We start from the raw sequence: 126338 nt of genomic DNA, 5'->3' as shown, positions 1-126338 counted from the left end.
ACGTTGTATAAGTGACAGCCAGAACACCCTTGTGGCACATAACCTCTATAGAAAACGCCTTAAGTATGTTTTAGGTGCCAAATATAATCATAAATGTCTATTCCAATTATTACTGGTAGTCCAAAGGCATCTGAAGCGGAACGTGTAACACATATTCTGCTGGAATTTGGTTATTTCCTCACATGGGAGCCCTGTCAAGCCACTACTTGGCCTTGGGGCAGCCAGACAAGAAAATCCGGCCTTGAAAATAGCTGTTTCCAAAGAAAAATACAATCATTCCTCTTACAGGGCAAAAATAAGTAACTTGTATTTCTAAATGGACCATAACTGGGTACATATTGTAGTTTATATATTAATATATCGGTATATTAGCCTCCTTACATGCCATCTTCCCTGTAGTAGTGGATGGTTAATGGATACTTTTGTACTGGCAAAGGCAACTAGGCAACTGCATAAGGTAAGTAATAATGATCTACCATGGTCTATTAATTGTCTTATAAAACTAGACCTGTAGGGTCAGGCATGTCACTAAATTCTAAGGACCAATTTGTTCAAAATTGGAGTCATATATGCTCTCATATTTTAGTCCCAAAGCAAATTTATGTTGAAAATAGCCCCCTAATGCACAGTTTTGCTTTATTTTACATATTGCAGCAAACACCCACCAGTAACACCAGTGGTCAGTGCTGGCACCAATCATGTGTATTAATTATGCAAAGCTGCTGGAGGCATTTAACTAAAGGGGTATTCCAGGAATCAGCATAATTCATATATAAATGGGTCCTTAAAATATAAACTAATGTGTAATTAGTTGTTATTTAAAATTTTGCTCCCGTTAGCAGAAAAATGCTGATGACTGTAATGAAGAATTAAAATGCTACTGGCCCTTTAATCAGTCCGTTAATTTCCTCCGCGCGGTCCGCTGCAGGACAGAAGATGGCCGCTGGTCACATGTCCACATCACATGTCCTGCACCTGCCTGGGCAGGTCATGTGATCACCACTATGTTTGGCTGTAGTCGGTTGGTTGCAGTGCATCCAGTATGGCCAGTGTTGAGCTGATGGCAGTTACACATCATTACTATGGTAACAGAGCAAGAAAACCTGTTACATCATCACTGGGAGCAGAGTATAAGAGGGAGGAGGAGTTACTGAGAACTAAAGGATCTTGGGACTTGTAGTTTCCAGTGTCAGCCATCTTGGTGATAACTTTAGAGAGGCCATAAAATTTTGTGAATCATAAAATCAAACTATTTAAGCTCCACTTTGTGACTAATGACATTAAGTTTTGTAAAATTCATTTATTTATAGCACTATGGGCTTTTGTATCAGACGTTCATATTCCCAGAATTCCCCTTTAAATACCGTCACTATTAAGTGCAATTTGTTACGCAGAAAACAAGCCATCACACAGCTCTTTACATAGAAAAATAAAAAAGTTATGGGCTTTTGAAGGTGGGGAGTGAAAAATGAAAATGCAAAAACTAAAAAGGCCTGTTTGTTTAAGGGTTAAGTGGAGATGCCAAATGGATGATGCCGTAACCTAAAGTTGGGATCTGCTCATCTCTAGTGGCAACCCACAATTTTAATAGCAAGAACAGCCAGAGAAAATAACTTGTTGTTAGTGATGTTATTGTTTCATACAATTGAATTATTGGACACTGGATCATAATTCTAAAAGAAAAATAAATATAAATGTTTAAAAAGTTGCATTGTTAATGTCACATGAATGTAAATGATACTAGTAAAATCATATACTGCACATCTAATAATAGCTGCTTAATAAATAGGGCCCAGTTTTCTACCCACTAATATCATAGTTGGTCCTCAAAGAACATCTCCAGACACTGTGGGGGTCCTTCATTATTTGTCTGGTTTTTTTGGCACACAAATTGTGTGGTTTATTACACTGGGAGATTGCGGTTCAAGGGCTGAAAGTGGACCAGTCACGGCGGTTTGGGCCACTAAACCTTATGTACAGCTCTGGTTTCATGGTAGCACTAAGCAGGCATGGGGAGCACAAGAGGAGGGTACATATAAATGTTTTTTTTTATAGACTGACGGAGGGAATTGCTAAAGGATGATTTGGGACACTAAACCACTGGTCCATAAGGACACGTGGGTGGTTTAGTGTCCCAAATCACCCTGACGGGTTCTCTTGAGTAAGTTGGTGCTTGACCCAAAAGTGTCTGAAATGACTGCACATTCATGAAGGTGAAATAGAACTTGGTAAATGAGCTTTTGGTTGGTCTAATTATGCGCCAAAAAAAGTGTTGGGAAACTAGAAGTGCAGGAATAGTGTCTGGATTCAAAATCTACACCCAAATGAAACAACCAAAACAGGCGTGAGTTTAGAAAAAGGTAAATTGGAAAAGCTAGAATGCTAAATTGTAGCACTGACACATCATAAATATGTGTATAACATAAACAATAAAAACACCCAAAAAACTGCCGAAAAGCCAATAATAAATGCCTGATGTGCCCCTTTATAACATAGGGGAATGGTTACTGTGTATCTGATCAGAATTATATGCCCTGTGCACAGAATACCCACAAGAATTTCGTTTTATCACACATCTGTTCACACAACAGACAAGATTGAGAGATATGATACAGATTTTCCTGGGCGAATCTTGATACCGATAGCAGGACCTTCCAGACCCACTCAGGACACGCTTGTCCGATATTAATGTGAGATTTCACCTCTCCATTGGCTTCCTGTAGAGGCTGGAGGGAGAACATACAGTCCTGAGACAATAAACAATTAGATTTGGGCTGTCTACAGCAGCAGGGTGAGGAGGAGGGTGTCTGGAATCCTCTTGTCTCTGGAAGTGAGAAGAATTCTACCCTGGCGAAATTCTTATGGATTAGCAGTTTTCCAGCTAGGGAATGGAGTGCAGCATGTGAGAAAATGACTTCTTGTGGTTCTTGTATTAAAGTAAAACTTACACCTTTAAAGGGAAGTACAGTTTGGGATAATATATAGGAAGATTGCTTATACTCAGTGATATAACCAGAATCTCTCTGTTTAAAGGAAACCTACCACTACGGACCTACCTATTACGCTAGATCCGGTGGTAGGTGCATCTAATGTGTGTAAGGATAGTCCTTTTTAGGGCTTTACTCCTCACAATCTTTTCTAATCTTTAATCAAGGTAATATGCAAATTTTCTAAAGAGGCTACTGGAGCGGGGAGTAGATGGAGCTGAGGCTACATGGCGCGGCTCCTCCACGCCACAGTAGCTTCTTTGATCCATCCTACCCAGGACTGCATGCGCAGAACACTTGCCAGTAACTTCGCTCCAAAGCCTGAGCTACTGCGCATGCCCAGAACTCTGGTTTTGTGGATGAGTGTGCGCACCATCTTGTAGCTGCGTGCTGAAGATGTACTCCACGCCCCAGTAGCCTCTTTAGAAAATGTACATATCACACTGATTAAAGATTACAAAAGATCGATGGGAGTAAAGGATTAGCCCTAAAAAGGGCTATCCTTACATACCTTGGATACACCTACCACCGGATCTACCTATTAAGGTAGTGGTGGGTTTCCTTTAACAGATGGGCTGATCCTGTAAGACAACTGAGCAAAGTCTTACGACAGTCTTTTATAATCTGCTGGTATTGAGGTTTAAGTTTTGACATATCCCTACAGTGATAAATAGAATCAGATCTCTTCATTAATTAAGAAGAGCCTTTAATATCACTGGTGAGATCACGTGTCGAGGAACCTAGCATAATCCCATCTTGCTATGTATTTCCATCCTGTCTTTTTTACGGTATACGTGGTATACTGGTCAGACTGATGCCACAACTATGACTCCAGTACATGTCTATGGATAAACTCAGCATATCGGGAGCTTTCCCGGCGTATATGCTGAGCGTATACCAAATACGAGATGTGAACCCCGCCTAAGCCACAAATCACTGTTGCAGCAAAGTAGATGGGATTTAAACCAATTCCAAATGCTGTAAATGTAAAAAATATTGCAGCACAAAGCAATCAAAGCCACAGATGTGCAATAATAAAGTTTTGTCCATGTATTTTAACCGTCCGGTTCATTTTATGTAGTTTTTTGTTGTGGAAACTCGCTGTGCACGAAGTTCTGTCGGATTATTTTTCAGAGTGGCCTGGGCCGTTGCGGAGCACTCAAATGATACATTCGGGGGTAGAGACGAGCCAACCCATAGTTTAATGCTGGTTGAGTGTTTTGGTGCTCGATCCAGACGTAGCAAGGGAGGGCCAATTTGCCTGTTTAGCTGTTTGGCCGCCAATCGAGCAAATTGACCCTCCCTTGATAATAGCCACGACTATGATTGGCCAGAGGGTGTCCCCCAATCATTGCCATGGCTAGTAGCAAAGTGCATCAATTTGCCAGATTGGATGTTAGGCCTCCAAATGCAGGAATATGTCCTGAGTCTGCTCATCTTTATTGGGGAGCAGTACAATTTCATCTATAAGGAATCAGAATAAGCTACGTTCAGCTTTCATGTGGTGTTTTCTGTTTTGTTGGGGTTTTTTTACTTTAAAAGTGAAACTGTTTTATATGTTTGTAACATAATTTTTTTATACAGTGATAAAGCAGTCCCACTACTGCATACTAGCCAAATCAGAATTAGAGCAGATTACCCATTAGAATGTGACCAATTATTGGCCCACATTTGGGAAGATGGCCAGCATGTCCTAATTGTAGCATGTGCTATTAGCATTCCTTAGATAAGCAGCAGCTCTGCTTTGCACCTGAGATAACATAGTAGCTCGTATCACTTGTACTTTCCTTGGTGAATAGGGTAAAAATCTAAAAAGAATTTGTTTAAATTCCATGTCCAAACGCGTTTCATCTTTTCAGCTTTTGAGAAGTGACTGAGGTTAAGCCAGGTTCTTCTCTCTATGCCTCCATCAGATTGATAGGAGCAAGCACATGCAGGTAGTCACCAGGCACAGTGCCAGGAGTAATATTTTCCCAAGGATGATCCGTATTTGTAATGTAATATAAGAAAATAAAAGTTGCATACCCTGCATTCTTAGGGCAGACAGTCTCTCCTACTAATTACTTCTCCCTTTCTTTCGACCCAACACACCTGGTGGGCATGGAGGAGCAATTGAACAAGTGACCAACTGTGTCTCCCAGTTCAGTATTCGTAACCGCAACTGGAATACAATACCGAATCTGTAGACCAAAAAAGTAACTGTCTTCAGCACAAAGCAACTTCCATTTCCTCTGCCTGGCACTGTTCTGGAGTCTGGGAGATGCAGCAGGAAGAAACCTCAAGGCAGTCAATATGTGTAAAGGAATTGCTTACATTGGGATATGGGAATTCTTCTGTGCCCAGTGGGTATGTCTAGGTGCCACCTGGCTCTAGATTAGTCCAATAATTAACAGACAAGCCAAAAATAATAATAAAAAGGAATAAGGAAACACAATTTATCTATTAAATTGTGTTTTTATTATCTAATTTATCGTGTGGTTCGTTCATAGGAGTGTTTGCCACTTTTGAGAAGAACACATGAAACCTGTATGTGTCTTCGATGTGCTCCTGTCATAAGGGACCACTCTGGCCAAAAGCAAATGCATGAGTTTGGACTCACGTACTCGAACAGGCCATGAGGCTCCATGTAATTCTGTATGTACAGGGATCTTCTCCCCCGAAACTGGAGTTCATCGGTTAATATATCAAAATGGAGCCCTAAATATCGGCATATGAAATGACCTCCCGACCAGTCTCTGAGCGTGACTCATCTAAGGCAAAAAATTGACTCTTCTCAGCTTGTTAGCGTATGACTTTAGAGAATATTTTTATAGGTAAATGCATAATATTTATCAAAAAAGACCCTTCATAACCTACATGTGGGTGCTGTTAAATCAGCAGTGTAAAAGTTGGTGATAGATTCCCTTTAAGAAGAGTCAGTAGGTTTTAGCAACCGCAGGCTACAGTCAAGGTTACAAGATAGGTTCTTTACATATGCTCTTTAATCCCCTAGTGATGTTTACACAATAAAGTTCATTTTTAACCCCCTTAATTTGCAATTTTACTCAGTTTTATTGCTGTTTTATTTCCTATCACCCAGTGATGGTCAGAGTAAGATTCCAGTGTGTGGGCGGGGACTCTCTAAGCAGACACTTCATGATTCCTCTGTGCTTTGAGACGCTGTGTTCTGTCAATGTGCTAGATTATCAGGGTACAGGTTTATATACACTTTTATTTAGCTTCTGAACATTATACTAGTGTCTGACACATAGAAAAAGAGAAGACAGATCAGAGATCAAAGACGATGAGATCATCAAGATGGATATAAAACACAATGGCACTCTCAGCTCTGCTAACTCACCAAATCAATAAAACACACAACTCTGCAATAAAGACCTTATCTGTCTGTAGCGTGTAGAGTAACTCTCTGCACACTGCTGCTTGCTGGCAGAAATAGCTGGTGTCTAAACTGGTTTTGTAATGCAGGAGGCAGAGAGCACTGCAGTGTGCAGACATGAGAAGCTATTCATGAGAAGAATCCAACCATAGTAAGAAGATATATCCATATCCAGGGGCAACCAAAACTATAAACACCAGGAGTGATAGAGACAGGTTGGAATTATATCTGTGAAATGCTGTACTTCTGTTAAGAACAGTGGATTAGAGAATTTGTTATTTTGTTAGTCCTATTATATTAGAGTATATTGTCTTCATGGGAATACCCCTTTAAGTTGATTTTGTATGCAAGTTGGAACAGGTATCTTTTAGAATTGTAACCCCAGTGACAATTGGATTTTCAAATTATTTTGCTGTCATGAGGACAAGGATTATCAATAAAACTCCATTACAGACACCTTACAGCTGATCAGTGCAGCCTGGGACTCAAGTAACATCCAGAGATCATCAGCAGATGTCACAGGGGGCAGAGAGGACCGCGTCTGCAACTAAGGGTCATCTGTATAATAGAGGTACTAAACACTCCTACGCACATACTTGTAATGGGTCGTTCACGAACGAGCCGACACATAGAGCTAGCTCATTCGCATGTATGACGTGAGCCGATGGTTCACTAAACCCAGCCCATAAATGGCTAACCACGCCTTATTTAACCCAATAAAATCAGGTTAAAAGTGGTGTGGGGTGATTGACAGGCCTGCGGCTCCCTATTATATATTTAATAGGGAGCCGTTCAGGAGCCAGAAGAGCGGGCTCTTCTTAGTGAGCGGAGCCTAAAGAGCCAGCTCATTTAGAAGAGCCGAAATTCCCACCACTAGCACATACCTTTACTTGTTGATTTCACAAATTGTTTTACATTGGATTCAGCAGAGTACTAGTCAGTCTGCCAGGTGAGCGTGTCTAGACAAGCTGCCCGCTCTCCCTCCCAGCAGAAACCTAGAATCCATTCCATAAATCCTTATTTTCTTCTCTTGTCTTGCAGGGAGTAAACTTTCTGGGTCTGTAGGGAGGGACAGGCTTAATAGAGAACAATAGATAATGTCTGTACAAATAAGCGCTGGGCTTACATCACCATCTTCTTATAAACTGCAGGGAACAAGCAAGGAACAGAGCCAGAAGCCGGATCAAACGTCTAAGAAGACATCTTCATCATAGAAGAAGTTATGTGGACCGTGCAAAAAAGCAATAAAAAAAATGCATTCTGATAATACTACTATAAAACTTCTTCCAAAATTAGGTTTAAGGAAATCTAATCAAAATTAAGCATGATAAACGAGAGGCACTTACTCAAAGATCCATGCACCCTCTTTATATATTTGTTATCCATGGGCTCCTTCCTTCTTAAATCATCTTTTAAAATTGTGCCAAGGAGTCAGATGGGCTCTGAGGGGTGGTATTTTCATGAAAAAAGCAGATTTTTTTTTTCTTGCTATTATTTACATAGCACCAATGTATTCTGCTGCCATTTACAGGAGGCGGGGCTTGTAGGGGGGGGTCAGGGGTAAAATTTGTTGTGATTATTCAAATCAAGACCCAAATGGCATAGTCAGCAACTACTCCACCATACTGTATAGTACCACAAACAAATTATTAAAAAGAGATGGTGATGTTTTTAGGAAAATACATTGGGGGAGAAGTATTAATGTGTCGGTCATTAGACCAGTGTAGAGTAGGACTAGACCTTTCTCTGCTGCGCCAGATCAATACCCGTGTCTGATGCTGGATGATAATCTGGTGTAGTATAAGACTTGGGGTCGTACTTTACACCACCTATTAGTTGGTCTAGATTGCTGCACCACAAGAATGAAATATTTTGCATCACGGGTTAATTTTTTTTAATACAATTTAGAAAAGTGTCTACAAAGGGTCTAAAACCATTAATATATGTGACTCAAGGCAATACTAGACGATGGTTAATTTCGGTTGCCTCTAAGTAAATTGGTTCCCACTGAGATGCAGGAGTGGTCGTATCCAAAGGAATCCTTTTTTTTTTCTAAGGGACAGGATGGCTACATTTATTGGAAATTATCATCACACAGAAACATTTTTTTATAATAACATGCCATTTAAGACATGCTTGAGAATGGCTACATTGAGTTAGTTGTTTGGTATCCACATGTGAATAAATCTTTGAACAAAGATTCCTCTTTCGGATTCATGCCATTTTAAAAAAATATTTATATATGACAGATTAGTTAAATTAAATGTGAATGCCCAGATGAGAATACCCCTTTAAGGACCCTTCCAATTCTCATCAAAATGTTTTATATTCGCATCATGCCCATCATTTTTCATCAATCCATTGTATGTTCTATTTGTGGATAAAATACTTAGTGGCACTTATCAGACTTGTATAACCGTACTTATGTGCTACCACCTTGACCCTTAAACACCAAAAAGGGAAAAAAAAAAAGAATTATTTCGTAAAGATTGATAAATAGGTGGGCACTAATAAGAATCGGTTCCAGGTTTCTTAATATGATAGTTTTAATTTATATAGTCCAATGACATACAGATAGATACGTATATATATATAAGTTAGACCTACAGACGTCTGCAAAGAAAAACTGGTCTTTATAACAAAACAACAACTAGCTAAAAATAAAATAAAACAATTCTAACGATCTAACGATACATCAAATATATGTATTATACTTATAAAAGAGGGATTTTCTGTCATAAAAAAGTTCATATATCATATGAAAAAAGGTGGGTATCCAGGAGGTATCCTTTGTAACTGACAGGATATAGGGCCCTATACCTGCAGTATATGTAGTTAAAAGTAGGATCGGCCCAGAAACAAATAACAGATAACGTTATAAAGTCAGGCACTCACGGTTTGTTGGTTCTGGCTTGTTCTCGTATTAGACCAAAGTTTCTCCGTATTGGAGGACAACAGAAGGTTTTGTAAGTTATGTTTGCTCTATCTTCTCCACTGCCACGTGTGTTGCTCAATGGCTTTGGCGCTGGTCTTGCGCCAGATGACAAGGTTTTTTTTTTTTTTTGTTTGGTTGTCTTGTCTCCCTTCCTCACAGCTTGATGGCTCCTTTTGCACTAAGTCACAGTAAGTGTTTGTTGCAGACAGCGGGATGCGTCCATCCCTTAGCGATGGAGTTTGTGGCAAGGAAAATTCTGTTTCCTGTTGTTAGAGCTATCTTTCAAGTCGTTTGTGAGTCCTTTCTTCGTGAGTGGCTGTCAAATGGGTCTCGATCCTGTGGTTTATGGCTATTATGGCTAGACGCGTTTCAGAGCTCTTTCTTCAGTAGCCTTTGTAGACCTCCTTGTTATGTCCTCTATTTTATAGTTGTATTCAGGGTATTTGGAAAACCTGGCCCGGATACAATAACCTAAAAAAAAATTTTTTATCCCAAATTAGGATGATATCGTCTATATAACGATGCCAGAGCACCAAGCTTGCGATCTATATTCTGTTCTTCCCAATAGGACATGAACTGTTGAATTGTTGACCTGCCTCCTATAGGCAGCAGCCCAGACTTTCTCAGCTTTATTATGGCACTCACAGGCAGGAACCATTTAGCAGCTGCACACCTAAAATTTTTAGGGCCAGGTTTTCCAAATACCCTGAATACAACTATAAAATAGAGGACATAACAAGGAGGTCTACAAAGGCTACTGAAGAAAGAGCTTCTTGCTCTGAAACGCATCTAGCCATAATAGCCATAAACCACAGGATCGAGACCCATTTGACAGCCAATCACGAAGAAAGGACTCACAAACGACTTGAAAGATAGCTCTCACAACAGGAAACCTGCAACAGAATTTTCCTTGCCACAAACTCCATCGCTAAGGGATGGACGCATCCCGCTGTCTGCAACAAACACTTACCGTGACTCAGTGCAAAAGGAGCCATCAAGCTGTGAGGAAGGGAGACAAGACAACCAAACAAAAAAAAAACAAAAAAAAAAAAAAAACCTTGTCATCTGGCTCAAGACCCACGCCAAAGCAGGCATCTTGAACACCATTGTGCAACACGCGTGGCAGTGGAGAAGATAGAGCAAACATAACTTACAAAACCTTCTGTTGTCCTCCGATACGGAGAAACTTTGGTTTGGTTTTTTCATATGATATATGAACTTTTTTATGACAGAAAATCCCTCTTTTATAAGTATAATACATATATTTGATGTATCGTTAGATCGTTAGAATTGTTTTATTTTATTTTTAGCTAGTTGTTGTTTTGTTATAAAGACCAATTTTTCATATATATATATATATATATATATATATATATATATATATATATCTATATATCTATCTATCTGTATGTCATTGGACTATATAAATTAAAACTACCATATTAAGAAACCTGGAACCGATTCTTATTAGTGCCCACCTATATGTTCTATTTGTAGTTGAGTCCCAATCAAGTGAATGTAGTTAAATTGCAATACCAAGCACTACCACCAGGGTCGGCTCCAGGTTTCCATAGGCCCCTCGGCGACAGAGCCTCAGAGGGCCCCTTTGCAGTGAACTCAGTCTCCTGATCCCCAAAATATTCCCTAGTTTATGATCCCAAACAGCCCCATCATGGTTATTTTAGATACAGCCGCCACAGGATTATTTTATATAACCCCCCCTATGGATTCATTAGATACAGCCCCCTCATCCCCATAGATGCAGTCTGATGTGGGCCCCCCAGCAGCTCTGGGGCCCGCGACTTGCCCAGGTACCCCCAGTGCTGGCTCCAGCCCTGACTACCACTATACAACATACAGCACTTTGCTTCTTAGACTGTGAAGAATCCACATCAGAACGATTCAATCCTGGAAAACGTTGGAATAAGTTTACTCCTCATGATTAACCCTTATACAATTACCCCACAGGTGTAAGGAATGGGCACAGCGCATTGTAGAGTAAATTCAATTATCACAGAAGCCTGTTGTCACGAGCAAAACAAGTTTTGAACATATGAACTTTATTTCTCAAAGAAGTGAGTTCAACAAAACAAAATTCTGACATCAGTAGCCTCACATGTGGTCCATGGTCCACCTAAGGGTTGTACTTAGCAGTTCAGTGCTTCCGTACCAGTGGAAAGGTCTTCCTTACTTAAGGCTATGTACCCTCTGTACAGCATCAATTAGGTGAGCATTTAGGAACGGTTGATTGATGATTTAGGATGATACAATTAATGTGTTATCACAGTCTACATGCCTAGTTTTTCCCCCCCATTTCCACGCACAAACAAGTGGTAGAAATACGGTAAAAACTAAATCATAGAGTAGCAATGGGTCTGATTATTTACAAACTCATATCCTTGGTGTTTCCCAAGAACATTACACTTGCATCGAAGAGAAACAAATAGACATTTTCTTTAATGAACGATCAATACAATTTCTATTTATAGCATAAATATCATATAAATCTTTTTATAACAATAAGGCCTTTAATCTTTAGATCTTAGAGTATTCAGCATAGTTGGGTTGTTTTTTTACGCCATGTCAACCACTGGCACAAAGTTCTTAAGATCTCTGGAGGGGTCTATGGCATCCTCAAGGCCCAAAAAGGGAAAAAGAACAAAAAAGTTGAACCTGTTTTATTAACATTTTTTAGAACATCCACACAACCATTTTAAGGTAGGAGGAAGGGGACCGTTCTAAATTTTTTTAATACTTAAAAGGAATTCAAAATCCCCAACAATCCATTCTTTGCTAGAAAGGAGCATGGCACAAAACTGGCACTCCTGCCCAGCACGGAAGGGCTACTTTGCTCTTTTTATTAGCTTTTTATTTTTAAATCAATACAAAAAATAATCCATTGTAAATATAATATATATTTATATATTTATACATATTTTGAATATATTTACATTTATATCCAACAGCGATAATGCTGCATATGTGCTCTGGTGAAGGATGGAAGGGGGCGAGGGTGCTGGCATATATTTTCTCAGAATATTACAAAATTAACAAGAAAGGCAAGAAAATAAGTGTATCAGCCTTGAGTCTTTAGAAATCGAGCTGGCTTGGGCCTGATATAGCTGCGTGTCACAGAGCAGACACATTCTTCCTGCTGTCTCTTTGCATTCTTTATCCACATGGGATTCATGCTTCTTACCAACGGCTGCATGCCCACAGAATTGGAGAGAAAAACCGCAGGTTCTGCCCTGAGTTCTCTTTTCCAAACATGTGTCCACTTTCACGGAAAGGTCCACATTCTTTGGCGTTCTGCAGAATAAGTCAGTGCTATTGGTGGTGCTCTTCAGAGCTGGACTGCAGAACGCAAGGTGCCTCATGTATTTACGCTGCCATTTACATTTTGGAATTTGGGGAGACAGGGTTCATGTGGCATAGGGTCAGGGGAAAAGACAGAATCGTCACCAGATGAGGAAGCAGAACATGATGAGTCAGGGAAGCTTGGAGAATACTGCTCCAATGGAGCGCTGAGGTCCAGGTACTCCTGTAAAGAGAATACCGGGAATCACATAAATATTTTGGTTCTAGAAGGATATAGTGAAATTGTTCCCTACAAACATATCCAATTTCTACTGACCTCGTTGCTGGTTAGCGTGAGTATTCGATCCAAGTCCTCCACCAGCTGTTTGAAAGTAGGTCTATGTGAAGGAATGGCGTGCCAACAGTCTCTCATCATCATGTACCTGCAAAATAAAGACGGGAGAACCAATGTGAGGTCTGGAAATCAGACGGCAAACACTCCGAAAAGACATATCCTATATTCTTAGACCGATAAATTATCTTTGTATGCCAAACATGGTGATCTATTAGAAGAAGCTAATCACTGAGCCGACAAAGTTTAGTAAAATGATATACAAGCCAGACACATATAACAGATGTAACTGTGGGATGGGGCATAACAACCATCATATTAATCAGGATGATTTACCACAAGAGAGACAGCACAAAAGATAAAAGAGAAACTTTTCTGAGGCACGTGGGGAAATGTTTAAGGGACTACTTGGACAGATCCAGATGTGAAACCCAATACAAATGTAATATAGTCTGTGTTTATTGCATAGGTAGTCATGTCTTCGTGAAATACATGCAATGCCAATTATACACCCCAATCCAAGCATCAAACTTAAAACTGCTCTTTGTGCCCTTTTTCCAACAGTGTCAAACAAGAGGACACAGCGAGTGTGGCTAAAAGTAAAGACATCCCCGTAGATGCCTCACAGCTTCCTGAGATATTGCTGTATATTAGTTAATATGTATATAACGGAGAAGCCAACTAATACATTAATACATGTGCCAGACTGCATTTTCTTGGGCCCACCAAATAAAATTATTTTGGAGGCCTACCTTCCTGCTACTAGTAACATTCAAATTGTGTAGTTCTCTACAGATCTCTGGGGCCTGGCATTAGGTTCGAACCTGAGCCAAAAGGATCGTCCAACAATGTAGGCACCCTTCAAACGGTATACACTCACCGGCCACTTTATTAGGTACACCATGTTAGTAACGAGTTGGACCTCCTTTTGCCTTCAGAACTGCCTCAATTCTTTGTGGCATAGATTCAACAAGGTGCTGGAAGCATTCCTCAGAGATTTTGGTCCATATTGACATGATGGCATCACACAGTTGTCGCAGATTTGTAGGCACATCCATGATGCGAATTTCCCGTTCCACCACATCCCAAAGATGCTCTATTGGATTGAGATCTGGTGACTGTGGAGGCCATTTGAGTACAGTGAACTAATTGTCATGTTCAGTCTGAGATGATTCCAGCTTTATGACATGGCGCATTATCCTGCTGAAAGTAGCCATCAGATGTTGGGTACATTGTGGTCATAAAGGGATGGACATGGTCAGCAACAATACTCAGGTAGGCTGTGGCGTTGCAACGATGCTCAATTGGTACCAAGGGGCCCAAAGAGTGCCAAGAAAATATTCCCCACACCATGACACCACCAGCCTGAACCGTTGATACAAGGCAGGATGGATCCATGCTTTCATGTTGTTGACGCCAAATTCTGACCCTACCATCCGAATGTCGCAGCAGAAATCGAGACTCATCAGACCAGGCAACGTTTTTCCAATCTTCTACTGTCCAATTTCGATGAGCTTGTGCAAATTGTAGCCTCAGTTTCCTGTTCATAGCTGAAAGGAGTGGCACCCGGTGTGGTCTTCTGCTGCTGTAGCCCACCTGCCTCAAATTTCAACGTACTGTGCGTTCAGAGATGCTCTTCTGCCTACCTTGGTTGTAACGGGTGGCGATTTGAGTCACTGTTGCCTTTCTGTCAGCTCGAACCAGTCTGCCCATTCTCTCTGACCTCATCATCAACAAGGCATTTCCGCCCACAGAACTGCCACTCACTGGATGTTTTTTCTTTTTCGGACCATTCTCTGTAAACCCTAGAGATGGTTGTGCGTGAAAATCCCAGTAGATCAGGAGTTTCTGAAATACTCAGACCAGCCCTTCTGGCACCAACAACCATGCCACGTTCAAAGGCACTCAAATCACCTTTCTTCCCCATACTGATGCTCGGTTTGAACGGCAGGAGATTGTCTTGACCATGTCTACATGCCTAAATGCACTGAGTTGCCGCCATGTGATTGGCTGATTAGAAATTAAGTGTTAACGATCAGTTGGACAGGTGTACCTAATAAAGTGGCCGGTGAGTGCATACAGGCAGTCCCTGGGTTACGTACAAGATAGGTTCTGTAGGTTTGTTCTTAAGTTGAATTTGTATGTAAGTCGGAACTGTATATTTTATAGCTGTAACTCTAGACATTTTTTTTTTGGCCTCTGTGACAATTGGATTTTAAAAATGTTGGATTGTCATAAGAACCTGAATATAAAGCTTAATCCCTGACACTTTTAATAACTTTTATAGCTTTTTATTGTATCCTAGGGCTTAAGTAAAGTAAATTACCAATTACCAGAGGTCCGTTTGTAACTAGGGGTTGTCTGTAAGTCGGGTGTTCTTTAGTAGGGGGCCACCTGTATAACATCTATGTCAGCGTCCTCTTCTGTTTGCAGAATATGGCATAAGAGGCATTAAGGTTTCCTTGTGTTTTTGCGTGTCTGAACTGTGCACTATGTTACTGACTGTGTTTCACTATTGCACCACTCCCAACCTATCTGCAGCTCTGCTTTGGTCCAGCAGTAGTTAATAAATGGACAATGCCCTTCATGAGACTCTCCTAGTGCCTATTTATGCCACTTTCACACTCTTAGCTTTAGGTCTTGCTCTACTATATTTATACTGCTGTTTATTCTGATCTTTGCTATTGTACCTTTGACTACCCTTTTTTGACTGATTTTGTACCTTATACGCTATCTTCTTTGCAACCCAAACCCCTGACCTTGAATTCTGTGTTATTTGTTTATTTGTTTGAGTCCTGTTTTGTGTCTGCACTGAGACGTAGGGAGGGACCATCCTCATGGTTGTCCCGTATCACCCTAAGATATGTGATGCAATTAGGTAGGTGACAGTTTTTCAGGGCTCAGTTTAGGGCTCACTGTCCTATCTTTCCTGCCTTTGCCCTGAGACACCATTACAGTACAGGCGGTCCCCTACTTAAGAACACCTGACTTACAGACGACCCCTGGTTACAAATGGACCTCTGGATGTTAGTAATTTACTATATTTTAGCTAAAATAAGCAGCTATAATATTTATCAATGGTGTCTGCAATTAAGCTTTATTATGAATCCTGGTTCTTATGACAATCCAAAATTTTTTAAACCCAATCGTCACAGAGACCAAAAAAAAGTTTGGTTGAGGCTACAAATATAAAATATACAGTTCCGACTTGGATACAAATTCAACTTAAGAACAAACCTACAGAACCTCTCTCGTACTTAACCCGGGGACTGCCTGTATATGTTTTTTTTATGGATAAGGTTTACTTTCCCTCCAAGAGAGACAAAACTTAGATGTTTAGCACACAATGAATGACATCAACCAAAGACATCTGCTTTCCAGAGAAACCAGTGACCTCCTGGGCAACATAACTTCCAGGGCAACAAAAAAACGGAACTGAACCACTTTACAAATCTTTATTTATGGGTTTCCATAAATGGATCACAAAACTAGTGACAGATCTGTAAAAGTTAATAACCAAGCCATAAATTCAACAGCAATAGTGCCAAATGGCAAGTTCCACCATAAGATACATTTGACCATAATCTATAATAATCTGCGTCACATGAAATAGGAACTTAATGATAAACTTCTAAAGTGGACCTAACTTTTTTATCATCACACCATCACTTACAGTTCGTTGGTGCAGTTGCCTGGTTTGTCCATGCGATGACCCTCTTTTAATAGTTTGAAGAGTTCCTCAACAGGAATTCCAGGATATGGCGAACCTCCCAGAGTGAAAATCTCCCACATTAACACACCAAATGACCAGCTATAGACAGATGGGAAAAATACTATATTAGAACAATAGGGGAAATATTTCATAAAAGTTATTTTTTTTAATTATTTTTATTAAAGCCAAGATGGTACATTGATCTAGCAATACACATCGGAAGTTTTCGCGATTTGCGCCGCTGGGACAGGTATTTAACTGGGGATTGTGTCACACGCGACCGTATTGTAGCGCAGCCTTCAGACGATCCGACTGATTCGGACTGAGCCAGGGATTTAACACTAAAATTGTGTTGCATGATCAAGCACTTGAAGACATGAACAGAGAAGAGACACATTCAGGATATCAGGCGCACAATCTTAGTGAATCGCGGCACAATGCATTATCGGCGAAACAATGCACTTTGGGTGAACTCCTCAGACAGGTAGGTAAATGTGCCCCATTGACATTTAATTTGCATACATGACAGACACAAAGGCTCCTATTTACATTATATTACATAAAAGTTTTAACTGCTCAGTGTTCCCCCTTCCACCCTTAAACCAGGTACATTATGAATTAAGAAGTACCATGACTGTAAGCTTCCAATACAGTAAAGCATATTCATCATATTTTTCTTGTACTAATTTATTACTTATCTAGTATGCGCCATCACTATTACCGGCAAGAGAGTATGGGACTTCAGCAATTTTGGGGCACAGTTAATAAGGGCCGTGCACCAGTTTTCTGTGGCATCATAAGACACAAATTTCTGCACTGAAATTGGCGTTTTGTTTCTCAGTCTGACAGAGATTGTTGCATGCCAACAATTTAAAGGTGCACCAAAAAAATTTTGGTGCAATCTGTACAGGGCTGGCACCAGCACTGGGCATACCCTGGTAACTGCCGGGGGCCCAGGGCTGCGGGGGGCCACATAAGGCTGTACATAAGGACTCCATGTGGGAGATGGGCTTTATAGAAAATAACCATGAGGGGGATAATAAATTAGGGAATATTTTAGGGAACAGGAGACTGTTTTAGTATCTGAATTCACTGCAAAGGGGCCTATTAAGGCTCTGTTGACCAGGGGCCTACTGAAACCTGGAGCCTACCCAAACTCTGACTCTGTCAGAGCATGTGCCCCTTTGTTTCTATGTCTTCCAAATGGACTAAAGCCAATACAAGTCACAACTTACACATCACTCTGATGAGTATACACTCGATCAAAAAGTGCTTCTGGTGCCATCCATTTTACAGGAAGTCGGCCCTGAGGAGACAAAATGACACACAAGCTCTTAAAACTCTGCAAAACAATATTTACACATTGGACCATTCTATTGATATATATCAGTGATGGCGAACCTTTTAGAAACCGAGTGCCCAAACTACAACAAAGACCCACTTATTTATTGCAAAGTGCCAATACAGAAATTTAATTTATGATTTATACTCCCTTCTCTGTCACAGTTTTCATTGATACCAGCCCCTGAGGACACCAATAAAGCAGAAAATAGTCCCAGGTACAGCTGTCACTTTAAAATAGTTTTGTGCACATCAAGTCCGGGGCTGTCTGGGACTGCAGGAAGATACCTGGAGTCATCTCTGGTGATGGCCTGAGTGCCCATAGAAAGGGCTCTGAGTGCCACCTCTGGCACCAGTGCCATAGGTTAGCCATCACTGATATATATATATGAAATATGTCATTTAGAGGTCAGAACAGTAAGAACATATTAATCATGTGAAACTGGCTCTTTATTGAACTCCCATGTGTTATTGTAATTGAACAGCACTGGTTTGGCTTGTTTTTTATTTTTTTGCAACCAATTCGACGCTCTTGGATTTTTGCAACATTTCAGTGAAGCGAACTGAACCTCGCTGCTACTAATTTATCACTGAACTTTGCCAAATGTTAAGGATAAAACTGCAAAACACCAGAGGGTAGTATTTTTGACATTTGTGGTGCCTTTTGCAGTGGTACAAGTCACAATTCACACCTGGGATAGGAGACTTTTTAGGTGCAAAAAATTGCAAATCTCGCTGCAAAGCCAGACATACGAAACATTTAATGCAAAAAATGGACACCACCCAAGCACAAAAAAAAAGGACTCAACAAACCAAAAATAGTAATAAATTCCCCACTAAGTGTTAGACTTGTAGGTGCCAACTCATGAGCAGGGCAGTCACATGCCACAACTGAACTCCTCATAGTCATAGAAATATGATGAGCATATATTATTCATGCATATAACCGGAAAAAAACATTTTGGACCAAAACAAACCTTTCTCATGTCATATCTAGAGAGAAAGAGTAACAGATTTTGCTGTTATGGCCAAAGCATTGTTTCCTAATATTTGGATACATACTTTTTTGCTGATTGTACAAATATTGGATGAAGTACTGTACATGTGTACATAATTAGATGTCATTGTCTCGCTATCATTGCTTATTTTTCCAACTTTCTTCGTAATGAATACAAAAAATGAAATGCTCCTTTCTCTATGTCATTATATTCAATATGTGACATCCTGAATAGTCTGCAATGCTATTTTTATGGCCAAAAATATCAGTCCCCGGGTTACGTACAAGATAGGGTCCGTAGGTTTGTTCTTAAGTTAAATTTGTATGCAAGTCGAAATTGTGTATTTTATAATTGTAGCTCCAGACAAATTTTTTTTTTTGCCCAACTGACAATTGGAGTTTCAAAATTTTTTATGTAATTGGACCAAGGATTATCAATAAAGTTTCATTACAGACACTTTTAAGCTGATTATTACAGTCTGGGACTATGGTAAAGCCTCCAGAGAGCTTCACCAGAGGTCACAGTGGGCAGAGGGGTCCGTCTGTAACTATGAGTTGTCTGTAAGTCAGGTGTCTGTAAGTCGGGTGCCTGTACAAGCCTATTGAATCTCTCATACTTGTTACAAGCTACAATGAGCAGAAACACTTTTCCCCGATGATACAACTTACATTTGTTGTTTTCTTATAATAATCTATATTGTTAACATCTCTGGCCAAACCAAAGTCAGCAATCTTCATGACATTGCTCTCAGTAACCAGCACGTTCCTAGCAGCAAGGTCCCGATGTATACACTTTGGGAAAAGAAGAAATAAATTAGCTAAATTATCTACATATATCTCTACCCCCCCCCCTTCCTTTTCTATGACAGCCTCCCCTACACTAGCCAAACATGGAAATAGAGGAGAGTAAAGCCTTTACTAGAATATATTCTTTGTGTCTCGTTCAGAGACGAGACTCATTATCATTGCAAGTGCAAAGATGTGTAGTTTGCTTAAGAAAACAGATGACAATTACACTTTATTAAAGTAATAACCATACTCTGCCAGAAGTCGTCTATTAAAAAACTGAGGAGCCGTGAAAAGAGAATACGCCCAATGCAGTTATCTCCCTTTATTATACCTTCTGTGACGCCAAGTACTCCATGCCCCTGGCCAGCTGATAAGTGCAGGATACCAAGTCTTTGAAAGTCATCTGTTCTCCGGGTACCCTATTTATGTCATACGAGTACTCCATCTCAACCGGTCGGCGGGCTCTAAGGTACTCTCGCAGGTTCCCTTTAGCAGCATACTCAACTATTACATACAAAGTACCTGCAAAGTCATGGAATTTTTGATTAAGGATGAGGCATATATACAGACAGAACATCTCAAGGTGCCACTTTAGCAAAGTGTTAGCTGTCTAATGACTGAGGAGGTCACTCACAAAGTATCTACTATGTACTTGGAACAGGCAGACAGGCGCTAAACTCATTGATTAAGTGATACTAATAACAGGATGGGGCTAAAACTGAAAGGCTTCAAGAGCCACCACCACATTCAGAATACAGTAGGTGGTCATTAAAGGGTAAACTCCTCTTATGTCCTCCAGGGCGTTCTTTCTCTTTCACCTAGTAGTGACCTGGTCCAACTAATGGTCTGCAACAGTTCCTTTCATCACAAGTGACTAAATTAAAGACCTTGTTTAGTGCTCCTCACCTCCTTGGGTGCATGCACCCAACAAGTTTATGATGTTCTTGTGCTTTCCAATCATTTTCATCATTTCCATCTCTGAGACCAGGTCCGCCAGGTCTTTCTCAGTAGCATCATCTGTGTGGGTTAAAATAGGCATTATTACAATACATTAAGCTCAATATATAGGGAATAAACAGCTCACAGGTGTACAATTTAACAATAATAGTTATAGGAAGTGGCATGGCTGGGATAGGTCTGGATTTACCACCATTAGTAACAAACTTTATATATTTTCAGAAAATTTATTGATGTTATGAATACAATTGGTATATCAGAATTTCCCACCCCAAAAATGAAAAGATTAAACATGTTAAAAACTTAGCAAGTTTAACAATTTCCACAATATACAATCATAGATGGTCCACCGATCCCCCATATGTTTAAAATTTTGGAAATTGTGTAATTTAATTATTTTTTTTAAGTATGTTTTGGCTGAAATATATGCATCAAAATTTGTAAGAAAATACAAAGTTCATTCTTGACTTAAACCAAACATTTTGTATTTCTGGCTTTACCATATATGGATAATATTTTATTATGACTTATTATGACTAATGAGACACAAATATTAACAATTTTCATCAAAATTTTAATTTGTCCCATGCATCTCAATTGGTAACATTTCTGTAAAATGTGAATGTGACTTGCCAGAATTTCGTTATATTTCATTAAAAAAAGAAACATTGCAAATGAGAATTTTTTTTGCTCCACCCAATAACTAGCATAATAAACGTTAAGTCATTTTAAGCAGTGTAAATGTTTATGGCAATGATGTATGTTGTGACAGATTTATGGAATGAGGCAAATGCAGCCATAAACATGTCACAACACAAGTCAATAAATCCCAACTTTACCTTACACATTGGAGCCACTTTTTTTTATTAAATGTGAGATAAATTTTATAAAATTTATTTTAAAATGGAGTTATAATATTTTCCATCACATCAGCTTCATTCTAGGAGGTCCCACAATTGTGTTCAGGGGGTAATTTTATTTGGTGGTAGATAAGAATCCATTTAGAAGGTAGTAAAAGTTTAAAGCTTTGGGGGTGGGGGGCAGGGCAAAAACAAAAAAAAAAAATCACTTTCAGACAGGATTTAATGGAAAAAGGCAGTCACAGGACCCTGGGATCACTCTTGGGCATGGTGGCAGGATTGCATAATTCAAAGGAGAGAGGCTGTAAATTACACAGTCTTTCCAAAGCCGCCGTCTTTAAATCACAGAGAGGGGCAGCAATACTGTCAGAGCTGCTGATTTATCTGTGGGGTCAGGAATGTGACCTGGCGTCCCCCACCGAGAGGGGAAAAAGCATCACTCCCCTCCCTCTTACCTTTCAGCATCTTCACAGCAACAGTCACAGATTCCTTAGGTCGGTCTTTATCAATCCCAAGAGCTTCAGCCATGACTACTTGGCCAAAACAACCCTCGCCAAGGGGTTTACCCAGTGTCATTCTATAAAGCAAAAAAACCCAAAATTGAATTCATAAATAGAACAAAACATAATAGAACACATAACATGTTCAACAAAACATTTTAAATAAATAAAACATAAATTGATAATGCAGGAAAGTTCTTCTTATTCTAATGACTATAATTTAAAAAATGTCCCCAACCATTTGATTAAAAATGGTTGAAAAATGTTCAAATGCCATGCAAAAAGTTTTAAGTCCCTTATGTTGATGGTGCACATACAGTATATATTGATGCATTTTGTAGACAAAAATGCCATCTTCTGTCCCAGTGCATTTATTAAAGGGGTTGTATCATGTTGAGAAATATTTAATTAAAAAAATCTTTATATATTACCATCAGACATCAAGTTTGCATGCTATCCCTTTCCAAAGGAGAGGGTCTAAAAATCTAATCAAAAATTGCCCACCACAGGGCTCAGCTATATCCTGCACCCCTTTTAACTTTATATGCAAGTAGTGGCAGGGGGCTGTGCTCAGCAATTTCCAGCACTCCTGAATTAATGAATGGAAACTTGCTTGATTTGCTGCTCCACCCATTATTGAGAATGGAAGTCTCCTTCTCTGGAATGCTGGGGTCCTTTATTTGTGATCGATGGTACAACCCCTGCAAGCTTTATATGTTGATGCTCTTTGGGTCAGAAACCAGATTGTAGTTTGTTATTCACTCCACTGATACTGCCCTGACCAAAGCCTCTAATGTCCTGTGGTCTTCCAAGGCAAAATCCCACTACTCTGCTCTCTTACTTCTTTATCTGTCCTCTGCCTTTGTGACCTGGCCCTTTCCTGGATCTCTAATACCTCTTCAACCGGCCGTTCAGTGTACGGACTTATCACTCTCATACCACCTCTTCATCTTGCCACCTCTGTGTTGGCATCCCTAAACCTCTGTCCTGGGACCCCTTTTCTCTCCGCCTACACCTCTGGTCTTGGACAGATCATTAAAGGGGTATTCTCATCTGGGCATTCACATTCAGTTTAATTAATCTGCGATATATAAACATTTCTTCAATTAGATGTTATTAAAAAAAAATGTTCCTGTGTGGAGATAATTTGTCATAAATGTAGCCATGTTGTCCCTTAGAAATGAGATAGCTTCCTCGGATACGGCCACCTCTGCTGGAGTGATTGCACAAAGAAACAAAAAGTTATTGTATATAAAATGTCCGGGAGTTACTACATGTCGCACAGCCACCCTGTGGTAATGATTGCTGAATCCTGGTGGTCCGGCAGGACTCTATAGCGCATGTCTGGCCACCGCTGCCAGAGTGTGACGTGGTCGTATCCGAGGAAGCTCTCTCGTTTCTAAGGGACAACATGACCACATTTATGAGAAATTATCTTCACACAGGAACATTTTTTTAAATTAACATCCAATTGAAGAAATGTTTACATAAGGCAAATGAATTAAATTAAATGTAAATGCCCAGATGGGAATACCCCTTTAAGTACCATGGCTTACAACACCACTCCTATGCGAATGACACACAGATCTATTTATCTGGTCCACATATCACCTCTCTTCTAGCTAGAATTCCAGAGTGTCTATCTGCAATATCCTCTCATCCATATCACTCAATCTTATCATAATGCATCCCGCCTGTCACAATTCATGGTTCCACACTCTACCTGATACTTATAGGCCTCTGCCATGGAGTCATCTTTGACTCTGCGTTATCCTATACAAGCCCTTAATACAACCTGCTGCCTCTATTTCAAAGAACATCTCTCACATCAAACCTTTCCTTACATTCCTTTTCCTTACATTCAAGAAATGTAACTGGAGGGTACTATTTAATTACTTTTAATAATCCATTTAACTATTTATTGTAAATCGGTGTAATGCATATTTATATGTACCTGTGTTCTCTTTCCATTCTATGGTGTACGTGGTTTTATATGAGTTTTAAATATGTGATGTCTTTGTTGAATCGGTGTATTGCGGATGTGACACTTTAAGTTCTTGTTCGAGATAATAAAGTATTATTATTATTATTAATCCAGGAGTCAATAATATGGCTAGTCCATGTCCTCATCATCACCCTCTTGGACAAATGGAAATTTTTTCTCTGTGGTCTCCCAGCTTACTCAGCTCCTATCTACCTATAACTCTGCTGCCCGCATAATCCATCAGTCTCCTCACTTCTCTCTGCCAGTCTCTCCACCGGTTACACAGTGTACAACAAATTCAATTTAAAATACTAACCAAGACCTACAAAGCCATCCACAACTTGTCCCCTCCATATATCTCTGGACTCATCAGCCTATACCGTGCCACACGTTATCTCTGTTCCTCATGGGATCTTGAGCTCCACCCCATTACCATCCGCTCTTTTCACAACCATCTCCAGGACTTCTCCCGTGCATCTCCCATACTCTGGAATGCTCTACCATAATTTGTCAGACTGTCCCCAACTTTCCAAACCTTCAAATGTAACCTGAAAACATACCTGTTCAGGATCACCTACAACACACAATAACTGCAGTGCTCTGCTCCCTCACCTTGTGTCTCCATCCACCCTCCCACATAGATTGTGAGCCCCCACAGGCAGGGTCCTTCTTCCACTTGTTTCAGATCTCAGTTTCATTTGTTTTTGTCTTAATGTAGTGTATATGAACCCCTTATTGATTGTACAGCACCATGGAATTCCTGGTGCTCTATAAATACATAATAATAAAATGCAGTATGTGCTTCTGTTATTAATACAGTATAGATTAATGCAATAATATTTAGAGTCGTTTTCCGTCCCAGGGTGTTTATCAAATATATTGAATATGAAATAGCAAAAATAGTTCTATCCTATCAAATTCCTCCTTCAGTTCTAGGTTATTTGATAGTCTTTATTTATGCCATTAAGGTGAAAATAATTCATACCAACATGCGCGACTTACGTGCGACCAGCACACAGCTTTTCTTTATGGCTAGCGATTGGATGGCCACATTTCATGTGACATCATTTCAGTGGGGTAAAAAAGTCTGTAGGGAGCCATGTTCACAACTTTAAGTGTCAATTATTATTATTTCAACTTTTAACTAATATTACAGGAGTTTAATATAGAGATTCTGAAAATGTGTCCAAAGGGCAGGAATGGTATAAAACAACAAAAGTTAAGTATTAGATTCTACCGCTCCCGATGTCTGCCTATATAGGTGACCATTGTAGCTAGTCAATAGTATCAACATTATAGTGTCATATAGCTCTGAGTATTGCGATTGGCTGCAGAAAACCAGCACTTTTTTATTGTAGCAAGGTAAGCTAAGACTAATAGGGACCATTGGAGGGGCTGGAGATTTACCATTCTTACTATACAGACAGTCCCTGGGTTACATACAAGATAGGTTCCTTAAGTTTGTTCTTAATTTGAATTTGTAAGTAGGTCGGAACTGGTATGCTCTAGATAATTTTTTTTTTGTCCCGTTTACAAATGGATTTTCAAAATTTTGTGCTGTCATAGGAACAAGGATTTTCATTTAAACTTTACATTACAGACACTTTACAGCTGATCAGTCGGGGACCAACTGTATTGACCTTGTATTATTGTTTAGTTTTGAAACTCAATATTCTATAAAGAACAGAGTGAAATAAAAAGCCTACAAAAAAAGAATGTAAAAAAAAAATATATATATATCAGCTTTACACTGCAGTGATACAATACAAGAGTATGGTATGAAAACATACTTGTCTCTAGGGAATTCCCACTTTGGATCATGGGGAAGCTCATACTCGGACACGTTAGGCAGAAGCACAGTGTCAGCACTGGACAGGAGCCGTGTAGTGATCCTCACTAGGGGAGTTGTAGAATTCATAGAAGAGCTGGAATCTGCAGACACCTGCAAGTAGAAAGAAGTCTGTGATATACATCCAATGACAGCCCAAAAAAGAGAAAGAGCAAGGCAGCCGTCCATGTGCGAGCCAACGTGTCACTAGGGAAAGTTACAAATTAGGCCACGAGTCCTTGATATTAACGAACAATTTACAAAATTAAGGTGAAACTTGAAGTTAATTCTGAAAATGTTTTTTTCATAAGAGAAAGCGACTCCTTAAAGTCTCCATGACTTGCTGCACCCCCTAAACATGATGCTTCTGGAAAACTAATATGCAGCCCCTTAAAGGGGTTGTCCACTTTCAGCAAATTTATATGGTTTGTGAAATGAAAAGTTATACAATTTTCTTCTCTATCAATTCCTTACTGTCACCTAGATCTCTGCTTGTGGTCATTAACCCTTTATCACCGACGCTTGCTTTCAGCTCAATGACCAGACTCGATTTTTTCGAATCTGACATGTCTCACGATAATTGGTTGTAACTTTGGGACGCTTTAACATATCCTGGTGATTTTGAGATTGTACTTCATAATAGTGGTAAAATTTAAGTGATAAGTTTTGCGTTTCATTCTGGAAAAAAAATAAAAATTTGGCAAAATTGAAATGTTCTGCATTCCAGACAGGTAGAAAAAACAACCTCAAAAGCTAGATAACTAACATTTCCAGAATGTCTGCTTTATGTTAGAATGATATTTTATCCGTCCTCTCCTTTTTCTAGGATGTTATGAGCCTTAGAAATTTTCAAATTTTTATGAAAATCGCCAAAACTCACATTTTGAGGGACATTCAGAGCAGATTTGTATTGCCACAATGTACAGGCTATAAAATGTTTATTTATTTTTTTGGTAATGTGAACATATGAGGCTTATTATTATTTTATTATATGCTTCATTGGATTTTTATAAGTAATTGGGCTGATTAGGGGACCTTTTTTATTTATTTATAACAAAATGATTTTTCCTTTTTTTTTCAACTTTTTTTTTACATTTTGTACTTCTTGGCTTGAACAAGCGTTCATCTGATCAATTGTTCAAGCCTTTACGCTGCAATACACATATTGCAATGTACATTGTTAGTAAATGCTCATTTACATACAGCCGGGTCCTGGCAGGAGGCAGAACCCGGCGCAGAGAGGAGTAGGCAGCCTTGGTGTGGGGGGGGGGGGGGTCAAACACCCAGGATCGGAGATTTTCCTGATCCCGAGTGTTAGTGCCAACCACCAGCACTTTCGATACCCGATGTCCCGAAATCTTCTTCCGATGCATTGCCATGGAAAGGTCATTAAGGGGTTAAGCATGAAGCTTCAATGTTTACTTACTGTGAATAAAAAAATGGTCCATGGTCACGTGATGCACACAGGTGCACGGGTCGTTATATCACAGGGCTAGAACTGTGTGATAGAACAAGCCTTGCACCTGTGTGACATCACATGACCACAGACCAGTTATCAGCCGCTGGAAGAAAACAATGAACATTCCTAGAGAAGGACCTGAAGCAGAGATCTAGAAAACAGTGAAGAATTGATACAGAAAGAATATTGGAAACTTGTCTAAATTTTCATTACACAAACAATATCAATTATTTGCTGAAAGTAGACAACCCTTTTAATTTGACCTTGGTGCCAGAAGTAACACTGATCAGAAATATTTGGTAAATTCTCAGGATATGCCATAACGTTATGGACAATAATCTTTTTATTTGATACTACTAAGTTCTAAAATGCATTTTTCTGCCATGAACTGCACAATATATTGTTTTACTTCTATGTTATGCAATGCTGTTGGCTCTAGACTTTCCATCTGCTCAAAGGTAACCAGAAAAAAAATTCTTTGGGTTATAGCTGTACTATGCTATATTTTCTCATTATTTTGTCGCGGTCTGCTTGGTTAAACTTGGTGTGTGTTACATATGGTATTTCCAGCTCATATCAAGATTACCTGTTAGCACTGCACTTTAAGAAAAATTTCATTTCAATTATGGGAAATTGGTCCAGAGAGGTATCTGAAAGCAAACTGAGGTTGTGCAGGTATCATACATCTGTGGCCATGCTTATATATTGTGCTGAACCTACTAGTCTCTATAGCCTAACTTCCAATGATATTTTGACAATAGTGACAGTGCTGCAGTGATTATAGGTCTGTATCATCATAACATCACAGGGGGCCAAGATGCAGAAATTGTCATGGACTTGGGAAGGTGGGAAGAGTTGGATTTGGGAAGTGCTGGAGAGTTGGTTAATTACCCAGCATTTGCCCAAAAATTTCAAGTGGTTGGATAATTTCTTTATTGCCTTATATCAAGTCATACAGTAGCATGAAACACGTGGCGGAAGATGTCCAGATGCTGCTTCATGTCTTTAAAAATTCCCCAAACAATCAAGGAGGCTGTTGTGGTTCACAGTATTCACAAGGAGTCCAATCTTGGTTAATAGGAGAAACTAAATTCTGTTACCTTATCCAAGCAAGGAAAAAAATCCATAAACCAGGCGTAACTGGAATATTGTGCATCACAATATTAAGATGCGTGATCTAGGAAGGCTCACCTAAACACCTGCTACCGATTCTGGAGTAAATATCATTTGTTATTGTTAACATACAAAAATATAAAAACAAGTTATTTTGGGGGAAAATAACTGAGACTGTAGTCTCAGTATCATGCAAATAATACAAAGCTCTCTTGCCCAGTATATCCCTCATTACTGTCCTTTACTCTATTATTGGTCAATTCTCTCTACAGTAAAATGCTAATTTTTATATAATGGCCAGAACGTTTCCAAGGAACAAAGAAGGACCCTTTAATTCAAGAAGAAAACTCAATCTATTCATTCACAGGCTTTCCCCCCCCCCATGATGACCCCATTTACAACACTTTGTTACTTAGTTACTTACTTAGTCCCAGACCTACCAAAATCAGCATAAGGACGGAGATCTATTGTAAAGTCCCATCCAGTAGAGATCCGAGGATCTATACATAGATTCTTAAATGTGATGTAATGTCCAAACTTTGCAAGATATTCTGCTGCATACAATTGCACTAAACTGTACTATCCCCCTTGTACTAGCACCGATAAGAGACATTGTAATTTTTGGAACCGCACATGGTGGCTGCTGGTCGGCGAGTAAGGTTTTTTGAACTCTTTATCTACTTTCTGTTACCTGCCGGTGTAGAGGAATTCGCTTGCTGAGTTTGTGGACTACAGGTGGCCCAATTAAAGTCTTCTTCTTTTTGGCCCCATTGAGATAGTGGAATATAACGCAGATTGCAATAAAGCCCAGGATAATGAAGGTTCCACCAAGGTATATTCCTATTTCCGTATAGTATGGTGCCGAACTGACCTCTTCAGGAGGTTCTAGACCTGCAAAATGATGTAGGGTGGAAGAGTGAGCTAGAATCTCAATAAACTCGAAGGTTCAATACTCACCATCATAAAGACTCTGAACATACATACTCACAGACACACTAGCATGTAACTTCTATAGCCTAAGGAAGGTAATAATAAATACTGACTAAGTAAAAGTAATGAAAACCAACTTTTATTTCTGATTTATAAATCAATTACCAAAGCAACTCAAAGCGAGCAAATATTTTCTGCTGTAAAGCACAGTGCAGACCACAAAGACTGCACGAACACCTGATCTCTGCATCCGGGAACCTCGACATTAAGAGATGCCTGTTTTGTGAGCACAGTGCAATCACGCATTGCTAGTTCTGGCACAGCTAATGCCAAACAACGGGCAAAGCAAGGTGGTGTCTAACTACACTTCGACCTGATTTGACATCAACCTATGAATGCAACTAGGTGACCAATAATAGACTGCCGATGGTATGCTGAGTGAATGAAGGGGGCACATGGCATCTGTTTAATTATAAGTTAATTCAGTGATTAAAAACTGGCTACATATACAAATTAGAATTGAAATTTTAGCCCTATAGGATTTTACCATAAAATGCTACACACACATTCTTCCACCTCACAGACTTCATCCAGCGGATGATCAATAGGGGGTGTTACCTTTCTATTCAAGTAGCTGTCTGTCCCCCAAAGTAAAAAATAGCAGCAGGAAAAGAAAAAGAAAATACAGCATGAAAAGTCTTAAGACACAGGACAGTAAGAATAGTGAGAGAAGAGACCTGTACACCAGAGATGTTTTGTTTCTTGTGGTTCAAACCCTTTTCTATCAGTGCTAAAGGGGTTAAACGCAACAGAGCAAAAACATCTTGCCTCCGACTGCATAAGGAGCACATGCAATGCAGATCGAGGACTGGGAAAGTAAATGCAGAGGTAAACCTTGTTACATTGCTCCATGTCCCATCTAATTAAGATAGTGGTAAAAGTTCCATTCATGAAGTACGAAGCTTTTTTCATACTATTAGGACTATACCATGTCTAGTTTTATATTGCATCATTTCCATTGGTTTCCTTGGACAAGAGCAGTGTTCTTGGCTTACCCCAGCAAAAGAAGAGGTAAAGACAGAAATCCAACATAGGAGGATAATACCTGGCAGAACCGTCAACCAGGCAGAGTGTTGAGAAATCCCAATGGAATTTCCAGCTATACAAGTATATTCCCCAGCATCCTCAAAAGAAACATTTCTGACATACAAGACTTCTATCTCTTCATCTGTAACGTTAACACCGGCAGCCTGGAAGAGAAGGACGGCAAAAAAAGAAAAGAAAAGCAATACCCCATGAGAAAAGGAAACACGTGGAACATGCTCAGGAGATGTCTCAAACCTTGAAGAGACAGAAGATCTCCCTTGCTTTCCACAGAGGCCTTCTCCAAAAGACCCAACACACCAAAAGCCACCATGAAAACATTATGAGGACACAGATTGCCGATTGATGCACATTGCCCTTCACCAGGAATTACCACCATTTATGCATGCAATACAATCAAAGAACATGGAAAAAAAATCTGACCCATGAGTAAGGATTTCATCTTCTCATAGAAGTTAAGGGGGGGGGGCTGACTTGCTTCATTCTTATCCACAAGTATCAAAATGTTCATCTCATTGGAAGAGATTAGCTCATTGGAAGACATTATTATAGTATCTACGTCACCCCCTTAATGGCAGCCCAAAAAGTGGCCAACCATCGCAATAGCACAACTTATCCATTTAATAGGAATCAATAACCTCATCAAGAGAATTATTGTGTTCCTAGTAAAGTGAAATGTTGCACTTATTGAGGTGTGTGAATGTTGAGGAAGGAGTGTTGAAATAAAAATAAGGAAAACGGGTAACAGAGGTGGAACGTAAAAATGTTCAGATGAAGCAGAAAGGGATATAATATAGTGAAATCCTTTATCTCAGTGGGTATTTTTCCATGGCCGTAATTACATACGGCGTAACACCACCTCCAGATTTTTAGACAAACGCCACCTTCGCCAGAAGCACCAAGAGCCCATTCGCAGCCCATGTGCGGCGGCAGGAGACGTTACCTGGTTTTTTCTTCTCTACTGTGAGCCAGGCTGACTTGTTGGCCTCTCCAATATAATTGGAGACTGTACATATATATTCGCCAGCATCTGCTTCTGTCACATTGTACAGATTCAGCACCTCAGCACTGGAACTGTTTATTCCCGAGTGCTAAACATGAGCAGGTGACACAGGAAGAAAAACATAGATCTGTTGACTATATGGTCCAATACCAGTGCTTCTATATCTATATAGTCATATGCAACATTTTTATTAAATACGGCCGTAATGCAGTAGCCAATGCATCTGCGAAACTGTTCTAAATTTTGCTTTTCTTTACTCACCGATTTTCCACATCACATATTGGTTATAATATAATACATAAAAGCACACCTATAACTTGAGTCTTTACACAAATTATATTTTGTGGGGTTTGGCTTAAAAAGGAACCACAGAAAACCTGAAGTGCCGAAGTGATGTGGCAACTAGGAGCAAGAGTGGGGTAAATATGTGCTCTTTAATTTCCCCACTATGAGGCCTGTGGGGTCCAAATGCTATAACCAGAATAGTGGCACGGGACAAATGAATATTGCTATTTTTTATCAGATCATATTCATTTCATATAATGTTTTACATTTAAGACAAGCCCTTTGAGCCCTAGACTGGTGTTATTTTTATTCTACTGATACTTTATACCAATGGAAATTAACAACTAGATGGTTTGCGAGGCTCTGCAGACCCTTGCATGGGATGATATTATTTCACAGTACTAATTATTATAATATAAAGAAAACAACTTAAGTATCATATTCTTACCTTCAAAACCTTCATGTATGGAATCCCATCTACTCCATATCGGCTTCCGTTCTTTTCTATGTATCTTACCCAGCGAATATGGGGCTGGGCATCACTGTATACCTTACACACAAATTCTGCATCTCCTCCAACATAGGCGGTTGTGTTAGCTGGAAGGCCGGCCTGTAGTATAGGCCGATGTGAGGAGCGCTCTGTTGTATAAAAAAAAAAAAAAAAAGAAGGTTATTTGTTGAGGTTAAAGGGAACCTGTCATAATCAATTCACCTTATAAACCACTACTAGAATATTGTCAAGCAGCGTAACACCTCCTACATAATTTTTGTTTCTTTCATGCCCCAGTGAGGTGGCATCGACCAGAAAATCAACTTTGAATTGAGATGTAAATTGCTTGTATAAAGTCAAGGAGGAGGAGAGTTTAACACTGAAGTCAAGTTGGGGATCTCTGAGCGCCTCTTCCTCTGTCATCGACATTGTGCATCGGACTTCAGGAGATCTGGTTAGGGATGTTGCTTGATGCACGACCATCAATAACAGCGAAGGAAGCTTTCTGAGGAAGAGAGAGCTTGACTTCAGTGTTAAAATCTCCACCTCCTTGACTTTATACAACCAAATTTTATAACCTTTATGCATCTCACTTCAAAGTATTTTTTTCTCAATGATTCCATCACACTGGGTCATAAAAGAAACAGGATCTGGAAGGTGTTCGGCTTCTTAACACTCATCTGGTAGTGTTTTACTAGGTCAATTTCTGCTGACCTTAAATTAAAAAAGAAGAGCACATCGCTTAATAGAATAGCATTATTCGATTAAGAAAGGCTGATAAAGCAATTCAATAGGTTCACAAAAAGGTAATGTTTTAATTTGGGGTCCGTGCAAAAGGAAAAAAAAAAACATAGCCTTTGATGTGTGCAATAATGCATTTGAGACTGTGATACATTACGTGTGTAAAGTGTATTTAAGGATTTTCGACAACAGATCACACATTTACACCACTAGCATACATGTTCAAAGTTATATGTTATAAAATAAATAAGGGCAGAGACGCCAACGAAGGAAGGGGGGGGATAACTTCAGTCTGTAAACCCGTTAAGTTCCTGGCAAGGGTCCCTGAAGTAAAATCAGTGCCAAGCTTAAAAGGGAGGGAGATGTGTATTTGTAAGTAATGGGGAGGGAGGAGGGGAAAAACTCAATCTTCAAATGATACCGCCAGGAGGAGGACAATAGAATACATACTAGTTTATACAGGTCACAGATGAAGAATCAAGAGGAATGGATTCCCTGCCCATATATCTGGATGCCAGGATCTCTATGTCACCTGTGGCAGGGAGTGTTCCAGTTAACCTATGTGGTTCTAAAATGCTCTAAGCCTTACAAAGTGGTTGAAACGTTAACCCTACGATAATGTTTAGCTACTGTTTTATAACGAGACAATACTCATGACTCATAAATAAGACTTACAGAAAGGAAAACAAAGTTTATAATGCACCAAGCATTGCCAAGTCTCCTCAGTTTCTTGCCAAAATCATCTAATAACCCAACTTTTTCTTGAATACTATCTTGGTTCATTACATGGAAACTGAACTTTCGCAACACTGTTGATTCTTCATCTTGGAGGTTACATTACCGTCTAGCAAGATATTCTGCAAAAATATTTACCGACCGTAAAAAAGTTTTTGCACCTGCAGCTGCTTTCTCCACTTGTTGTGTAAGAACTGGGTTACGTTTTGCGCTTTCCGTGTTATTAGTAGAACGGAAATGTGTAATAATGTGGATGAGTAAAGGGGGATTGACGCTTTCTAATTTTAATCTTCATGACAAATTTTCAAATATTGGAATTACTGATCTTTAATTGCTCTCGGTGTTCCACTGGCAAGGAAGGTGTTAAGGAGCGAAGTGTATCCAATCTCTGGGAGCGTCTTACACACACACACATACCATGTTCCAATAAATTGTTTCACAAACAGACGTCCAGAGAGCAGCCTCATGTAAAGCCAGCACACCTCCCTGGAACAAAGGCGGCTTTCATGCAGGTTGCTCTCCCTGGCACTCTGTGGGGAATTGGTAAGCTGACGTAATCCTGGCAGCCACAGCACAAGCACCAACCTTGTTTAACTTGCAGAAAGTAAAGGCATAGAAGGAGAGGAGGGGGGAAAGAAAGGGAAATAATCTTAAACCGATCACTCCCAATTTGGGGCACCAATGTCGAGTACAGGAGACTGATGTGTGCTTTTACAGATATATTTATCAGATTCAATTTTTTTTTTTTGTTTGAAGTCACCATAAATGATTCTCTTCTTACATTTCCTTTCCACTAAGTTAAACAAGCTACATACAGCTCACCAAGACTAGACAGAAACCAAGCAATGGAGTAAAATATCAGTCTGGGCTCTACGAATAATGTCATGTAGCCCCTATGAAATGTTCCTCTTAAAGGACATCTACTAGTTTACTGATGGTAGCTGTGTCCTAATAAAAAGGTTGATATTCCTCGGGACTTCTTTTATTAGAACTCTATATGTAGCGATTGTGGAAATATAGGGTTATAAAAGTTATGCTAAATTCCTGAGGTACATTGCATGAAGCCCTGTATTTTAAAACTCATGTATTTACATTTTTGCACCCCTACCCCCCGGAGTACAAGAATACAAGAATTTTAAAATACAGGGCTTCATGCAATGTCCCTCAGGAATTTCTTTGTAGGACACACCATCAGTAAACTCATGGTAGATGTCCTTTAAGGTCTGTAAGTTTTCTAAGATCTTTGAATTCTGATACACTATGGATTTTTGTACCTAGATGACTCAGAGATAAGCACAGTCCATCCTTTAACTCAAAGAAAAGTCAAGAACGCCAATTCCGTTTATTTTCTGCAAAAAACATCGTTTGTGCAAAATTTGTGATCTGTCGGCAAAAGTTGAAAAAGTGGTCATTATGGAATGAGAGTGGTCAAGAGAAATGTAAGAGGTTAAAAGTTACAAAATGGCACACATTTTGGTGCATATCGGTGTGATAACCAGGGTAAAATCCCATTTACTGACTTTTAAGTGTTACCATGTTTATTAAGTAGAGATGAGCGGACCAAATTTTTTAGTATGAGCCCAGGGCTCACCCTGTGACACCGGGACAAATTACTGGAGTGGCAGCCATGCAGCCCATTTGGCAAATTGACGCTCCATGCTAGTCATAGATGTGATTGATCAAGGGGATACCCCTGGCCAATCACAGTCATACAGTAGCTAGTAGCCCTGGACTGCAATTTACTGTATCAGCTACACGGCCGGCAATCCGGCAATTTGTATTTGTCACATGGGATGCGCCCGCACACTGCAGACTGAAAATTCGGGTCCGCCCATTACAAGCCATCCAATAGATTGGATGAAAGCCACAACAAAAAAACTTGGTGTATAAAACATCAATCTTAATGGAACAATGTTGTTGTCTCATGCAGGATGTGTGAATTGCATAAGGAAAACCTATGTGGCTGTGATGGTACACCTGCTAAGATGGGACCTAGTTACAGCTGGTCCCATCTGCATCCTAGAGAGTGCCTCTCTCACCTCCATACATAATGATAGCAAACAAATGGAGGAAGAAAATAGCACAATGACCATGTAAAGAGGATAGGGATTGGAGCTTTAGGCGGAGTAGAATTAACAAGCTTTTTAATGGACGTATACCATATCATGTATCGTATGTCCTATCATGCCATGTATAGGGGAACTGCCCGTTTCTCTTGGTAATATACAATGTATTTTAACAGCAAGGAAAGCTAAAAGGGTCAAGACTTCTTCCTTCCCAAAGAAAGCCATTGAACGTAATGTAAGGTAGTCACAAGACAGCTGTGGAGCCTCCGACAGCACTATCAAAGCTGCAATCTTGAGCCCAGCCTAAACTATGTCAGCATCCTTTCCTGGACAACCTTTCAGCAGCGGAACTATTTCATTAACCCTCTAATAACTTAAGCCATATTCTAATCAACATATAAATAGCAGACAACACAAAGTTGGCTTGCACGGAAATTGTTTTCATGTTGACTTTGTTTAGTCCAACATGAAAGCAGATGTGTACAGAGCGGAGGCCGACTCGAAATTTACAGACGTATAAATAGATTCTGTATAGACTAGAAATGCCATGAAAAGAAAGCACAGCATTCATAACACATGTCCCAGAATATATGAAAGATCAATATGAATTGATTGTATGGTTGAAATTAAAATAGCCTTTGAGGAATTTTGTTTTTGCAAAAAATTGTGTTCCTTTAGTCAAAATGTTCTCTGATAGATTCATTAACAGTAAATAACCTTAAATATTTCCTTTCCGGTTTCCATATCTCTAGAGTTAGACTCCTCAAATTTAAAGGAGCAAATCATATCAGGAGAATATTATGAAGGTTAGCCACAATAAGACACATACTAATTTTAGGTAGAAAAAAAGAATTTCAAAGTGTTTCCTTCTTTTAATTCAGTTTCTTCCAATGATCCAAAAAGATGTTACCAGGCTAGTAAACTTTATAAAAAAAAACTGCCTTTGTCTAGCTTATGTGTAGCCACAAGATAAGGATTTTTTTTTAAAAATTTGATTTATGGACTGGAGTGATTTTAGAAACAAAGAACATAATGTTCTTTGTTAAACTTCCAGGCCCCACTCCATCACAAGAGAAGGTTCAGTTTTATAGAGTTTTAGGACCATGTGAAGTGGATTTTCTATATCAAGGCACAACATCCTGTGAGTGCCCTTATCCGTTCCTTCACAAACAGGTTTCAAGTGTGCTTGCTCCACCAAATTCCTCTCGGCCGGTGAGTGCTGGAAAGCCGTGCTTAATGCAGTCTGGCTTGGAATCTATGCTCCTTTTCATTTCTCCTTCAAACATTTTGTGGGAAGTTGACTTTGTTAAAAAAAAAAAAGCTGGTTTCTGCACATGATCCCGCATAATTGGAACCTTACAGCTCCCCCACAACCCTCTCTTTGCCTCCTATGGGAGCAGCCACGGTGTTATTACAAGTCTTACTTTCTTGCTTTTCCTTCACTTGCCGAGCTTTGGGTTTCAGAGCTCAGCAGCAGGATTTCATTTCCTTTGCCCTAGAAGCACATCGGGCAATGGGGCCAGCGAGGGAGCTCTTCCTAGGCCAAGCTGGGACATTAGCATCAACAGGACTAAAGACTGTCCACTATGAATTCCTTAGATGAGCATCTACGAACTGTGTCAGGCAAGATAATGCAATATACATGTCCAGCTGATAATCCTAGTGATTGTTACTATGCCTTTTAAGAATCACATGATCAGTACAATATGATGTGCTCCCTAACAATAAGACCAAAAAATAAAATTCAAGTTGCATTAAATTTTTGTTCATAAAACTAGGATATTCAACCCTTTCTGCTCTATAATATGCTGCCAGCTGCCCAATGACAGCACTAATACTAAGAATCCCTGTGAAGAGAACAAATGTTGCAATGTAAATTACTACGAGGACTACTACTACTAGAATAAATACCACTATAATCGGCACTATCTTGGCACTCGTCACATTTCACATGTGGCAACAGTCACGGTGCAAATAATGCCTCCAGCTTCTGGAGCTCTGCGTAGTCATGCCTCAGCTTTGCGCTCACCTATCCATTCTTGATGTATGTCAACAACTCCTTCCCCACCTGCCGAACAGGCAAGTCAGGGCAGGACAACATGCACAGAATGAACATCTAGTAATCTAGGTCTATAGCAATCTTCAAAATATTCTACTGCAGCTTCTCGCCTCCTTAGCTCACAAAAAAAATCTAGTGAATATTTCACACTAAACTTCCTTCCTGTTATCACGTAGAATATCAAACCTTTATTTTGTATCCTGTCACTCATTGTCTGCATTACATGCAGGAAAGATTTAACATAAGCCCCGTGTTGGCAAGAGTACCAAAGCCGTACACCTGGCCTGTCCATTATCACACTCTGCGGAAAATCAGAACCCGCATTATTGTGTTGACTACATCTTCCGCCATGGAAGTAAAAAGTACATGGACCTTATCACAGTACAATAAAACAAATCCGATAATACTGGTACAATACAGTTCAGATGGAGGTGAAGGGAGGTACCTTACCGGGTGAGTAACCAGAGTTAGAGTAATTGTCGAAAGTTATTAAAAATAAATAAAATAAATTGTATAAAAAGGTTTTCTTGGCATTGGTTGAAGAAGTGCAAGTGGGAATGGCAAATATAGTCTATTACAGCACTATGAAGGAATATGTTTGGCAGGTAAGAGGCAGATGATGGAAGGTGTAGTTTGACAACAGCAATAATGCCAAAGATTGCATAAGACACGAAGCGTGCTGGATTCAGACTTCTAAACTTTCATTAAAGCAGGGCTATTTCTTTACCTTGAAATGGTTCATACACATGCCAAAAGCCCATCTAGGTACATACAAAGCAGCTCATTGTGTAAGTGCAGGGGCAGTGCTGAATTTAACTAATTTACTGCGTAAGCTATGGCACTACTGGGCCTAGTTTGGCAGGAAGGAGAACCTATTCCTGGAGACTTGCTTGGAATTTTCCTCCTCGGCTCCTGGCCGCCCTCTGCGATAGTGTGTCAAATTTAACATTTGGGAAGTCATAGAATAAATAAGTAGTGAAGCATCCTGACATAACCGCTTGGCTCCATGCTTAGGGATATAGACCCTCTTTGGAGGTAGAGAACACATATCTGCTTATGGTAGCAAAAAATAGTAGAGGATATATTAAAGCTTCCAACCTTTTATTTTTAATTGGTGCATTTGTTTAAAGGGGATGTGCAATATTAAAATATCGGTGCTACTTTCGACCATGGGCTGAATTTGGTATTGCAGCCCAGTCCCATCCTGGTCCCAGGGGCTTAACTGCAGTACTAGACTGAGACATGTGGTGCCTGGCCTGTCCATATACGGACTTCATGGTGTTAATACAAGGCCTTTTAATCAATGAATTTTATAAATTTTATTGCATTGCCAACTTGTTGGAAAAAAACCCCTAGTTTTAGACACATTTAGCCTCTGTTTAGGGGATTTTGCCTTTACCATACACAGGCAAGTGAATGAAAAAATTCCCCTCAGTAAGGCTACATTCACACCAAGTATACTATGGTACGGCGGGCATACATTGGCACTGCGGAGAGGAGCAGGGGATGAGCACAACTTTACCCCGCCCCTCTCCATAGGAATATACAGCGCCGTATTCCGTAGAAAGATAGGACATGTCCTATCATTCTAAGGGCTACATAGCGGTACGGTGCCGCACGTGTGCTGTCCCGTACAGGGCCGTGAGCCCATAGAAGTATATGGGTGTAAATGTGTCACTGTTGCCTGAACCAACCAACCAGTGGTTAGCTTCCATTTCTTCAACTGCTCTTATGAAATGATATGAAAAAAGAGCATCCTAATTTTTTACAGTTTTGCTATATGGACGTCTGTTACATCTGTGCACCACATAATTATACTATCCCTTCCTCATCCAACCCCTTCCCTTCCATAGTCGTACTTGATGGACATGTGTCTTTATTCAGCCGTGTAAACTACACAACTATGTACGTTGCTCTGACTGGTCTGTGTGAAGGAAGTTTTCACAAATACCTGTCATTCTTGCTGAAACATCATTCCAAAACTGTGAAAACTTCTACTGCTGTTTACTGTATAGCTTTGGGTCCGAAAACTTCCGATAAGTTGAATATACAATTGTGGAACATATTTTTAATTAATGTATAATTATAAGAGAGATATATATATATATATATATAATGATTTGTAAAGTTCCATGGAATATGACGGTGCTATATAAATAAAGATTATTATAGAATGGTACAGAACCCACAGGATGGGTCCAGGGTCTCACAGCGGTCTTTGTGTGTTGCTACACTGAAACTTTGGCAATGCATGGAATAAACTTCCCCTTTAAATCACATTTGGACCTGGAGTGCTGTCATTTCATACATACATACATACATAGAAAGACCCATACATGTGTGTGTATTCATATGTCAAAACATGATACATATATTTTTAAAAAAATCAAAAACTGTGGTATTTTGAATGAAAAAAATGCCTAAAACGATATTAAATATGAATACACCATAATAAACAGTACATTCTAGTTAGAGTGTGTTTCGAAAAGATTATTCAATAAGGCAGCCATATTTATCAATGTATTATTTTTACATCTATAAAAACACAAATTTTCTGATGTCCATTACTCACCTATGACATCAAGACTGTACGTATGATTGATTGACCCGTATTCGTTCTCTACAATACAAGTGTAGATGCCTTTGTCGGATGGGACAACGCTTTCCATGATTAGACTCCAGTGCTGGTTACGAACCTGAGGAGACAGGCAGAGTTTATTATTACACATTTTATAGAGAAAAGGCTCTTCACACCCAACCGTGGCTCCAACATAATTGTTGTTCAATTCCATAAAACGGAAACCTGTTAAAGGGATTTCAAGTGCTTTATGTGAATACAGGACATGATGTAGGGAGAGGTTTTGTGGCGGAGAAGGAGTCCTTTGTAAAAAAAGAAATGAAAATTCTGGTAGGACTCTTAGCAGAAGCAGAGTCCTTTTTTCCCCTCAACCACTCACTCACAGTGACTGACGACTTAGCTGTACCAATTTGTATATAAAGAAAGATACAATTCATAGTGTATGAGCTAGTTAAGCAGGACTCGTAATACCTGCCCCAGGAGTCCAGTCAGGATCTGTGTGGCTTCATATAAAATTATTACAAGGACAATTTATCTCTCTACCATATTCTTCCCTTAGAACACAAATTATCTGGCAACTTCACTTTCAAAGAGGGGTTTTCCAGAAATTTTGGAAAATACAGCGGGCTCGGTCAAGGATGGTTTTGATACTTCCAATCTTCAGTACCTCCACCCAGCCCATGGCCTCTTCGAACCACACACATAACATCAAGGAATATTCTATGGTATGAGTTTTTGCCCAGTTGGCCAAAGTGGGTTCCATGACCTGAAGACCTAAAGTATCAAAGCAACACTGGAATAGTAAGCCAGAATAGGGCAAGTACACTTTTCCGCAATTTCTGGGCAAATCTACAACACATTTCTGTAAGTTCTTCTAGCAATCCAGCCACAGAGTTATTATCTACTACATCTGATACTCAGACTGTAAGGATCATCGATACAGAGACAGCACAGTTGGTTTTTCTACATGCTCCAAACCTATACAAAAAATCTGGTGCCCATTACTGGTCCCAAATGTAATTACAGACTAAGGAACTTCTATCTATCAGGAAAGAATTGCAGAGAGCTGAGAGACAGAGGAATGCAGAGGAGGGGAGTAGAGCTGGTGATGGCATGGAGTGGGGGAAGGGAGAACAGGTATCGCTTTATTTTAATGGAATAACAAGCCTCCTTTCAGAGTATACAAAGTCCTATTCAGCAGGGACCTCTGCTCTGTCAGCAGCTCATATTGTGAAATCATTTTAGAGTGATGAGGGATAGTCCTGATCAGGGGAATCCGGACTATGCAATGGCTTTCCATGTCACTTGTAAGTAGGAATCCCAGAACGTTCCTCATACCTTAGGGTTTTTATACAGAATAATTCACCTATAAACGAATCCACATCTGTCCCCAAATTCTCTCCCCACCCTAACCTTATTGCTAAAATAAAGGGTTTCTAACAAAAACAAGAACAAAATGAACTATAGATATCAAGTAAATCTCCTGCTATTCTGTATTCTATGACAGTCATGATAAAGAAGGCACACCTACAGATCCTGAACCTGACACTAAAACTGAAACTAAACAATGGTGACCATTGTCCACTAAGGTCAGAAGACAGATGTCTAAAGAATTTTTTACACCTAGGTCTCTAGCCATAAGTGACCATCCTCAACGATTGGGATTCTTTACTATAAAAACGGTGAAACATTATGGCCTTTTTTAATTATAATTTATGATGTTGATCCAATTTTAAATACAAAAGTTTCCTCCTAAGAAAGAGCAATTGACATCCACTTCATGGTGGATTTTTTTTCCTGTGGATCCACAAAGCAGATGAAATAGAAATTTTATAATCATACCAACTACGAAGACTGGCAGGTATGGACATTAAATGTGATACCGAATATATGCCACCTAGTCCTATGGTAATGTGAACACAGCCCTATAGTTGACTGAGCGATAAAGGGTTTGTGGGGTAATATAGCAGATTACCAACAAGGGTAATAGTGGTTAAAAGGTTAAATCTTCAACAGAGCGTCAGTAGTATTCCCTGTTAAAATTGCATTCCAGAGCTTCTCTGCTAATCTTCAGCTAATGGGTCACTCAGGATAAATCCACCTGTGTCGCTCAGGCATGCAAAATGAAGAAATAGAATCGGCCCAGAAGGACGAGGCTCTACAAGCCCCAACAGTCCAAGTGACAAGTGTTGTAGATCCCATCCCCGCTTCTGTCTACCCATTAAATATGTTAAAGCCATTCACTGTCAATCACTAGTGATCTCCTTAATCCCAACTCTTAACATTTAGAAGGCAGAGAAGTCCTAGACGCACAAACATTTTGTAGTTTTCTACTAGGTGCCAGAAGGCTTGTCTGTTGGTTCAAGGCCATATAAAAAAAACTAGGCATATCCCTGGTCTGCTAAATTCCAGGACACTCGCCCTTCATTCTAGGGCAGTCATCTCAGCTACAATCAGCGCTGTGTACTCAGGCAATTCCCAGCGATTAAACTGTTTGTTCAGGCTTTTATTTACCTTCATCTACCTGTGTAGAAAGGGCTGTGGCGGGAACTACTTATCGGGGCCAGCAGATGTGGGAACAGAATTCTGTTAATGTTAAACCTAAGTCCCGAGATGAAGCAAGTTTGGTTTTTGGGAGGGGCTGACATTAAAATGCTGGATCCTGTGATCAGGGATTGCATTCCAAACAAGACCCGGTATAGGTGGTTACAGATCTTTTAGGTGGGGACTGGTTTGAAAATCTGTCAACCAGGCAAATTGTGAAATTTTCTGGAAAAGAAGATGCTGTTATTAAATATAGACACTAGGAAACTTCTGACATCCTGAAAAATGTCACCAATATCATCAATTACAGTTTTCGCACATCTAACTACCTTACATCTCTTCTTTTTCACTACAACCATTCTTAGAATTCAGAACTGTTTAATAATATAATACTGGAATATACTCCACACTACATATTGTAAAATATTGTGATATATACTGTAGCTACCATGTTTTAATTGTAGAAAAAAAACAAAAAAAAACATTTAAAAAAAGCTTGTCAATAGTAGGTCTGCATGGAGGATTCAATGGATGTCTGGGTGCTCGGAATCACCAAAAATATGGTCCGGAATCCAGAATGCAGTAGTACATGCATCAAGAAAAGAGAAAAGGTAGGGGTTCCAGAATCCAAATTGTCACAAAAACTGTTAAAACATATTAAAAAAATGTAATGGTTCTTCGGTAAATACATGCTATTGCTGCTGACATGGACATGAAGACATGACACAAGGAACTAGGAAGCTATAGCTCAAAACGTGTTACCGTAACGTTTTTTGTCCAGTGCATCATGTCTTTGTGTCCATGTCCACATATTTTTTATATGTTTTAATAATAATAACAATCATTTATTTATTTAGCGCCATCAAATTCTGTAGCATTTTCTCTTACAGATGCTGAAACCCCTACCTTTTCTCTTTTATATTATAGTGAAACTTTGCAGTATGCAGGTGGAAGCACTTGACCACATTTCAACGAAGTTTCTTTCCTAGACAACTAACCCAACAACAGAAATAAGAAACTGACCTCAGGAAAGTTACCAACCAGGAATGAGATGTCACACAACTCATACATGCCCTACGAGATAGTATTCTGCTTCTCAAAAAGTGATGCAAATAAAGTGTTTCTCTAACTTTCTCTAACATATTCAGCTACTGCTCCATCCAAATGGAGAGATTCCAAACTCCTGTTCTTGAGGTCAATTGGGTTCCAGCAGCTGGACCATCACTACGATCTCCGTTCATTGTCCCGGATAGTTTTGACATCTTCGATGCATCAAATACTGTTATGAAGCAACATTATAAGACTACAAAGTTCATTTAGTTTATTATGTCCAGGTTTACAAATGTCTCTGTGCCTCATTAGTAAAGAAAAAAAACAAACAAAAGAAGAAGTAAATGGAACAAAGACTGCAGAACCAGGACACAGGTAAAAGTGAGCAGAGAATACAAAGCATAAAAGGTACATGTCCAACACAGTAATTTACACAAGAGAAAACACACACAACAGCTGTTGAACGCACGCCCAGGAGTGCTTACATATACACTGCAGACGGGGAGGGAGACCAGCCTGTGGAGGGGGTTCAGCACTTACATATTGCTGTAAAAATGTGCAGTGAAAACACACAGGCACCACTGCAAGTACCAACACGCAGCCGACTAAGAGCTCACGTATGAACTCCGACAGACAAAAGCACAAAAAAAGCACACCTACAGTACATAACCCACAGAGCACAAAAAACAGCATGAGTCAAAGTGTTGAAGTATTGCAAAGAGTGCTGAATAGACTTAAGGTCCATCAACTTCAGCACTTATATTACTGCACAAAACAATGATGCCTCTGTCTGAGCATTCTGGGACCACGTGTTCAGCTTTACATACAGTATATAAATGAGCTACTAAGAACACCAATAAAGTTATTCTGTCCAATGATTTATGCTGCCCAGACAGTAGGGGTTTCGAAATATAGGGTGTCCCATGTTCTGCAATAGGAATTCAGAGTAGAAAGTATAGTAAATCCTGACAGGACTCCAAAGAGTAACGATGAGAGTCCTGATAACTCCGCCCATGCAGATGATTGACAAACGTTTGTGTGCACACATCGGTATCAATCATTCAGTGTTAGTATATAGCTAGGACTCTTATTATATAGCTAGGACTCTTATTCTCACTACTAGGAGTCCTGTCAGTAGTTAATCTGCATTTTACTCAAGAGAACCTGCTCCACAAGTGGATGAACCTATATACTGTATATGAGAGCTCAGCTTCTTCTTCCATAATAAGAATAAATAATAATAATAATATTAATAATTCCCTTATCTATATAGCGCTTACAGATTATGCAGCACTGCACAGAACTTGCCAAATCAGTCCCTGTCCCCAATGAGGCTCACAATCTAATTAACCTACCAGTATGTTTTTGGAGTGTGGGAGGAAACCTGAGGACCCATGCAAACACGGATCATCATATAATTCTCTCACTTGACAGGTTAACCGTAAGTTTATATATAGCATCGTATAACTATCAAGAGGAGTACATAAAGGAGTAAGTGAATATCAATTTACTACACCCTACTCTTATCACCTTTATAATATACAACACTTAATTCTTTGCCATGCAACGTGACTTGGAGGACAACATTATACTCTATACTTTACTATCCACAGCAATCAACTAATAGAACTAACCTAACTACACACGAAAAGATTTCAACGCTGCCATCTTCTCTTCCTCCATCATTCACAATAGGTTCTTAATGTGCCAATTACACATAGCAAGTTCTATTGTTAGCAAAAAAAAAATAAAAATACTCTCTTTTTGTGGTCATACGTTAAAGCTACTGATGCTAATCATGATTTTTTACGTTTCCACAAAGTCCTTCAACTTGTGGAAAAGATCAAAGCCCTTAAAGTCTCCATGATTCACAACAGAAGACATTTTAAAGGCCAAGGGACATCCTGATTATACAAGCATGAATATATTTGGAGTCTCTACACTTCCTGGGTATCTAAACAGTTTTTCAATAGGAAGTTACCCCCTTTGTTATTGCATTCCTACAGCCATTTTTATCTAGTAAATGCAAAAGAAAAAAATAAAATAAACTATTTACTTGCTAAACTACTCCTTAGAGTAAGGTTATGGCCAGACAAAGTCCCCTCTCAGCCAAACATTGGCATCATATCTAAAGCTACTGCTACCATTAAGGGTAATTGCCCTGGTTAATGATTCCATTGTTCTGATAACTGCTCTACACCTGCCTCTGTTATTATCCAGTTTTTTTTTTACAAAAATATCCCTTTATCTAAAACAATCAAGTCATTGACTAGTAAGTTAATACAATTTATTTTTTCATATAGATTCTTCAACAATGACATACTATTTCTTATATCCTATAGACCCATATCTTGAGATTCTAAGTACGGTAATAAAATTGTGATTTTATATGCTGACATCACTTCTACCCTTTCCATATATTATTATAGTTACTATTACAGTATCTTTTGCAGACATATCTCAATTTGGGCCACATTGTTGGTCAGTGGTTAATAGCGGAGAAATACATTCACATCCAACCACAGTCGACATCTACATGGTGTAAGTTCTCCCCAAGTTTGTTGGTTTCCTCTCACACTTAAATATGCAGACATTTTTGATGGTGAACTTTACTCTGGGCTGCAGCTTAATACATCAGTAAAATGTTGTGGAATATATTTCCCGTTTGTATCATAAAAGGAAACCTACCACCACGGATCTACCTATTAAGGTCGATCCGGTGGTAGGTTCCTCTAATGTATTTAAGGATAGCTCCTTTTAACCCAATGGTCTCATTTAAATAGAGAACTAAAGAATACTAAAAACGTACTTTAAAAGAACACTTTGTAAGGCCACTTCCACACAGTTAGTATTCTAGTGTGTGGCATCAGTATTCGGAAGCCAAAATCAGAAGTTAGTCCAAAACATGGAAAAGATGAGAATCTTTCCATTATACCTTCTCTCTGCACAAGTTCCACTTCTGATTTTGACTTTCACATACTGTCAGTGTGAAAGTGACCTAAGTTGCAGAACACACAAAGTAAATGTGTGTAAAATCAAAGCATCCAAAACCCATGAGTCAAACCAAAAATGTAAACAAAATAAGCACATAGTAATATCAATGAGAAAAGTGACACATTGACTGGGATGCTACAGGGCACGGATACTAATAATCAGGTCCATACATTGATAATAAAGTGTCCTCTTACCTTGTACCCGCCAATCCGATGTTCTTGTTTGAACTCCTTATTGTTTTTCAGCCACCTCATGGTTGGGAGAGGATTTCCTGCCGCTGGACAGCGTAACTTGACTGTATTGGCAGCTGGAACCGCATGAAGTTTTTTCTCCATTTTTTCAGGATTGGTCCAGTAAGGAGCCTCTATAAAATAAAAATATAACCATAAACCCATAAAGGTTCTTGAAATATGTCTGTGGCCATAGAAGAGAAGTGCAGACACACACTTACTGATATTGTTTATGTCATTGATGACATTTTCCGAAACATCATTGTCATTGTCATCTTCATCATCTCCAGAAGAGCTGGCCTCTGAAAAAAGAACAGAAATAGGGATTTGGAGAAATTTAGGACCTCAATTTACATCTGCCATGCTGAAACTAGACTTAATTTCCACTAATGTAATCAAGTCTAATAATCAAATATTAAGACTTGGAACGCTAACACCACATGGACTGTTTTTCGACTGCTCATAATTCTTGGATGTCCAAAGAAGACAGTAAAGGGTCAAATTGCTCAAAGTGTATTCAGTCTGAGAATAAAGAGTCTGAGGGTTCATTTATCTTTTCAATAACAAATTGTTAAATCCTGTCCATTGTTTGCAACAAAATGACGATGACATACAGAGTATTATGGTCTGATAGGTTCCACCTCCCTTCTCCAGTCACTCACCTGTGACATTCACAAGGAAGAAATGTGCATTGCTTTGGCCGCCTTTATGCACTGCACAGGCATACAGCCCTGAATCCCTGAGGGACGTCTCGTTTATCAGCAAGTAGTTCATGACAATCACCGTCCTATTGCCGGATTCTAATTTCACCCCATCCTTAGTCCAAACCACCAGGGACACGTTGTTGTAAGGACAGCGCAGATCAACTGGTTTGCCGGGGCTAACGGTAAAAACATCGGGCTGGGAGATTTGGTATTTGGTTGGAGGTTCTGCATGAAAGGATAGCAGCAGCAGAAAATAGAAAGACACCAAATGTCAGTAAAGCAACCCACAGCAAATAATTCTCAGCAAGCAGTGCAGGTCCTACTTGCTGGTGTACAAGCTATGCAGAGATATTAGTGAGGTTAAACAAACCATGCAATATAGTAGTAGCAACACCAAAAAAAGCTCCAGTGTAGAGACATACAATGCACCCCTCACCTACAACTCAACTAACACTTGAACTGCAACTCAACCATATGTAGAACCTGTGCAACTGCGTCATTACAGCAGCTCCCCAAAAGAAAAAACCTGGCTGGCTACTTTTATTTTTTAGCTCACAATTATTAATGCATTGTTCCCGAGAGGTCACATGGGTGCTCTATAAATGATCAGAGAAATGGATCCATGGCCAGTTTCTCCTGTCTGAGTCCACCCCTAAATATTTCTCCACAGTCTATCGTTTTGACCATGCTATGTATGACAACATATAAGGGAAATTAATAGCCCCCACAATGAAACATCAACAAGATAATATTACATTGCAAGTAGTATAAAATAATAATAATTTGATACATAGTGAAATGATAGCAGAAGTGACATGAGCATCTACAGAGATGAAGATACGGATTCATTTCCTAGAATTACATCACCACACCAAGTTATCAGTCCTGCTTGAGCCTCCTGCTAGCACTTTACTTAAGTGACCATCTGTTTTGGTTACGAGGGCAATGTAATGGGAACCTGGTAAGGATCATCCGTTGGTTGAAAATTAAATTGACTTCAGGAATCTGCAAGCTTTTGCTAGACTAGGTTGCATATCTGAGGGCTGAAACGGTTTTCACTTACAGCTATCACTTTGACATTAACCCTTAAAAGTAAAAAAAAAGTTGCAGTTCTTTTTAATTAATTCCAGCTGACACAAGAGAAGCTCCTTATATACCATGGAATTCACTAAAGCCAAGAGAGAATTGTGTTCCCAATTTGCATGCATGCCCATAGAAGGAGATAGTCGAGCGAGAAGCTTACTCCTTCAGACACAAGTAGGAGAAAAAAAGGTATGGGTACTCTGGGTACTCACCAGAATTTGTAGAATAAATGAAGGGTCTCAGATTTGTTATGAGGAAATTCTAGAAACTGGACTGACTTGTAATAGAAAACTTTGTACCAGGGACTATTACAATCAAGTCTTCTTCAGGGAGAAGATAAAAAGATGGTTGCAGCGGAATTTGTGCTATTCTTCTTTAAAAAGGTCAATAGGACATGCTAATTAGGCTGACAGCTGGGCAGTCCTGTACCACCCACTTGACAGTAGAGAGCCTAATCAGCATATTGACTTTAAAATGACACTAATTGACTTCCTCCAGTGAGGGAAGCGGTTTTGTGGCTCTCTAAACTATTAGAGGGGGAACTTAACGGGCATCTACCACCAGGATGAAGGACTGTATGCAAATGAGCCTGAGGGGCTCCAGGCGCTAATGGAGCCTGGAGCATCTCAGACTCATTAACATACAGTCTTTCATCCTGGTGGTAGATGTCCTTCAAGTAGAAGACTTCCCTTAATGAGGTCAAAGTCCCTTTAAGAACTGTCTTGATGGGTCTTGGTTTGCCTTTCACATGCTTTTTCTGTCCTGCTCAACCCACATTCCCATTTTTTTCCCTTTTTACTACGCACAGTTAGTCAGGCTTCTTATAACCTAGCAGAAGGAAAATACCTGTACACGCTGTACTTGGTCATGGCTGGTCTGCTCTCAATGCAAAGCAAGACAAGTCAACTATACAGGCTCTGAATGTTTACATAAGGGTGTTTACACAGGGATGGGTGCTGCGTCTTCACCAGTAAAACTACAGCCCCTGCTTGCAAGTATGGGCACAAGCCCTAACAGGGCCATAAAGCTAAGAAATGATCTCAAAATGATTTCTGTTTAAATGACTACGTGCTTAAAAGTTAACTCGTTACTTCCTCTGCAATGGAAGGGCGGCCATTTTGAAAGGAGAAGGATGAACATCAATACTTGCATTGTGTCTCAGTAGGGTCACTCAGCACTAGAAGTGAATCGGTAAATAATTTAAAAGAGTCACCAATATCATAACTAAGAGACCCAATGCTAAACTGGAAGAGAACCTTAAGGGAAGACGAATATGCTCCCATCTACTAGTGAGTTTTCCAGTTTGCCTACAAACCGTGATAATCTAATCTTCAATCCTGTGTATGATTTTGAGGTCTCATCATAACCAATACCAAGTTGGTCCCAAAATGTGCCTTGGCATAATGACCAAATAGAGAACTAATGCAGCTCTATTCCAAACAAATTTATTGGGGTCCATTGCAATGATCGATGAGGGTCTCTTATCAAACATCCATTTCTCAGACCCTTATATCCTATAGAAATTACTTTCGGTCTTCAAACTTCATCTCATCTTATATGAGATTTTTTCTTCCCAGCGCAAACTTTATTACAAAGTTGTGAAACTTTTTTTTATTACACAATATAACTGGTAGCAGTAGCTTGGTGACATTTTGGTGCTCTACCCATGACCTCTTTGGTCATGTGGAAGCATTGTACTACTCTATCATCCTCTCTATAATGCTTATATTTAACAATCAATGTACACAATGACCTTTACATTCTTCTTTCTTTTTGTTACTTCGTCCCTGGCACAAAATCTTTGTTAGGACTAAGGTGACTACATGGCAGCTGTTCTTGTAGGATTGCAACAGAAATACTTCATATTTGCCAACAACTCCCTTCTATTTATATGTCATGCAGTACACAATAGTTATTTTAATAAGCTTTAAAAAAAATGCAACAATTAAAATGTATTATATTGATTGTGTGTCTGAATAAGGTTTTGTTTGCATGTTTACATTAAAACAGAGCCAAGTAATGGCATCTGTGTACCGTCCATAGTGGAGGAACCACAGATCCCAGCAGGCAAAGACACGTCATAGCATTGGAATTCATATAAAACAACACAATCTACGTGGCCTCCTATAGGGCAGCCTACTATGCCGTCCTCTCGTACGTCTGTTCATGACTAATATAACATAGTTACAAAGTTACTACTTCGGTGTAAAGTATATAACGGACCTTGAAGGCGAACATGTCTGGAGGATTTATTAGGGCATAAAATTGAGTGATGTGTCTGCAGGACTAGATATCAAGGTATCACTTTTCAGCCTCATCATGGCCTAAAAATGTGCAGAAAACTTTGATGTCTTTCTTGAGCAATCTCATGTCAGAGCTGTCAGGTCTCATCAGACACCAGCAGCAGGAATGTACATCTTAAGCCATTCTTATTTTGCTTCTGGTAGAACTTCCTTTTAAATCCCATAATAACACTATATCCTGATGTACGTTCTTGAACATAATTATGTGCTTCTTTTTGGGGTGGGGGTTTGAAGGTTGACCTAAGCACAGTAAGAATTCATCCATTTTACAAAGTGGCTGTACTATCATCATGAACTGCAAAGTCTTTTAGAAGAATGGATAAACTTTGCTGATGTGCATTGGCTTGTGGTCGGAAATTGATACAAAAAATATCTTCTTTCAGAAGTGGTTATCTCATAGAGACTATACCTGTTCTATATTCCATGTTAGGGCATGAACCAGAATTGGAAAACATTATGTAATGGTTTACAATGGATGTCTGTGGTCAACTGGAGTCTATTCATATTTGGGTGTCTATTCAAGTGAGAATTTGAGAAAAACCATGACATCATGTACATCTTTTACCTGTTTTGTACAAAATTTGTAGTTTATCAAAGAGAAAATTGATTGTACCGGTGAAATATGTCAGCAAGTGGTGAAGGAACACATCGCTCCTCTGCTGTCAGATTTAAGTTATCCTTATAGGACATCTACCATCAGTCTGGCCGATGGTAGATGTGTACAACTCATACGCTTGTCTTCTTTACAAGGTCCTGGAAGTGTTCTCATTATGTTCACGTATAGCGAAATATATGCAGATTAGCCAGAGACGCTCAGGCTTACATCACCTGAGCACCTCTCGGCACCACCGTATTTTAATTTATGCATGCCTCGCGCTATCATAGTCCCGCCTACCCCCGTCCAGTAATACAGCAGTGCCGAAAAACCTCTTTTTCTTGAATATTGTGCTGTTCCCTTACATAAAAAGAACAATTCCAGGACCTGCTAATGGAGATGAGCAATGGAGTTCTACACATTTACCATCAGTCAAACTCATGGTAGATGTCCTTTAATAAAATGGACAGTTATTTGACTGATTTATCTGAATGGTCACCTTGAAATACTACATCTATTGCCTTGCTTCCCTTTGCAACTGTCTAGATAGGGACCTAGAGCAATCAATGGATCCCCCATTGGGACCTTCTCAAATGAGTTACCTCATTTTCACCTTCTTGTTTGGAATGCCTATGGGGGGGGATGCTTACACAGGTCTACATTGACCATTAAAACTATGGATTTGGCCAAATAGCAGCTGTACTGGTTCCCCCTATAGAATGGTTTACAATGAAATTCTATGTGCATAATATACAAGATGTGCGACCTGCACATTTGTGCATTTCGAATAATAGTTTGTGGCTATTCGGTTACTTTACTCAAACCTATAATAACAAATATGCATATGTAAAACTATTATTTTAGTCTTGGTTGACTCCGCCTGTCTGTGGTTGTCCATAACTTAGCCTTGGCACAATAAGGGAGTTGGCAGCACAATTTTAAGCAGAGCACTTCTGGATAGAATGTTCGACAGGTTCAGGTGTGGTCCTACTTTTAGCAGACACTGGAAACAGGACGGGCAGCATTGCTCCCATACCTTTAAGAACTGTGCATATGAGACAGATTGACAGCTTGGAATTCAGAGGGCAAGAGATAAGTATACACTAATGCATTATGGCTTCAGGAAGAGTCTCCTGCAGGGCAACCTCGCTGAGGTTCTCACAAACTATCCCCCTGGGCAAGGGTGCAACCAGGTCTTGGAATTCTGAAGGATGGGTAGATGATTGATGTGGTTTCTTAATATGTTAAGTAAATATAGTCCTAGCATAGCCTGTTACCTTAAAATAAATGGTGTTTAATAAGTATGCAAAAACTGTGGATTCTACATATTTACTCAACAGGGAATCCATCACCTTATATAGCAACCAAACTTTAAAAAATTACCATCTCATATCAAAAGCAAAGAATTCATCTATTGTTTCTTAAAAATTTTGACCAATTTTCTTAATTTCTTACCTTCTGGTTCTGCGGTGGCCTCCTCCACTTTGCTGTAAGAAGGACGGGCAATCGCCAAGCCAGCCAGAAAGAGGCAAAGAAGTAGCAGCATGCTGTCAGTGTACCCACCGCCTGTTTTCCCTGAGCGCCACGTCAAGAACAACCCCATCTGGCTGGCTGTGAGCAAGCATGAGACGTAATCACCACTTTGTGGTCCTCGTTGCTGTTTGGGAGATCCTAAAATAGAAAAATTGATAGAAATGTCAATATGAAATTTCTAAATTTTATTTTTACACCCGTTTTCAACTCTTAAAGCCAATTTTACTAATTTGACAAAGTCGAAAATTGTTGATTATTGGGACCAAAGTTTACATTTATGATATAGAGGATGTTGGTGGTGGGGTGGCTGATGTTTATGGATGTCAAATTTCAATTCTTGATCTGGGGGTGTTGGATACAGCCGCTTACTTCACATATACCCATTATGTACATTGAGCAAAACTGAGAGTTCACATAGATCCTTCTATGTGTCTAGAGGAGTAGCTAATTTTTGAAGGTGTAATGACACCCAAAACTCATCTTATTCCAAAAAATTAAAATATTTTGTGATCATTCCATTTTAAAACATAGTCTATGAGAACACAAAAATCCCGAATGTGAAAGATATTTGGATTACTATATAAAACTGGTTTATTTGTTAATCTTTTTAACTTCATCATGAAGAGAAAAAAAAAATTACCAATTGGCCAATAACCAGAGCCGTGTGCAGGGTTGTGTAAATGTCATTCTACAAATAGATAACTAAGTCGTGGTTAAGACTGCATTAGTTATTGTTCTTAATTATATGGATATTAAAAGGTCACTGATGAAATAACTTTCACATGGCAAAGTTTTCTTTGGGTGCAGTGACTCAAGGCAGATAGAAAAATAAACAAAAATCTACAAGATGAGGAACAACAGTCTTTACATTGCAAAGGGTGAAATCCATGGCAAGTCCTCAACAAACTTGAGTGTTATAAAATATTAATCACTAGCAAATAATTCATGTAGAATGCGTAACAATTCTGCAGTACATAAAACTATGGTCATCAGTATAAAGACTAATATATTGGTCATATTCAACAGTACCATGTGGATCCAATATATCTCAGTATAATTCCAAGGTTACTATATTATTACAGAGGTAATTGTAAGCTCTTACTGGACACTTACTAGAAAGCATTGCAGATTTATACTGGCACCAGTGTTGTGTTGACAGATCCCACCACAGATGGAATCATCTGCCAATGATAGAACGTCTACGGACCCTGGCAGTCTACACCGACTGCCGTCAAAAAGAATTGGCCATTTTCGATTTTTAAGCCAATTCTCTACGGGAGATCATGAACGTTAACTTCGCCAAAAGTTGCTCAGTTATAAACTTTTTATTGTCAGTTTTAGTGAACCTGGCCAAACTAAATTACTAGTTTATCTTTTAGAGCATCTTTTCTCATATCTGTCCTCATAAATCCCAAATGGGTCCTTAAAAAGAGTCCATGTTAAAGATACAGTTCAATCGGGGGTCTGCATAAAAGCTGAATACAATCAATATTGTTTTTTGGGAGTAAATTCTATGCCTTGTAATTTATTGATATGAATTTTCTGTTCACTCTTACATAGGAGTCCAGTGGGTTGTCCTACTGAGTAGTTGCAAGTAGGGATGCCCATTGGACTCCTTAGCTCAGGATAAGCAGTTATATATAATAATGCACTCTAAAAAAAGAAAACTATATATAGCATGCATAGCTCCTCCTAACATGTTGCATGCAGATTGAAGACCAAGCATCTGCTTGGTTCCCTTTAATGTTCCAAATGTCATCTAATTTCATTTAATTAAATAATTAACACATGTTTTCATTATGGTAAATGCTCAAGCTATGACATGTTGTGGTTCTTTGAGAAGGTTTTTATACAAAAACTCTTTTAGACTAGAAAATAGCGGCTTCCCCCGATAAAAGTTGAGTCCATGATATCCGGCCAACTTTCAGAATACCATAAAGTATTATAAATTGCAATCTCATCTTCATTATAAGTCAACTTCATAAAAAGAGCATAGATTTCACTTTCTCCTGTGGTATTTGGCAACCAGCAGGTGAAAATGACCCATAATTTAGACATTAAGATCCCAACCATGAAAAAGCGCAGCCTTCAGTCTTCAAAATGATTCCTAAATTCCGTGAGCAATGGAGAGTGAGAAGATTTTTCCCATTTTATCCACTTTTATTAGGATTGTAGAACGCAATTCTGCACTGCAAGCAAGCAAGCAAACCACATGGAGAATAACTTACTGCCACATCTCCGTGATAAAAATTCCTATAGTCCAAAAATATAGGTCTACATCAGTAATTTGTAAATGCGGCAAGAAGCTTTCATCTCAAAATAAAATGTGTGTGGTCGACTTTATTAAATATGAATCAAAAATGCTACAGAACGGGGACTGAAGGTTCTGATATAGCATAACTTCTATGGTTCCTAAATACTCAAGCAGATGCTCAAGCCGAATGTGATGCAGGAAAAGGATGGGTGTACAAGCTAGAATCAATAAGAAAAGACAGCTATAGCAGGAAGGATCACTGGGGACTCGTAAAAGCTCAGGACAGAAACATCAGGTATAGGCAGCCTTCACAATAGGAAGCCTTAATGGTTCTGCTGTTACAGTAAACTAAAAATAACTATAAAGTTGTGATGCTTAGAAGGGTTCTTAAAGTATGGATAGTTTTTTAAACCTTGCATGGTATACAAACAGCTTCATGGACTTGGCATACCTATTAAGGAATCTGAATTTGTTTTTGTTTTTTGACCACCATCATAGTGTGAAGCACGGATGGTTGAGCCAAGGACTATCTGCTTGATGGACAGAATTGGTCCCAAACATATATATACAAGTTATAATGACCATCATGAGAATGGATTGGGTAGAGGCCTCCCAGGAGCAAGGTCCTGGGAGAGCTTGATAGCATTCAAATAAGAATTCATTTAATTTCCAACTTGGCAGGATGGTTTACTGGAAAACTAAGTCCAATTTTTATTTGGTTGTCAGGCCTTATATAGAGGGATATAAGAGAGTCAACTATTTGGTACCAGGAATGGCAGGTGGCAAGAGACCCTCTGATAGGGGAGGAATAGAACTCCAAGACTGGAAAATTGTGTTAATTGTCTCTAAAATTTGTTGGGTGCAAGAGAGGGCACACAACATACGATCTCACTGGTTGTCTAAGATGCTTAAGCCTTGGGGTTGCTGAGTATGGATGTATTGTTGGGTTCGGCTTGGGGTGGTGGTGGAACTTGGATTCCAAGGATGAGTTGGTGAGAGGTGCAGCACTATGTAGGTTTGCTAGGTTGCACTAGGTTGTGTGTATTTTCTCCACTTTTACCTCATTGCACCTGTATTTGCCACCTCTCAGTGACAGGACTTTGGAGATCTTACTAACCATCATCTTTGATATGAATTAAGCTTTTATTACGTGATACCCTCCATGACACAACTTGCCTCCTAGACTAGATGCCTTCACGTGGACATTCTGCATTCTTACCCCTCCTCACTATGATGCACCATTTTTGGATTATTTGGAAAATTTTCAATAAACACATATTTATAAAAAAAATTATAAATTATATGTAGAGAATATGATTGTGGTTATACAAATAATGTAAAAATTACCATTCCTACATGCATACAATGAACTCATCTACTATTGAAAATTACCATGTAAACTGTGTCATTTATCAGGAATTCTGGGAAGTCAAAGTCTTGAGCTAAAGTTTCTGCTCAACACATAGAGACAGGACTTTTGTGAGTGTGGTTTGTTTGCAGAACCTACAGCCGTTTTCTATCTTGCATTGCTGAGTTTTTACAGCTGCATTTTCTAACCTGCCCCCCCCCTCCCCACTAGGAATACAGAGCGCGATTTTCCAAGGGGGGTGTAGTTACCTTAGCACAAGTCTGTGTTTAATGAATGTTCAGATTTTTCAAGGAAACACTGAATACATTGTATAACATGTGAAAGATATATATACCAAACAATGTATTTACAGAGTCCACAATCCCTTCATTCAACCATATATTATATTTTCCATAACTTTTTATCATCATATTTTTAGGAATGCAGATGATAAAATCTCTGTGCACCTGGTTTTCCCAAACTGTAAAAGCAGCTGTACATATAACCTACCCTAAATAATGGATGGATGCGGGTAAAGGGAGAAAGAGAAGTCAATCATGATTTTAAGAAGTTATTTTTGGATTGATGGAAAAGATCTTCTAGATCTGTAAAACCTCAAGCAAAAACAAAAGACGTAAGAAGTCACTAATGTCAAGATATCGCTGTTGATAGTTGGCTCTCTTTAGGATCTTGTTAAGGAGTTAACTATTAATACTTTCTATTTGAAATATTAAAAAATGAAAAAAACATGAAAAAAAGCTACATAACTTCCATAAGAAACTTCGGTTTTGACTAGAATTCTTAAGTTTCATAGCAGGTTGTTTCATGTATTAACATATTAATAACATTGGAGTCTACAATGATTTTTTTACAATGTTTACAATGGGAGTACGAGTGTTATGGTGGCTGCAGCTCAGATAGAAAATAGGGATAATGTTTATATATAAACCTTGTAAGGACAGCATCAATAATGCTAGCCATACACAATACACTCCCATCACAAGATCACAATATCATGCTACATGATTCCAACCTGACCGAAATGTGAATCCAGTAGGGTCATCTGTTTCCCCAAGGACAAATTATCCAGTATTTTGTCTATGACCAGTATAGAGCACATTTAAACATCACTTTTAATGTACATGGACATTTAGGTGTCCACTTTATTCAATGGGTTGTAGACCATTTAGCGCCAATGGTGTATTGGGAAATGGTGGCCAAACCTTGGTTGATCCCATTCACTTTAAACAAAGGGTTGATAAACTGGGTTATGGGTCACATTCCGGTTGTAAAAAATCCCCTGTTTAAATTAGACGCACATCAGACAACCCAACTCTCCCTTGACTCTACCCAAGAATTGGGCAAGTATAACAGAAGTCTCCTCTGGCATAGGCTTACTCCTTCTACTGCACTTCCATGTCTAGGACAAGCCGACATTGCAAAAGTATGAGAGAGTTCAACTTAGTGTTGAACGAAAATTTGTTTAACAAATTCAAAAAGTGGCAATTTTTTTTTTGTTGGCAGGAATTTATGCAATTAAGCAACTGAATATCAGATCCATTTAACTAAATATGGTTTTGGTTAAAGCTACATTCAGATCAGTAGAAGAGATCTGAAGTGTGTGAAGGGAACCGACTCATGAGTCATGGGGTACAGAAAGGGAAACACAAGATCCTGGGTGGCAGCACCAAAATGGGGAGCCCGGCAGAGAAAAAGCATCAGATTGCCAAATCTGGCCAACAGCAAAAGCAGGCGAGAATGTATGGTATGTGCAGCGTATGGAGATTATTATCAACAATTCAACCTGCGGTTATAATTTAGTCCACAAATCTGATATCCTAAAAACTAATATGCATAGGATATACATAGACCATATGTCATGTGTAGAAGTCAATAAGCCTTGTCCATAAAGAGTTAATATACGAGTTCTGTTCTACTACAACTGAATGTATATATGCAGATCTTATTAACATTCATGGATATAACAAAACACCATTTAAGTCATACTGTTGCCAAGCCCCCCCCCCCCACTCACAATACACTACAAATTAAAATGTATTTCTTCGTTGTCTCCATATACAAAAGTTGAAATATACATAGAGAAGTAAATACACCCCTCCTGAAGCCCCTCCGTCTTCACTGAGCAATACTTAAATAAACATTCCCCTATAAAAACAAAACTTACACAAACATTCCCTTTATACAATCTCCTGCTGAAACTTGCTGCCTCCATAAAAACATATTTATGGCTTGTGCCAACAACGCAGACTGAACCATTTTTTAACTTTCTTGACATGAAGTTTTCTTTCCCTAAACCTAAAGCTCTGAAAAAGAGAGAGGCCCCTCAAGTCGAAAAATGCAAGAACATGAAGATTGGGAATAATGAGAGGTAATATAGAAGAAATGTCTGGTGCCATATGCAGATACATGTCTCCAGATGCTTTTGTAGATATAATGCAGGTATTTTTTTTCATGGTTTGATGCAGAGGTTCACTATAATACAGTAAAAGGGTGCAGTTATTGCTCTTTTTGGCAGATAAATGGCTGGAAAACTTGTTTCAAATACTAGAAGAACATTGCCAGAAATTTATCACGTCCACTTGACAACCAAGAATCAGATTCCACCACTAATTTTGTAAAAAGCATTTCCGATGTTTTCTATGCTCATTTCTTGCCTAGGTAGATACAATGTGAGGCATTTATTATTGGCTTTCTGCCTTGTGCGCCATATATATTCGTCGGCGCCATAATATTGCTCCTTTTCCGACACCTACGCCTTATCTTTTTGGGGACGCTCAATTTGGGTGTATCTTTGTAATCCCAACAATTTTCCTGAGCTTTTCCTGAGCACAATTTTTGGAGCACAAACAGATTGATCTAAAAGCCCATCTACCAAATTGTATTTTACCTTCATGAATGTGGCGACAGTTCAGGACCTTTTCGGTCCTATGCCAATTCAATAATGCCTTGCACCACAATCTAACATCCCAGTGAAAATGACCACACAATTTGTGCGCCACAAACTTAGATCCTGTGCCACAATTGATGAATACCCCCAAATTTATATCTTAGATAGAGAGGTACTTGACTAAATAAAGGTGACTATGCACATATAAGGAGTGCTAAATGTGGGCTAAATCTGTTAGTAGGTTTTCCTAAAACTCTTTCCTAAACTCTCCTTAAAACATAAGTTGTAGCAATTCTTAAAGGGCATCTACCACCAGGATGAAGGACTGTATGCAAATAAGCCTGAGGGGCTCCAGGCACCATTAACACTTATTGCATACAATCCTTCATCCTGGGGGTAGGTGCCCTTTAAGTTAATGCCCCCCCATCCCCATTAAGAACACATTCACATTACTCTTGGCCAAGCTGAGTATGCATGTGCATGTGAGTCAGAAGCTACAATGCATGACCATCGATCTGGTTCTAGTTCTGTACAATACAAGAGCCTAGAGTTGTTCTTATAGGGCCATATGCTCCCTCTAGATGCTTCCAGCTTTTTTCGATCTTGCAGGAATCCCACAGTACCAGGTCCAATACATATAATAGAGTTATTTACCAAATACAGTACAAAAGGTCTGCACATGCCCCATAGAGTCTGTGGTTACACTAGCCAGGGACTAAGATTCAATAGGGTACAAATATTTATAAGGTCTATTAAAGTGAAGGTACTTTTACTATACTGTATACATCATGGTTTGTGAGATATAATATGGTCCGGGTTGTCTAGCTAAACACAATTGGTTTATTTGGATTATCTTTTATAACTATAATGCGATAGGGAAGAGTTCATCAATTTGTCAACTGAAGAACATATTATTTACCCGGTCAGGACACAATAGAAAAGACTGTTCCAGTTCACCGAAACATACACTGAGAGCAAGTTTATATTGGAGACGTGTAGTAATGCCCCGACATAACTGCATGGAAGGAAAATGAAGCAATTAATTCTAATTGTAAGACGCGGCCCACATTCCAACCACTGAGCACACATCTACACACCTCCACAAACACACAACATGCTTCAGCAGACTACCACAAAGGGCACAAAGGCTCGTGTGTTACAATAGTCAAAAGCCTCTTTTGTGAGAAGGTGAAAGGAAGAAACGTTTCGGAATGTAAGTGCCCAGGTGGTTGTGTTTGTTGACCGTCTCTGGAGACTTGGCTTTTGTAAGCTATATATGTAAATAGAACTTTATCTTTCAGCTTTCTCCTTGGTCTTATAGAAAGCTTGGGAGAGATGCATTGTGAAGGACATGAATTCAGTAAACCAGCTTGCTCGGCTTTTTGCCTGGTTAAACAATGAATAGAAAAACCTCATAGAAACAAATTATGTATCCTAATTAGAGATGAGCGAACACTAAAATGCTCGGGTACTCGTTATTCGAGACGAACTTTTCCCGATGCTCGAGTGCTCGTCTCGAATAACGAACCCCATTGAAGTCAATGGGAGACTCGAGCATTTTTCAAGGGGACCAAGGCTCTGCACAGGGAAGCTTGGCCAAACACCTGGGAACCTCAGAAAAGGATGGAAACACCACGGAAATGGACAGGAAACAGCAGGGGCAGCATGCATGGATGCCTCTGAGGCTGCTTAAACGCACCATTATGCCAAAATTATGGGCAACAGCATGGCCATGACAGAGTGACAGAATGAAGCTAGATAGCATCTAAAACATGCAATAATTGACCCTGACACTATAGGGGACGGCATGCAGAGGCAGCGGCAGCAGGCTAGAGAGTGTCATGGCGACATACCCTAAATGGACTCAGGCTTCAAACCAATGGGTGGCAGAGAGGAACCAAAGGAGGTGAGCAAGAAGTGCTCAAATAATATCGGTACATGATAAAAGTTTGCCAGTATATTTTGTGGATTACACAGCAGGGTGGCGACAAAGTTAACATGGAAGCCATGAAAACAACCCAAAATTCTGCCTGACACAGCTCGTTTGATAAGGGGACCATGTATGGAGGCAGTGAACTAGTAGTAGATTAAAGGTGCTGCAGTTAAAACTATGTTAGTTGGATCTTGGCATGGAGCTGGCGCTCCGCTGCCAGGCGAGCTTTCGCCAATCCAAGCCCCTGTCTCTAGGCTACTCCCCAAACAGCACTTCTAAGAACCTTTTGTATAAGATCAAGTGTAGTAGCGTTCTTATAAGTTTAGGATATGCCGGGTGAGGGGAATGTAAACAGATGCGCAAGAAGCGCATGATGCGCATGGAGCTGGCGCTCCGCTGCCAGGCGAGCTTTCGCAAATCCAAGCCCCTGTCTCTAGGCTACTCCCCAAACAGCACTTTTGTATAAGATCAAGTGTAGTAGCGTTCTTATAAGTTTAGGATATGGCGGGTGAGGGGAATGTAAACAGATGCGCAAGAAGCGCTGAAATAATATCCCTAAATGGTAAAAGTTTGCAAGTATATTTTGTGGATTACACAGCAGGGTGGCGACAAAGTTAACAACTTTGATGTGGAATCCATGAAAACAACCCAAATTTCTGCCTGACACACCTCGTTTGATAAAGGGACGATGTATGGAGGCAGCTATATGGACGACTTTTGGAGGTAGGAATGGAGACAACGTGTGGAGGCTGCTATGGAGACAATTTAATTTGGATAGTGCCTGTATGTGGCAGTCCCAAACATTTTTCAAACCAGAGGAGCAGGTAGGTGGCCCTCCAGTAAAATGGGATAGATTGAGTGCCTGTATGTGGCAGTCCCAAAAATTGTTCAAACCAGAGGAGCAGGTAGGTGGCCCTCCAGTAAAATGGAATAGATTGAGTGCCTGTATGTGGCAGTCCCAAAAATTGTTCAAACCAGAGGAGCAGGTAGGTGGCCCTGCAGTAAAATGGAATAGATTGAGTGCCTGTATGTGGCAGTCCCAAAAATGTTTCAAACCAGAGGAGCAGGTAGGTGGCCCTCCAGTAAAATGGGATAGATTGAGTGCCTGTATGTGGCAGTCCCAAAAATGTTTCAAACCAGAGGAGCAGGTAGGTGGCCCTCCAGTAAAATGGGATAGATTGAGTGCCTGTATGTGGCAGTCCCAAAAATGTTTCAAACCAGAGGAGCAGGTAGGTGGCCCTCCAGTAAAATGGAATAGATTGAGTGCCTGTATGTGGCAGTCCCAAAAATTCTTCAAACCAGAGGAGCAGGTAGGTGGCCCTCCAGTAAAATGGAATAGATTGAGTGCCTGTATGTGGCAGTCCCAAAAATTGTTCAAACCAGAGGACCGGGTAGGTGGCCCTCCAGAAAAATGGAATAGATTGAGTGCCTGTATGTGGCACTCACAAAAATTGTTTCAAACAGAGGACCGGGTAGGTGGCCCTCCAGAAAAATTAAATGCATGAAGTATAGCAAGAGCCAGTGGGCCCTGTCAAAAAATAGCCATTTTCCTCTGCTTTACTGTACAAAGAGGAGGAGAAGGAGGAAAATGAGGAGGAGGAGGAGGAGTGGATCAATTATTCAGGTTGAGCTTCCTTCACCTGGTGGAGATTGGAAATTCTGAGAAATCCAGCCTTTATTCATTTTAATAAGCGTCAGCCTGTCAGCGCTGTCAGTCGACAGGCGTGTACGCTTATCGGTGATGATGCCACCAGCTGCACTGAAAACCCGCTCGGACAAGACGCTAGCGGCAGGGCAGGCAAGAACCTCCAAGGCGTACAGCGCCAGTTCGTGCCACATGTCCAGCTTTGAAACCCAGTAGTTGTAGGGAGCTGTGTGATCATTTAGGACGATGGTATGGTCAGCTACGTACTCCCTCACCATCTTTCTGTAAAGATCAGCCCTACTCTGCCGAGACTGGGGACAGGTGACAGTGTCTTGCTGGGGTGACATAAAGCTGGCAAAAGCCTTGTAAAGCGTACCCTTGCCAGTGCTGGACAAGCTGCCTGCTCGCCTACTCTCCCTCGCTACTTGTCCCGCAGAACTACGCACTCTGCCGCTAGCGCTGTCAGAAGGGAAATACTGTTTCAGCTTGTGCACCAGGGCCTGCTGGTATTCATGCATTCTCACACTCCTTTCCTCTGCAGGGATGAGAGTGGCAAGATTTTGCTTGTACCGTGGGTCCAGGAGAGTGAACACCCAGTAATCGGTGCTGGAATAAATTCTTTGAACGCGAGGGTCACGGGATAGGCAGCCTAGCATGAAATCTGCCATATGCGCCAGAGTACCAACGCGTAAGAATTCACTCCCCTCACTGGCCTGACTGTCCATTTCCTCCTCCTCCAACTCCTCCAACTCCTCTTCTTCTGCCCATACACGCTGAACAGTGAAGGACTCAACAATGGTCCCCTCTTGTGTCTCGCCAACATTCTCCTCCTCTTCCTCCTCATCCTCCTCCACCTCCACCTCCTCCGATATGCGCTGAGAAACAGACCTCAGGGTGCTTTGGCTATCAACAAGGGAATATTCTTCCCCCGTCTCTTGTGACGAGCGCAAAGCTTCCGACTTCATGCTGACCAGAGAGTTTTTCAACAGGCCAAGCAGCGGGATGGTGAGGCTGATGATGGCGGCATCGCCACTGACCATCTGTGTTGACTCCTCAAAGTTACTCAGCACCTGACAGATATCAGACATCCACGTCCACTCCTCATTGTAGACTTGAGGAAGCTGACTGACCTGACTACCAGTTCTGGTGGAAGTTGACATCTGGCAGTCTACAATCGCTCTGCGCTGCTGGTAAACTCTGGATAACATGGTCAGTGTTGAATTCCACCTCGTGGGCACGTCGCACAACAGTCGGTGAGCGGGCAGTTGGAGGCGGCGCTGCGCTGCCCTGAGAGTGGCAGCATCTGGGCTGGACTTCCTGAAATGCGCACAGATGCGGCGCACCTTCGTGAGCAAATCAGACAGATTGGGGTATGTCTTGAGGAAACGCTGCACTATCAGATTTAACACATGGGCCAGGCATGGCACATGTGTCAGTCTGCCGAGTTGCAGAGCCGCCACCAGGTTACGGCCGTTGTCACACACAACCATTCCCGGCTTGAGGTTCAGCGGTGCCAGCCACAGATCAGTCTGCGCCGTGATGCCCTGTAATAGCTCTTGGGCGGTGTGCCTTTTGTCGCCTAGGCTCAGCAGTTTGAGCACCGCCTGCTGTCGCTTAGCGACGGCACTGCTGCTGTGCCTAGAGCTACCGACTGATGGCGCCGTGCCCACGGATGGTAGTTCGGAGGAGGAGGTGGAGGAGGGGTGGGAGGAGGAGGAGGCATAGTAGGCCTGAAACACCTGGACCGAGGTAGGCCCCGCAATCCTCGGCGTCGGCAGTATATGAGCAGCCCCAGGGTCAGTCTCGGTCCCAGCCTCCACCAAGTTAACCCAATGTGCCGTCAGCGATATATAGTGGCCCTGCCCGGCAGCACTCGTCCACGTGTCCGTGGTCAGGTGGACCTTGTCAGAAACGGCGTTGGTCAGGGCACGGATGATGTTGTCTGACACGTGCTGGTGCAGGGCTGGGACGGCACATCGGGAAAAGTAGTGGCGGCTGGGGACCGAATACCGAGGGGCGGCCGCCGCCATGAGGTTGCGAAAGGCCTCGGTCTCTACTAGCCTATAGGGCAGCATCTCCAGGCTAAGCAATCTGGAGATGTGCACATTAAGGGCTTGGGCGTGCGGGTGGGTTGCACTATATTTGCGTTTCCGCTCCAGCGTCTGGGGTATGGAGAGCTGAACGCTGGTGGATGCTGTGGAGGATCGTGGAGGCGACGATGGGGTTTTTGGGCCAGGGTCCTGGGCAGGGGGCTGACTAGCAGCTGACACAGGGGAAGGAGCAGTGGTGTGCACGGCCGGAGGTGAACGGGCTTGTTGCCACTGAGTGGGGTGCTTAGCATTCATATGCCTGCGCATACTGGTGGTAGTTAAGCTAGTAGTGGTGGAACCCCTGCTGAGCCTGGTTTGGCAAATGTTGCACACCACAGTCCGTCGGTCATCCGGTGTTTCCTTAAAGAACCTCCACACTTCTGAAGATCTAGCCCTCGCCGCAAGAGCCCTCACCACGGGAGCTTCACTAGTTGACAGTGGCGCTGATGCACCAGCTCTGGCCCTGCCTCTCCGTCTGGCCCCACCACTGCCTCTTCCAACCTGTTCAGGTCGAGGACTCTCCTCCGTCTCAGAAGCACTGTGTTCACCCGGCCTCTCAACCCAGCTTGGGTCTGTCACCTCATCATCCTCCGATCCCTCAGTCTGCTCCCCCCTCGGACTTCCTGCCCTGACAACAACTTCCCCACTGTCTGACAACCGTGTCTCCTCATCGTCGGACACCTCTTTACACACTTCCACTACGTCAAGAAGGTCATCATCACCCACAGACTGTGACTGGTGGAAAACCTGGGCATCGGAAAATTGCTCAGCAGCAACCGGACAAGTGGTTTGTGACTGTGGGAAGGGTCCAGAAAACAGTTCCTCAGAGTATGCCGGTTCAAATGGCAAATTTTCCTGGGAGGGGGCAGACTGGGGGGGAGGAGGCTGAGGTGCAGGAGCTGGAGGAGTGGGGATTTCGGTGACATGGGTGGACTGCGTGGAAGACTGACTGGTGGTGGACAAATTGCTCGAAGCATTGTCAGCAATCCACGACATCACCTGTTCGCACTGTTCTGGCCTCAACAGTGCTCTACCACGAGTCCCAGTAACTTCAGACATGAACCTAGGGAGTGTAGCTCTGCGGCGTTCCCCTGCTCCCTCATCAGCAGGTGGTGTCTCACCCCGCCCAGGACCACGGCCTCTGACCCCTGCAGTAGTTGGACGCCCACGTCCCCGCCCTCGTCCTCTACCCCTAGCCCTGGGGTTAAACATTTTTAAAATGAGAGTTATAACTTTTTTTTTTTTTTTTTGTGTGTTTTTTTTGTGTTTTTTGTTTTTTTTTGTGTTTTTTGTTTTTTTTTGAGTTTTTAGAACCAAACAATCCTATCCTATTGCTATGGCTATTTTCTAGCCAAGTATCAAAGGAAGCACACTACTATGCCAGATGAGATGACACTGAGTTATTGCCTAATAGAAATCCAACCCCTACTGAATTTTGCCACTTCAGCCTTTGCTATGGATATGTGCGCCACTAAGCGCAGAACACAGCGGTCGCAAGTCTCACTACAAATTGCTCAGAATTGGCAAGTACATGCACTGCAGAAACTACAGCCACCAGCAGATCAACCAGAAATCAAATATATAGAACGCTACTGTAGGCTTCAAGAAGCTATTTGTATTCTCCTATGGCTATTTTCTAGCCAAGTATCAAAGGAAGCACACTACTATGCCAGATGAGATGACACTGAGTTATTGCCTAATAGAAATCCAACCCCTACTGAATTTTCCCACTTCAGCCTTTGCTATGGATATGTGCGCCACTAAGCGCAGAACACAGCGGTCGCAAGTCTCACTACAAATTGCTCAGAATTGGCAAGTACATGCACTGCAGAAACTACAGCCACCAGCAGATCAACCAGAAATCAAATATATAGAACGCTACTGTAGGCTTCAAGAAGCTATTTGTATTCTCCTATGGCTATTTTCTAGCCAAGTATCAAAGGAAGCACACTACTATGCCAGATGAGATGACACTGAGTTATTGCCTAATAGAAATCCAACCCCTACTGAATTTTCCCACTTCAGCCTTTGCTATGGATATGTGCGCCACTAAGCGCAGAACACAGCGGTCGCAAGTCTCACTACAAATTGCTCAGAATTGGCAAGTACATGCACTGCAGAAACTACAGCCACCAGCAGATCAACCAGAAATCAAATATATAGAACGCTACTGTAGGCTTCAAGAAGCTATTTGTATTCTCCTATGGCTATTTTCTAGCCAAGTATCAAAGGAAGCACACTACTATGCCAGATGAGATGACACTGAGTTATTGCCTAATAGAAATCCAACCCCTACTGAATTTTCCCACTTCAGCCTTTGCTATGGATATGTGCGCCACTAAGCGCAGAACACAGCGGTCGCAAGTCTCACTACAAATTGCTCAGAATTGGCAAGTACATGCACTGCAGAAACTACAGCCACCAGCAGATCAACCAGAAATCAAATATATAGAACGCTACTGTAGGCTTCAAGAAGCTATTTGTATTCTCCTATGGCTATTTTCTAGCCAAGTATCAAAGGAAGCACACTACTATGCCAGATGAGATGACACTGAGTTATTGCCTAATAGAAATCCAACCCCTACTGAATTTTCCCACTTCAGCCTTTGCTATGGATATGTGCGCCACTAAGCGCAGAACACAGCGGTCGCAAGTCTCACTACAAATTGCTCAGAATTGGCAAGTACATGCACTGCAGAAACTACAGCCACCAGCAGATCAACCAGAAATCAAATATATAGAACGCTACTGTAGGCTTCAAGAAGCTATTTGTATTCTCCTATGGCTATTTTCTAGCCAAGTATCAAAGGAAGCACACTACTATGCCAGATGAGATGACACTGAGTTATTGCCTAATAGAAATCCAACCCCTACTGAATTTTCCCACTTCAGCCTTTGCTATGGATATGTGCGCCACTAAGCGCAGAACACAGCGGTCGCAAGTCTCACTACAAATTGCTCAGAATTGGCAAGTACATGCACTGCAGAAACTACAGCCACCAGCAGATCAACCAGAAATCAAATATATAGAACGCTACTGTAGGCTTCAAGAAGCTATTTGTATTCTCCTATGGCTATTTTCTAGCCAAGTATCAAAGGAAGCACACTACTATGCCAGATGAGATGACACTGAGTTATTGCCTAATAGAAATCCAACCCCTACTGAATTTTCCCACTTCAGCCTTTGCTATGGATATGTGCGCCACTAAGCGCAGAACACAGCGGTCGCAAGTCTCACTACAAATTGCTCAGAATTGGCAAGTACATGCACTGCAGAAACTACAGCCACCAGCAGATCAACCAGAAATCAAATATATAGAACGCTACTGTAGGCTTCAAGAAGCTATTTGTATTCTCCTATGGCTATTTTCTAGCCAAGTATCAAAGGAAGCACACTACTATGCCAGATGAGATGACACTGAGTTATTGCCTAATAGAAATCCAACCCCTACTGAATTTTCCCACTTCGGTCTTTGCTATGGATATGTGCGCCACTAAGAGCTAAACACAACGGTAGCAAGTCCCCCTGCTAATTCCTCACAAAATGGTAAAAGATGCAAATTAAAATAAAAAAAGTAGAACGTTATTGTAGCCCTAAGAAGGGCTGTTGGGTTCTTTGAGAATCACTCCTGCCTAACAGTAAGCTAATAGAACACCCTAACGCTTTCCCTGACCAGCAGCAGCTCTCTCCCTAGCGGCATCCAGAGACAGAATGATCCGAGCAGCGCGGCCAGCGGCTAGTCTATCCCAGGGTCACCTGATCTGGCCAGCCAACCACTGCTATCGACGTGTAAGGGTACCACGTCATGCTGGGTGGAGTGCAGAGTCTCCTGGCTTGTGATTGGCTCTGTTTCTGGCCGCCAAAAAGCAAAACGGCGGGAGCTGCCATTTTCTCGAGCGGGCAAAGTATTCGTCCGAGCAACGAGCAGTTTCGAGTACCCTAATGCTCGACCGAGCATCAAGCTCGGACGAGCATGTTCGCTCATCTCTAATCCTAATGGTCAACCAAGGATTTTCTGGAAGAGATTTTTATACTATTTTTTTTTTAATATTCCAGAATCATCCAAAACTGCAGAATTTTCCTAAAGCGTGTTAATCCCAGCGCTTTCTCTACTAATTGAGATGTTAAACAGTACAGGACACATGGTTATATGGGTTCATGACAACCACGATGAAGGTCTCTGAATACAAATGGGAGACTATTGTGTTGCAATACATAGCTATAAATTTTACTTCTAGTACTCTTAATGTGGCCATTCAGGTCAGACTAGGGGCTCTTTCAGATTGGCATTGATTTTCACGGCTGTGGTTCAGTGATTTCCATACATGCCTCACAAGGCCATCGATTTCTATGGCCCTTTTCACATTGGCTTGTATTTTCACTGATCCGTTGCTCGTGGAAAAAAATTATGAAACATGTCCTATTTTTTTCACTGATGCGGATCACGGAAGGCAATAGAAGTCTATGGGATTGGGAAAAAAAAAACGAATGAAACATCCATTTTTTTTCACCGATGAGGCTGAAAAACTAGGGGTGATGTTTGCAAAGCAATGTTAAACATTGAGTGACAAAACAGATGAATCACGGAAAAAAAAAAAAAAAAGGAGGAAAACCGGAGAGACAAATCCAATGTATGCACAACTGAAGCTGATCCAACTCCAATGTGAAAGAGCCCTAAGGGTGGTTTCACATTGGTGTTTTTTTCCACATCAATGATTTTTCACTGAACCCATTTTGGCCTACGGACACATACAGATTGGTTTTCTCTTCTTGTCTTACTGACCCATTCTTTTCATTGGGCTTTAAATAATAATAATAAATAATAATAATAATAATTCTATAGTGCACACAGATTGCGCAGTGCTGCATAGAGCTTGCCAAATCAGTCCCTGTCCCCATCGATCTCACAATCTAATCAACCTACCGGTATGTTTTGGAGTGTGAGAGGAAACCGGAGGACCTGGAGGCAACCCACGCAAACATGGAGAGAACATACAAACTCTTTGCAGATGTTGACCCTGGGACTTGAACCTAGTTCCCCAGCGCTGCAAGGCTGTAATGCTAACCACTAAGCCACTATGGCTTTTTCACACTTCAGTTTTTTTTCACTGGTCAGTTTAGAACCTGTTCTTTTTGCCTTCACTGACAACATTGGATCAGTGGAAAAAAACTGAAAAAGCCCATTGAAAAGAATGGTTCAGTAAGGCATCAGTGATAAATCACTGAAGCCACGAAGAGAAGAACAATCTATATGTGTCCATAATCCAAAATGGGTCATCACTGATATGAAAAAAATGCCATTGTGAAACCACCCTAAGGTTGGCCAAACCCTCTAATTTCATTTGGAACAGCTCATTATCTATTTGGATGATGGTCCAACATTTGTCAGGTAATGTTGGGGCATAAAAGGTGATCGGCTACAGGAGATGTAAAACAATAACTGTTTCCTTTCTCCCCTTTTACAGCAAATGTATTCTTGATCTAACCAAGCGTGTGTATTGACTTATGGTGCATGGTCATGGTGCATGGTCATGGTGCACACAGTCCATAATACTGATCTACTGGCACTTGTAAGATCTTAAATAAGGTTCTGTATTCCCCTCCCAAACATCAATAGCTTATAAAATAACATTTGCATAACATGACAAGTACAAGTTGTATATCCCTATAGTCTGTATAGTCTATACAAAGCTTATGATACAACCGCGTACACCATGGCTGAGGCTCACAATATATTTTGTGGATGAAACATGCAATAGACATAGGAGAGCATCGTTTATGAAGGTTTTCAATCATCTAGGTCTTGATACTGAAAAGACAAAACAAACTAAACTTGTTTAGATATCCTGAAACCCTTTCACCACTTGTTTGGGTGGTGTCCTTAAAAGTGGTGAAACTTGTCCTGCTACAAGAGAATTGGAACAAGCAGTGAAACATCTGCAAGGCTCATAGATAAATCCAGTTAATGTTTGATATTTGTGTAGATGTTGTCATAATGGACTTGTGCTAGGAAAGATAGCAGTCAGTATACAAGACAAGAACTCTAGGATCACAGAAGAGCAGAACAATACTTCTTAAAATCTTTGTCAAATGTGGATCTCCATTTACACTCAATGCATATCTAAAACTGCAAGTGTCAATCCTAAAAATCTGTCAGGATTGTTTTAAAAAAAACCTCACTTTCTAGAAATTTGATGTTTTTATCCAAAATTTGAAATTAACAAAATCACATGGTTCATCCATTGTTCTATCTCTTATAAGATCTTGGTTGATCACAGCTGAACATGGCTAGGGCTATAAAACAGTCTTCCTGGTGTCTTTATTAGTATGACATCACTGCACATTGCGTCCACATGCAACTTTGTTCAGATGTTTTCTTCAACATATTCCCATGTGTTATAATAAGAAAACAGCTAATTGGGTGCTTTATCTCTATCCCAATAAATAATGAGTGTAGCAATTGACTGTTATGATACAATGTAGCACTGTTTGTCAGTGTCATCCTCATATCAGTCGAAAAGGAAGAAGTTGGTTCCCCCCCTGGGGCAGAACGTAACCTCTACATAGCACAAGTAAACACATACGTATAGGAGTGCTGGCATCTACAGAATGGTGTGGCAATACAGAAGTACGCATTATACAATGACTTATTCAGTTTTTGGAAGGCCTGAAAACAAATCACAGTTTGTACCCAAGCTGGATAAAGGTTATCAAAATCTAACGCGACTGCCTGAGGCTTCAACCCAAACTGCGTATAATTGGTCTCCATTAACATTTTTTACTATGAGCATAATGTGTTAGTAAAGCAAATGCATATTCTACCACATTTACAGTCCTTATATAGTCCTCAAGTTTTATATGTAGACATTTCCAAAAATATAGGCAGCTATTTAACCATTAAAAATCGGAAAAAACTATTTCTTCTGACTTACAAAACAGTATGCATATAACCTATATCCATGAGGAGGTCTATACATTGTTACATCATTACTGTAGAATATGCTATAATTGTTTGCTCTACTAAGGTTTTCATTATATCTTGGGTATGCCTATTTTTTGGCATCAAAATTTTTTAGATTTTTAGGTATATTTGACAGGATGATCTTAAAAGGAAATCTACCATTTGTTTTTATGCATTGTGAAACAAACATACATTGAGAATGCTGTAGCTACACTAGTGCAGAAACATATTTTGTTTAATCCCTGAAGCTTTCCCAAGGTCCTTAATTTTAATTGTTTTTTTTTTTAGCAAAACAACTCAGGGATTAAATAAGATATGTTTCTGCATCAGTGTAGCTACAGCATTCACAAGGCATGTTTGGTTCACAAACAAATAGTAGTTTTCTTTTAAGACATGAATGATGGTCCCATTGGTTGACTCTGGGCTTTAGTTGGGTGGTGATCATTTTAGGTACTACATCTCGAACATTACAGGAAAGGAGAAAGCTTCAGATTGCATCAGCAGTTTATATGACTATTAGCCCATGAATACAACAGATGACTATTAAATATGGGCAACTTTTACAGACTTGCAGAGCTTCTTGCTCAGAAATTCTAAGTACAGTGATAGATTACTCGAGGCTACATGAAACATGACCCCAGTCTCTGCAGATTGTGCTTGGGGCAGGTTACTGGGTCTTCAGGTTGAAAAGGTTGTTTGTCCAATGCCTACAGGAGTGGATTAATATACATCTAGGAACGTACACTTGTTCCGGGGAACACAAGCTTGAAGATTCAATGCAATCCAGGGGCTTCTAGCTTAGGAGTGAAAGATATCCTTTATACGAGTAGAAGGGATTTTATTTTTTTATATCCGATAATGTGTAATCAGTATTCTAGTTAATTTATCTTAATTTTTAATAGGCTTAAAGGATTACGTCTTTCTTCTGCGCAGCCATGACCCATTCATTGTCAAGTGTTTTCTAATAATTGAATTCTCTGTATTATGCACAACAATAACTCCCTTCTACTGGCTCCTTACATAACAAAGTGAAGGTTTAGTGCTGACACACCACCTAAGTGCAGCGGAAATCGCCTCTTTCTAGGTGGAATCAAGACTAATATTATTGTGATTTCATCATTTTCTAGAACTCTAAAAACAAGGCTTCCTCTGCTTTGTTTAGGGGGAAGATCCGATTAATCTATATGTATTGAGTAATGACCACAATTTAGTATGAGGTTAAGAGGGGGGGGCACATTTACCTGGATATTAGACAACAGAAACCAGCCCGAGAAATCCTAAATGGCCTCACTGGGCTTGCAACTTTCCTTCCTGATAGGTCTTTAAAAGTAAAAAAAAAAAAAAAAAAAAAAAACACGTGCTTAGGCCAAGTTCACACCTGCGTTTGGCAGCTTCCATTAGTCATCAGTGGAAAAATTAGCGCAGAAACTTTTTTCTGCTATAAAAGTGCAAGCGCAACAGAAGACGCATTGAAGATACAGAAAGTGAATGGAAGACCTTCTGTTTTTAGTTTTCAATAAACACTCCTAAAACAGAGGGTATAATGGAAAGCACCAAGGCAGGTGTAAATTGAGCCTTACAGCTGCATAACCTAAACCTCCAAATGCAAAATCTGTAACAAGACCATCCTCCCCCTCCATCTCCAATGGGCCATGTCAAATACTGATGTCTAAGTAGCAGAGGAGCTTTATGACCAAGTAGCACCAGGGAGGGCCTGGACTCTTATTCTGCACACAATATGACAACCCACAACCCAAGATAACTTTATACTACCCATATTATTTCTGGAGACCCACCGTAACTGGAAAGAATACAGATAAAATAGAAGAACTGGAAGAAACATGAATGGAAAGCTGGAAACGAGAAGAAAAATAAAACTAATTATTTCCTATGGCTTCCTATTTAGATGTTCATGCATTTGTCTTTGGTTTTATGCATCCCTTTAACCATCGACGAAACAACAAACTGTTTAGCAACTCACAGCAAACACCACGTGGAAATCAAACTTGTAATGAAGAAAACAGACAAAGACCACAATAAAAAACCTGCTAGTTCGTTATTAAGGGCTTTCCTCGCACCCTGCTGCTTGGCATCCATCTCTCTGTTACATGTTCCATTATGGAATAATTTACAAATGTAATGTAATGGTGAAATACAAGTGCCAGACCTTGTGTTACCATTGGCCAAGAGAACGGAAACATGTATGATTCCTCCATAAAAAGCATAACCCTCTACATCAGTAGAACCTCAACTAGGGTCTCCAGCTCAGCACACAGAGGCTGCCGGTAGACTTTATAATGTATACCGGGTTGATAGCATGTGCAGCGGGTTGGGCTGCGTCCTCCTCTGCAAGGCGCCCAACAGTGCTAGTGGACTGCACCCAATTAAATATCTGGCTCAGAGTTACCACATCATTCAGGACTGTAAAGGCAGGTCTTCTTCACGCAACTGTAAATTTTAATTAACTACACAAAACCATATAGCCCTAAGTGGCAAATAGGCTGCTGGGTTTTCCTATTGTTCGACCCACATGGAAATGATTCCTAAATGTTTTACAAAACCTTTTAAGGCTGAGCGAGCCAGATCATCAAATGGATCCAAGTGGAGAAAGAACTCAGATCTCCATATGTAACATCTGCCGGAGCAGCCTGTGACACATGGCAGAAACATACCCACATCAATGTGCTGGCAGCGGCTGAAGCCGCAAGAACAGAAGGATGTGCCTCATACCATGGGCACAACACTCAGCATCTATTGCGGAGATTCTCGCAGCTTGTGTCCTGACCTATTAGAGCTCATTAGTTTCAATAGCTACTTCCTCTGCATGTGTGTAGGTTCATAAAAGTGGTTAAAGATGCCCTTGTCCCCAAATTCAAAAGGTTATAATAATACATTTTTTATTTATATAGAGCTCACAGATTACGCAGCGCTGCACAGAGTTGCCAAATCAGTCTCTGTCCCCATGAAGGCTCACAATCTAATCAGCCTACCAGTATGCTTTGGAGTGTGGGAGGAAAATGGAGGACCCAGAGTAAACCCATACAATCCAGGAGAGAACATACAAACTCTTTGGAGATGTTGACCTGGATGGAACTTGAACTCCGGACCCCAGCCCTGCAAGGCTGTAGTGCTAACCACTGAGTCACTGTGCTGCCTTACATACATACTTACCCCATTTCGTTGGCACAATGGACGGTCAATTTGTCGTTAGAGGTTTTAAAAATCCATTAAATCAATCAAAAGATATGGTTTCCTTAAGTACTTAGTTCTCGACTCACCCCTCCATCTCAGAAGGAGGCATTGAACCTCCAGAGAATGGAGGAGTTGATGGCTGAAGATTGAGAATCCTTGGATGTGTATTGTAATATGTGGGTTGCTGGATCACCTCCTTTTACCCCCCTCCATGATTTACAGAGAGACCAACTAATCCGCTTACCTCATCTTAGGCAAGGGGGAGGTAACCTTTTTTATACAGTCACAAATAAGACGTTACTGCCACTTGCCAATAATGAGGCAAAACACATCTATAGAGAAAAACATATTCACGGGACAAAAAAATAGTGAAACTCTACTTATTCCGCTGAACATCATCGTTATTCAACTACTGTATAAAGTTGAAAAAAATGTACAATTATTACTATTATGGATACTCCACTCTCCCTTTACAATATACTCCAGCGGCCTTCTGGAAAGTTCACCAAGGGTGAACCTGTGCTAACCATGTCCAATTAGCTCCAATAGATGAAGGTCATCAGCACTTTACGGGAGATATTTGCTCGGAGGCATGATATCATATCAGCACGCTGTGTTTGTAGTGTCTGATGTTTTTACATTCTTGCTAATGTTAATGTAGTAGATTTGTAAAGATAACACGTGTAGAACAGAGCGGTTTCTAGGAGAAAATTGGTGCCAATATTGCCATATTCTCATTTTATTCCTCTACTTCTTGTCATTTAATGACTTGGCAATAGATTGCCCATGACTGGGGGCAGCGCTGGTTTTCACAGAATGTCAATGATTCTCTATGGTATAAGAGTTCTTCCAAATGGCTTTCAGCTTTTCCCCTCACAGAGGGAGACATTAAAAAAGCTGCAATAGCAACCAATCACAGTGCATATTATCACATATTAGAGCTATATCACATATTAGAGCTGTTCTGTGATTGGTTGCGGTAGGATACAAAGACCTCTTGATAGAATATGTTATTTGAGCCTTAGAGTTAACCAGGGATCAAATTGGTGAATGTAAAACATCTAAAATGATCATTTACATAAAACATACGAGGTGATTCTAAGCGCCCACAGCATTATTGTTAAGCATAGTGAACCTCTCCTATATGCTGCAGGTAATCCAGGAGAGTCGCCTGCAGGGCCGGTTTTAGAGAAAGTGGGGCCCTGGGCAAAACTAAAAGAGGGGCCCCAAAATAACACTATTTTATGAACAGTCTCATTCAGTAATAACCTGCATAATAATAACACTAGACAGATATATATATACATACATAGGCAGTCCCCGGGTTACGTACAAGATAGGTTCTGCAGGTTTGTTCTTAAGTTGAATTTGTATGCAAGTCAGAACTGTATATTTTATCATTGTAACTACAGACAAAAATTTTTTGGTATCTGTGACAATTGTATTAAAAATGTTGGGTTGTCATTAGAACCAGGAATAACAATAAAGCATAATTGCAGACACCTTTGATAACTGTTACAGCTGATCATTTTAGCCCAGGGCAAAAGTACAGTAAATTACCAACATCCAGAAGGCTGTTTGTAACTAGTAGTCGTCTGTTGTTAAGTAGGGAACTGCCTGTATAGGAAATAGACAAATTATTGGAGATAGAGGATAAGCATCTTCCAAGGCGTTTCAAAAGGAGCAATACATCCTCTTCTCACAAAAGTCAATATGCAATGGGCCCCTTTAGGACAGGGGGCCCATGGTCAAATGCCCAGTTTTCAGCCCCTTAACGCCAACCCTGGTCGCTTGCAAAAGCAGCTAGCAATATGTTCATAGCAGCGCTATAGTCTTCTGTCCATCAGAGCTCCAGTGGCCCACCATGTCCTACCAATACAACATTGTACTGTCATACAAAATGGTTGTAAACAATGCCCTCCTTCAAGTACCATTTAAGCCTTAGTATCATCACTTCTTGACCACCCACCAAACTACCAATTATTCCCTACATTGCAGTAGATCCTGACGATACAACACTGTTAATACTTCACCAAGTGGCAGCCTCTTGTACAATGCTGCAGAATATGTTAGTAATATATAAAGAGCCATAATACATGATATATAATAGCAGGGGAGCCCATATGTACCACATGCTGTCTCATGTACCTCTCTAGGACATGCATTCCTATTGTAAGCTATGGCGTCTACTAAAGCATGGAGTTTGTCTACATTTTGTTTTTTATGAACTGGCTTGGAATAGTCTGTAACTGCTACCTTAAACCTGCAGCCCCTCGAACTGCCCTAATTGCTGATTCTTTTCCCCACTCGGTTCAGGGGTCTGTTTTATGTCATCCCCAAATGCCAGTTCCATGTCTAGCAAAGAGCAGAGCTGTAGTGTGAAGCTGTCAAGCTGCCAGTGATTAATTACCTCCAAGGCCAGGCTGCTAAACTCACACCGGTCCATGCAGAGGCCTGCAGTCACAATCCCCAATTCACCGCCTGCTCCCCAGACCTCTGCTTATGAGCTCTGCACACTGGACAATGCCAGAATGACTTGGCTAAACTCAAGCATTGAGACCAGGGAGATTTGGCAGGGAAAAGCGCCAAATACCTTCCTAACAGCAAAAGAACTGTGACATTATGGCCCCTTACGGGGTGGTCCGGTGAATAATAATAAGCTCATATTGTGCTGGTCACAGAATTACTCAATACGTCCCCTTGTTTCTCAGTGTCCATGTTAGCACTAGAACAAAAACAACAGTAAAAATTTATTAGCAAAATATGAATGTGATCCCACATAAAGTAACTTCCCCCTGCAGAACATATCAGCGGACAGTGAGCTCATTGTTGAGCATCAACGTGCAAAAACTTATTTCCAAAAAAGTTGTATTATTGTAACCCGTATGTTTTATTCAATGGGTTACAGTCAAGAGTTATGAAATCTTTGTCATGACAGCTGCAAAGTTCTCGGATTATCATACGCAGCAATAGAAGTGTCCATCAGGAAACAGATATACAATGTGAATAGATATGTGCTACCACCTTGTAAGTTTTTGGGTTGGATCTAGAGTTGTATGTGGAATAGCCTATTTCAAATTAAATGGACTTACTGGTTACTCAAGGTCAAAATAACTTATTAAACTATAAATTCTAGCCTAGCATGTATGATAACATGTTATCATACATGCTAGGCTAGAATTTATAGTTTTCAACCAACTATGTAAAAGATTATGGCTTTTGTAAACTTAAAAGCCCATTGCCCACGTTCAAGTTTTGGTCAACAAACTTGATCCATGTACTTGTGGGATTTACCAGACTAAACCTAGAAACACTGCAATCGATGATTTCAGGTCCGGTAAATCCTGCAAGCTCACAATGCAAGTTTATTGAACCAAAGCTGCTTGTAGACAACGGTCTTGAGGGTGCATCCACAGTTTTTGGAGCCAAAACCAGGTGTGGATGAAAATGGGTTGAGACAAATAATTGAAAGGTGCTGCTACTTCTCCTACTTTTACTCCATTCCTGGTTTGGGCATTAAAATCTCCATCGGAAAAACTGAACGTGTAGTTGCACCCCAAATCTGCTTTACCTCAATTCAGAACCTGTTCTAGATTCCCCAACTACAATGCACACGCTCTTATATTGGCAACAAGAACTCTTATGGTCTCCCTAAGGTCATCTAACTCTGCGCTGATATCTTAACAGGTCATATACCTCCCAAATTAGTGGAGAGACTACAATAGACAAGTGTAAACAGCAATTGTCCACCTAGAGAATGGGACTGCATAATGTAATTAGTTTATAAGGTGGTGGTGAGGATTTTAGCACCTGGAGACCATTACTGGATATTTGTTTATTTGATTTTCACTTTCAGGATGAGATCTTAAGGGAATTTACACATCCCAGTCAGTAATCCATCCATCACACCTTTCCCAGTCTGGCCAGTTGGGGTTGCTGGTGTGTGTGTGTGTGTGTGGGGGGGGGGGGGTGATTATCCATAGTTCAGCTAGAACATATAAACAGAATGACAGATCTCAAGCAGACACATCTTTTTCCCTAATGGGACTTCAACATTAGGCACCACAAGCCAAGGAAATTTCATCTTTACAAATCTAGGAACAGCACTGGAATATCAGCGGTCACGTATGGATGAAGTGGTTTTGTATACAGTCTTGAATATACATAGACGTGGTCAAGTCCCTTTAGTAGTGGTGCATGAGGTAGATGTGGCCAATTTTTTTCCCTCCCATCTAGAATTGGGGCCAATCTCATTTTGTACCTCACTTTAAGTGATTGAAGCAGATTTACAATAAAAAACACAACCAATGCAAAAAATGTAGGCAAATCACTGATATTTGTCCTGACAAGGATAGACAGTATGGTAGCATATCTTACATTCCATCCAATGGAAGGAACCTTGTTTAGTAAGATATGATGTCATACATGAACAGGTTTTGTATGTTGCATTTCAGGTTCTGATTTTGAGCTAGTGTCGCTTTCAACAATTTTGAGATTATAGGCGATTTAATTGAGACATTGGAAGATGACAAAGAGACACAAGGTTCTTGTGTCTCTCCAGCCCTCATAAGGCATTGTTTCCCTTAAATGACAACATTAGCACAATAAAAGTCTCCCATTCTATAGAAACAATTCATCAGTCGCCTACTGTCTGCCATACAACTGTTCATTTGTGAAAAAAGGGGGTCACGGGTGCACCATTTTTGGAGATTTCACATAGTAAAAGAGGACTAAAGGACTTGGAATACATCTCAAGCCAATGTCTCTCCACCTGTGACATAAGAGCGCATGGTCCAGCTCTTGCCCGATGCAAATCCTTTGGAAAGTTTTTCATGGAATATTTTCAAAGCGTTCTTTGAACCCATTATTGACCATTGCAATTATTAGCACATATCAATTAACAGAGCATCTCAAAGAAATGTCGGAGCCAGTTTGAAGGGTCTTTTTTCTCACCGAGGCCATTCCAAGTACTTCAGGCAGCTACTTTCTATGACCAAAATTCCAATTATAAGAACATCCCGTCTCATTAAAACGGCACCTTCTTTACACAACTTGTCCCTCTCTAACATAGCTATCTCTGAAGTTCTTTCAAGCCTTCATGTAAAAGGGGGTTTAACCCCTGCTCCCCCATTAATACTAAATCCCTAGAACGCAAAGCGCCTTCATCGCCTTTAATTGTGCTTACAAATCCTATATAGAATTTCTCATTTCAGTTCCAAGAAGATCTGGCTTCCTCCTTCAACACCCTACCATAGATATTTATTCTAAAGCTTCGCAGAGATCACAAAATGCCTCTAATCTGCATTTTAATTGGCATTCTGTGAAGGCATGGGAGGAAGGAGGGGGCTGCCTCTTCTAAGTCACTCACTACTTACAATCAAGGAACCCCCCATTAACAGTTACAATGCGACCTGAAAGTTTCTACGGCCATTACATACACTTCACTATACAGGTTAAGAATGCAAAATTTCACACGAACATGCAGCCATCCTCCCCAGATGCCAGAGCACAATGTACATTCACCCGGCCGGGCACAATACATGTTTCATACAAAAGACATCTAGATTTTTTTCTCTGGTTTTACAGCTTGGAGAGGACGGATAATTACTTTAATTAGATAGCACTTTTCCCCCCAAACACTTCAGATTGGAGCATGAAAGGACCATTTAGAGCCCTGTAGGAATCCAAACACTGGGCACATTATAAGCAGAAGAATTGCAGCCGTTGGCATATGTTACCCAACTCCTGAGGTGCATCATAATTAAGTCACTGTAGTGTTTAGATTACGGGAAGGCAACCTGTGGATTTTTTATGGCTGTTTATCTACAATACCCAAGCTGGCCAAAGAAGAAGATTCCCCCTCAATGCCACTCACTTCCGAATAGGGCATCATAGAGAGTTCTCTACACATACCATTCCTGTTCATTGCTCAATAAGTAATTTTTTGGGACAATTTCAAAGGAAACACTCAGCTAGTTACCGGCAATGAACAAAAAATGTAAAAAAATAATTCTAAAAATAATCAGATCCAATAGACATTGCTTTGAACCAAATAAATATCAGGACACTTTGTTAAACAGCGATAGACAACAATTATTACGGGTTGGATTGTAAACAATAATAAGTGGAATTGTTGCTCTATATTGATGCACCTCCGGAGTGTAAATAGTTAACCAAACTGTGATTGCCAACTTTCACCGCACAAAAGAGGAATCCTTTGTTACAGTGAAGAACATAAAAGGCCTCTCAAGAGAAAATAGGTTTATACTACACAGAGATGTGACATTCCTAGCAGGCCCCAGACAGGAGTGAAACCCTACAATTCTCCCGTACCTACCCCCAGACTGTAAATCTGTCACTAGTTAAGACACTTTTATAACCAGTCAGGTCTAACCTATTCAGGGCAAGGGACCTTTCATTTAACTATGAATTGAAGAATGCAATAGCTGGAGCGCCTTCAAGAATTTAACTCATTTCACACCACTACATTGACAGAAAGAAAAGCATTGTTCAGTATAAATAATCATTTAGCGACATTAATAGCGGACATATTCCAAGAGGTGCTGCAGCAGCAACTCTTTTTATTGTACTCATCAACTTATCGTATAGTGTGACTAATAATGGGTTAAATGTTGCTAATCCTTGTGTTTATGGCAAAATAACCATTTTATAGACAGGATTATTGATTGGCAACGGTTATGGTGTCATATTCTATGTGCTATATGATAAGTCAATCAGTAGACCATCCAGATAGTAAATAATCACGTGTCTGTGAATAATCTTCATCATTACAAGGTCGGGGGACACTTGCTTCATTCAAAGCAAGTGCCTAGATGAAAATGCTTAAAATTAGGCACAATTTTAGCAGTAACATAAAACTTGTTCTCCAGTCAAACACTTCCAGCCAAGTCCCATAGGATAAAATATACAAAGGCAAAGCCACTGAACCAAAGATCTAAAGTGGAGTCTCAATACAATGACAAAACAGGACCTCCCTGTACTATTGTTCCACTTTTCAACAATTAAGACTTATATATCGCCCAAGTGAAATAGACAGGTTCACATAGGCAGATTTACCCTACCTAAGCCACTACTCACTTGCTGGCCCATTTATACTGAGCGATTGCCTTGTGAGCAATAAAATACTTTAATTCATACAAATCACAATATTGTCACAAATGCAGCAATATCAACAAAGTAGTCGGGTTTACCCTACTCAATTTAAAGTCCATGTGATCAGTTTTGCATATGAGATATATATATATTCCACATTCCCATTTTTGTGTCAATGGTTGTAATACACAGAGAAGAAAATTTTTGGAAAAGTGAAAACATAAAAACTAAAAAAAGTTAAACAATTTAAAATTGCAAATAGAAACTCTAAACTCTTTATCAGTCGGTACAACATGTAACATATAATCACATGCAACATTAATGAGCGCCATAGATAGGAATAGCTAATTCTAGTAGTAAAACACAGCAGTGCAAATGACTTTTTGGCATTACCTGCAAAGACTGTGGTGTAAAAAGATCCCCCTGTCTTGCAGCAGGCGTGTGCCTGGCAAGACGAAACACAGAGGTCTCAATAACTCTCTGGGGACGGATTCCCAAGTTCAGTTCTAGCAATCAGAAGAAGTAATTCCCTCTCTCCAAGAAATGGCCATGGGGATCCCAAGGAAGCACAGTCCAGGGTGTGTAATCCTCAAGCAGCAGGACCCAACAGCAAGTAGTGAGTGAGGTTCAAAAGAGGGGAAACAGCCAGATCCCCCATCCAGGGTGAATGAGTGAGGTCAAGTCCTGTGTTCTCTTCTTGGAAGATGTTGAGAGTCTCTTTAATCTTACAAAGTAACAATCCAAGGTGCAACAATCCACAGCCTCAGTTCAAGCATCCCCCCCAAATACCAATGTAATTGTATCAACTCCATGAAAACAACAAACAAGCAACATATGTAACAAATATGTGAACTTCCCAAAAAGTGAGCGGAGAAGGTGAGGTTGCAGGCAGTGCAGCCTGAGTGTGAGGAGCAATGGAAAGTGGATGAGGCTTTTCCCTCCCCCTCACTCTTCATGCACATTCCCAGCCCTTTCCTCCTCCCTGGGCACTCCTCTCTGTCTGAAACCTGAACTTCTAGTCCTCCCCTTGCCCAATCCTCTGTCCCCGCTTTTGGCTTCTTTTCTTTGCATCCCTCCCATCCTTCTTCCCTCCTTCTTTCTGTGTTCCAGAGTTTGGCACACATCACTGCACAGAGGGATGGTTTGTTTGTATTGGAATTACTATGCTATGTGCGCTCTGGCTCTCTTTTTCCGTCTCTTTCTCTAGTTCTTTTTACCTCTTCAATACACAAGTAAATGCAACCTAAATTCTAAGCAGATAAAGTGCCATGTGTGACGTCATGTAGGCGCTAAGGGAGCATTCACATGATGTGTCGCGTTTTTGATACGTCTTTGACGCATTCCAAAGGCTTCAGCCTTGATCACATGTTAAAGTAACATTGTGTTTTAGCAAATGCAATGGAATCGCAATGTTACTTCAACACGTGATCAAGGTTGAAGCCTTTGGAATGTGTCAAAAACGCGACGCAACTCATTGTGTCATTGCGCCCTAAGGCTAAGTTCACACTACCGTTCAGACCTCCGTTCCATACGTCTTTTAATGCTGCAGGAAAGATGACAAATCTTTAACTTGAGTCTATTTACTAGTGATTTTTATGGTAACTTACTTGTTAGGCTAAGTTCACACTGACGTTCAAACCTCAGCTTGTTAAAAAAATAAGTAAAGAACTGAATTTTATCAGTTAAAAATCCCATTGACATCAATGTAAATTTTATGTCATACATTATGGTAAGCTTGGGAGACTTCTGTTATTCATGCATTTATTTTTTCAAAAGGATTAAAAGTTCTGCATCCCCCGTCATTTTTTCAGCCCAAAAAAAATGCATGAATAACAGATGCCTGCCTAACTGACCATAATGTATGATGGAAAATTTGTATTGATGTCAATTGGATTTTTAATTGATACGTTAAAACTCTGTTCTTTTTTTTTTAAGGAGGAACTTAAGGAATGGAGGTTTGAACGGTAGTGTGAACTTAGCCTAAAATGTAAGTTATGACTTTTTATCATAAGTAAATAGACTCAAGTTAAAGATTCCTGCAGCACTAAAAGTCCTAGTCAACCATATCTGTTTCTGGGAAAGCTGGGTATCAGCTAATGGCCTATATTAATCAAAAACAGTGCAAACTCTTACAGGGCACATTTACTAAGAACAGTGCAGTCTGTACTATGTGCAGTTATCCTGTGTAGTGTGCAGGGGGCGCCAGATTCAGGATTTCTGGCTCCCGTTCTTCATGAATCCAGCCCCGACAGAGTGCACCACTTTTTTATTGGAGCACCTTTAACATGGGGTGTGCAACACAATTCTGTCGGACTTTGCATGATAAATATGACGCGTGGTCCAACTGAGCACCGGAGCGCCCCCTTCAGTGCAGAAGGGTCGCGTGCGACACAGTTTTGGTGCAGAGACTTTTTAAATACCTGTGCAAGCATTTGCATTAGAAAGAACGTGCAAAGTCTGACAGAAAACTGCCACACGGCTCTTAGTAAATGTGCCCAAATTTCTGCACTGAAGGGGGGCATTTCGGTGCTCAGTTGGAACGAGGGCCAGATTTAACATGCAAAGTCTGACAGAATTGTGTTACACGCCCCATGTAAAAGGTGCTCTAAAAAATTAGTGGTGCACTCTGTCGGGGGCGCCAGATTCATGAAGGACGTGCACCAGAAATCTTGAATCTGGCACCCCCTGCACACTATACAGGCAAACTGCACATAGTACAGACTGCACTGTTCTTAGTAACTGAGCCCATAGTGTTGTATCTGCTCATCTCTTCTTGCTTTATAGGTTGCTGCCTGTGGATGTAACACTTTTGTACAATTTGATGATCGGGTTAGGTCTCTTTCACACTTGCGTTGCAGATCACATCAGATTTTGATCAGAATGCAATCAGGGTTTGGTCAGTGAAAAACTGACATTTTTCATCATAGTTCAATCAGTTTTCAGTCAGAATTTGTTCAGTGTCTCAGTTTTTCAATGCAATTTCAATGTGTTTTTCAAGCTCAGATAACGCGTGTGAAAAAGACTCAGGGCTGAGCTCTATCTTTTCTATGGCAATTCATGCGTGAAAAATGCATTACACTTGCAAGTGTCTCAGAGTGCAATGGGGCAGATTTACTTACCCGGTCCCTTCGCGATCCAGAGGCGCGTTCTCTGCGGTGGATTCGGGTCCGGCCAGGATTCACTAAGGTAGTTCCTCCGACGTCCACCAGGTGGCGCTGCTGCGCTGAAGTTCCCCGGGGCCCACCGGAATGCACTGAAGTTCACCGGCCTATTCCTAGTGAAGGTAAGCGCGAGTCCCACAACATTTTTTTAAAAAAATGCGGCGGTTTTTCCAAATCCGTCGGGTTTTCGTTCGGCAATCGAGGTTCTTGCAGTATTTTTGAAGCACCAAAACCACATATACCATTACATTGTGTAAATATATGTCTGAAAAAGTTTACTGTTTCAGTCAAGAAGTGACTTGTTAAATGAATTTGACAAAAAATGTCCAAATAATAAACTTGTCAAAATACTCTAAGATTCCTCCTCCACTGACTTGTGGCTGCTGCTGTGGTAAATACTTTATTCTGTTAGATATAAAAAGGGAAAATACACAGGGACATACAAGAAAGGCGTCCAGTCTTGTTCAGTCAGTCACAACCACATTTTACCCCAGTTTTACAACAAAAGTTTTTCACAAATCCTTCAAGGGGTTGCCCAATGATTTGCCAAAACATTTCCAAAAACAGCACCATACTAGACGATGTTTTGCATCAGTATTGTAGCACAGCTGTATAGAAATGCTGAATATCTCCTACTACCCATGGTCAGGTGTGGGGCTGGTATTAGCAGAATGCATCCTTGTTGCACCACTGATGGTATTATTTGGTATTATTTGCCAGGGCCATTTGGGGAACTAAGTGCCGGTGGTTTAGTGTACCAAATCATCCTATATCATCTTGGTCCACAACTGCTATGATAAAATATAAACACTTAGGACACGTTCACACGTTCCGCTAGCGTTGCTTTCATAGCGCGACGCTAGTGCACAGGGGGCGGGGCTTGGGCCGATCGCATATGCGTTTACTGGGAAATGCATGCGATAGATAACCCGATCGCATGCATTTCTCTGGAAATGCATATGCGATCACCCCGAGCCCCCCCCCCTTCCCCCCGTGCGTTAGCGACGCATTATGAACGCGCCACTAGCGGAACGTGTGAACGCGCCATCAGGCCTCATGCACAAATCCACATGCTACGCAGAGGCTGGGACCTGGGCATAACATTCACCGGACTGGAGAAGGGTAGGGGTGAGGAGCGCTCACCCCTCCCCTGTCCACATGGAGACGTGCAGCTGCACCATATTTCCAGAAAAAGATAGAGCACACGTTATCTTTTTATTGGTAAGAGCATGGTATGCTGACACACGGGTGTACTTCTATGCCCTTCTATGGCGGATGTATGTCGCTTTTCATACAGCTATAGCATATGGCCACCATATACGTCCGTGTGCATAGGGCCTTACCCAGTGATGAGTCTGAGAAAGCACATTGGACTAATATCGTGTGCTCCCGTTGCCTGTGCATTGCTTCAATGCAGTCGTGTAGTGCATCAGATGTGTGGGTAATTAAATGTCCAAAATCCCCATGATAGGTTTCCTTTAAATATGTAAACAAAAAAAACACACAAATACAAAAAATTGCTTAAAGGGGTTGTCCAGGGTATAAAAAAAACCCTTGGAGCACAGAAGCTGTGCTGCGCTCAGCTTTCGGCCTGCAGAAGTGACCAGCCATGCCCAGCTGTCCCACATGATACAGCGCTGAGAATAGGGATGAGTGGCCGTGGCCGGACACCTTGACCGGCCGGAAGCTGAATGCAGTGTGTCTTCTGTGCCCCTATTTGTTAGCATGGGGCACGGACCAGAGAGATGACAGCTGGGAGGGACCATGGAGGTAAGTAAAGGTTTTTTTTTTTAAACCGCCCCATCCCGGCCACCCAAGGGTTTTTTATACCCTCAAAACAACCCGATTAAACTTTATTTGCAGGCATTTTTTTAACTTTTTTTTTATACAATCCCAGATTTATGCATAAAAACGACATCCACAGTCTGCCCAAAATCTGTACTACATGAACAAGACTTAATTAGCCTGGAAATGACATGCACGATGTTGTGAAATACAAGTAATAATGAGATGCCATTTACCAGACTTTAGGTGCTTCCAATTATGTGGAAATTGCTCTTTTGGAAAACCTTATAATTCCCAAGCAATCTGTGTAATAAATGCCATATCTGCAATTTTGCACAAATGATTTTAATATAGTAAAACATGAACAAGAAATATAATGAAATTGGAAATGATGCAACATGTTCTTGTGTAAGATCATTGTCCTTTCTTCTCCAGTTGGATGAATAAAAAATACATAAAAGGCAGTATTGTTCTCCTGTGGTTCTACATGTACTTATGTTTAATATTCGGGGACACATCGAGTAATAATCAGCGGGGCAGCTCCTAGCCTCCAGGTCCCCAGTGACCTAGTTATTATTACACAAGATCCTTATCTAGACCAATCATCAAGTGTTCATTGTCAGACTATAAAATCATTTCGGATTACCACAGCTCTGGCTATCCGGCAGAAGTAAGGATGCCAGATGCTGCAGGTCACATATCACTAGAATAAAATAAAGCTAGTCATACATATCGGGGCCCAATGCTAGGTAGCTGCTGCCAAGGCAAATACAATTATGGGGTTGTATCAAGAAAGTGTAGATGCTCACCAAAAACTTAGAGTCTGGCAAATATTTAAAAAATTTACGGCTAGAATCACGGGGGGGGGGGGGGGGGCCTTCCCCTCTCCATAGAGAAACATAGCACATGTGTGCGGCACCGCACCGCTCCTGTACGGCGCCATACCTTTATTTATATAGTGCACACAGATTACGCAGCGCTGCACAAAGCATGTCAAATTGGTCCCTGTCCCCGTGGGGCTCACAATCTAAACAACTTAACAGTATGTTTTAGAGAGTGGGAGGAAACCAGAGTACCTGGAGGAAACCCACGAAAAACACGGAGAGAACATACAAACTCTTTGCAGATGTTGACTTGGGTGGGATTCGAACCCAGGACCCCAGAGCTGCAATGCAGAAGTGCTAGTCCTGCTGCCTTCTTGTGGATTCTTTGTGCATGCCCCCTCCGTCATCACCTCTACCATAGCAGTAGATGGCGGGGCTTGCATGTGTCCTTGTGTCCTTGGCATGCCCCTCCAACCACTGCTATGGGAGGAGTGATGATGGAGGGGGAGGGCAGACAGTATCACTGCAAGGCAGCAGGACACCCAACATCACAGGATATCTGCTGCCAGTATCACATGACTATATTGGGGACCTTATTTGGATCTTGTACTTAACCTGGTAATGTTTTGTGAAAGTGGCTCACCCTTTAACTTTAGTTTTGCCCTTAAACAGATCACTGGTCAGTCTGTGGGGCTGCAGGCCAGGACTGAAGGGATGGGGAGTGATGGTGTGTGGGCTGAGGGGGGCTGAGGGGATGGGGAGCTGATGGTGTGTGGGGTGAGGGGGGCTGAGGGGATGGGGAGCTGATGGTGTGTGGGGTGAAGGAGGCTGAGGGGGGCTGAGGGGATGGGGAGCTGATGGTGTGTGAGGGGATTGAAGGGACGGGGATCTCCTGATGTGGAGCTTATGGAGGAAGGGTCAGGGAAGGGTCATGGAAAAGGTGAGTACTTTTTTTCTTTGCACTGAGGAGCCCTGATAATAAAGGGGGCATAAAAAGGAGATTTGTGGCAATTACTAAAATGGGTGACAAAATATAGTGCCTACTTAAAAGGGTGGCACTTACTATGAATGTGGTTACTAAATTTAAAAGTTAGGAGGACATTAAAGTTCCAAGATGGCAGAGGGTGTACTCAACTTGAGGACAGCACTAAGCTAATGAGGCAGGGGTAAACTAAATTTTAGTAGGTAGGAGGTCCCATTACCGATTTTGGCCGGGGCCCAGTGGACTTCGCTCCTGATGTCACATATCGCTGATCAGGATATTTATGGCATAACCACAGTAGAAGCCAATCTACAGAATAATGAACCACGAGAACATCTGAACAGAGCAGCAGGCTGAGCATTGTTGCTCCATGCTAACATGTAGCTCTATTGAAAGGGGGTTCAAGGGACAAGTTTTAACTGATCCACACATTAATTCATGTAACCTTGATAATTTTTAAACATACTTACATATATTATTAATTTTAATTAGTTTAATTATGTCATTTATTATAATACTTTTCCACCCCAGTATGTGTGGTCATGTGTACATAAACACATATGCACTTAAATCCATTCATATAAAAAGGCTCAATTAGTACACACCCATAAGTAAGGGTGCTTGTATGTGCCAAAAACACGCTGGTTTGTTGTGAACTGTTTTGTCCTGAGATGTACCCATAAAAGTATGACCTTTTAACAGAGACAAGTGAGCGGGATGGTCATTTTCTTATACTGCTGTTTGACCAAGACAATATGGAGTGATCGGGGCCCCCAGCATAACCATTGTAAAGTGAGCTGGAACTACTTCTTTCTGAGTATCAAATATGCCCCTCTACAGATAGATATGTACACTTAGTGACTGATGGTAGATGTGTCCTACTAAGAAGTCCATGAGGAACTATGTTGCTCTGGACTTCTTTTGTTCTAACACTATACATTGTGAATGCAGCAATATAGAGTTATAAAATTATGCTAATCAGTTTAGGTTGCTCTGGCTACGTCACCGGAGTGCTGTGTGTTATCATTTACTCCTCCATATGATATAAGTCCTGCTCAGCATGGTAGACTGGCAGCACCAGGCGGTACTTGTATCGTACAAGGGAGTGAATAAATTATAACACAAAGCTCTACGTTACTGGAGTGTCCCAGACTGATTTGTATAATTTTTATAAATACAAATTGCCGCAATCGCGCATACAGAGTTATAATAAAAGAAGTCTTGAGGAGTATAGGAGCAAGTAGGACACATCAGTAAAACTAATGGTAGATGCAGTTTAATAGATCCAATATCCCACAGGACATAAGTGAATGGATCAGTACTGATGGCAGGGAAGCAGAACAGTTGGGCACTGGTGAGATAGTAAAAAACACAGGTTTCGCTTCCTGTGCTATTCCATCCCTGCCAACTGTACTCATCAGAGAGGAGAGAAAAGGCCAGACTAACAGTTTGTTGTAAGATAAATATATACCATTCTTTATTCACATAGTTACATACAAAAAACATACATTGTTTAATCATTTTATCAAATAAATATATACAGTACAGTAGCAGTGAAACACAGACTGAAAAAAGTCAAACAATGCAGATATGTAGGCTGCGAGTAAGGAAAAACATTTTTTGACTAATGATTACGCAGTGGCTCGCTAGACAAAAACCTAATACGTAGGATATATTGCAACCAATGGACTGTGCCGTATGTGGCCATCCCCAGACAAAGGCTCATAATGAGCCAAAAGGCACGTCTGGGATGGAGTCACCCCGAACCTTGGAGGACACTAGCGTGTACTTTCTGGTAAGGACCTTATTTCTAAGTTGGGTGCCCTGCATTAACTTATCAAGCTTTTGTCTAGCGAGCCACTGCATAATCATTAGTCAAAAAATGTTTTCCTTACCTGCAATCTACATACATTATCCGGGTTTGACTTTTTTCAGTCTGCGTTTCACTGCTACTATACTGTATATATTTAGTTGATACAATGATTAAACAATGTAAGTTTTTTGTATGTAACTACAGACAGTCCCCTACTTAAGAACACTCGACTTACATACGACCCCTAGTTACAAACGGACCACTGGATATTGGTAATTTATTGTACTTTAGTCATAGGCTACAATGATCAGCTATGACAGTTATCACAGGTGTCTGTAATGAAGATTTATTGTTAATCCTTGTTCTTATGACAACCCAACATTTTTAAAATCCAATTGTCACAGAGACCAAAAAAGTTCTGGCTGGGATTACAATGATAAAATATACAGTTCCGACTTACATACAAATTCAACTTAAGAACAAACCTACAGACCCTATCTTGTATGTAACCCGGGGACTGCCTGTATGTGAATAAAGAATGATATATTTTTATCTTACAACAAACTGTTAGTCTAGTCTTTTCTCTCCTTTCCGAGGAGTACTATTGGGTATATATTTATAGTTTTTCTGGCATTGGACTAGGTGCTGGTATCAGTTAGGGGTGACATGTTGTCATACAGTTGTTGGAGCTTCCCTTTTCTTCTGTTACAAAATTTCTTGTTTAAACATCCCTGCCAACTACAGAGCCCCTCCCATTCCTCACTGACCCAACTACTGGAAGAGAGAGAGGCACTGCTCCAGTAGTGTTTGTATGTCTGTCCTGTGCAAGGCCTTCGCCAGCACTGGGCATACCTGGTCAAGTGGCAGGGCACAGAGCTGCTGAGAGGCCCACATAAGGCTGGACATAAGGACTCCATCCGGGTGAGGGGGGCTTATATAAAATAACCATGAGGGGGCTGTTTGGTGTGCTAAACAAGGGAATAGGAGACTTTTAGTTTCTGAATTTTTAATGCCACCACTTGCGTTCGTTGCAAAGGGGCATATTGAGGCTCAGGGGCCTACTGAAACCTGGAGCCAACCCTGTTCCTGTGCAACTTTTGTTCTTGCTAGTTGCCAGCAAGGGAAGTTGTAAACCCCACCTGGAGCATTATAGTACTGGAAGCTACACTCACCGGCCACTTTATTAGGTACACCATGCTAGTAACGGGTTGGACCCCCTTTTGCCTTCAGAACTGCCTCAATTCTTCGTGGCATAGATTCAACAAGGTGCTGGAAGCATTCCTCAGAGATTTTGGTCCATATTGACATGATGGCATCACACAGTTGCTGCAGATTTGTCGGCTGCACATCCATGATACGAATATCCCGTTCCACCACATCCCAAAGATGCTCTATTGGATTGAGATCTGGTGACTGTGGAGGCCATTTGAGTACAGTGAACTCATTGTCATGTTCAAGAAACCAGTCTGAGATGATTCCAGCTTTATGACATGGCGTATTATCCTGCTGAAAGTAGCCATCAGATGTTGGGTACATTGTGGTCATAAAGGGATGGACATGGTCAATTGGTACCAAGAGGCCCAAAGAGTGCCAAGAAAATATTCCCCACACCATGACACCACCACCACCAGCCTGAACCGTTGATACAAGGCAGGATGGATCCATGATTTCATGTTGTTGACGCCAAATTCTGACCCTACCATCCGAATGTCGCAGCAGAAATCGAGACTCATCAGACCAGGCAACGTTTTTCCAATCTTCTACTGTCCACTTTGGATGAGCTTGTGCAAATTGTAGCCTCAGTTTCCTGTTCTTAGCTGAAAGGAGTGGCACCCGGTGTGGTCTTCTGCTGCTGTAGCCCATCTGCCTCAAAGTTCGACGATGCTCTTCTGCCTACCTTGGTTATAACGGGTGGCGATTTTAGTCACTGTTGCCTTTCTATCAGCTCGAACCAGTCTGCCCATTCTCCTCTGACCTCTGGCATCAACAAGGCATTTCCGTCCACAGAACTGCCGCTCACTGGATGTTTTTTCTTTTTCGGACCATTCTCTGTAAACCCTAGAGATGGTTGTGCATGAAAATCCCAGTAGACCAGCCCTTCTGGCACCAACAACCATGCCACGTTCAAAGGCACTCAAATCACCTTTCTTCCCCATACTGATGCTCGGTGTGAACTGCAGGAGATTGTCTTGACCATGTCTACATGCCTAAATGCACTGAGTTGCCGCCGCGTGATTGGGTGATTAGAAATTAAGTGTTAACGAGCAGTTGGACAGGTGTGGCCGGTGAGTGTATATTGTATATAGATTTCCCAGAATCTGAAATATTTGCAGTTAGATGACACAATCTTTCACTATGATGACAGAAAAGAACATCTCAGTGTTTTATTTTAGTATTATTTTGTTAATTTGTTGGTCTCCTGGAGGAAATGCAAATGCCCCCTTATTATTATTTGACAAGACTGTTTGCAATTAAATATTACAAATAAAATTGACCAGGCGTCTGTAATTGTCAGGAACAGAAAACCCCTAAAGTCAAAATAGGACATATCCCTATTACTGGACAGGGAGACAGAGCATCCAGAATTACAGGAGAGCCGCCGACTTTCCTCATTATAAACATATTCAGGAAGGGAAGCTGTGAGGAGACATTTAGGGCACCCGGAATAGAGGAGAAAGAGATCCCCTCACTATTTATTTATATTGGGACAAAACCAAGGACTCTCCCAGACACAACATGCACTTTGCTCACGATACAGCGCTATTTGCATGTTTGGAGGGGCAGTAGATATTGTTGTAAAGACAAGTCTCACAAAAGGTCCTTTATTAGAAATTTTAATTTCTGGGAAGATGGGAAGTGATGTGCACTTGAAAGTGTTAAAGTCTAATATCAGTGGTCCCCTAGAAATGGTCATATTACAGCTCAAGGATCTACTTGCATGTCCTTATGGGGGCACTCTATAGGGTCCTGCTGTATTGCCATGTGGGGTATGCTACAGAATTTTGTAATGTAAAAGTATATAATTTTGGGTTACGGTACATGTTCTATAGCACAGAGCAAAGCTATAAAATCCATGATAGGCCCCATCCCCGAGACTGAATTTACAGTATTTTATTCTTCTGTGCATTGAAGGAGCCGCAGAGGATACAAAACTGTATAAATAAATGTGAATATAATGATAATTGCTCCATGACATAAGCTGTACAGATCCATCTCACTCTCCAAATAATTACTTCATTATAGAATCCTGTATCCTATACATCCTGTATACTATGACATGGGGATTGTGATGTCACTGGTGGTTGGTCCATGTATCTATTATACCGGAGCCTAAAAGCTGCACCTCCGCAATCATGCCGTGCTTCATTTTCACTATGAAAGTGTAAACTTGGATTTGGTGACCCTACAAAAATATATAAGGGAATTAGTAAAGAATTTCCAAGCCGGTGTTTGAGAATTACGGCTAAATCCTATATGATTATGCTTAATTCTACAAAAGTTAGATTCTGTAATTAGTAAAGCCTTTGGTGTGAATTAGGCTCTGCTTCTGACTTTGACCCCTCTTGCTCTGTTTGTATCTCTTGTGTATAAATAGACATTAGAGGGCTCTTCTTGCAAGTATATGGATCCCTTTCTCTCCCTGTGGATATGTGTGCCCCTTAAAGGGGTTGGCTGGAGGTTTTTTTTTTTTTTTTTTTTTTTTATAGTTTCTACGGTTGAAAAAAGACACTTGTCCATCAAGTTCAACCAAGGAAGGGAAGGGATTGGATGAGGAAGGGATTTAGGGGAAACAATTCTATATAACATAACCATCAATGTTATTTAGGTGTAAAAAGGCATCTAGACCCTTCTTGAAGCTCTCTGCTGTCCCTGCTGTGACCAGCGCCTTAGGCAGGCTATTCCACAGAGTGACAGTTCTCACAGTAAAAAAGCCCTGTCGCCTCCGGTGATTAAACCTTGATTTCTCCAAACGGAGACAGTGCCCCCTCGTCTTTTGATTTGATCTAATCTGAAACAACTTACCACCATATTTTTTGTATGGACCATTCATATATTTAAATAAATTAATCATGTCCCCTCGTAGTCGTCTCTTTTCCAGACTAAATAAATCTAGTTGTTTTAATCTTTCCTCATAACTAAGACCCTCCATACCCCTTATCATTTTTGTGGCTCTACGTTGAACCCTCTCCAGCTCCAGGGCATCCTTTTTATGGACCGGTGCCCAGAACTGGACAGCATATTCCAGGTGTGGCCGAACCAGTGCCTTGTATAGTGGTAATATTACATCCCTATCACAAGAGTCCATACCACTTTTGATACATGACAAGATCCTACTGGCTTTAGAGGCAGCTGATTGACATTGCATGCTGTTATTCAATTTATGATCTACTAGTACCCCCAGGTCCTTCTCAACAAGGGACTCTCCCAGATTTACTCCCCCAAGGACATATTTTGCCTTTGGATTATTGGCCCCCAGGTGCATAACCTTACATTTATCCACATTAAACCTCATTTGCCAAGTGGATGACCAAACATTCAGTTTGTCCAAGTCACCCTGCAGCCTATGAACATCCTCCATAGACTGTATTACACTACACAGTTTGGTGTCATCTGCAAAAATAGACACAGTGCTATTAATTCCTACCTCTATATCATTAATAAATATATTAAATAGTAGTGGGCCAAGCACAGAACCCTGAGGTACACCACTCATAACTGGTGACCATTTAGAGTATGAATCATTGACCACAACTCTCTGGATACGATCCTTCAGCCAGTTTTCAATCCAATTGCAAATGATTTCTGCCAAACCAATAGCCCTAATTTTACCCATCAGGCGTCTATGAGGGACAGTGTCAAATGCCTTTGCAAAGTCCAAGAACACAATATCCACAGCTGCTCCTCCATCCAGGCATCTGCTCACCTCTTCATAAAAGCAGATAAGGTTAGTTTGACAACTTCTATTCTTAGTAAACCCATGCTGGCTATCACTTATTATTCTATTTGATGTCACATACTCCAGTATGTAGTCTTTTACTAACCCTTCCAATACTTTCCCCACAATGGAAGTTAAGCTTACAGGCCTGTAATTGCCAGGCGAAGTTCTAGAGCCCTTCTTATATATTGGCACCACATTTGCCTTGCGCCAGTCACTTGGCACCACACCAGACATTACGGAATCCCTAAAGATTTTAGACAGCGGTACAGCAATAACAGAACTGAGTTCTTTAAGAACTCTGGGGTGTAACCCATCTGGTCCAGGAGCTTTGTACACATTGGTTTTATTGAGCTTAGATTGGATAATGTCTACATTTAGCCAGTCTAGTATATTACAGGGTGCATGACCCGCACTGGCACCACCCAAGTCAGAATTGAATCATGGCAGGTTTTTTTTCCAAAAAATAGCACCACAATTGTCAATGGTGTGTATCAGTATTGCAGTGCAGCTCGATAGAAATGAATGGAGCTGTGTTGCAATACTTCACATTACTCATGGTCAGGAGAGGAGCAGTTTTGAGAAGAAAGCAGCCATGTTTTTCAGACCTCAAGCAATCCCTTTCATTTCTGGACCCTTGTGCATAGGCTGCACAAGGAGACCAGGCAGAGGAATAGATTCTCATGATAAAGACATAGTTTTGCCCTTATACAAATCCCTGGTCAGACCACACATGGAATATTGTGTACAGTTTTGGGCACCAGTGTATAGAAAGGATATAGTAGAGCTGGAACGGGTGCAGAGGAGAGCAACCAGGATTATTAGGGGAATGGGGGGATTAGAATACACTGACAGATTACAAAGTTTGGGATTATTCAGTTTAGAAAAAAGATGACTGAGGGGAGACCTCATTACAATGTACAAATACCTGAACGGACAGTACAAGGATCTCTCCAAAGATCTTTTTATACCTAGGCCTGTGACCAGGACAAGGGGGCATCCTCTCCGCCTAGAGGAGAGGCGATTTTACCATCAACATAGACAAAGGTTCTTTACTGTAAGAGCAGTGAGACTATGGAACTCTCTGCCGCAGGAGGTTGTTATGGCGGACTCTATGTACATGTTCAAGAGAGGCCTAGATGCCTTTCTGGAGAGAAAAAATATCACGGGTTATGGGGATAAAACATTTATTTAATTCTTAAAGGTTGGACTTGATGGACTTGCGTCTTTTTCCAGCCTTATATACTATGATACTATGATACCACATGCATTCACAAGTTGGGAATGTGTATGGGGAGGTCAGGAGAAAAAGATGTATTAATATTGTATCTGCAACTAAGGAGATATCTATATTTTTGCACAGTTCTACGCTTGATTTAGTTAGGTATAGAATCACACTTTACCTACATGTTTTCATTATTTTGGCATGAAAGTTTACCCTGGAAGATTATGTGTGACATTACATTTGTGTTGAGTCTCCATGAGACCTGAGAAAACAGATAACAAGTGTGACTAACAAGCCTTAAGATAAGAGATGCAGACTGAATCCACACACTGCTTCATGGGCCATGCAAATGCCGTTTATTAGCATTCCAATGGAGGAGTCTTGTATATTCCTGGAATGACTGCCTGTGGATGGTCTCAATCCTAACAAATGTAATTATCTGTGATAATGCAATTGTTGTATTAGAACACATTAGGGGTCAGTAACATTAGGGAAGGTAATGTGTTTCCTAAAAAACACAATTATAGCATAATCTAAACCAAATTAAAAAATATTTAGTAAGTAACAAATTATATCAAAAACATTCACCGTTGTGATGTCATCACTAAACTTTAAACTTGTTTTTTGTGCAAATGTAATTTCAACTGGGTCCCCTTAGATGTAAGCGTCCTAATTGTCCTGCATGTAACTGATCTCTCGGAAAACCAACTGGCCACATTTTGGTTGATAATTCTCTTAAACGCTGTCTCTTCCATTCATACACATAGAAGAGGTGAGGATAACAGTGACTTTCTCATCAGACCCATCAACACTCACACCAGGATATCCAGTATAACCTGCATAGCAATATTTCACTGAAGAGGCGACCAGTCTAGTTGACTACCATGTTTTTCCAGTCTTTCTGATACATTTAGTTGCAGCTGAGCTTGGATCATGTACCAGCCTGCTAATCTTCTTAGTAAAGTTGTCATTGTTATAAAAAGTTTGGGACATAAGAGTTCTCTTATGGAGACTTTGTCATTTAAGGCCGTCTCGCAGGCGCGTGAAGATTTATAGCTGTTGATGATCCACTAGATCAGCGGTGGGGATCCTATGACATGGGTGCCCTCTGAGCCCTCTGTATGGGCACCCGTGCCATCGTCCCAGCGCAGGGTTCGCCAGACAGGACTCAAAGCCTCTTGCAGTCCCAGACAGCCCAGGACCCTGGAAGGAAACTACAATGATAATCCAAACTTCTTCTCCTTCTTTCTACTGTATTTGTGTCCTCCTGTGTATTTAATCCTGTGACAGAGCAGGGAGTTGTTAGCTTAAATTGTCACATTGGCACTTTGCAAAACATACCTGGATTTTGGTTGTAGTTTGGGCATTTGGTGTCTAAAAGGTTTGCCATCATTGCACTAGGGGATTCTGGAAAACATATTTACATATTTCATGTGATGATAATAATAATTGCTAGATGAGCGAATCATCAAAGATTTTGATTAATAGCCACTTTGCTTCAGATCCAAAACTATTCAGGCAAAGTGTCCTGGAAATTAGTATATAAGCCCTCCCGAAACATGAATTTTTAAATATGTTTTAATTTTCCTTCACCTGTCCCTAAGCCCTGGCATGAATGACCTCACTATTTTACATGATTCGTCTAAAGTGAAGCAGAGAAGGTTCAGATTCCATTCGGTGCCTTAAAATTATAGATTTGTACCAAATCTACGAACCAACTGTCACGGGTGACCCCGCGATCTATGTCTCGGATCGGGGGGGGGGGGGCACCCGTGTCCCGCTCTGTTGCCGCGGTGCTCACTCCCCCAGGTCCATACTCACCTCACCTGGCTCCGGACTCCACGAGAATCCCGTCCTGGTCCCGGTCCTGCAATCCTGTGGCGGTCCTGCAATCCTGTGGCGGTCCTGCAATCCTTTGGCGGTCCTGTAATCCTGTGGCGGTACTGTAATCCTGTGGTGGTCCGATATCCTAGTGGCCATCCAAGGTCCTGCCAGCCGTTCATCCGAGGTCCTGCCATCCCAACGTCCTGCCATCCTGAGGTCCTGCGATCCCGAGATCCTGCCTTCCCGTGGTCCTGCCTTCCCGTTGTCCTGCCTGCCCTGTGTCCCTACCTTGGCTGCCACCGCGGGCCCAGTCGCACCCGTGAGGCGACCTGGTGGCTCCTCGCCACAGCAAGACCATCCCGCTTTGCGGCGGGCTCTGGCGAAGACCAGGAGTCCACTTAGACTCCGCTCCCGGGTTGCGGCTGGCATCGTTATCTCCCGCGGTGGTCCAGGGAGTCCACATGACTGTGACATTAACGAATAGATTTTCGCATCACTAATGGTTTTATTTGAGCTTCACATTGGGAACATATGGATCTGACAGGTTGTCACATAATGCCACGGATGCCACCGCATTGCTACTGACAATGTTTTTGGTCAGTTATTTTTTTTTAAGTTTAACCTCCCCACATTTCAACAGCTATAACCTTTGTTTGCTAATTGATATGGCTGTATGCAGTCTTGGGGGTTTTTTTTGGGGGGGAGGGATTGTTTTTTAATTCTGTGCTGGGATAAACAGACATTTCTGAGTAATTTTTAGCATATATTTTTGAGAGGTGAATTTATAAAAAAAAGGACTTTTCTACATTATTCTATGTATTCTACATATGACTATACTAAGCTTTTACTTCATATTTGTCCAGTAATAGCTCAGAAAGTTGTTCAGTTCTACTTGATTAATAAATGAGCTAAAGTAATGGCTTAGCTACTGCTACAAATATCATTGGTTGGGCATGTGTGGCTTTAACCCCTTGGTTGTTTTATTTTATTTGAATATGTCCCCTATGATTTTTAAAGCGCTACAGAATATGTTGCCGCTATATAAATTAAGATTATTATTATCATTAGTGACCAAGCTGTGCCTGGATGACCAAGCCTGATTTTTCAAAACTGATGTGAAGAATTTGAAGAATTTGCCATTTTCAAAATTCAAAATGTTCTGCTTTTCTTACTACCCAAATGAGTTCCAAATTTACCATATCTCTGCTTTGTGTTGGCATAATTTTTTAAATGTTCTTTTGTTTTATGCTAGAAAATGTTCAAACTGAAGAAGTTTTTTTATGTAATTTTCAATAAAATGTATGAATCTGTTATTTAAGGGACCAATGTATTTATATAAAAAGCCTTATCAACAGAACCCCCACATATCACCCCATTTTAAGAAAACATCAAGCCTCAAACTTTTCAAAACAGCATAAAGGAAGCTTGTTAACCCTTTATGTTAACCCTTTATGTTAAATAAAACCAAAATAGAGGTACCTTTTGGTATTTTTTTTAAATTTTTCATTGTTATGTTCATTTAGCTATAAAAATGACACACTTAGGCCCCTTCCACACTGGCGTTTTTCACGCGCGAGTTTTGCGCGTGCATTTGACGCGCAGAACTTGCATTGCACTCTGTCCCATTGTATTCAATGGGTCTTTCTTCATTAGCGTTGGTTTTCACGCGCGTGCTTGCGGGCGTTTTTCCCGCCCCATTCAAGTCTATGGAGATGCATCAAGAACGCATTGCACTCGCAATCATTGCAAGTGCAATGCGAGTGCAATGCGTTTTAAACGTAAGGGTTGCTAGGTGACCAGAATAACAGTATTTCCCCTGCTCGCGAACGATCATTTAATTAAAAAAACACAGTGAAGAACAGTGAAGAATAGAATAAAACCAGTGAACACAGTGAAAACAGTGACCACAGGATCATTTAAGAGAAAAACACAGTGCAGAACACAGTGCAGAATAGATTACAGATGTTCGGCACATCTGCTTACTTGTTGGGAGATACGCGCGGAACGGTGCGCCCAAAATAGCATGTGAAGAACAATATATATGTGTGTGAAGAACACATTGCAGATGTATTTAAACATCTGCAATGTGTTCTTCACACACATATATATTGTAAATAACACATTTTAATCCCAAACCATGGTCCCTTTGAAAAAATGCTCGAGTCTCCCATTGACTCGCGCGTGAAAAACGCGCGGAAAACCCCAAAAAACCGCTAACAACACGCGCGCGAAAAACGCAAAAACGCTAATTACTCCAAGGAAAAATGGAACAAAAACGCAGCCAAAAACGTCAGTTTTTCACGCATTGCACCCTGACGTGAAATGCAACGCTAGTGTGGAAGGGGCCTTACACAAAATAGAAGAGAAAATGCAATTAACAATGTGTTGTGCAGTTTCACCTGTGTGCGGAGACAGGCCCAAATGGGGCAGAAGAGAAGGAGAAGTGACTAGTACATGGAGTACCAAATTGTGATTATTTCAGTGCTTATATCCCAGAAAACTGGCATACAAGCCTTGACAAATAGCCCCAATGTGTTGTGTTTTATTTTGAAAGATGGTCACTTTTTTATTATATGTTGTTTTATATGGAAAAGGGACTTTTGGAATATTTTAATAAATTTTTTTACTATTTTTTTAATGTTTTTTGTTTTAGACGTTTTTTTATACTTGTTTTTTTTTACACTTGTTCCCAGTATACTCATGTATTGCAGTGTATTTTAGTATTGTCAACCTTTGCAGATGCATAAGCTGACGTACAGGGGCTTTTTTACTAAGGGTCTGCGGATGCACTTTCATCTGATTTTCCGACATTTTGGGGGACAGAGACAGGTATTTAACAGGAGATTGTGTTGCATGTGATCCAATTTTGGCACAGCTGCGCTGGCTTTCATGCGACCGAAATCAGGGCAGCCCGTCGGATGATCTGACTGATTCGGACTGAGCGTGGGATTTAAAGGGGTATTCCCATCAAGACATTTACCTTAAATTAAATTCATTTGCCACATGTAAACCTTTCTTCAATTGGATGTTAATTTAAAAAAAATGTTCCCGTGTGAAGAGAATTTCTCATAAATATAGTCATGTTGTCCCTTAGAAACGATATAGCTTCCTCGGATACGACCACATCACACTCTGGCAGCGGTGGCCAGACATGCGCTATTGAGCCCCTGCCAGACCACCAGGATTCAGCGCTCATTAGCACAGGGAGGCTGTGCGACATGTAGTAACTCTCGGATATTTTATATGGTTATATACAATAACCTTTTGTTTCTTTGTGCACTCAAATCATCAGAGGTGGCCGTATCCGAGGAAGCTATCTCGTTTCTAAGGGACAGCATGGCCACATTTATGAGAAATTATCTTCACACCGGAACATTTTTTTTAATAACATCTAATTGAAGAAATGTTTATGTATGGCAGATTAATGAAACTGAATGTGAGTGCCCAGGCGAGAATACCCCTTTAACTTTCAAATTGTGTTGCAAGATCAAGCACTTAGGCCCCTTCCACACTAGCGAGTGTGATGCGATGAACTCGCATCACACTGGCAACGCAAGCTGCCGGGAACGCACGGCCCGAACGCTGCACCGCGGGAGTGAACTCAGCATGTCAGTTCACTCCCGCGGTGCAGCGTTCGGGCCGTGCGTTCCCGGCAGCTTGCGTTGCGAGTGTGATGCGAGTTCATCGCATCACACTCGCTAGTGTGGAAGGGGCCTTACATGCACCAGGAAGAACAAGGTGAACTATGTTAGACCTGAGCGAGGAAGCGACACATGCAGGATATCGGGGACACAATCTTAGTGAATCGCGGCATAGCGCATTATAAACGGACAATGCACTTTCTTTGCACTCCTCCAGACGGATAAGTAAATGTGCCCCACAGACTACTTAATCCAGCATCTAACAGTCATATGCAGAGGACAGGCCTGGGACCTACATTAGTCCCCGCACTGTCCTCCTGAGTAGATGCAACCACACAATGGTGATGCAAGGTGCCAGCAGAGGTAAGTGAAGAACTTATCCATGCCAGAATACTCAGTTCAGAGGGGCATTGGCAAGCTTAGCCCCACCCAAGTGCACCAAGAACCTAAAGTTACTAATAGAGATGAGCGAACATACTCGTCCGAGCTTGATGCTGTATTTCGTCAGCTTGAGAAAATGGCATCTTCCTTCGTTGAGATTTTTGGCGGCCAGAAACAGAGCCAACCACAAGCCACTCTGCACTCCACCCAGCATGACGTGGTACACTTACACGTCGATAGCAGTGGTTGGCTGGCCAGATCAGGTGACCCTGGAATAGACTAGCCCCTGCCCGCGCTGCTCGGATCATTCTCTGTCTGGATGCCGCTAGGGAGAGAGCTGCTGCTGGTTAGGGAAAGCGTTAGGGTGTTCTATTAGAATAGTGTTAGGCAGGAGTGATTCTACAAGAACCCAACAGCCCTTCTTAGGGCTACAATAACGTTATATATTTACTTTTTTTTGGTTTGCTTGTGGATGGGCTTGCTGCCACTAGTAGTGCAGCTAGTACCATATTGTGAGGAATTTGCAGGGAGACTTGCGACTGTTGTGTTTAGCTCTTAGTGACACACATATCCACCTCAAACACCGAAGTGGGACAATTTATTAGGGGTTTGAATTGAATTAGGCACAGTCTGCTGATTTATTTTTTTTTTACATTTATTTCTTTTTATAACTCAAAGTAATCTGGCAAAGCAGTGTGCTTTCAGTGTAGGCTAGAAAATAGCCATAGGAGAACCCCAACAGCTTACTTAGGCCTACAATAGCATTATATTTTACTTTTTTTTGGTTTGCTTGTGGCTGGGCTTGCTGCCACTAGTAGTGCAGCTAGTACCATATTGTGAGGAATTTGCTGGAAGACTTGCGACCGTTGTGTTTAGCTCTTAGTGACACATATATCCACCTCAAACACCAAAGTGGGACAATTTATTAGGGGTTTGATTTGAATTAGGCACAGTCTTCTGATTTTTTTTTTTTTACGTTTATTTCTTTTTATAACTCAAAGACATCAGGCACAGCACAAAATCAAGTTGTGTGCTGTCAGTGTAGGATAGAAACTAGCCATAGCAATAGGATAGCATCGTTTTGTTTAAAAAACAAAAAAACAAAAAAAATTTAAAGTTTACACTTTAATTTTGAAAATGTTTAACCCGAGGGCTAGGGGCAGAGGACGAGGGCGTGGACGTGGGTGTCCAACTACTGCAGGGGTCAGAGGCCGTGGTCCTGGGCGGGGTGAGACACCACCTGCTGATGAGGGAGCAGGGGAACGCCGCAGAGCTACACTCCCTAGGTTCATCATGTCTCAAGTTACTGGGACTCGTGGTAGAGCACTGTTGAGGCCAGAACAGTGCGAACAGGTGATGTCGTGGATTGCGGACAATGCTTCTAGCCATTTGTCCACCAGTCAGTCTTCCATGCAGTCCATCCATGTCACCGAAATCAGAACTCCTCCAGCTCCTCCACCTAAGACTCCTTCCCCCCAGTCTGCCCCTCCCAGCAAAATTTTGCATTTGAACCGGCATACTCTGAGGAACTGTTTTCTGGACCCTTCCCACAGTCACAAACCACTTGTCCGGTTGCTGCTGAGCTATTTTCCGATGCCCAGGTTTTCCACTGGTCGCAGTCTGTGGGTGATGATGACATTATTGACGTAGTGGAAGAAGTGTGTAAAGAGGTGTCGGACGATGAGGAGACACGGTTGTCAGACAGTGGTGAAGTTGTTGTCAGGGCAGGAAGTCCGAGGGGGGAGCAGACTGAGGGATCGGAGGATGATGAGGTGACAGACACAAGCTGGGTTGATAGGCCGGGTGAACACAGTGCTTCTGAGACGGAGGCGAGTCCTATAGCAGAACAGGTTGGAAGAGGCAGTGGTGGGGCCAGACGGAGAGGCAGGGTCAGAGCTGGTGCATCAGCGCCAAATGTTTCACGTAGTCAAGCTGTGGTGTGCAACCTGTGCCAAACCACGATCAGCAGGGGTTCCACCACTACTAGCTTAACTACCACCAGTATGCGCAGACATATGAATGCTAAACACCCCACTCAATGGCACCAAGCCCATTCACCTCCGGCTGGGCACACCACTGCTCCTTCCCCTGTGTCATCTGCTAGTCAGCCCCCTGCCCAGGACCCCGGCCCAAACACCTCCCGTGCGAAAACCCCATCTCCGCTTCCACAATCCTCCACAGCATCCACCAGTGTTCAGCTCTCCATACCCCAGACGCTGGAGCGCAAAAGGAAGTATAGTGCAACCCACCCACACGCCCAAGTCCTCAACGTCCACATCTCCAAACTGCTTACATGGAGATGCTGCCCTATAGGCTGGTAGAGACCGAGGCCTTTTGAAACCTCATGGCGGCGGCCGCCCCTCGGTATTCGGTCCCCAGCCGCCACTACTTTTCCCGATGTGTCGTCTCAGCCCTGCACAAGCACGTGTCAGACAATATCATCCGTGCCCTGACCAACGCCGTTTCTGACAAGGTCCACCTGACCACGGACACGTGGACGAGTGCTGCCGGGCAGGGCCACTATATATCGCTGACGGCACATTGGGTTAACTTGGTGGAGGCTGGGACCGAGTCTGACCCTGGGGCTGGTCATATACTGCCGACAACAAGGATTGCGGGGCCTACCTCGGTCCAGGTCTCAAAGGCCTACTATTCCTCCTCCAGCTCCTCCTCCGAATTACCATCCGTGGGCATGGCGCCATCAGTCGGTAGCTCTAGGCACAGCAGCAGTGCCATCGCTAAGCGACAGCAGGCGGTGCTCAAACTGCTGAGCCTAGGTGATAAAAGGCACACCGCCCAAGAGCTATTACAGGGCATCACGGCGCAGACTGATCTGTGGCTGGCACCGCTGAACCTGAAGCCAGGCATGGTTGTGTGTGACAACGGCCGTAACCTGGTGGCGGCTCTGCAACTCGGCAGACTGACACATGTGCCATGCCTGGCCCATGTGTTAAATCTCATAGTTCAGCGTTTCCTCAAGACATACCTCAATCTGTCTGATTTGCTCACGAAGGTGCGCCGCATCTGTGCGCATTTCAGGAAGTCCAGCACAGATGCTGCCACTCTCAGGGCAGCGCCGCCTCCAACTGCCCGCTCACCGACTGTTGTGCGACATGCCCACGAGCTGGAATTCAACATTAACCATGTTATCCAGAGTTTACCAGCAGCGCAGAGCGATTGTAGACTGCCAGATGTCAACTTCCACCAGAACTGGTAGTCAGGTCAGTCAGCTTCCTCAAGTCTACAATGAGGAGTGGACGTGGATGTCTGATATCTGTCAGGTGCTGAGTAACTTTGAGGAGTCAACACAGATGGTCAGTGCCACCATCATCAGCCTCACCATCCCGCTGCTTGGCCTGTTGAAAAACTCTCTGGTCAGCATGAAGTCGGTAGCTTTGCGCTCGTCACAAGAGACGGGGGAAGAAGATTCCCTTAGCCAAAGAACCCTCAGGTCTGTTTCTCAGGGCATATCAGAGGAGGTGGAGGAGGATGAGGAGGAAGAGGAGGAGAATGTTGGCGAGACAGAAGAGAGGACCATTGTTCAGTCCTTCACTGTTCAGCGTGTATGGGCAGAAGAAGAGGAGTTGGAGGAGGAGGAAATGGACAGTCAGGCCAGTGAGGGGAGTGAATTCTTGCGCGTTGAGACTCTGGCGCATATGGCAGATTTCATGCTAGGCTGCCTATCCCGTGACCCTCGCGTTCAAAGAATTTATTCCAGCACCGATTACTGGGTATTCACTCTCCTGGACCCACGGTACAAGCAAAATCTTTCCACTCTCATCCCTGTAGAGGAAAGGAGTGTGAGAATGCATGAATACCAGCAGGCCCTGGTGCACAAGCTGAAACAGTATTTCCCTTCTGACAGCGCTAGCGGCAGAGGGCGTACTTCTGCGGGACAAGTAGCAAGGGAGAGTAGGCGAGCAGGCAGCTTGTCCAGCACTGGCAGGGGTACGCTTTACAAGGTCTTTGCCAGTTTTATGTCACCCCAGCAAGACACTGTCACCTGTTCCCAGTCTCGGCAGAGTAGGGCTGATCTTTACAGAAAGATGGTGAGGGAGTATGTAGCTGACCATACCATCGTCCTAAATGATCACACAGCTCCCTACAACTACTGGGTTTCAAAGCTGGACATGTGGCACGAACTGGCGCTGTACGCCTTGGAGGTTCTTGCCTGCCCTTCCGCTAGCGTGTTGTCCGAGCGGGTTTTCAGTGCAGCTGGTGGCATCATCACCGATAAGCGTACACGCCTGTCGACTGACAGTGCTGACAGGCTGACGCTTATCAAGATGAATAAAGCCTGGATTTCTCAGGATTTCCATTCTCCACCAGGTGAAAAAAGCTCAACCTGAATAATGTATGCACTCCTCCTCCACATTGTCCTCCTTCTTCTCCTCTTTGTACACTAAAGCAGAGGAAACTGGCTATTTTTTGCCAGGGCCAACTGGCTCTAGCTATAGTACTTAATTTTTCTGGAGGGCCACCTACCCGGTCCTCTGTTTAAAACAATTTTTGGGAGTGCCAAATACAGGCAATCAATCTATTTAATTTTTCTGGAGGACCACCTACCTGCTCCTCTGGTTTGAAAACTTTTTTGGACTGCCACATACAGGCACTATCCAAATTAAATTGTCTCCATAGCAGCCTCCACACATCGTCTTTTTAGCTGCCTCCACACGTTGTCTCCATTGCTACCTCCACACGTCATCGCCATAGCTGCCTCCAAAAGTCGTCCATATAGCTGCCTCCATACATGGTCCCCTTATCAAACGAGCTGTGTCAGGCAGAATTTTGGGTTGTTTTCATGGCTTCCACATCAATCTTGTTAACTTTGTCGCCACCCTGCTGTGTAATCCACAAAATATACTGGCAAACTTTTATCATTTACCGATATTATTTCAGCGCTTCTTGCGCATCTGTTTACATTCCCCTCACCCGCCATAACCCAAACTTATAAGAACACTACTACACTTGATCTTATACAAAAGGTTCTTAGAAGTGCTGTTTGGGGAGTAGCCGAGAGACAGGGGCTTGGATTGGCGAAAGCTCGCCTGGCAGCGGAGCGCCAGCTCTATCCCAAGATCCAACTAACATAGTTTTAACTGCAGCACCTTTAATCTACTACTAGTTCACTGCCTCCATACATCTCCCCTTATCAAACGAGCTGTGTCAGGCAGAATTTTGGGTTGTTTTCATGGCTTCCACATCAAACTTGTTAACTTTGTCGCCACCCTGCTGTGTAATTCACAAAATATACTGGCAAACTTTTATCATTTACCGATATTATTTCAGCGCTTCTTGCACATCTGTTTACATTCCCCTCACCCGCCATAACCCAAACTTATAAGAACACTACTACACTTGATCTTATACAAAAGGTTCTTAGAAGTGCTCTTTGGGGAGTAGCCGAGAGACAGGGGCTTGGATTGGCGAAAGCTCACCTGGCAGCGGAGCGCCAGCTCCATCCCAAGATCCAACTAACATAGTTTTAACTGCAGCACCTTTAATCTACTACTACTTCACTGCCTTCATACATGGTCCCATTATCAAACGAGCTGTGTCAGGCAGAATTTTGGGTTGTTTTCATGGCTTCCACATCAAACTTGTTAACTTTGTCGCCACCCTGCTGTGTAATCCACAAAATATACTGGCAAACTTTTATCATTTACCGATATTATTTCAGCGCTTCCTGCGCTTCTGTTTACATTCCCCTCACCCGCCATAACCCAAACTTATAAGAACACTACTACACTTGATCTTATACAAAAGGTTCTTAGAAGTGCTGTTTGGTGAGTAGCCGAGAGACATGGGCTTGGATTGGCGAAAGCTCGCCTGGCAGCGGAGCGCCAGCTCCATCCCAAGATCCAACTAACATAGTTTTAACTGCAGCACCTTTAATCTACTACTACTTCACTGCCTCCATACATCGTCCCCTTATCAAACGAGCTGTGTCAGGCAGAATTTTCAGGTGTTTCACCAGATACATAGTGGAACTCGGCTCATCTGTCGCCGCCATGCTGGAGACCTGAAGTTGCAATCATAGCAGCGCAATATGGATGCCCCATACTGTCGCTCTTAATCATGGAACCATTTCCGAAAAAACAATTAAAAATAGAACCACTATGCTGTTCCATTATTCCTAGGTGAAATATTCAAACGACCCCGTCTGCTTTAAAAATTATAATTTTTTCAAAGTAAACGCTTCTGGCCCCCAGGCCCATTTTGGGTGGGGAGGAGCCGAGAGACAGGGGCTTGGACAGGCGAAAGCTCACCTGGCAGCGTTCCGCCAGCTCCATCCTGTCACGGGTGCTCCCGCGATCCCTGTCTTGGATCGCGGGCGCATCCGTGCTCCCCCGTATGCCCCCGCTGCAGCCCGGTCTCCTCATTCACCTCTCCTGGCTCCTGCTCTTCCACGGACTGCCGTGCGCGCGCGTCCCCGCCTCCTAGAGCGCGCGCGGCTCCTGCCGAAAATTTAAAGGGCCAGCGCACCGCTAATTTGTGCACTGGCTGAACATCTCACCTTTAAGAATCCTGCCTCTTCCTGTGTCCCCTACCGGATCTTTGTGCCTCATAGCCTTAGAGAAAGCTTCCAAGCGAGTATTGCTGCGTTCCTGTGTATTCCTGCGTTCCTGTGTATTCCTGTGTGTTCCCGCTCCTGAGTCCTGTGTTGCCGTGTTACCTGAGTTCCTCCGTGTTGCTGTGTTCCGTGTGCCTGTGTTCCCATTCCCACCTGCTTGGACCTCCTGTTGCTGACCCCGGATGTTGCATCTCTGCCGCCTGCCCTGACCCTGTGCCTGGACCTGTCTACGAGATTGTCATCCGCTAAGGTACCTCGACCTCGGCTGCCACCGTGGGCTAGTCACACCTGGGAAGTACCTAGTGGTATCCTGCCGCAGCAAGTCCAACCCGCTTTGCGGCGGGCTCTGGTGAATACCAGGTGCCGCTAGGCTCCGGTTCCGGGTGTTGGCTAGTTCCATCTCCCGCGCTGGTCCAGAGGATCCACTGATCCTAACAGTAAGATCCGGCCATGGATCCCGCCGAGTTTCCGCTTCCCACTCGACCAAACTTTGCCGCCATAGTGGTCCAGCAATCCCGGGAGATTGACGCTCAACGCACATAGCTGGATCAAGTCACCACCATGCTGCAACAGCTGCTAGCCGCCCAGCAACAGCAACAGGTTCCCGTGTCTGCTCCTGTGGCTCCTGCAACCCCGGTCTGCCTTCCTGCTGCTGAACCACGACTACGGCTGTCTATGCCCAGCAAATTTGACGGAGACCCCAAACAGTGCAGGGGTTTTATTACTCAATGCTCTCTACAAATAGAACTTATGCCTTCGCAATTTGTCACGGAGCGTTCCAAGGTGGCATTTTTCGTCAGTCTTCTCTCTGGGAAGGCCCTTTGGGACAGAGGCAACCCGGTCACAGCTACTCTTGCGGCTTTTCTGGCGGAGTTCCGGGCCGTTTTTGAGGAACCAGCACGGGCTTCTTCTGCCGAGACTGCGTTGTTGAACCTGCGCCAAGGCAACTCATCTGTGGGAGAGTATGCTGTTCAGTTCTGCACCCTGGCCTCTGAACTTGCCTGGAACAATGCAGCTCTCATCGCCACTTTTAAGAAAGGACTCTCGCCGCAGGTCAAAGATGCGCTGGCGGCTCGGGATCTACCGTCAACTCTGGTGGTCTCATCACACTGGCCACTCGGATAGATGTCCGGTTTAAGGAACGCGCCGAGGAACTTCGCTCTGAGCATCCTCAAGCTCAGGTAAGATGTTTTCCTCGCCTAGCACCTGCCTTCCAAAGACCGCTCCAGCCTCCGCCTGTATCGTCTGCTGAGGAACCCATGCAGGTGGACAGAATCCGGCTCTCTCTCTACAAGAGCTTTCCAGAAGACGACAGGAGAACCTTTGTCTGTATTGTGCCAATCCAGGGCACTTCATCGGGACTTGTCCTGTTCGTCCCCAACGTCCGGGAAACGCCAGTGCCTAGGGCTCTTGGGAGAAGCGTCCCTAGGTGTGTGCCAAGCTTCTCCATGTCTGATTATTCCTGTGCTCCTCAGCGTAGACACCGGCACCCAGATCCAAGTTTCTGCTTTCCTGGATTCAGGCTCTACAGCGAACTTTATGGACGAAGCCCTGGTCTCCCGGCATCACTTCCCAGTGGTTCGTCTTGAGAAACCATTGTCCATTGCCTCAGTCAGTGGCCACATTCTTTCCGTGCCCATCTGGTTTCGCACGGAACCCCTGCTTCTGAAAGTTGGAGCCTTACATAAAGAAAGACTTTCTTTTTTTGTACTACCCCAAAGCACTTCCACCCTCCTGTTGGGTCTCCCCTGGTTGCAGCAACATGCCCCTGTGCTGGACTGGTCCTCTGGGGAGATTCTCCGTTGGGGCCCCGCTTGTTCTTCTCATTGAATGGAGATCCCTCGTCCGCTCCCTGTCTGGACTTCCACCTAGTCTCCCAAGCCCCTGGAGGGGCTCCCCGCTCCATACTTGGATTTCGCAGATGTGTTCTCCAAAAAACAGGCTGAGACTCTTCCTCCAAATCGTCCCTACGATTGCCCCATCGACTTGCTGCCCGGCTCTTCTCCTCCACGGGGTCGGGTGTACCCGCTCATGGTACCCGAAACAGCCGCCATGTCTGAATATATTAAGGAAAATCTGCAAAGAGGTTTCATACGTAAATCCTCCTCTCCAGCTGGCGCAGGTTTCTTTTTTGTCACCAAGAAAGATGGCTCTCTTCGCCCCTGTATAGACTATTGCGGTCTTAACAAAGTCACCGTTAAGAATCGCTACCCTTTGCCGCTGATCATGGAGTTGTTTGATCGTCTACGGGGCGCGAGAGTCTTTAACAAGTTGGATCTTCGTGGTGCCTACAATCTTATTTGCATCAGGAAGGGTGACGAGTGGAAGACTGCCTTTAACACCCGTGATGGGCATTTTGAATATTTAGTTATGCCCTTTGGACTTTGCAATGCACCAGCCGTTTTCCAGGAATTTGTTAAAGGGGTTATCCGGGTTTAAAAAATTTCTTATGGCCGGGCTGGGGAGGGCTATTTAAACACAATAAACATGTACTTACCTCCTCCGGTGCTGCCGATGTCCCACGCCGCGGCCGGTCTTCTCTGTGCGCCGGTTTCATTACAAGTGCGCACAGAGAGCTTCCGGCAGGCCGGATGCTCCCATGCGACACCATCTCCCAGCGCTTACAACGCTGAGAGATAGGGACGGATGGGAGGAGCCGGCCACATCGCGGACCGGAAGCTCCCTGTGCGCGGCTTCCGTGCCCCTGTAAACAAACAGGGGCACGGATCTAAGAGACCGCGGCGCGGGACATCAGCGGCGCCGGACGAGGTAAGTACATGTTTATTATGTTTAACTAGCCCTCCCCAGCCCGGCCCTAGGTATTTTTTAAACCCGGATAACCCCTTTAATGATATCTTCAGGGACTTATTGTACAGCTGTGTTGTGGTTTACCTGGATGACATCCTCGTGTTTTCTGCTGATCTCGAGTCCCATCAGTCCCATGTACCCAGTGGGACTGCGTGCTATCCAAAGATTCCTGGGCTTTGCCAATTATTATAGGCAATTCATTCCACATTTTTTATCCCTGGTAGCTCCACTGGTGGCACTAACAAAGAAAGGTGTCAATTCTCGTCTCTGGCCCCCTGCGGCTTTGGAGGCCTTCACGAGATTAAAGACTGCGGTTTCCTCTGCATCTGTTCTTACCAGACCTGATACCGAGAAGCCATTCTTTTTGGAAGTTGATGCCTCTTCCGTAGGAGCTGGAGCGGTTCTTACCCAGAAGGGGCCTAGGGGCCGAACTCTCTCCTGCGGCTTCTTCTCCAAAATATTTTCCTCCGCAGAGAGGAATTATTCTATAGGGGATTGTGAGCTTCTGGCTATCAAGCTTGCCTTGTAGGAATGGCGTCATCTGCTGGAGGGAACTCGATTTCCAGTCAGTATTTTCATGGACCACAAGAACCTCCAGTACCTACAGACAGCTCAACGGTTGAACCCACGTCAAGCCCGGTGGTCCCTCTTCTTTTCCCGTTTTGACTTCCAGATTCATTTTCGCCCAGCCGAGAAAAACATCAAGGCTGACGCCCTGTCACGTGCTTCCGATGTTATGGGGGGGGACTATGTCCCGAGACACATCATTCCTCCAGAGAGGCTTGTGCTGGCAGCGCCGGTGGACCTTCGGCAATTACCTCCCGGCAAGACTTATGTACGACCTGGACTTCGAAAGAGGATCCTGACCTGGGGACATTCTTCTCGAGAGGCTGGGCACCCTGGGGTGCAGCACTCTGTGGCCCTGATTTACCGTTTCTATTGGTGGCCTGATTTGGTCAAGGACGTTCGGGATTTTGTGCGGTCTTGTGCCTCTTGTGCTCGCAATAAGCCCTCACGACAAAAAACAGCTGGTCTTCTCTTGCCGTCACCCGTGCCTACCTGTCCGTGGTCTCACGTGGCTATGGACTGCATTACTGATCTGCCGCCATCATCTGGCAATACCGTTATCTGGGTGGTAACAGACCGCTTCTCTAAGATGTCCCATTTTGTCCCTCTACCAGGTTTGCCTTCAGCCCCACGTCTTGCCAGTCTCTTCTTCCAGCACATCTTCCGGCTTCATGGCCTTCCCCGGCACATCGTTTCTGATCGAGGTGTTCAGTTTGTGTCCAAGTTCTGGAGATCTCTGTGCAACCAGCTGCAAGTGAAATTGGACTTTTCCTCTGCCTATCATCCTCAGTCCAACGGCCAAGTAGAGAGGGTGAATCAGACTTTGGGGTGCTATCTCCGCCACTTTGTGTCCGCTCGGCAGGATGACTGGGCTTCTCTTTTACCATGGGCAGAGTTTTCCTACAATTCCTTGGACTCCACTTCTGCTGGTTCTGCTCCCTTCTTTATTAATTACGGACTGCACCCACGACCTCCTCTTCCATTACCTGTGTCTGCAGATGTTTCTGCTGTGGAGGACTTGGTACAGGATCCAAAAGCCATCTGGGAACAAGTCCGTACCTCATTGCTCCAAACCTCTGCCAAGACCAAGCATCAAGCGGACAAGAAACGTCAGCCTTTTCCTGTCTTAGCTCCTGGTGACAGGGTCTGGTTGTCCTCAAGGTACGTCCGACTGAAGATCCCTGGCTACAAATTGGGTCCATTTGAAATCCTCAGTCGCATCAACCAGGTGGCCTACAAATTGCGGCTGCCTCCTAGCATGCGCATACCCAACTCCTTCCACGTTTCCCTCCTCAAGCCAGTCATCTTAAACCGCTTCAACAGACAAGTTCTTCTCCCTCCGGCCACACAAGCGGACTCTACTGATGTTTTCGAGGTGAAGGAGATCCTGGATACTAAGACAGTGAGAGGTAGGCAGTTGTTTCTGGTAGACTGGAAAGGATTTGGTCCTGAGGAGAGATCTTGGGAGCCAGAGGATAACATCTTGGACAAGAGCCTGCTCCAACATTTTCTCAGGCCCAAGAAGAGAGGGAGGCCGAAGGTGGGGGGTACTGTCACGGGTGCTCCCGCGATCCCTGTCTCGGATCGCGGGCGCATCCATGCTCCCCCATGTGCCCCCGCTGCAGCCCGGTCTCCTCACTCACCTCTCCTGGCTCCTGCTCTTCCCCGGACTGCCGTGCACGTGCTCCTAGGGCGCACGTGCGGCTCCTGCCGAAAATTTAAAGGGCCAGCGCACCGCTAATTGGTGCACTGGCTGAACACCTCACCTTTAAGAATCCTGCCTCTTCCTGTGTCCCCTGCCGGATCTTTGTGCCTCATAGCCTTAGAGAAAGCTTCCAAGCGAGTATTCCTGCGTTCCTGTGTATTCCTGCGTTCCTGTGTATTCCCGCTCCTGAGTCCTATGTTGCCGTGTTACCTGAGTTCCTCCATGTTGCTGTGTTCCGTGTGCCTGTGTTCCCGTTCCCACCTGCTTGGACCTCCTGTTGTGACCCCGGACTTGGACCTGACGTTGCATCTCTGCCGCCTGCCCTGGACCTGTCTACGAGATTGTCATCCGCTAAGGTACCTCGGCTGCCACCGTGGGCTAGTCACACCTGGGAACGACCTAGTGGTATCCTGCCGCAGCAAGTCCAACCTGCTTTGCGGCGGGCCCTGGTGAATACCAGGTGCCGCTAGGCTCCGGTTCCGGGTGTTAGCTAGTTCCATCTCCCGCGGTGGTCCAGAGGATCCACTGATCATAACACATCCCAAGATTAGGCAGCCTCAGAGGCATCCATGCATGCTGCCCCTGCTGTTTCCTGTCCATTTTGCCTCCACGATCCTCCACAGCGTCCACCAATGTTTCCATGCGCAACTTTCAACGCTCTATACCCCAGACGCTGGAGCACGAGAGGATATGCAGCACATCATCCCCTTATCAAACGAGCTGTGTCAGGCAGAATTTTCAGGTGTTTCACCAGATACATAGTGGAACTCGGCCCATCTGTCGCCGCCATGCTGGAGACCTGAAGTTGCAATCATAGTAGCGCAATATGAATGCCCCATACTGTCGCTCTTAATCATGGAAGTCGTCTCCATGGCTGCCTCCACATGTCGTCCCCTTATCAAAAGAGCTGTGTCAGGCTCATTTTTCGGGTGTTTCACCAGATACGTTATGGAACTTGGTCACTATGTCGCCACCATGCTGTGTTATCGACTAAATATACCGTCAACCTTTTGTTCACATAGGAAATCATTTCAGCGCTTCTTGCTCACCTCCTTTGGTGAAGCCTGAGTCCATTTAGGGTATGTCGCCATGACACTCTCTAGCCTGCCGCTGCTGCCGCTGCCTCTGCTTGCCATCCCCTATAGTGTCAGGGTCAATTATTGCATGTTTTAGATGCTATCTAGCCTCATTTGGTCACTCTGTCATGACCATGCTGTTGCCCATAATTTTGGCATAATGGTGCGATTAAGCAGCCTCAGAGGCATCCATGCATGCTGCCCCTGCTGTTTCCTGTCCATTTCCGTGGTGTTTCCATCCTTTTCTGAGGTTCCCAGGTGTTTGGCCAAGCTTCCCTGTGCAGAGCCTTGGTACCCTTGAAAAATGCTCGAGTCTCCCATTGACTTCAATGGGGCTCGTTATTCGAGACGAGCACTCGAGCATCGGGAAAAGTTTGTCTCGAATAACGAGTACCCGAGCATTTTAGTGCTCGCTCATCTCTAGTTACTAACATTACTGGGAAACAGAAAAGTATTTGAGAGAGGCTTACAAAGTGCCCTACACAATGATGTTATTACTCGTAGGGTAGTTCATGAAATAGTAGACTCCCATCTAATTTTTAATATTGTATAGTGAAGGTTGTTAGGAAGATTTACCAAACTTTTCTCCAAAATATATTTTATTTTTGATTTTTGTTTCTTTTTATTAGAAACAAGATAATATATAATATATCACTTCCAAATAGCAACTCTGTAACTACTATAGACACACATTTACACACTGATTGCACGGGTATTTAGGAAGGGTCTGCACCACATTTGTGTCAAACGCAACCCTTTTGCGTTGCAGCTGCACTAATCATCAAGAGACACAAATTTCTGCACTGAAGGGGCGTTCCGGTGCTCAGTCGGACCGTGCGCCAGATTAAACATGCAAAGTCTGACAATATTGTGTTGCATGCCCTATGTTAAAGGTGTACCAAAAAAAGTGGTGCACTCTGTTGGGGCAGTGCAGGAAGGACCAGATTCATGAAGAACGTGCACCCTCTGCACAATACACATAGTTCATAGTAAATGAGCCCCAGTGTGTAGCACTTCTCTGAATTTCTCCAGTGTCCCTTTTCAAAAGTTGGGGACTGATCTTACTCCAAACTACAATATAACACATTATAATGTACCATTTGTAAGTGATGAATACAGTAAAGAGCCAGGTGTAAGAGATGGCACAAAACAAGCCTCTACATTTCGTCCCAATTTAAAGGAAATGAATGATTTACTTATGAATGGAGCCTGTTTTTTTTCCCCCCTTTTAACGTTACTGCAATTATAGCATTAATTGATTTAACTAATTATAGCCATTGGTATATTTGGGATTTTATAGAGATCCCCTTTGAAGACCACACTGTGAGACAGGAGGTGTTAAGTGGCGGATGAGCTTTATTCCCCCATCCCCCTCCCGCCAAAAAGGACCCACAAATCTGTTGGATTTCCATTCACTCCTTAGCCCTCTGGCAGTGGAAGGGTGAATGCAGCTCAGAGGAAAAAAAGCTTTTCATTGAGATTTGGTTAGTTATATTGTCTCTGAACGGATGTTCTCAGGGTCTCTGTGGCTCTGGCTCCAGCCTCACAGCGCTGACATTTCATGTGCCAAAGTGTTTTTCTTGATAGAGGGTTTAACGCAAAGCATCTCCCAGGCAGCGCTGAGAGGCTCCCAAACCGTCCCAACCATTCTTTTGTTCCAGGGCCTATCCTCCCTCCCCTGTACACACAAGATTACGCCATCAGAAGCAAGACAATACACAATTAATCCTCTCCCTCTCTCTCTGGGAACAGCAAAGATGTGACATGAAAAACAGGGGTCTGGCCAAGAGGGGAAAGAACCATCTGGGTGTCTTGTACTGAGGCTGACCACCCTAATATCATAGCTCCAGGTGTCTTCTATCACTCTGATATGGTGAGGCTTAATGATAGATTACTAAATGTATTATATACAATTGTCCTAAAGCATCCCATATCTCTCTGACAGACATTGTCCAAGTCCTCTGTGAGTAGGATGAGGGTTACCAGAAACATTGGTACAACTCTAAGGCTACGTACACATGAGTATACATATATTTGGGCCATGTACTAGCTGTTGTTCCACACATCCCCTTGTATTTTAATGGGGTCATACCCAAGGCATTGGCTTCCTCTGTCTCATAAATGTGCCAACTGTCCAAACTGCACATTTTGGAACATAAGTCCTGTTTGCAGCCCAGTGTCATCACAGGTTTGTGTGCAGGTAGCCCAAAACTACCTCAAATGTATAGATGCCTTTAAGTTGTGATGAGGAGTGGATTAAGACATCCATGGGCCCTAGGATATGTGAAAATTGTGTGTTATTACAAATGTAATCTACTTGGGAAAAGAGGGGGAGTCCTTCTGTCCACTTTTAGTTCTGCAGTTTGAGGACCTTTGGAGGATCTTCAAAGGTCCATGAAGAACCCTGGTATACATATGTGTTGAGAGCTTTCATGGCTAGAAGTCCTTCTCTTTATTATCTCTACAGGACAATATCTAACTTGGCGATTCAGGTGATCATGGGCCCCTAGAAGCCTGGGGCCCCAGGCGGCTGCTCAGACCGCCATTGCAGCCATTTCCATACATATGAGAATGGCAGTATACAGGCTATCCTGACCACTGTCCACCCTGCCAAAAGTGACATGTGATGTACCCTCTTTTGCAAAACATTGTACAGACTGACCAGTGCACTCAGTAGATAGAAAGTGAAAAGCAAGTGTCAGGAGGCAAAGCAACAGTAACCCAAAACCAGAAACAAGTGCATATTGAATGCTGGACCCAGTAGTTTTGTTTTACGGCTACAGTGTTTAGTAACTACAGATGAGAAAACCTATTCGTAGATTAGATTGGTTTCCATTATTGTCCATTATCACCACCTTCATTAGAGGACGTCTAAAATCAAACTCATGCATGATAAGCGAGGGAGACTTGCTCATAGATCCAGGCACCGTGACTGTGGTGATCATCATGTATTTGTTTTCCATGGCCTTTTTCTTTCTAAAATTAACTTGTGCAATTATGCTAATGAGCCTGAAGGGCTTTGTTGGGTGTTACCAGAGCCCCTAAGTACTGCAGCTTCACAGGCTGTTACACTGTGCAGAAACACCACTACTCCATTGAGGTTACATCAGGCAAAGGAAGAGAGGAAGTTCTGAGGGAGCAGAGGGGGAGACAGTGAGACAGCCCATGAAGCTACAGCAGGGAGGGGCTCTGGTATCACAAATGTAAGAAGATTACCACAGTCACGTGCCTGGATCTAAGAGCAAGGGCCCCTGGTTTATCATGCTTGATATGGATGGTAGATTTTTTAAGCGTCATTTGCTATTGGTTTAGTGAAAACGCTAAATTATTAAATAATAATTTTGGAAATGAGTGCGCGCCAAATATTGCGCCAAAAACAGAGTCGGGAAACTAGATGCACAGGAAAAGAATTAGCGCCCAGATTGTGCACCCAAAAAAAGAAATATTTGTGAGTGTCGGAAAACCACCAACATTGTGGTACTGACACTTATGGTGGAATAGACACAATAGAAGGGGTATATACTTGTGTGCTGAAAAAAAGTCCCCTTGGCTTATACACAAAAAAATGTACCCACTTAAAAAAAAATAAACTTATATACTCACCCTCCGATGTCAGCCCGGCTACACGATGTCAGCGTGTCCCGTCTTCTTTCTCCTTGCTTCTCTCATGGACTGGCAGGCTATACTACTGGGGGCTGGCAGGCTGTATACTACTGGGGGCTGGCAGGCTGTATACTATTGGGGGCTGCCAGGCTGTATACTACTGGGGGCTGGTTGGCTGTATACTATATGGGGGCTGGCAGGCTGTATACTACTAAAGGCTGGCAGGCTGTATACTACTAGGGGCTGGCAGGCTGTATACTACTGGGGGCAGGCTGGCTGTATACTACATGGGGGCAGGCTGACTGTATACTACTGGGGGCTGGCAGGCTGTATACTACTAGGGGCTGGCAGGCTGTATACTACTGGGGGCAGGCTGGCTGTATACTACATGGGGGCAGGCTGACTGTATACTACTGGGGGCTGGCTGGCTGTATGCTGCTAGGGGCTGGCTAGCTGTATACTACAGTGGGCTGGTAGCTGTATACTACATGGGGGCAGGCTGACTGTATACTACTGGGGGCTGGCAGGCTGAATACTACTAAAGGCTGGCAGGCTGTATACTACTAGGGGCTGGCAGGCTGTATACTACTGGGGGCAGGCTGGCTGTATACTACATGGGGGCAGGCTGGCTGTATACTACATGGGGGCAGGCTGACTGTATACTACTGGGGGCAGGCTGGCTGTATGCTGCTAGGGGCTGGCTAGCTGTATACTACAGGGGGCTGGTGGCTGTGTGCTACTAGGGGCTGGCAGGCTGTATACAACTGGGGCCTTGCTGGCTATATACTGGGGGGCGTCTGTGACCAATGCATTTCCCACCCTCAGCTTATACTCGAGTCAATAGTTTTTCCCAGTTTTTGGTGGCAAAATTAGGGGTCTCGGGTTATACTCGGGTCGGCTTATACTTGAGTATATCCGGTACCAATTTTAAGAACAATGGACCTGAATAGAATCTTCTGAAATATTCAGCAAACTAAGAGAATATTGATTGGTTTGCTCATCTCTAGTAGTAGCAATCCTTATTATTTCAGAACCTGAAAAAAATCTTATAACGTTAAATTACGACTCCTGTTTATGTAATCCTGAAAGAGGCTTTGAAAATAACAAGGATCTTACATCATAACCGCTGACATCATTAGCTTCACAGTCTGATGCCTCTGACACCAAGACGGGATAATTATGAGCTCAGATCTCACAGCTGCAGACTATGAGGGTATATTGTCCAGCAGTCCCTGATTTATGTATACCTGGAGAGACCACCGTATGTTATTCTCCTTCTCTGTTTATTGCACATTACATAGTCACACAGTTTTTAACAAAGTTCACATAACTTAGGCAACATACACATCTAGTTTCAGACCTCCATAAGGATTCGTCAGCCAGATTCCGGGCTATAACATATTTCACTGGAGGCCTCCCAGAGTGCACACGCATGGGAAGCTGGGGATGGATGCAATGCAGTTGCATCCGTCCCCAGGGCTGGCGCCAGAACTGGTTATATCTGGGCAAGTCTCGGGGCCCAGAGCTGCTGGGGGGGCCATATAAGGCTGTATTCTTTAATGAAGCTGGAGGGGGTTTTATAAAAAAATAAGCATGAGGGGGTCTGTATATAAAACTAGGGATGACAGTGGCTCAGTGATTAGCACTACAGACTTGCAGTGCTGGGGTCATGGGTGCAAGTCCCTTCCAGGTCAACATCTGCAAAGAGTTTGTACATGTGTTTGCATGGGTTTCCTCCGGGTCCTCCGGTTTCCTCCCACACTCCAAAACATACTGGTAGGTTGATCAGATTGTGAGCCCCATGGGCAGGGAATGATTTGGCAAGCTCTGTGGAGCAGTGTAGAATCTGTAGGCACTATATAAATTCAGAATTCACAATTATTATGAATTCTGAATTCCAGTGACCATGGGAGTTTCAAAATTTTTGGCTGTAATTGGATCAAGGATTATTAATAAAGCTTCATTACAGACACCTTACAGCTGATCATTGCAGCCTGGGACTATAGTAAAGCATTCAGAGAGTTTCATCTGAGGTAACAAGTGGGCAGAGAGGTCCGTCTTTAACTAGGAGTCGCCTGTAGGTCGGGTGTCCTTAAGTAGGGGACAGCCTGTACTGTACATTGCTCTGCAGCAGGAAGCAGGATAGAAAACAACCTATGTAATATATCTTTCACCTCTTATCAGGCTCTTTTTCCCTCTTTTCCTCAACTAGAGTATGGTCTGAAACAGCTTCCAAATCCATTTTGCTAGGACAAGGTGGACCAAGGCTCATTGAAGAGTAGAATTCTATAAATGTTTATAGGGCAGTTGAGCAGAAGGTAAATCACAGTGGAGAGACACAAGAGGGGAGTTAAAGTAGAGAGAGACAGGTACAAACAGAGCAGTCAATTTCTATCTCACCCTAAGTGCTTTATTCGTATCCCTACTGGTAAATGACATGCGTGTTCCCCGATCCACGTCCCGGACGCACCCATGTCCCTCTCCAGTCCCCGGCCTTTCTCCACTCTGTCTCACCTTTGCTCACTCCTCGTCCGTGTTCGGCAGCCCCGTGCGCATCCCCGTCTACTATGCGCTCAATGATTTAAAGTGGCAGCGCACCACTGATGCGTGCAGGCCATTCCTGGATATGGATATAAACTGATCTCTCCCATCATTCTCTGCCGGATCTTTGTGCTATATGCCTGAACTTGACTCCGCGCTCCCTGTTCTGACCTCCTGCTTTGTTTCTGACGTTGATCCTGTGCTGCCTGTCCCGAACTCCTGCCTGTCTGCGACCACAATTCTGCCTCACGACTTTGTACCACAGTTTGGCCACCACCGCAGACAAAGGTTGGGTCTCGCTGCATGGAGAGGGCTCACGGGCTGCCGGCAGCCTCAAAAAAATAGCTTCGTATGGGTGCCGCCATCTTGCCTAGGATCGTCGCTCCCTGTGACGTCATCGGGGAGCGGCGATCAGTCTCCATGGATTCGAAGATCCGAGGCTATTTCGTTTTAACCCCTTCATTACAATGTGCTGATAGCACATTGTAATGAATGAGGAGAAAAATCCCCATATACTGCCATACTGTAGTATGTCAGTATATGATAGGATCGATCAGACAACCTAGGGTTAAAGTACCCTAGGGACTCTGAAAAATAGTGAAAAGAAAAAAAAATTAAAAAACAAAATTATAATTAAAAAACCTAAAAATTCAAATCGCCCCCCTTTCCCTAGAACTGATAAATAATAAACAGTAAAAATCATAAACACATTAGGTATCGACGCGTCCGAAAATGCCCGATCTATCAAAATATAATAACGCTTTTTCACTTCATTTAACCCTGTAACGGAAAATAGCTCCCAAAGTCGAAAATGGCACTTTTTGGCCATTTTGAAAAATATTTAAAAAATCTATAAAAGTGATTAAAACGTTGTACAGTCATAAAAAATCAAAAAAAAATTTGGGAGGTTTTAATTTTTTTTAATGTATGAAAACATTATAAAACTTATACAAATTTGGTATCCCCATAATCGTACCGACCCAAAGAATAAAGTAGACTTTTCATTTGGGGCGCACAGTGAAAGCTGTAAAGTCCAAGCCCACAAGAAAATGGCGCAAATGCGTTTTTTTCACTATTTTCACTACATTTGGATTTTTTTTTACCGCTTCCCAGTATATGGCATAAAATATATTCAAAACCATCACTATGAATTGCAATTTGTTATGCAGAAAACAAGCCGTCACACAGCTCTTTATGTGTAAAAATAAAAAAAGTTATAGATTTTTGAAGGTGGGGAGTAAAAAATGGAAATGAAAAAACAGGAAAGGGCTAGGTCCTTAAATGGTTAAAGGGGTTTTAAAGGAGTGCACAAATTTGTTATTGGGGCGGCTATGGCTACTTGTTGGCTGCAGTACATCCCATGACCACCAAAACTTCTGTTCAGGAGTAACACTGGACTAGGAGCCAGAGTTGGGTAAAGTACATTTTTTTTACCCCATTTTTTTAGAATTACAGGAAAACCCTTTTAAGTTAAATGAAATAATACAGTATTTAGGGAGAATATGAGCGTTGCCATTACAGAAGGGAGTGGTCCCTTCTAATTTGACACTAGGAAAAAAAGCGCTGAAGTGACAGGTTTACGTTTTCCACCATGAAAATTTCCAACTCACGGAATAATCAACCACGTAGGTGCAGAGTGACTTTCCAAGGGGCACAAATGAGCCTAATTATGGTTTCTAATTATACTGGATCCCATAGAAGACTCATGTACCTGGAATACACGGCTGACGTCCAGGACATGATTTGATGGATTAGGCCTCCTTGTGTATTTCTCTACTCACTTTTACATCATAAGAAGTCAGTTCTGGCTACGGCTCAGATTCTGCCTCTGCTATGTGTGTGGTACAAAGAGGTGCCCAATTTATATAAACACCGCTTAACCCCTTCATATTCCTCGTTCCCTAATTCTGAGTCACTATTTCCATTGCCCTGAATCTACAATTCACCTGATGTCTTATAATAATCAAATAAGGATCCCATGGATGCACTTTTATTAGAATTTGAGTTTTGAATTTTGATCTAATATATTTTAGCTAAATGAGAATCTGCTATTGCTCCATATCCAATCAGTTAGAAATTTAGCAATAGGAGGAAGAAGTCTGTGGAACCTCTGGATCACCACGGGAGATGGTATGAGGCCCGCGGTGGCAGACAAGGTAAAGGATATGCAGGAAACAGTCCGAACCTGGAATGACAGCAGGAACTCAGAGGAACACTGGTAACGCTGGCACGGACTGGAGACACCGCTGGACTGGAACCCTGGAAGGCACAGCAGAAAGCACGGAGGCAAACTGAAGACTTGACACAGTATGGCAGGAGCACACGGAGGTACACTGATAACGCTGGACATAGGAACACGGAGGCGTCTGGAAACGCTGGAGACACACAGGAACATGGAAGCGTCTCAGAAAGCTGGAGACAGGAACACAGGAAAGCGTCTGGGAATGCTAATGGGCTTTTTCTTCCACAGGAACGGCTCAGGGAAGCCTGGCATGGAAACCATAGGAGATCCTAGGAGAAGATCTGGCGGTGAGTGAAGGGAGGTGCCGGATTATAAAGGCTAGGCTGGATTAGCAAACTCCGATCAGGAGGATGCTGGCCCTTTAAGTCCTGAGAAGTTGGCGTGCACACACCCTAGCAGCGGGAGCGCGCAGCCTGGAGGGAAGGAGGTGTGTGGCCTACACGCTGGGACCCAAGCAGAGCCAGGAGCCTGGAGAGGTAAGTATGGGCAGGGGGGACACCGAGCCACACAGCGTAGCACGGGTGTACCCGCAATCCGCGACATGGATCGCGGGAACACCCGTGACGAATAGCAATACCACTTTAACTTTCTAAGGTTCAATTCAAACCAAATCTGGAGTGCTTTGTAAGTGTTTAGGCCAGGAATACATTAGGCATCGGTCATTTGAAAAACGGTTTAGACTATAGCAAAAAACTCTGCCAGTTGTGATCTGGTCTACAGGTCAGAACTGGTGGAGTTTACAAGAATGTTCACTAAGAGGCCATAGTCTTAGTCAGTACGAATGTAGGACCACTAGCGGCGGAGATTTTAGTACTTAATGAATTCCCCTCAATGTTCTGTGTTGATATCAGTGCTAGAGGCAATATTATCTGAGTTCTCCTAACATCTCCTAAGCCTTGCTAGGATTTCATTATTTTACTATTTGGCGGTGCCCATGGGTAATACACAATATTCATTATTGAATAGATAAAAGTATAAATCAGAAGTGATTTATTAGGCTGCTTGGATGCGGAGGAGGACTGGCCTCTACAGGAGATCACTTTCTGGCAGTGCTGCACATGTCTGAATGACACGATATACATATATTTACATCTGTGTAAGGAATAAATGTCATCCGTCCATCTGTTTTGTAAGTGGAAAAATAGTGCAATAGTGCATCAGCCTTTCAGTATCCTCACAGATGGGGTGCACATGAACAGCTTTTTGTTGTCACACATTGCTGACACTTTTATTGATCAAAAACTTGACTCCCTTCACCATTAATAAACATACGGCATATGGTTCAGACCCGGAACCACACTCTTCCATAACATCCTCCCTTATGGTAGCCAGGCCGACAGTGTTGGGGAGTCTATGAGACTATTTCTACATGTCGTCAGTTGGAACTAACATTTTTTAATGAATGTTAACGATTGACTAATGAGATTAGTGAAAAAGATTCAATTACAGGTATGCCGTAGGCATGTAAAGCTTTGAGTAATAATTCTTTATTTATATAGTGCACAAGATTACGCAGCGTCACACAGAGTTCACCAAATCAGTCCCTGTCCTCATGAGGCTCACAATCAAAACAACCTACCTGTATGTTTTGGATTGTAGGAGGAAACCGGAGGATCCGGAGGAAACCCACACAAACATTTTGAGTACTGAATTTATCCTGAGGGTCCTTTGTTTCTGCATACTCAGATCAT

General features: G+C 42.2%; 1 protein-coding gene across 6 annotated transcripts; it reads right to left on the bottom strand.

Annotated features, from left to right (window-relative positions):
• Positions 1-11341: 11341 nt before the first annotated feature.
• On the bottom strand, positions 11342-83954 carry FGFR2 (fibroblast growth factor receptor 2). 6 transcript variants are annotated; one of them, XM_072129393.1, is made up of 18 exons: positions 83353-83954; positions 53437-53652; positions 47959-48225; positions 47518-47598; positions 47261-47430; positions 40473-40596; positions 32258-32448; positions 31465-31612; positions 29173-29378; positions 25878-26029; positions 22059-22180; positions 20693-20803; positions 20118-20308; positions 19667-19789; positions 17895-17965; positions 16621-16758; positions 12933-13038; positions 11342-12839 (listed from the first exon to the last, which is right to left on the bottom strand). In XM_072129393.1, exons 2-18 carry the CDS (start codon positions 53582-53584, stop codon positions 12672-12674), a joined length of 2517 nt encoding a protein of 838 aa, XP_071985494.1. In that variant the 5' UTR covers positions 53585-53652; positions 83353-83954; the 3' UTR covers positions 11342-12671. The 6 variants fall into 6 exon arrangements, with proteins under 6 accessions (XP_071985494.1, XP_071985496.1, XP_071985495.1 ...); XM_072129395.1 differs by having other exon boundaries at positions 29179-29378; XM_072129394.1 differs by lacking the exon at positions 31465-31612 and adding an exon at positions 30523-30667.
• Between the last annotated feature and the right edge of the window lie 42384 nt (positions 83955-126338).

The sequence above is a fragment of the Engystomops pustulosus genome, chromosome 11 (genome assembly GCF_040894005.1).
Source record: "Engystomops pustulosus chromosome 11, aEngPut4.maternal, whole genome shotgun sequence".
Classification (NCBI taxonomy): domain Eukaryota; kingdom Metazoa; phylum Chordata; class Amphibia; order Anura; family Leptodactylidae; genus Engystomops; species Engystomops pustulosus.
Note: the sequence above shows the minus strand (reverse complement) of the source record. Positions and strands in the feature narration are given on the sequence as shown.

What these genes read in the sequence shown, in the direction of transcription:
- FGFR2 (XM_072129393.1), bottom strand. Translation starts at nt 53,584, where the DNA reads ATGGGGTTGTTCTTGACGTGGCGCTCAGGGAAAACAGGCGGTGGGTAC. An exon ending in GGCCACCGCAGAACCAGAAG is followed by an intron (nt 48,226 to 53,436) that starts GTAAGAAATTAA and finishes CCTTTCATGCAG; the next exon opens with AACCTCCAACCAAATACCAA. An exon ending in CTCTACACCGGCAGGTAACA is followed by an intron (nt 26,030 to 29,172) that starts GAAAGTAGATAA and finishes TTCTACTTGCAG; the next exon opens with GTGTCTGCAGATTCCAGCTC.